The sequence below is a fragment of the Ahaetulla prasina genome, chromosome 3 (assembly GCF_028640845.1).
Source record: "Ahaetulla prasina isolate Xishuangbanna chromosome 3, ASM2864084v1, whole genome shotgun sequence".
Classification (NCBI taxonomy): Eukaryota; Metazoa; Chordata; class Lepidosauria; order Squamata; family Colubridae; genus Ahaetulla; species Ahaetulla prasina.
The window spans coordinates 189,634,724-189,750,189 of NC_080541.1; the positions used below are offsets into that span (position 1 = coordinate 189,634,724).

The 115,466-nt window shown below is 38.4% G+C and overlaps 5 protein-coding genes across 6 annotated transcripts; 3 read left to right on the top strand and 2 right to left on the bottom strand.

Moving 5' to 3' along the window:
- Positions 1-7,875: 7,875 nt before the first annotated feature.
- On the bottom strand, positions 7,876-26,771 carry SHISA4 (shisa family member 4). The gene is made up of 5 exons (XM_058177496.1): positions 26,544-26,771; positions 15,353-15,524; positions 12,737-12,870; positions 11,660-11,833; positions 7,876-10,773 (listed from the first exon to the last, which is right to left on the bottom strand). The coding sequence occupies exons 1-5, from the start codon at positions 26,599-26,601 to the stop codon at positions 10,727-10,729; spliced, it is 585 nt and encodes a 194-aa protein (XP_058033479.1). The 5' UTR covers positions 26,602-26,771; the 3' UTR covers positions 7,876-10,726.
- Positions 26,772-30,259: 3,488 nt separating this feature from the next.
- Positions 30,260-42,913, bottom strand: LOC131194612 (uncharacterized). The gene is made up of 8 exons (XM_058175805.1): positions 42,868-42,913; positions 41,758-41,851; positions 40,225-40,341; positions 39,524-39,635; positions 38,734-38,862; positions 36,131-36,252; positions 35,024-35,158; positions 30,260-32,456 (listed from the first exon to the last, which is right to left on the bottom strand). Exons 2-8 carry the CDS (start codon positions 41,819-41,821, stop codon positions 32,017-32,019), a joined length of 1,119 nt encoding a protein of 372 aa, XP_058031788.1. The 5' UTR covers positions 41,822-41,851; positions 42,868-42,913; the 3' UTR covers positions 30,260-32,016.
- A 20,396-nt stretch (positions 42,914-63,309) lies between these two features.
- Positions 63,310-85,299, top strand: KLHL12 (kelch like family member 12). 2 transcript variants are annotated; one of them, XM_058175802.1, is made up of 12 exons: positions 63,310-63,667; positions 64,303-64,534; positions 66,031-66,184; positions 66,897-67,114; positions 67,975-68,124; positions 72,717-72,831; positions 76,045-76,151; positions 77,146-77,341; positions 79,315-79,473; positions 80,961-81,059; positions 81,822-82,008; positions 83,185-85,299. In XM_058175802.1, the coding sequence occupies exons 2-12, from the start codon at positions 64,352-64,354 to the stop codon at positions 83,309-83,311; spliced, it is 1,695 nt and encodes a 564-aa protein (XP_058031785.1). In that variant the 5' UTR covers positions 63,310-63,667; positions 64,303-64,351; the 3' UTR covers positions 83,312-85,299. The 2 variants fall into 2 exon arrangements, with proteins under 2 accessions (XP_058031785.1, XP_058031784.1); XM_058175801.1 differs by having other exon boundaries at positions 63,310-63,654.
- Positions 85,300-86,347: 1,048 nt separating this feature from the next.
- On the top strand, positions 86,348-91,002 carry RABIF (RAB interacting factor). The gene is made up of 2 exons (XM_058175806.1): positions 86,348-86,583; positions 87,169-91,002. The coding sequence occupies exons 1-2, from the start codon at positions 86,434-86,436 to the stop codon at positions 87,412-87,414; spliced, it is 396 nt and encodes a 131-aa protein (XP_058031789.1). The 5' UTR covers positions 86,348-86,433; the 3' UTR covers positions 87,415-91,002.
- A 10,704-nt stretch (positions 91,003-101,706) lies between these two features.
- Positions 101,707-108,631, top strand: LOC131194611 (tubulin alpha-8 chain). Its single transcript, XM_058175804.1, has 5 exons — positions 101,707-101,852; positions 104,607-104,829; positions 105,860-106,008; positions 106,950-107,630; positions 108,133-108,631. The coding sequence occupies exons 1-5, from the start codon at positions 101,850-101,852 to the stop codon at positions 108,424-108,426; spliced, it is 1,350 nt and encodes a 449-aa protein (XP_058031787.1). The 5' UTR covers positions 101,707-101,849; the 3' UTR covers positions 108,427-108,631.
- Positions 108,632-115,466: the final 6,835 nt, after the last annotated feature.

A 115,466-nucleotide genomic window follows, 5' to 3' on the forward strand; every position in this document is an offset into this window, starting at 1 on the left:
TTTGACACAGCTCTCTCTTAGCCATTCACAGCCCCATCTTTTCTTTATTGGTTTCCATTCTTGTGGCTCCTCTGCCATTGTCACTGCATATGCATGTCTGCTTATTGTCAACCAATACACATTTGTTACTGAAGTATCTACGTACTTGTTGCTGTCACAGATGTCCCTGATTTTCTAAGTTTGCACCACATTTGGCAAATGTTCTACAGATAATTATCATGGATAATCAGGAGAGGCTGATGCTTTCATGATACACAAACGACAGATGGTATGAAAACAATACCATATCTTCTGAAGTTTCATTTCCCCACAACTTAGAAAGTATTTTTGGTTTATGGTTATAAAAGGCTGCAGTCTGGCTTACTGTTTCTTACTCAATTTCTGCACGGTGTCATGTTGCTTACCATGGGTATCGGGGTTGTCAATGGAGCAGGGCAAAGTCAACAACTATGCTGAAAGTGCCCAGGTTATTGAAGCCTCACCTCCTTTTTGTGTGTGTGAGACACACAGTATAAGCATCCCGTTATTTGTCCCAGCTTCTGCCAACCTAGCAGTTTGAAAGCACGTAAAAAAATGCAACTAGAAAAATAGGGACCACCTTTGGTGGGAAGGTAACAGCGTTCCATGCATCTTTGGTATTTAGTCATGCCGGTCACATGACCACGGAGACAGCGCTGGCTCTTTGGCTTTGAAACGCAGATGAGCATCGACCCCTAGAGTTGGGAACGACTAGCACATATTGTTGTGACCTAGGTCCAAGTAGTTATAACCAGACATAATCAGTCCTAAATAAACATATTTTATTAGAACAGCTGAAAATTACTTCATTCTCAGCTTAGTCCACATTAAGTTCAAAACAAAGTCCTTCAGAAAAAGTCCTTCGGCCTTATCACAAACCTTTGTCTTCTTTGGCACCCTGCCAAAGGCTTTTGTTGGCAAGAACCTCAGGAAGTTCAGAAATAGGAGACAAGAAACAATTGTAGCAACGTTGCTTTTCTACAAAGAACCCAAGAGCCATTGCTGCTCTTTTAAGCCTTATGGGAGGGGCCAATCATCTCCTGGCCTTACTCCTGAGTTATCCTTTTTGCTTTAGCTGCTCTTGCCTTCTGGCAGCTCTTCGCATGCGTGCACTAGGTACAGGCTCCTCCTGTTCCTCTGCCTCTCTGCTGTCCACCTCTGGAGGCTCTGGAGTCTGCACATCGCTCCCAGATGGCCCTGGCCCCATCTCTGCCTCTGACGCAGGGCCTTCTCCTCGTCTGGGCCTTCTCTTGACCCCAGGACTGACCCATTGTCTTCCCTAGCCTCCTCACTGTCCGACACTGCTGCAAGCTCTGCAGGCTGTTGGCGGACCACAACACATATGTGCGAGAGGAACCTTTACCTTTACCTTTATGATCATGTTCACCATTTTGACTCTGTGGACCTACTGATGAATGCATGCAGGTGCACGCTGTGTGCATATGCTTATAATTAGTCTGGCCAATCCGTTATGGGTGAGAGTCCAGACTGATGATCAGTCTGGTAAACCTGGAAAAAGAAGGAAGAGTGATCTTTGTGGTTCCTTCCTTGCCTCTGTATCTTGCAGGGAGAGGAGTTTCCCGCTTTCTTCACAGCAAGGCTTCCTCTAAAAACAGCAGGTAGAATTCCGACATAATTTACACCAGAAGAAAAGTCTTCTGCAATGTCTTGTTATTCCAATGCATTTTATCACATGACATGACATTTATAGTTCCTTACATTCAAGTATCTTGAGTAAAGCTGACATGTCTGGCACCAAAAGACACTTTGGGCTTTTTCAATATAATTAGAGAGAATGCTATAATTTAATATAGATGTACAGTGCCCATTAATCCTGAGTAGTTTAGACAGGGCTGAAACAACTACTATAGAAAAATTATATATATATATATATTAGCTTGAAATAATGATACTTGGCACTCTTGACTAAAAAACAGGCTTCTGGTTTTTATAGTCTCACATTGTACATCAGAGTAAGTAGATACTGTTTCATCAACCCCCATCCCCTTCCTCCCTGAAAGAACAACCCAAGAACCTACCGAGAAGTAATGGCAAGAAGCTGGGTTACTCAATGTAGTTTTTCCTGAAAGCATGAAACGGCAATGCCAAATTGGCACAAAGCCCACGCCAGGCCTTCATTCCAAACAGGTGTTCTAAGAAACAATTTGTTGTGGTCAAAACATTTCTGTAAAAACTGCTTTTTATTAGTTGAGACGAGAGCAGAAATTGGATGATAGGCAAAGTTTGGGGGCCCTTTGTTTATTTTCTAAGCATTAGAAACAGACTGGAAGAGTTAAAGCAATGGATCTTGCAATCATGATCAGAAAAAAAATCTACGTAGAAAGAGTAAAGCAACGGATTTTAAGTGGGCTACGTAGACAGAATACTGAAATTGCTTATGCCTTAAACTGGAAGAGCTCTCTGCTCTCTATTAGTTGGTTTTTCAACTTTGGTAATAATTCAGCACCGGAATGAATGAAAAAGAGTTTGGGACAGAATGCCCTCATGTGGCAAGAAATTTACCTCATACTATCAAGAGACAAACGTTGCTTTCAAATGGATAGTTCCTAGTGCTACTAACTGCAATACTTTTGCAAGTATTCCACACTTTGGAAGAAAAAGAGTATAAAGATATTGGGGAAAGTACTCTGACACTGGACATATGATCTCATATTTTGTAGCATTTGTTGTTGGAGAAGACTCATGAGAGTACCATGAACAGCCAAGAAAACAATGGATCATCAAATAAATCAACCCAAAGTACAAATGACCAGGCTCAAATTATCCTACTTCGGACATATACAAAGACTCTGGCTCCAATACTGACACTGTAGCAATGAGTGTAACATTGGGAGATCTGCAGGACTAAGTTGGGGACAGATTTCATGGAGAAACTCTATGCTATCACTAACAGATAGTTGAAAAGTATCTGATGGCACATAACCAATAAAAATACATTTTGTCGCAAGGAAAGATTCTGACCATCGGGCCTCATGAAATCTGTGAAGCAGAGAAATTCATCTGTGCAAGCAGACATTATCACAATAATTTAATTGCAGTAATATGTATCTTCAGAAAGAACACACAGACTCATGATTATGCAGAGATAATTAATTCATTTAATGGCTCTAAGGTATTTTAATAGTCCAGCCATTATTAAGATCTGTAATTTCTTTAGGATACTCTTAGCCCTCTCTTTGGAATTAACGTAGTTTCAAGATAGCAATGCTATACACACACCTGGAAATCAGACCCACTGAACTTTTTAGATCATTCAGGAATGGAGCTGAGGGTGGGGATGGTTGGTTCTTGTATGTGCCATTTTCTGGATCTGAATAATATTTTTTTTGTAACATTTTAAAAGCTGCTTTAAAGGTTCTTTTGTGGTGGCAGAGTAACTATAGGTCTGGATTTTCCAGAACATGGCTGCATTCCACTGCTGCCTGCGCCAACAGGTCAAGAATAACAACATTCCCGTACTCGCTCAGATTGAGTCACCAGAGTTGAAGGCAGTGGCACCCAATGGCAATAGAGTTGGTCTTGCTCAGTAGTCAGGAGGGCCCTTCCAACCTATTGGAAAATGGCAAAGTCAGCTCTGGTTGCATTCTGATGGGCAGAAAGGAAACAGATTGCAAGCAAGCAAATCAGAGGTGGGTTTCAGCAGGTTCTGACCAGTTCTGGAGAACCGGTAGCAGAAATTTTGAGTAGTTCGGAGAATTGGTAGTAAAAATTCTGACTGGCCCTGCCCCCATCTATTCTCTGCCTCCCAAGTCCCACCTGATCGGGAGGAAATGAGAATTTTGCAGTAGCTTTCCCCTGGATTGAGGAGGGAATGGAGATTTTGCAGTGTTCTTCCCCTGCCAGGCCAACAAGCTATACCCACCAAGCCATGCCATGCCATGCCCACCAAGCCACACCCACAGAACCGGTAGTAAAAAATTTTGAAACCCACCACTGAAGCAAATGTATTTATCTCATTTACAAACTGCTGCAGTCCCAGCATCCCACACTAAGAGAGGGCCCCATCCAAAATAGTGCTCAGTATCTAAAATTAGAAGAATCAGAACATGTCACTCAAGGGGATAACATTACTGCAAGTTTTAACCAGGTACTAAAACAGGGGTCTCCAACCTTGGCAACTTTAAGCTGGCTGAGGAACTCTGGGAATTGAAGTCCACAAGCTTTAAAGATGCCAAGGTTGGAGACCCCTGCACTAAGAGATATAACTCTTTGCCTCCCCCACGAAAATCTGAACTCTTCCCCAATAAGACAGGAGAGGAGACTCAGAATGAAAGTCTGAAAATTGTCCATCAAATTCAGCTAAAGCTCAGATGGGGGCAGCAGCTCAATTTTGTCCGATTCAGAAACTTAAACTAAGTTATGCCTTGTTGGTACTTGGGTAGGAAACCACCCAGAAATCCTAGATCCACTTATTTATTTATTTTATTTTATTTGTTTATTTTGTCATAACAGTATATATAAGCATAAGCATGAAAGTAACTATATAATATATAAGCATATATATATAAGCATAAGCATGTAATAACTATATTAATTGGATATAATGAAAGAAAACAATAGGAGAGGACCAGTAGGCACGTTTGTGCTCTTATGCACGCCCCTCTTAGGAATGGGGTGGGGTCAACAGTAGACAGTTTTTGGTTAAAGCTTTGGTTAAAGCTTGCAGACTGGAGCGGAAGGCTGCAAAACCTCTTAGAAGAATGCAACAGCAGGCCCTTTCTCTAACCTTACCGGGAAAACTACATTACACTCGCGAGCCACCCGCACCGATCCTCGCTACGCGTTGCTTATGGAGCTGTTACGGTACTCGCCTCTGCTTTCCCGAAGGCCACCTCCACCAGGGGGCGAAAGACCGGCGGCCGAAACAGCGGGGAGGCTTCAGAGCAGGGTCTCCAACCTTGGTCCCTTTAAGACTTGTGGACTTCAATTCCCAGAGTCCCTCAGCCAGCAAAGCTGCTGAGGAACTCTGGGGGTTGAAGTCCACAAGTCTTAAAGGGACCAAGGTTGGAGACCCCTGCTTTAGAGAAAGGGCCTGCCATCGGCATCTCTTCCCAGGACGATCCCAATGCTTTCGGCCCTCCGTGATGGCGTGCCATGCGCTTTGCTGGCTGGAGCTCCCACAGGACTGGGTGCGGAGGAAGAGAGCGAGGAGGCGGAGCAGAGCCAACCGGCTGGCGACAGAGACGCCCTGAGGGGACGGTGCGGAGTCGGGAGCGCGAATCGGACTTCATCCTGCAGGAGGTCCGGAGCGACATGCTCTACTCCAGGATGAACAGCTGCTCTTTGGCGCGGCGTCGCCAGCAGCAAGACCATGGAGGAGAACATCTGGTGGCGGATTTGGAGGCAACCAAAGAGACAGTGGCGAGGACAAGAACCGCTGGCCAGGCCGGAGGCCGCCCCTCACTCCCGACTGAGCCTTGGATTGATGGATTGATTGATTGATTTTGTCACACAGTATATATAAGCATAAGCATTTAATAATTATACAATATATAAGCATATATAAGTATGAGTATGTAATAACTATATTAATTGGGTATGACGAAAGGAAACAATAGGACAGAAACGGTAGGCACGCTTGTGCTCTTATGCACGCCCCTTATTGCTATGGGTTTTGCTATTGGGATTGCTATTGGGCAGTGAGGGCCTTGCCTTTTTCCTGGGTGCTCTTTTGTGAGGACCGCCCTCTGGTAGTCCTGACGTGCAGCAGTTCATTTAGTGACCGTTCAAAGTTACAAGGCCCCTGGCAAAAAGTGACTTAGGACAATTTTTCACAATTACGCTGTTGCAGCGTCCCCACGGTCATGGGATCAAAATTCAAACGACTTGGCAACTGACTCAAATTTATGACGGTTGCAGTGTCCTGAGGTCATGTGATCCCCTTTTGCGACCTTCTGACAAGTCAATGGAGAAGCCAGGAAGGTCATAAAATGGGGCAAAATCCACTTAACAACGGTCTCACTTAGCAACAGAAATTTGGGGCTCAACTGTGGTCATAAGTTAAGGACTACCTGTACTGGGAGCACAAAATAGTTCATGACTTCCAATCATTCGTCTTCCCCCACCCACAAATGGATCACCGCAGTTATTAAATTAGTTACATGGTTGTTAAGTGAATCTGCTTTCCCTATTGACTTTGCTTGTCAGAAGCTGATCACATGCCCTCAGGACACTGCAGTCGTCATAAATATGAGTCAGTTACCAAGCATCTGAAGAATAAGTCATGTGACCATTGGGATGCTACAACAGTTGTGTGAAAATTGGTCATAGATCACATTTTTCAAGGATGTTGTCACTTTGGTCACTAAATGAACTGTTGTAAGTTGAGGACTACCCGTATTGGTACTACCTTTATTTTGCCACAGTCATTTTACTTTTCTTTGCAAGTCTTTGTATTTTGTGATTTTCTCCAGGTTTTTTTTTTACTTCTATTGCTCTCTGCTCTCTCAGGTACTATAACTCCCACTATCCAGACTTAGTTGGGTTTTTTAAAATCAATAATTCTTAAATCTGGGTGCTATGTGGCAGGTATCTGTCAGCTTGAATTCGAAAGTCCTAGAGCAGTGATGGCGGAGTACTTCATGTGCACTCGTCAGGGCCGCGAACAGGAAGAGGAGCTGCCCAGGGGGCATGCCCGTGCCAGATACGGTACTTCCGGTTTTCCAGCAAGTCTTCCGGTTACTGCCGCACATGCACACACACCAATCAGCTGGCCAGCATGCATGCTCACGCTGGAAAACGGAAGACCAGTTCTTACGGTTTCCAGCACTGCTGGAAAGGCCAGCTGATCGTCATGTGTGCATGCGTGACAGAAACCCAGAAAAGGAACGGATGACATTGCTCGTGCCAGGCGACTTTGCTGGCTGAGGGACTCTGGGAGTTGAAGTCCACAAGTCTTAAAAGGACCAAGGTTGGAGACCCCTGTCCTAGAGGACTTTAGCTTCTTTATTTTCTGTTACTTTATCTATTTTGTGGTCCCACCAGTTCTTGCTTTCAGGCAAACAGTATTTCTTGCAGATGTTCAGTGCACCATTGTGTGTACTTTGTCATACTGTTGTTTGTAGTCAGTCTGCTAACTAGGTGATCTACTGTTTCACTGGTTTCTTTGCAGAGATGGCAATTGCTGTCTGTGGTTATTCTTAATTAATTATCCTGTCTTTTTATATACTGTATATCTCAAAGTGGCAAACATTTGTGCTTCCAATGCAATGGTCACTATAGGTTATATCAAGAAAAATGGCTTTGTTTCAGAAAGATAATTTCAAAACCCATCATCTCTGGCCAGTTGCAGTGTCAGCTACATATTGTGGGAGTTGAACTCTAATGCATTTGGAGAGAAGGAAGGTTGTTCCAAAATGAAAGAGAAAATCATATTTGCAAATTCTGCAAGTGAATAACTATTAAAAACCTTGGGCCAAAACCTGGGCCAAAACTTTTTCTGAACACCAACACTTTTGATCCAAACAGAAACCCATGTTTCTAAGGCAACCAGACAGTTGTTCAGTATTTAAAATATACTAGATGGGATGATCTGGCATATACCGGTAAATTAACTAAGGAGAAATTTTAAATTTAAAAATCAGCAAAACATACTCACCACTGATTTGAAACAGTATGGCTCTTTGTTTCCTTCCCTGTGGACACCCTCCTCAATGCATTGGAAGCAATGAAATAACTTGCTTTTTTTCTGTATCAAATATTAACATTTTCCTTTATCAAGTTCTTAATTGTTGGCAAAGGAAAGTTTATTTCTCCTGTTAAGAAATTATTCTAGAACTACCTATCCGCTAACCGTACAGCAGAAGTAGAAGAAAGACACGCAAACACACATAGCAGTAACTTAATCAGTATTTACAACTTTAATTCACATTGTAACGAACATTTTGCAAAGCAAACGTTTGCCATTCTGGTTAGAATAAGAGACAGCGGTGCAACTGTTGCTGCAATTCAGCAGGCCATTCCCACACAGTGGGAATGTGATTTGAGCAAAAGGGCTGATTCAATTAACTCCTTCCTCCAAAATTTTCTTGCAGGACTCAGAAATGGTCACATGCATGGAGAGGATGTTTACATTGTGTTGCTTCAGCATTGCTAAACACTTTGGTTTTGCAGAGCTCAGTGTAACATCAAAAGGCATATGCCCAATGCATGGCTTCTTCAACTGGGCTAACACGTTCTCCCAGTTCCTGGAAGTCATGAAGTTAGTGGGTATCATAGCACATGGTGGCCTTTTCATTTTCTTGCACAGGAGTTGTCTTTATATTCTGGTTGAAGCATCATGCATTTGTTTTGCTTCCCAGGCCTTCTCTGTGTGCTCCAAATAATTTAAATACAGCTTTTGCAATACTGGCAGGTACAAAGTTAATATCCCTTCAGCAGGTGGGGAGGAATAGGTGGGACTGTCCAACCTCATCACACTAAATCTTGCTGATGTTTGGAAAGAACAATGAGATGTAATGGCAGATTGATAAATTGGACCATGCAGCAAGAATGCAGCAGGAATGTGCAAAACGTTCTATTCTGCAACAGCTTCTAAACTACACCACAAATGACTTTCTGTTCTGGAAATCTATGAAACTGCCCTAGAATGGCCAGACTGACATAGTCAGGAAGAAAACAGAGAACTCCAGTGTTCTCTGCAACATTCCAGTGGCAGAATATTAGATTTTGCACACAATAAAATGCAGATCGAGCCACAATAAACACCAAGGACTTTCAGGAGAAATAGGCTACACTGCATAGATAATAGGCACCAATTTCTTAATAGGCCTTCCCATGCCTCAGGAGTACAATTAATTGATCAGAGGCAAATCTGAGAGTTTGGATTCAGGACAAGTAAAGGGACTAGCTAATCTTAACTAATCTTTCTTAGTAAAAAGAAAGGAATCTCAACTGAGTTAGAATATTATGAAAGAATGTGTATTTATGTACATGAAAGGAGTCTCACCATGGGATAAAACATAAGATTTGAAAGAAATTCTAATAGTTACTGTTGGGCAGTGACTATAAACAAAAGAAGCAAGTATCCTAAATGATATTGTCCTGTTTTCACATTTGCATAAAAACAAAAATGAAAGATGCTGGCTGATGAGTTCTGGGATTTGAAACAGAAACCATGAAGAATGGCCAGATTGGGGAAAGCTGTGCTGGCTAGGAATGCTGGAAACTCTAGATCAGGGGTCTCCAACCTTGGCAATTTTAAGACTTGTGGACTTCAACTCCCAGAATTCCTCAGCCAACTTTGCTGGCTGAGGAATTCTGGAAGTTGAAGTCCACAAGTCTTAAAGTTGCCAAGGTTGGAGACCCCTGATCTAGATCAACCCATTTGGATGTTGGTGGAAAGGATTTGTATAGAAATGGAACTAACCAGGAAAGAATGGACTAAGATTTCAATACTCCTCCAAATGGCTACCCAACTACCATATCTGTAGTTTAATTAAGACATCTCCCTAATGGCATTGCTGAACCATTTTCAAGCCTGTTTAAATTTTGCCCCCTGCTCATCTGAAATGCCAGTTCTTGGCAGGTTGTTGTTGTTCCTTGCTCTACCTTGGGAAATGGGCAATATGATTTCTTTATGGTGAGTTAACGGAGTTAACATGTGAACTCAACCTCTGCCATTAGTAAAGGATTCACAATCTGATTTAAATGCTTACTTTACCTTTTCAAATATCGAGATTTCATACTACTATGAGGGCAGTTTATACTGAAAGTTATAATATGATGGTGAAAGGTTAACCCTCATTAGATTGGTGTGGAATGCACAAGAGAAATTTCAATCCAGTAGAGAAATCATTAAAAAAAATTTCTTTGAAAATCAAAATTATGCTCAATTGAGAAGAATTACTTTTGTCACCCATTTTTTTTCTTGAAAAAACATAGAAAATCTGTACTTTCATTTGCATATGAAATGCCCACAGTTTGATCGCTATATCTTCAGATATTGGACTTCTTATCATTCTGTGCTGCGGAGCACCAAAGGTAATGTGCCTTCTTTTGTCTATTCCTCATCTCATCTTTAAAAGACTCTATATCTAGGCTCATCTACTTTTCCTATGTATTAATTGCACTTACAGCTTTATTTGGGAATCTTTATGGGCTTTCAAGCAGCTTCTCCTCCAGATTCTGATCAAGATCTACTTTGTGTAAGGATCTTTAGCAGCACCAAATATCTTCGGACTTTCAATATGCATATCCAACTTAGGCCTCAGGGCTTCCTTAAGACACAAAGCATCACCTGGAAGTTATGAAGAATGGAACTAAAATTGAGCTCCTGGCAGTTTAGAGAAAAAGAGTTTCACTTAATTCTTTGCAAAACCCTGGAAGCAATCTGCATACTCACTCCTTCTGAAAAGTTTGGTTTCAGAGAGGGGAAATCTGTCAAATTACATATGGTGCTTGCACCAGCTTTGTGCACTTGCATTTGTAATCATCAGCTACTTCCTGAACCACATAGGAAGTGAGGAGGACAAGGTGATTCTTCCAATATTTGGGTTGAGTGGAGAAAAGAATTAAAAGTCACAATGCTTCCTACCATGCAGAATAACTAATTAAAAAAAAAAAACACTGGCAAATACTAACACAGGCTGGAGTTTCGGACGGTAGGAGTCCCCTACAAGTTCTGTAAAAAGGGAGTTAGCAGGCCCACAAAGAAAGGCTTCTTTCAATTAGTCCTCCAAGATTCTTCTCAAGTGCTAGGCTGTGTTGGTTGCGGTGGGATGTATGGTGGGGGAGCTGCAGAAGAAAAGAAATTGACCGTTAGAATAAGCTTAGCAGCACCTTGCCAATCTTTGCTGGTTTTGAAAAAATAAAGCAAGGTTAGACTTTAGTACTTGGATAGGAAACTACCGTAGTAGGAAAGCTTATGTCAGTAAATTGTCATACAATAAATTGAACTTGAAGCAGATTTTTACATATATGCCATAGGTGAAGCTGGGTTTAATCCAATGTTAGCTATTCTCTACATATATGATGATTATAAAGTTACGATACTCTGGCCTGCAAAAATCCAGATAACTACAAGGTGATAGCAAAGGGAATTATTTGTTATCATCTAGTGATCATCACCTTTGCAGCCCTGATATAGAAGTAATATGGAAATGTCATATTTCTATATATTTATACATTTCAGGTTACTGTAGTATTTAGGGGGATAAGTCTCTTATTTTGTCCTGCTTTACTCATGACCATTTGGGTTTTATAGGACAAACCTACCTCCATGTTTTTCTTTGTTCTTGTTCCTCTAATCTTAATTTTCCTTTCCTGCTGTTCCATGTTATTTCAATACATCCTCAGTTTTAATCAATCTTTGCCCTTCCAATTAAGAGATGCTGAAGTGATTAAATCTCTCACATGAAACTCAATTAAAGTTTACCTTTGTCTAATCAGAAGCAAGCATTAATAGAATTTCTTCTATCTACATTTACCAAGATTTGACTCAATGAATATTGTGGATCATTTGCGTGTGACATTTTCTTAACAATGTCTCCGGAGAATTGCCGCTCTTATAATTCTTTGCCCATGCTTGAATGACATTTTGAGAGTTCATACTGAATATGTCTGCACCATACCTGGATAGGAAGTAAGTCCAGCTTATCATTACTTTATACTCTTTTCTTACCTGAAGGATTGTAGTATGGTGGGCCAGGTGGATATAGAGGATACTGTGCTGGAACTGTCGGCGGGTAGGGAAACACAGGGGCATATCCAGGATGAAATGCTGGCCCTGCTTTTGGATCCATGGGATAAGGGTCTGGTGGCTGATCAGGATAACCAGAAAGTGGAATCTCCTGACCTGGATTTGACAAACTTCTGTTAAGTGTATGTTCTGTTTTGATAATAAATCTGTGCACAATCTGGATTTGAAGGAGAAGAGGTGGCGTGGAACATGCATGGACACCGAGCATCACATCTGTTGGAAGCCACATCTTTTCCCAGCCTTACAACACAATTCCAGGAAAAGACATGTTTGATTTCAGAAGATGCCAGTAGGTATAATCTACTCTCTGGTGTGCATCACCTTTCATTCTTTGAATCCAGATCAGCACAAACATTATTGATAATTCTCCATGTTATAAGGCAGTCTCCTCCCAATTTGCTTGTTTGTAGTAGAGATGTGTTGGATTGCAGCTGCAATCATTTCTCTGGCAGCCTGACTCTGGAAAAGATTCTCCCATCAGAATGCTAAACAGCATAAGACTAATTGCAAATATGGTCTTATATCTATGAGAAAGATGATTTTGGTATAAAGCAGGGGTGAAATCCAGCAGGTTCTGGAGAACTGGTAGCAGAAATTTTGAGTAGTTCGGAGAATTGGCAAATACCACCACTGGCTGGCCCCAGAGTGGAGTGGGAATGGAGATTTTGCAATATCTTTCCCCTGCCACACCCACCAAGCCATACCACACCCACATAACCGGTAGTAAAAAAAATTGGATTTCACCACTGGTATAAAGCCCAATGTAGCTGGCAAAATCAAGAAAACAAAAATGCCATAGATTTCAATAAGATAATGCTACTGGAATTGTAATAGGAAATTCCCAGTTTCCTTTGTAGTGAGAATTAATTAAAACAGATGTCTCTCCACCTTCAGTTGAATTGCTATTTATGACATTATGAGTCAACTGACTCTCCCTTCAGCATTCCCAGTTTCCTCCCAATCTCTCCCAGTAGGCCACAACAGAAGGGCATTTTCTACCTTGATAAGGAGTCTGCATGTGATGCCGTCGCTGGTACAAATAGCAGCAGGAGCACAGGAAGCAGCAGACAATGGTGGCAACAATGGCCACAAAGAGAATCACAGCTGAAGCGATGCCAGCAATGGTCCTCGGGCTGCAGAGCACAGACAAAGATAAATTATGTTCATGTTACAGAATCTGTACTGAAACAGATACTATGACTCCTCTACATGACAGGGATGGATGAATTCTCAAAAATCCAGCCACTTCTACTGCCCACCTTCACAAGATACCTTTGGGTCCAGTTAAAAAACAATGGAGAAAAACTGTCAAATATGGCAAAGATATTTTAAAAACAGCAGAAGACCAAGGAATCTCCTCCTGATTTATGTAATATTTTAAAAGAAATATGTAGTAGCAATAGCACTCAGATATTATTTGAAGGCTTCTTCCTTTCTTAGACCTTGGATGGATTGGGATGTTATGCACACTGTCAAATGGACAGTCCAGGAAATGATGCATGTAAGAACCAGAGGCTGGGCTGATTCTCACATTGCTGTGATCAAGGTGGGCTTTTAAAGCAAAGATGGACTTTAGCAAAACTGCTTTAAAAAAATGCACCATTTCCCCAGTCCTTCTGTGTCCTGTTTGAGCCTATAAGGATGAAAGAAGATGAAAGATGAGGAGAATCTTATTGGTAATATTTATTTGACTATGAATTCCTCAAACAATATCCCCCCCCTCTTCAAAATTCACTTAGAGGAATTCCTAAACACATTTGTGCATTCCTATTGAAGATTAGATTTAATTAAGATACAAAATTATCTTAAAAATAATTTTAAAAAACTATTTAAAATAGTTTCAAATCCCACAGTTACAAATATAAGAATCTCCACTTTATGCTCCAGCAACCATTAAAGGAACAGATCAAATTATTTCAATATTTCAATGCTGTACTTACAATACTATACTTAAATTCAATACTTCAATATTTTCAATACCCTTGCTATCATCATTACAGTTGAAAATGAAAATAAAAATCACAACTTCATTCAAAAGGATATCAACAAGACAGTTGGCCAATCTAAGTAGAAAACTCTTGAGAGCAGAAGAAAAAATCTTGCTCCAGCTCTTTTGGAACAGGACACTTTAATTAAACTTTTAAAAAAATATTTTCAGGATTATGGAGCTTTGTAAGGCCTGGTCTCATTTGGGAATGATATCCAATATCCATCATTTATTCTTGAACAAGACTTTTCTAGCTGTACTTTGGATCTAGTTAGAGGAAATGTGTGAAGGTATATCACGTATGTGTTAGAAACTCTTCCTACTCAGCATTCCTAAAAAGGCTTGAAAAGTTTAGGCAAGTAGATGTACGTATCAAAAATTATCTATTAGAAGTTCTCTTAACAACACCCAATGACCTTTATATACATTTGCCTGTAGTTTAATTCATGTTGCTTTTAAAAAAGTTAAAACTCAGAAGCCACATGGTTACTAACTTGCCTTTGGAAGTTTTTACTGTTCTCTGACAATGAAAATTAGAGATTTCAACCTCTCCACCTTCAACTCTTATAAAGTGTGCAACTAGAACCTCAGTTCTCAACCTAACCCATATAGCATATGGGTTCTGGCTTAGCAGGTTATGTGAACCAAGCTTTATGGCATGTAAACCATGGGTTATGGCAAGAGTTCATAATCAAGGCTCAACTACCACGTGTGGCTCATGAAAACTTTGGGTGCTGACTCCATCATTCAGATTTAACTGCAAGGGAAACTGGATTTGATCAGGACAAGGAAGAAAGGAGAGCTCATCCCTTCCCCCATGGCCTTTCTTTCCAACCATAATTACCATTACTGCGGTGGCGCAGTGGTTAGAGTGCAGTACTGCAGGCTACATCTGCTGACTGCCAGCTACCTGCAATTTGGCAGTTCAAATCTGACCAGCTCAAGGTTGACTCATCCTTCCATCCTTCCAAGGTGGGTAAAATGATGACCCAAATTGTTGGGGGCAATAGGCTGACTCTGTAAACCGCTTAGAGAGAAATGCAAAGCGGTATATAAGTCTAAGTGCTATTGCTATTACTACAGCTACTTAGGAAGAATTTTGATTTCCGAAAACTGGACACTCTCCTGAGGAAGGATGAGCATCTCTTCCCCACTCCATTTTACTCTGATCAAACTGAACCCCTAGCTATATCTCAGTCATAAGAACAAGTATATCTATCAGTGGTGGGTTTCAAAATTTTTTACTACCAATTCTGTGGGTGTGGCTTGATGGTCGTGGCATGGCTTGGTAGGCATGGCAGGGGAAAAACTCCATTCCCACCCCACTCCAGGGGAAGGTTACTGCAAAATCCCCATTTCCTCCCGATCAGCTGGGAGTCGGGAAGCAGAGAATAGATGGGGGCAGGGCCAGTCAGAATTTTTACTACCAGTTCTCTAAACTACTCAAAATTTCTGCTACCGGTTCTCTAAAATTGGTCAGAACCTGCTGAAACTCTGCTATCTATCTATCTGAGGGGTTACTGATATCCCTCTGCTCTGTTTCTTTTGACACTTCAGAGGTAACTCTAAGTTTTCAGTCACAATCTTGATGCTTTCAACCACTTTCTGTGGCTATTACATATTTTTACCCAAAGGCCATGCAATGCTTCTGCTGCCGTTCAGTGAGAAGGTTCCTGATATCAAAGCAGCAGAAGCGATGGTAGCAGTCACCACAGCAGAAAGAAGGGAAGTTGCAGTCTATGCCACGGTGCCAGGAGCCATTTCTGTCTATGTACCACTTGCAGTCTTCATCAGCTGAGACTGGAAGAAAGAAGACACTCCTTTTATCAATTCCATATAAAACAGAAAGCAGTGAGAAATCTTCTAAGACACAGGTGTCAAATTCAACTCCATGGAAGACCATATCAGGGTTGTGTTTCACCTCGGGGGACCGGGGTGGGTCTGGCCAGGGTGGGAATGGCCAGCTTGACATCACTCCTGTTGGGGGCACCTGCAGTGGCCCAAGCACTCTGCCAGCAAAAATAGGCTCCTGAACTCTGTTTTTGGCTGCTGACGGCCCTCCTGACTCCGTTTTCACTGGCAAAGGGTTGTAGGAGGCCATGGCAGCCGAAAACGGAGCTTGGGAGCCTGTTTTCACTGGCAGAAGCACTGCGAGCCGGTCCTTTGCTGTTTCCAGAGCAGCCCTGCAGGCAGATCTAAGTACCCCGTGGAATAAATCCAGCCCCTGGGCCTTGAGTTTGACACCCTTGCTCTAAGAACATTGTACAGGGAACACCCTGAAATTTCCTACACATCAGCCTCTAGGAATAAGGGACCCATAGTCAAAGGCCTTTCAGAATTTTGTAAGCTATCATTACATGGTCTTTCACAATAGCAGGGGAATCCCAAAATTTAAAATTAAACTTGAAAAATTTTTGTGAGATCATTAGATCTTACAAAATCATGTAAGATGTTTTCTGTCATTAGGTAAGAATGCCAAAATCTCCTTAACTTCTTGTAAGATTTTGGTTTTCTTGAAATCTCACACAATTTGTATACTGAACTATAAGTTTTTCCAATTTCTTTTTTAAAAAATATTTTATTCAATTAATTTAATAATTAATTACACTATTTATGGCTTTCTCATAAGTTAGACCATTCACAATCCCACATTGCTGCCACTGGCTACAAACATCATTCTCTCTCTCTCTCTCTCTCTCTCTCTCTCTCTCTCTCTCTCTCTCTTTTTAAATAGAAAAGCAATAATCAGAAGTTGGCAACATAATGAAAATGGATATTTTCTTTGGCAGTTGTAAGACTCTCAGACTTAATATTTTTCAGATCTTTTTAAACAAAAAAAAAGTTTAGTAGGAAACCACCATGTAACAAAGTAAAGTGCCAGCTTTTAGAAATATTAGAATGCCTCAAAATAACAGAAATCATAACATGTATTTATACAATTTAAATATACTAGGAGGACATACAGGCAGTCCTCAACTTACAACCACAACTGAGCACAAAATTTCTGTTGTTAAATGAGACCTTTGTTAAGTGAATTTTGCCCCATTTTAGAACTTAACTTGCCACAGTTGTTAAGTGAATCATTGCAGTTGATGTTAGTAACCCAGTTGTTAAGTGAATCTGGCTTCCTCATAGACTTTGCTTGCAAGAAGATCGCAAAGGGTAAAACATGACCCTTTGGATACAGCAACAGTCATGAATATGAACCAGTTGTCAGGTATCTGAATTTTGATCAAATAATTATGGGGATGCTGCAAAGGTTGTAACTGTGAAAAACAGTCATAACTTGTATTTTTCAGTGCTGTTGTAACTTTGAACTGTCACTAAACAAACAGCTATAAATCAAGGGCTACCTATAGTTCATTATTTTCTGGGAATTTGCCTTCTACAAAACAAAAGGAAATGAAAAGCTGGTATAAGAGACAATATCTTCTGAGGGCTGATCCACATCATTTTGTCTTCAAGGAAAGGGGTTATTGGCCACGATCATCACAGCAACCATGCTTTATAAAAATTACAGTATAAACAGAAACACTGTTGAATTTGTAGATTATTGCCCCAATGCATTCTTTTAATAAAATTAAAACAGATTGTGAACTACATGCAACATATGGCATATTCAAATATAAGATACATGTTCTTGATCATTGTTGTAACAGGTAAATGAAGGGGGCTGCATAAGAGCACAGTAAGTTAAGGGGCGTGCATAAGAGCACAAGCGTGCCTACCGTTCCTGTCCTATTGTTTCCCTCTATTATATCCAATTAATATAGTTATTACATACTTATGCTTATATATACTGTTGTGACAAATAAAATAAATAAATAAATAAAAATAAATAAAATAAATGTAAATTGTCATCACTATCTAAAGTTGTATTATTTGTTACTTAAAAAAACTTTATAGAAAAAATGAATTACATAAAACCTAGTATCATTAAAATAAAGAGGGATACAGCTTGCTGTATTTCTTAGAAATAGAGTTGACTATGCATTTATAAATGCTGTCAATAAAAAACGTACATATGTTGATCATGTTATGTCAAATTTAGCCAAGCAGAGGAAGATAAAACTGAAACTCTTGTACTCTCTGGCATGCTTAGGTTTGGTCACGGCTCTGGTTTTTTATTACCACCCAGAATATCAAATGAGTTCATTCCTATGATTCAATCCCCTTCATTTAAACATGTGACCTCCATATATAGAACATGACCAGCTGTCTTCAGATGACTGGAAGTGCTTACCCTGCGCTCTAAACATTGCAACCATTTTATTAATTACAGTTACATTATGCCTCTTTTCCAAAAGTTCAAGGGATGTATACAATTCTGACCCTTCACCCATGTCTTTGACAAGAGAGTGAGACCCACTGCTTTATTATGCTTGTCCTATTTTATTTTTTATTGATAAAAGGATAGTATCTTTGATTGTTGTGAGCTGCCCAGAGTTATTGAGGTTTGAGGAGGATAGATTAATTCGTTATTATTACTGCTATGGTTTCCCACACAGTCAGCCAGCTGCTTAGACTGGATTTGGCATTTTCATCCTTTCCAAGAACCTGGGATAGGCAGGCATTATTATTTGATGATTTTAAAGTTACCGCAAGATGTATCATATTTTTTGCACTATAAGATGCTCCTAGCTTTTGGAGTGGAAAACAAGAAAAAAAAATCTGCCTCTGCCTCTGCAGCAAACAGCAAACAGCCTGGTCAGCTTCAGCATGTTATTGCAATCTGATTTAGCATGAGCAGCTGATTGGCAGTTGGATCAGCTTCCCAGAATACCACCAATCAGCTGTTCCAGGTTGCGGGGATCACCGCCACCTATTGCCATCTCCGCTCATCCTGTTTTCGGCCTCAGCATGCCCTGTTTTCGGCCTCCATGTGTCCCATTTTCAGCCTGTTCCAGGTGGCGGGGATTGCTGCCGCCTATCGCCACCTATTGCCACCAATTGCCAGCAGCACCGATCGCCAGTAGCGGTGGCAATTAGCAGTGATGGGTGGCAGCAGCAGCAATCCCTGCTGCCTGGAACGGGCCAAAAACGGGACACATGGAGGCCAAAAATGGGGCATGCAGAGGCCAAAAATGGGGCATGTGTAGGCTGAAAATAGCCAAAGGATGTGGGCTGGCAGGTGGGCAGGGCTTCGGCAACATTCACTCTGTAAGACGCACAGACATTTACACCCACCTTTTTGGGGGAAAGTACATTTTATGGACAGAAAAATACTGTAAGTTGTTTCAAGTAAAGTAAAGCTGCTTTTGCCACAGTTATTCTACTTTTATTTGCAGATCATTATATTTCGTGATTTCTCACATTCTTTCTCTTCTGTTTTGCTGTCCATTATAGAGACCCTTTTAGGCTTTTTTAAACAATAAGAATTGTTAGACTTGTGGACCTTACTGGCTGGAGAATTCTGGGAGTTGAAGTCCACAAGTCTTAAAGCTGCCAAATTTGAAGACCTCTACTCTAATCCATGTAAGGTTCTTGATTATTAACTGGATTAATGGGAATATACAGCACAGTTTATTTTATTTTATTTTATTTATTTATTTATTTATTTATTTAGTCACAACAATATATATACGTATCATATAAAAAGCTTATATAGTATATAAACATATATATGAGTAAATATTAGGAGGTATAAGCATATATATATATATATATATATATATATATATATATATATATATATATATTTGTTTTCTGAGGTTTTCGCGGGTGTTTGTATGTAGATCTTTGGTTATTCGGGTTTTCTCCCGCGTAAAATTGGAAGTGTCTTGGCGACGTTTCGACGAAGTCTCATTCGTCATCTTCAGGCTTCAGCTTCGTGCTTCTGGGAGCAATGTGTGACTGCAGCTGTTTCTTCCTTTTTAACTGCTAGTGGGGGGTTGGACTGATTGGGTGGGAGCTTGGCTGTGCTCTGATTGGATGGGGTTTTTGGTGCTCTGATTGGATGGGGTGTGTCCTCTTTGGGTGGGGCTTGGTGGTGCTCATATTAGTCTGAGCAGCAGGGGGTTTTGAGCTGGTGAGCTGCACAGCTGTTGTCCGGCTTCGTGTTCGCGGTCGTGCCACATCTTCACAGTGGGTGTCATTTTACGCGGGAGAAAACCCGAATAACCAAAGACATATATATATATATATATATATATATATATATATATATATATATATATATATATATATATATATATATATATATATATATATATATATATATCTTTGTTGTTCGGGTTTTCTCCCATGTAAAATTGGAAATGTCTTGGCAACGTTTCGACGAAGCACGAAGCTGAAGCCTGAAGATGACGAATGAGACTTCGTCGAAATGTTGCCAAGACATTTCCAATTTTACACGGGAGAAAACCCGAACAACCAAAGACCTACATACAAACACCCGTGAAAACCTCAGAAAACAAATATATATATATATATCTTCTTCATATATATATGAAGAAGAAAAAGAAAAACAATAGGACAGGAACAGTAGGCACGTTTGTGCGCTTATGCACGCCCCTTATGGTCCTCTTAGGAATGGGGTAAGGTCAATATTAGAAAGTTTTTGGTTAAAGCTTTTGGGATTATGGGAAGAGACCACAGAGTCAAGTAAAGTATTCCAAGTACTGATAATTCTGTTACAGAAGTCATATTTTCTGCAATCTAGATTAAAGTGGTTAACATTAAGTTTAAATCTATTGGTTGCTCTTGTATTATTGCAATTAAAGCTGAAGTAGTCTTTAACAGGAAGGACATTACAATAGATGATTCTATGAGTTAAACTTAGGTCTTGTCGAAGGCGACGGAGTTCCAAGTTCTGCAAACTGGATCTGTTGGAATGAATCATGTTTATGAAAGGACTGGTGTTCAGAAGTGAGACTCAGGAAACAAAATTGCTCCATTCAATCACAAGCAGGACTCATGTTTCGTTTTCTGTCTTATGTTACCTTTCCTTTCTTTGATTCTCTGTTTCTGTAAGAGAAACAGTTGCATTTCTCTCTCTCTGTAGAGAAAAACTGCAGCCTTCTTTTTCCCTGGCACTTGACGACTATAAAAAACAATTAACAAAGAAGTCCTTTAATGTGGTCTTATTAGTGTTTTTGTCATTTTAAAAGATGGAAGAAGGCAGCTGGAATTCCCCTCCACTGACACAATGAAGAGATGAAACGGCAAGGCAACATAAACCGAATCTCCTGACATGTCAGCTATCTGGGCACAGAAAGATGTTAATGCATATTCATCAGGATTATATTTGTATTTTCTGATTTTCTCCAGTTTTTTCCTCTCTCCCACTGTGCTGTCTGTCCAGACTTCTTCATCTTTTTTATCAACAATTGTTAAGCCCAGGGTGCTATATGGCAAGTGCTTGTCTTTCAGTCACTCTAATACATATATCCGTATCCATTTGAACCTTAGATGATGAGCTCATGAAACATAATTGTTTTTTCTTAAATTATTGATTGTTGAATTTAACTACTTTTTAATATTTTATTCAAGGATATTGCCAAGCATGGGAAAGGCTTTTCCATAACAGAGTTTGAAGAATTAAAATTTCTGGCCTTCAGTGCAGTAAAAGCAACAGCCCCTTATTATATGTAGAACTGGGAAAAACTTTTCTTCCTCATCAATTATTCTGGAGGAGAATGGGCATTTGTAAGAGGGCTGAATTCCTGCCTGAGTTATATCCTCCTCCTTTGTGATGGGAAAGGGTTATCTCTAGTCCAGTTTTCTTAACTTCCCTTTTTCATTTCAAATCTTCAGAGATGTATTCACCCTGAATAAACAGTTTGACAAATGTGCAATCTTTGGCAAGTAAAATTATTCCATGATTGATAGCCAGCATGCCCAACATTGTTAAGATGTTAGACTTGATTATATTGACCCAGATTCCTCAATTAATCATGGAGCTCAACAGGTGATCTTGAGCCAATGATTCTCTCTCAAGCAAACATAACTGACAGGATTGTTTCCAAAAACCTTAAACTCTCAAAGAAGGCAAGTTATAAACATAATGGTATATTAAGAAATGCAACAATAATAAATAAAATGTCCAGGACTTTTTCTAGCATGACCAAAGCCTATATCTGCTAGAAATCATGAGAAAATTAAAGTCATTTAGAATGCATGAAGCAAGGAAAGGTTGGGCTAAATAGTTCAATTATTGCTTTGACTACAGCAGTCAAAGTACTATTAAGTGCTATTTGTAGACTCACAATAAGGTTAGAACCCTTTAGCTTCACTTCTCTAAGTTTGTCCCCTCAACTCCTATGATCCCTAGCCAGAACATCCATTAGCTATTGTATTAGTTGGATATACTGCCTGGGAATTAAAATTGAATTATACAAGACACAGAGATGAAACATTGCATAGCCTGTTCATCTCAACAATTTTTCAGAATATAAAGCCACTATCAAGAGGCCAAGAAACTAGCTACCGATAAACTATCATTAACATAGTTTGCAAATATAGCAATCCCATCACAAGCAGGGCCTCATTGGAAAAACACCCTCAGGTTGTGTGAAAGAATGCAGGGAGTCTTAATCAGCTGCAGGTGTCAGCACCATGGACAGCACCACACAAATGAATGACCAGGTTCTAGATACAAGCAGGTTTCATTTGTCCCAGTAATGAGTCCAAAAATGAACAAGGGATCTTGAGAACTGCTGTACATCCAAACTGGACAATGGGATACTAAATACTTTCAAACTGAATAAATTGCTTCAGGCATTAAAAATAAAGCCAGCTAGATCCTTTCATCAAGTAATTACTGAGTCAGTGGGACTTCAGTCATCAGCCATAATTTCTATTTCATTCAAAATCCATTCCTTCCTATCTAACTTTAGCTTCTCAGTGGATATCTTAATTTTTTTCCTCCTTGCTATTGGAATGTCCTAATCTTCAAGTATTTTGGAACTTCCTTTCCTTCAAAGATCCACAGCAAATTCTCATTTATTCAAGATTCAAAGAATACAAAGTTCCACTACAGTATTCACCTTGGAACTGCATGAATGTGTCTGCTCAATTAACGGTAGCAATCTTGGGCCAACAGCACTATCCTTCCATCCCCCATGGTAAAAACAGAATTAATATTTTTTGAATTTCTGTGAAGCTGACAAGAAGCACTTTGGCTCTAGCAATGAAAATCTCATTTAATGATTAGAAGTCTGTCCTTTTGGATGCTGTTCTACAGCCAAAAGGGATATTAGAGTTTTTTTTAAATATGTCAAGATTTCATTCTAATTGTATCTATTTTTACTATGATTACAGATGGTGTAAAACAAACAAGACCCAAGCAAGTAGCACTTTACTGCACAAAAATCAGTGTAATTCCCAACTGTCAAAATATAAAAAAAGAAAAGGGTTCTAAACACATTTTATATACAAAAGTTCAAATTTAAAAAACCCTATCCGCAAAGGAAGCATAGGAGGGGAAAATTCCAAAGAAAAAGATAAAACTCTTCTGCATTGTTTAGGGTTATGAACACCAGCTAAAATCAAACCTTGAAATTTCTCTTCCCACCCAGTAAATTACTCCATATGTCACACAAGATACCTGTGTGTATCTTTGCTGCCAGAAGCGATAATCCCCTCCCCGAAGGCTGCTTTGGAGCAAAACGACAGTTATATAAATGGAATTAATAATTACTAATTAAAAATAAGTCATCCCACTTATAATATTAAATGGTTCCCCACATGAACTCACACATATAAACAACTTTCACTTAGCAAACAACTTTCACTTAGTATGCACACATGCATGCCCTTTCAGCAAGAGGAGAAACTGGATGAATATTAAGTGAGAGAAAGGTATCTACATGGAGATGCAAACTGGATATGTGTGAGGCACATGAACAAGATAGCTGGATGAAGAAGAAAAGCAAGGAGAAAGAAGAGTATTGCACAAAGATTCTTCCATCCAGTATCAATACTCAGTTTAGTAAGATGAGGAATGTGTGATACCATTTGGATTTCTTGCTTATGTATTGTTTTCAACAGCTCCTTCTACACATTAGGGAAGGTAGAATGATACCACAGCTCAGAGGTAGTTATTTGGGAGGAAAAAATATTCATCATCTAATAAAATGTTATTAATTTAATAGAAGTAAAATATCTGTTATAAACAAATGGGAAAAATCTATTACAGTGGTTTAACTGAAACTTGGATGAAAGTCAGCTGAGTTTTTTAAGATTTTTTTTGTCTGAAGTACTTTTTAAAAACCTTTCTATGGTTGAAAATGTTAGCCTGAATCTACATCATAACCAAAATTGCCTGAAACAAATTCCTCAGGAGCCAGAATTTCTAACCACAGTATGTTGCAATACCTAGATTTCCACATAATACTTTAAGTCATAAACCACCAGAATGATCAGAATTTGCAAATCAGGTAAAAACAAAGAAACTATGGGATCACTAGACACATTGCATAAAAGTCAATTATACTATCTGGTTGCAAGAATTTTTTTTAAAAAAATTCAAAATTATCCTTATATCTTGAATAATGACGTATTCTTCTCACAACACAATTTTTCTCTTATGATAAGAAAACAAAATAAGCCTTTGTCTGTTGTAACTATTTAAACCAACAAGAAATCTGTTTTCAGTAAGTTATTCAACTTCAGCCACAGTAGCGTAATTAGCAAAATTAGGGGATAACTGGTTTATATTAAATGTTCTCAAGTAGGTATGGGGCAATACTCTGAGAACAGGCCATTTTCAATACTAGAGATGTTCCACACTACCAATACTTGAGAACACATTTCTCATCATGAAATGTGTTTCATGAAGTTTTATGCACAATTTCTTTTTCTTTTCTTTCCATTTTTTTTTTTGCAGGATATATGATATACTAGGATTAGGACATGGTCCGTCTCTGTTCATTCTGGCTGAGAAGTTGCAGTCCTCCACTTGAATATTTTTATTTATTTTTAATTTTTATTTTATTTACACTTATATCCCGCCCTTCTTCGAAGACTCAGGGCGGCTTACACTATGTTAGCAATAGTCTTCATTCTAGTTGTATATTTATATACAAAGTCAACTTATTGCCCCCAACAATCTGGGTCCTCATTTTACCTACCTTATAAAGGATGGAAGGCTGAGTCAACCTTGGGTCTGGTGGGACTAGAACCTGCAGTAATTGCAGGCAGCTGCTGTTAATAACAGACTGCATTAACAGCCTGAGCCACAGAGGCCCTGAATATACTAGATCAGGGGTATCAAACTCGCATCATCATGGCAGCGTTACATGAGGTATCGGGACTTTTTTCCCCTTCATTAAACTGGGCGGGAGCGGGGCTAGCACTTGACACATCTAGCCCACAGGCTGTGAGTTTGACACCCCTGCACTAGATTGAGAAAAGTGCCTTAGAAACTAGTGAGTTGGTCTTCCTGAAAACAAACTATCCTGTTATGTTCATGAACATAAGGATGATCAACATACTCAGTTTATAAGTGATTAGAAGTACTAGCATTTCACTTCACGGCCTTTCACAGAACAACTTACCCTGATTTCTTTTAGATGTTTTATGCAGATCTACAAATCCATGTTTTTGAAAGCATTAACTTGGAGACTATTCTGTGGTCTCTCCCTGATTTGTTAACTTTTCATAAATGTTGGTAGATTATAATTTCAAAGGCACATGTCTTTTCTGAACACCTGGAATCCCATAGTGCAGAAATTGTACATTGCAAAAATAATACTATAACACTCATATCAGCAAAAAAGACCATTGGCACAATTGTTGTATCACAGCAACTTTGTATCTAGTTAGGTGACTCCACTTTTTCAAGGATCAGCAATGCAGTATTGGGAGCAGCAGACAGCAACATGTTCAGTCACTAAACATTAAGTCACTGCAAGCTCTTCAGCCCAGACACAATTTCACCTTTCTACAAATAGCTTCTTTATTTTTAAATCTCATATAATTCAGGTTATTTAACTCCCACAGGTTCCTATAATTATCGGGTTAGCATCCTTCTTTAACCACAGACAAAAATAATTCACATGGAATCATCATCCATAAACATTTCAACAAGGCAGGAAAAAGAAATAGACCCAACTATGATTAGATGCAGGCATTTCTGTTTGTAAGTCTTTCCAAGAGCCTGCATTGCTCAAAGGAGTGGGGCCAACCGTCACAAAGTTCTGGTGTGTAATTGTCAAGTGCTGTTTCTCCCCATCTCAAAGTCCATGATATGAACACTTTTGCACAGCTCCTGTGTTCAATGGAACACACTCAGAAGTTTCCCCTTATTTGTATGACCTTCTTTAAATTAATGATTATTTTTCTGGTCCTCCAGTTTCCATTGGGTGTGTGTGTGATATTCCTGTTGAGGGATTCACTCCAAAGGACACAAACAGCTACCCCTCCTGACCCTCTTATCCTCTACATAAAAAAATACAGACCAGCTCAAGAGAGATAAATGTGGCTTTAGATGAAAGCGGCAGTACTGTTCCCCCAGACATCAAGGCAGCAAAATAACCCAGCATGTCCCACGCTTCAATCACAGAGATAGAAGGATGAATCATGAAGGGTTTTTTTTCCTCTCTTCTAATTCCTCTAGCTACGACGGGGCATTTCACACATGCTCAGGAGCGCCCTTGTTCCTTTACTTTCAAGAGGGAATCCAAAAATACTTTCCAAAGCAGAAAGCAGATTCAACCAGAAAGAGCCCAGGGAAGCACCATCACTCACCCCCACCCTCCCCTGACCAGGCGCAGACCTGGATTTGCTTCACGCAGCGGGCTTGCGCTTCACTCCTATCACCCTCCTGCCGAGAGCCTAGCGTCTGACCCACGACGCGGGGCCTCACCCCGGCCTTACCCAGGGTTGCAGCGACCAGGCTGCAAAGCACCGTCCACGCTAGGGCCCAGCTCCCCATCGCCGTCCTTCTGAAAGGCTTCCAGATGCCCGGCCGACGCTGCGGGAAGGGGCGGGCGCGGAGAAACCGGATCCGGGAGTGGGGGGGGGGAGACGGGACGCCTCCTCTTTTGCCAAGAAGGGAAGCGCGAACCGCGGTGGGAGGCTAGACCGAGCTGTTTTTTTGCGGGCCGGGCTGGGCTGTCGGAGCTGAGGAGCCTGTTACGGGATTAGCGAAGACCGTAATTTTCCTCGCAAATCGGTTTAGTCGGCAGCCGGGAGACGTTGGGAGGGGCGGGGGGAGGATGAACTATGGGTATTTGTGTTCTCTGAGCGTCTCAAACTGATGCATGGCGTGGGGAGCGGGGGGATGAAGGAAAAAGCAAGGCAACAATTCCTCACTATGCAATTGAGGGAAGTGTCTTTAACTCTTCATTTCTCTGCCTTACAACTGAAAAGTTGTTCTCTGAACAACTTTTCACCACAATTAAAAACTAAAAGGATCATAACAAAAAAAATGGTATGCAAGAGAAAAATTTCAGGGACACTAAATGACATTAACTCATAACAAGAAGGTGGCAAGAAGTAACAGCTATTTGGAAAACCGATTTCAAATGGGAAAACATAAAAATATTTCAAACTTTCAACATCTGAAAAATGTGTCATAAGGACCCCTTCAAGGAAAACTCCAGGGACAGAATTTGACAGCTCAGCCATCACAATCTTGGGCGTGTGCAGTAAAGTTTCTTCACTTTTTTAGTTGTTTGCTCTATTCAGAGTTGCCTGAAAATCATTATTGGAGCCAAATGTTTCTTAAACAAGATCTCCACATTCCTTAAAAGCTGGTGCTTATAAATAAAGGACATTTGAACCCCTAAATAATCATTGAAAAGTATACTCTTATCACTAGAAAAACTCTTATTTTATCATAATTGCATCCAGACCAAAGTTTTCTTTTTATACAAGTCAGTGAACATAAGGTGGGATTTTCCCCCCCTGAAAGTCTGGAGCACAAGACTGCTTCAAAATCCTTTGATGCTTCAGGTGGGCCGTCAGAGATGCTCTGGCCCAGCCAGCCTGGTCAAAGTGCAAAATTAAGCCAAGCAGCCAAGTATCCAGAGCATATGCTCATTATCCACAATTGTTCAAGCATGCCTCCATATGCCTTGTTTTCTGACTTGTAATCCCACTTCATGGTTGTAGGTTTATAACTGCACTATAATTGCATACCATCTCTTGCCATTGTGGATGCCAGTGTGTTCCTAAGCCTCTAGTACCTGTCTTGCCCTACCATAACAGTGATCACCATTGCTCTTTCCACCCTTTAGCTTCCACCCTTCCACTTTTTAGCTTTTGATTCCCTACTCCACCCCCACTAGCTTTTCCTCTCCCTCTCTGGGCATCTTTTGTTTTGTGACTCTTTTGCACTTCCTCTGTTCCCCAAATCTCACTTTTGCTGTTTCCTTTCTTGAGCTTAAGAAGATATGATTTCTGAGGCACCAAAAAGGGTTTTGCTTTATGCTTCTTCCCTTCCCTTCCCTCCCCACCCCTCCATTTCTTGCATGTTGGCCCACATGTCTGAAACACTTTGTTTTATGGATTTTAGCCCTCTTTTCTTTTTATCTTTTAAAGTATTCTATTTCGTCTTTAAAATATAACAAAGCCATGTGATTATCAAGATGTTAAGAGAGGCACATGGCAGAGACCTGCTTTGATGACATGTAGGAGAGAATCTGTGTTGCTCTCAGACTGTGGAATATCTCCCTGGTTTGTGGATGGCCTGCACTTTCTCTCCATTTACAGAATCATTAAAGACGTCTCTTTCACCAGGCTTTTAACAGTTAAGATTGTTTTTAATGCTTCTTGTTATTACTGGACGAGATAGTGAATTGTGCGCTGGGTACTGTAGATGTTATAGTTTAAATTTCAAAACTTTGTTACTTGGACTTTTGAGATCACATTGTATCATATTCCTGTATTTTATATATGAGTACTATATGTTGAAGTATGGTCCAGAAAATAAATGCTACAATGTCTTTGTACTATACTTACAAAGTATAGTACCTTGGGATGGTAAAGCAAAATCTGGGGTAAAATATATATTTTCCATAGATGTCTCAGCTATGACTGAAGCACTGTGTCATCATACAGAAGCAAGGGCATCACTAAGAACACCAGAAGCCAAAGGTGGAGAGATACATGATGTGAGATTATTTATAATTCACGTCAGGTGGAAAAATATCAGTTCCTTCTTCCAGAATGAAAGCATTTGATTTTGGGAGATCTAAAAACAAACTGAGTCTTGATCTTGGAGCATCCCATCCGAAAGATGTTTGAAAAGAACAGGCTCCATACCTAATATCAGTAAAGTTCAGCTCATTAATGTTGCTTGTAAAAGACTGGCTTAATATCTGGTGCTTGCGTCAACGGAATGGGACAACTCAACACTGCTAGCCTGACACAGCCAGCTGGGAGCAGCCTTCTTACCACTGCCAAGTCCCCTCTGCCAATTCGCTGCCACCATCTCTTTGCAGGACATCTCAACACAGGAAATTTGCTGTGGGGATAATTCACTGTGGGTGCTGGATGGAAAGCCTGGCAGGCAGGCGAACAAGCAAGTGAATGGGTTGTCAGGGGGGGCAATGATGAGCGGAGAGTGCATGAGCGGAGAGTGGCGATGGAGGCAACTGCATGGAGGCAAAGGCAGAGGGTTGAGGTGTCATAATGGGAACCCCTCACCGGTCTGCTACTTATTTTTTTAAAGGCCATGTTTACTTAATGTTTGAGGGACTCTTGCTCTGAAAATAAGGGCCGCTTTGGGAAGCAATGAGGTGGAATGTCAGCTTTTTTACAAACTAAAAAAGTTTTGCTTTGAGTTGCATTCAAATCCTTGCCCGTCAAGCAGATTGCAAAGTTTGCAGGTGCATTTAGCTGCGGTCTGATGTACCACGGAAATGGGGCTGCATTTAGGAAAGTTTGGAGTCCAAACAGGAAAAAAAAGCTCTCTTTTCACATTATTGGTGTCTGCTTTGGGGAAACATTGCTGCAATTCTCTATCCAATCGCACTCTGCACATGACCAGAAACACCAGGAAAGCACTCTGCACATGACAGTGAAATCACCCACCCTGCTTTGGGAAAAAGCTCTCTCCACATGACCCGAAACACCAGGAGAGAAAATGGAGCTGCGCGTGCCAGTTGCTCACCAGTCACATAGAACCCTTTTCCTATCTGCAAAGCCGGAAAGATTGGGGGCCACTGCTGTAAATGAAGAAATGGTGTACAATGATGTGAAAATCTTAATTAGGGATGACAGGAAGAAGATGGTTCTCCATTTCTGTCTAGAAATGTTAGATCTAATAAGGTCGTAGGGGATATGATATAATACTTGCCCTCAGAAATTGTGGGTGCTCCAGCACTGGAGGTTTTTAAGAAGTGATTGGACAACCATTTGTCTGAAATGGGATAGGGTTTCCTGCAGAGGTTGGACTAGAAGACCTCCAAGGTCCCTTCCAACGCTATTATTCTGTTAATAGGGCTTTTTATTTGGGTGATAGTTAAAAGTTTGGTAAACACACACACAAACTTTGGAAACTTTGTTGCAATTGCCACTTTTATTTTAAAAATTACAATTATAAGGATAAATTTTACAATTAATTATAAAGTTGGAAGTTGGAGAAGTGCATACTCTCATGTCAAAGAAAGCTGTTTTATAAACAAGGGGAAGATGCAGGAATTTTCAGGAGCAAGAAATCAGCAGCCACATGATTATTGAGTTGAAAAGATGGGAAGAGAGAGTCAGAATTCAAGGTCTTGTTAGAGAATTTCTTGTGTGTATGGCTTCCTAATTTTCTGCAGTAAATTTACCTATATAACTTTCATGAGATTGCTTTGGAATATGAAGAGTCTAATCATCATATCTGGTATAAAGCTAAACAGTGATTGCTTTCCCTTACTTCCAAACTAAGAACAGTATCATGGTACAGTACCAATATTAAAAAATAGCTGTCACTGCTATATTTAAAGAATATGAAGTTATCAACAGACATGAGAGTTAATTATGTTTTTGCACTTACTTTGAAGATTCATCAGTACTAGCAACAAGTATAGAAAGCCTTGCAAAGTTATTGAAGTATTTCAAAATCTTGCAACTTTATACATGCTCCATTACTGGAGGCTTTTAAGAAGAGACTGGACAGCCATTTATCAGAAATAGTATAGGTCTCCTGTGAGAGCAGGAAGTTGGACTAGATAACCTCCAAGGTCCCATCCAACTTTTGTTACTGTTACATGTGTGTTCCTCCAATGCAGACTTGGGCATTTTATGTAGATTTGGGCATAAAGTCTGCATAAAATTAACTTTCCCTTGGGAAAGTTAATTGCCCACTTCTGCTCCAATGCATTTGTAGCATTTATGTGGATAAATAGTTTAATACAGTGGTAGTCAACCTGGTCCCTACCGCCCACTAGTGAGCGTTCCAGCTTTCATGGTGGGCGGTAGGGTTTTGTCCGATACTGAAGCACTTTCTTTTTTTTTAAATTTAATTGACTTTTTAAAAAAATTTCATAGCATTATTTAAAAACATTTTCATTAGGTTTTCATAAAATTCTGAAAATATACTATTTGTATCGTCTGCACATAAGTTTAGTTCACATTACGTAAGTGAAACTTAATAGTGCTATAGTGCAACCGCAAACAAAAGAGCCTCGTCCCAGAATAGCTCGTGCATCTCCCCACACACCACCCAGCTGTAACAAACAAGCAGAGCTGGTAGCCGGCGCCCCCCTTCCAACCCAATCCACAATGTGCGAGAGGCATGCACAGATGACGATACATGGCGCATTACTGTGGAACCGATGGGCAGTTAGAAAATTTTACTACTAACAGAGATACAGAAGTGGGTGGTAGGTATAAAAAGGTTGACTACCCCTGGTTTAATATATTGGTCTGCCTAAAATCTTTTATCCCTTTCAAATATTTTTGGTGGTTTTACAAAATGTGGACCCTACTTTGGATTCTCCTTTGGAAAATCCATAATGTTCATCAGTTGTTTCAGTATATTTCTAATGAATGTTCATAAAGCTGCTTGGAAAACTTACATGCTGTAGTAGTAATAGTAGTGATATTGGTACAAAATCTACAAATGAGTCTGCTTTTCTGTATTTTAATAATGATTTAGTGCAATTTTATCACTTCAGCTACTAATGCAAGATGTATGCCTTTTCTAACACATCTGTAGCATTTATATAGCATATATCTAAATAAGCATAATTGCTTGCTACTTTATATTCCAGATATTAAAAGGAATAGCTCTTGGCTGTATGCAGTTGTCAGTGATCACATTATAAAGAATTTTTGAACAAATCATGAATCCATTAAGCAAATACAATTTTTAGGTTAATTGTAACTAGGAACGATTGCCACCATATATTTCTTTTTAGAAAAATCTGCGTGGCCAACTACATTGGCGTTCAAAATTAATAAAAAGCTGGCTTGGTGGACAGTCCTTGAGCTCAGTGTTCTCATCGCAGCAAGCATAGTACCTGTGTGGATCTGGTGGGTAACTGTAATTGCCATTAAGTCTGTTTTTACAAAACTCATCCACAATTAAATCACTTGGCCAATCCTTGATGACATTGCAGACCAAGCCTCCTGGACAGTTCATGACTACTGTCTGTCCATTAGAGCATTTATAATATTTGTGTGGATTTGCTGGATAAGCATAGTTACCATCAGGTTTGTCATTACAAAATGTACTTGGATCAGAGATGTGGAGTCTAGGATTCAGAGTGGATGCAGGAATAAGTGTGATTAAAGGGCTTCCTGTTGGTTCCGTAGTTTCCGTGATTAAAGGGCTTCCTGTTGGTTCCGTAGATACTGAAAGAAATATTTGAAGTCAGATCGTTAGATTCTTGTAACAATTCAATAGCATTATTACAATCAGGAGTATCTATCAAGCACTGATCAAAAGCCAGGACTGTCCCTGCAGCCATGCAATCACTTCCACCCCCACCCCTCTTTTAATGTGCACTATATGCAGATAAGAGTGGTTTTTGCACAGACACATCCACCTTCTGGACTTCTTGCTTCCCTTTTCTATTGATGCTTTTGATTCCAACCCAGAAAATCCATTATGAACTGGCATTATTAAAAGAAAATACTAATGGAAAGCATTTATGATATATGCTAGATGAGTTCTGCATGACTAGGGATAAAATCTAATAACCTTATATTAATGTTTTTTTAGAACTGTAACTATTATATAAAGCAGGGGTCCCCAACCTTGGCAACTTTAAGCCTCGTGGACTTCAACTCCCAGAATACCCCAGCCAGCAAAGCAAAGCTGGCTGGGGAATTCTGGGAGTTGAAGTCCACCAGGCTTAAAGTTGCCAAGGTTGGGGACCCCTGATATAAAGTGTCTGTACTGCTTGATTTAAATCAGAGTAATGCTGAGGCTTCCAGGATAAAGCTTTGGCATTCAATTAGAAACAGATAAAAAGTTTGTTTAATGAGGAGAGATATATGCCATGCCTTTTGATCTGGACATCTTGATATGTTTTGATAAAATATTTTATAGAAAAAATTAACAAGAATTCAAAACTCATACAAAGAAGATGAGCCCCATACTGGATTAGACTTCAAGTACTATCAGATTAGAACTCCGCCGACTCCGACAAGACCTGTGTTTAACACACAGAATCATCTATTGCAATGTCCTTCCTGTTAAAGACTTCTTTAGCTTCAATAGCAATAATACAAGAGCAAACAACAGATTCAAACTTAATGTAAACCGCTTCAATCTTGATTGCAGAAAATATGACTTCAGTAACAGAGTTGTTAATGCTTGGAATATACTACCTAACTCAGTGGTCTCCTCTCCAACTCCTAAAAGCTTTAACCAAAAACTGTCTACCATTGACCTCACCCCATTCCTAAGAGGACTATAAGGGGCGTGCATAAGTGCACAAAAGTGCCTACCGTTCCTGTCCTATTGTTTCCTTTCAATATATGTTCCTGTATATAATGTTGTGACAAAAAAAAAAAAAAAAGATTAGCCCCTGCTCTTAAATGTAATTCTACTTTCAGAGTTTAAATTATCTGACAGAGAAGAAAGGAACTCCTGGCTCACTCCCAAGTCACAGAGTGCATGCCTTGGGAAGGGCATTTAATTCTCCATAAGTCTACTTCCAGAAATGAACTCACAACCTTTCCACAGTGTTTTGAATGGTGCAGATTCGAACTTTTGCTGGTTTAATAGCATTTGACTGTACATTCTATTTAAGGTTGTCTATAAGGCGACTCTTTCTTGTGTCTACCTCCAGATTTCATCAGAGATCTTTCTTCCCAAATATTTAATCAAATTATTTTGATTCAAAATGTGTTTTAATTTTGCTATTGTATAAATTTTGTTTTAAATTTTTCTTAATATTTCAAATGTTGAATAACGTAATAAATATTCATATCATTAATATGTAGTGTCCTCTTTTGAAAATAAAGAGCACTAATACCCAGATTAAAATCCAAATATTATTTTATGCCAATAATCTCCACCATTATAACTCAGGATTCTCAAACTTGTCTGCCCTCAAAGTATGGGCAAACTCCCAGAATTCCCAGACAGCATGGCCATTTCTGAAAATTTTGGGAGTTAAAATCCCTATTTCTTGAAAATACCTAGAACAAAATGATAGTTCTATCTTGTACTTCTTTTATTATTAAACACTGCATTTGATGGTAGGAATTACAGATTCAGTGTCCCTTCCATTCCATAATTTTGCTTTGTGTAGATTTTAGGTGGCAGATCCAAATCTTTCCTATTTCCTAGCAGTATAAATTATCAAATTATCTTTGGATAGTAGTAGAGTAGTATAAAAATATTTTCTAATGGCATTAACTAATGCTATTATTCCACTATTTAGTATCTTATATACAAATTAAATATTCACAGAATTTAGTAAGACTCCATTATAATACCGTACAATTTCTAGAACTTTTTGTCTTGTAATACTATCATAATTCTGTTAATTATATTAATTCCTATCCATTTTTCCCATTGATAAAAATCAATAGCCTAATCTGCTGCCCGTTTAAGAGTAATGTCAGTTATGAATATCTGGCTTGGTCCTGGACATCATATCACTTGGTTGCTGTTTTTTATCGTTAAAGAAGAATATTTTTAACAGGGTTGAAATGAAGGGTCCTTGGTGCTCTTTGAGCTTGGTTGTTTTCTTGCAGATGTTTCAATACCCAAACTAGGTAACCTCATCAATGCTGTTGTTTCTCTCTTCTTAATGTTAGCTAGCAAAAAGTGCTCTGAGCAGAAATAAAATATGTTTAGGCTAAATTCTTCTGGGTACCATATTTTATTTAGGATTATGCCTGAAAGAATCAACACACAATTCAAATGTTGTTGCAGAACACAATGCTGTTCTTTGCAAACTTACCATTGTGATTCTTTTTCATCAACAGGATAGATGCATAATTTTCATTCATCACTTTATTCTGATTCAAAGCGTAGACAGTTTTAGCATGAATATTGCGCTTGTTCCCAAATACAAAAGTCCACACAGGTATGCTATCTAAACACACAGTAATTAGTTAATTACATCTTTTTAGGACTGTAGCACAAGAATTATATTTATAATTTATCTAAAAAGGACTTAATATGCTTCACTAAAAGCAGAGGATAACAATTCTTTTTAAAATCTGCATATTTCTCTTGTAATAATGTGAAGTATTGCTTAGAATTTTGGAACAAAGAATTTTTTGTTCCAAAATTTATTTAGCTAATAAAAACAGGCACAGTAATTACCACCAAGCTCTCAAATTTGAGCATAGACTGACATCTGAACATTCTAGATTGATTTTCTAAACTTAAGTGAAAGTTGGGTGTTTCTCCATAAAAACATTTTGTCACTTTTTTAAATTTCTGTTTTCATTATTGAAAATATTTTACAAAAGTAAATTCTGTTTTTTTGTCATAATTTACTAGCTCTTTTATAGCTCTTTTATAGCTCTTCAATAGCTATATGTAGTACAAGTTCCAAATTAGCCAAATATATTCACTTTGTGTACTATCAATGTCTTCCCAGCATCCATATGTGTGTGTGTATGTATGTATGTATGTATATATGTGTGTGTGTGTGTATTTGTTTGTTTTTATGGGTAGTTATAAACATATCTGTTTATGTATAAATTAGAATAGTTTATAGTTTATTTATTTATTAAATTTATATGCCGCTCATTATTGAAGTTCCTAAATGCTTATATACATAATGAGAGAGAAGAGATTATAGTTAAACTAACTAAAAGAAAAGGGTAGATAGTTCTCTTTACACACAACATAAAGCAGAAGAAATATTTTAAATACTACAGAATATTACACCTTCCCAGTTCAATGATTTTTTCAGGGTATAAAACAGTTACCTAACATCAATCAAACAGAATTTAAGCAGCTGATGTATATAACATCTTTGTCTATTAAAATAAAGAATCCACTTCTCCATAATATTCCGATTCTTAATTTAAGCAGAAGTACTGAATAGATTTACCTGGTGCTACATAAGGATCTCTTGCAACTTCCCAAACTCCAATATTTGTACGATTTACGTGATAAATATTTTCCCAGATTATACGAAGTTTTCCTCTTACCAATATAGTTTCATTGATGCATCTAGAAATTGATCAGTTTAAAATGGACTTTTTAAGTTAATTTATTCATAATTGTAATATATCTTACCTGTTGTGCTTCTTAAATAAGAATTCAGAGTTCATTCTAACTTGTAGTTTCTATTGGTTTAAGCTAAATTATTGTTCTAGTTTATTAAGAAACAGATAATGGTTCTGAATTATGGATGATGGCCGCAAACACTAAAATATAAAGGCATAAGTTAGAATCATAACATTTAGCCTACAGATGAGTGGAAATATGTGGGTTCTGGGTATACAGACACTATACCAGAGAAGAATGTTTCAGAATATGTGAAGCAACTTTGTGCCTAATTTCAGGCTTTTAGGATTGGATTATATTTTTGTATCTTTGCTGTACCAAAAAGCATTTGGGTATATAAGGTAAGCTTAGCACTATCTGACAGACAAGGCTGTACTGCAGATATGAAAGTGGAGAAGCCTGCTATCTCAAACTTATTTCTGCAAATATTTCCATCCAAGTTGACCCTAGGATTCCAACCTAAATTCAGGAAGGTGCAGAGCGGTGGTGGAATCCAAATTCTTTTACTACCGGTTCTGTGGGCATGGCTTGGTGGGCATGGCAGGGGAAGGATACTGCAAAATCTCCATTCCCACTCCACTTAGGGGCCAGCCAGAGGTGGTATTTTCTGGTTCTCTGAACTACTCAAAATGTCCGCTACCAGTTCTCCGAACTGCTCAAAATTTCCACTACTGGTTCTCCAAAACCTGCTGGATTTCACCCCGGTGCAGAGTGCTACTGTTTTTCATTTCACAAATCTCTTATTATGGGACCAGTTTCTGGATCTGATTGATTGATGTAGAATAGCTACATTTTCACTAGGAACTTTTATACTGCCAAGAAAGCTAAAATCTTGAACAAAGCTGAGATACACATGTTTTGAAACAGAATGCATATCAAATGACTTATGATAACACTAACTTAGGAGCCTGCCCACTCCTTCCTAAAGATGATACCTGGTAGTGACTGCTGCAGCAAGGATATTCTTTGACTTCATTAGATATATGTTAGTAAATAAGATTTGCCTACAGAATGTTGAGTTAACCTCTCCCTGCAAGTGTCCCTGGCCTTAGGAGCAAAATGTGCTGTATGAATCAAACTATTATAGTTCGTGTTATGAACTATAGTAGCTTGACTTAGCATACTGTATTACGCATACCCAGCCAGTTGTGGTTTACTTTAGAAACTATGGCAAAATAAATCATAGGTTAGCAACATGTGAATTTCACTTTCTTGAGTTATCTCTCAACATAATCTATTTTACAAGACTAGGCAAAATATGTATGGGTAAAATAGGGAATTGTGCAGCCACTTTGAATTCCTTGGAGGAAAAATTAGATGTAAGAATAATAAAAACAATAAGAATAAATTTCCAACTTCTTTTTCAAAATGTTAGCCATTTATTTTTTACTTTTACCCCAGTATTTTATATTATTATTTTTTATATCTATACATTCTTTTTCTAATCTAGTTGGAGACTAGAGTCAACTCACACATTTTCCATAGTGTTTGCTATCATTATGGTTTGGCCTTGAGTTTTAATTTCTGAAGTAACTTTATTATATTCTCCAATCTTTTACTGAAGTCTTGTTATATTATTTTAATGGTATCATTAAAACCAAATATAGGTTAGTCCATTTTATTGGATTCCCCTTAGCTATCTATGATTGTGAAAGTTGGGCCTTAAAAAAGTAAGTCAAGAAGAAGATGTGGAGAGACATAGCCCATAGAATGGGTGAAATGCTCTCAGTTCGGACCGGATTGCCCGATCCAGTAGCAATGGCGGTGGGTGGTTCGGAGAACCGGTAGCAAAAGTCCCCCCCACCCCAGCTGAGCCGTGCGATCATCAGAGGTTTTTTTTTTTTACTTTTAAAAACATTTTTTCTTCCACTGAAAAAAATGCTTTTAAAAGTAAAAAAAAAAGCCTCTGATGATCACGTGGCTCAGCTGGCATCGTCAAAACTCTTTAAAAGCTTTTTTTCCTCTAGCGATCCCAGCTGAATTGCCTGATCATCAGAACCCTTTAAAAGCATGTTTTCTACAAGCTCTTCAGCCAAAGAGGTTGTAGAAAAATGTTTTTAAAGGTTCTGGCAATCAGGCAACTCAGCTGGGATCGTCAGAACCCTTTAAAAGCTTTTTTTCCTCTGGCAATCCCAGCTGAGTTGCCTGATCATCACAGGCTTTTAAAAGCATTTTTTTACAACTTCTTCGGCCAAAGGGGTTGTAGAAAAAATACTTTTAAAACTTTTTTTTAAAAAGTTGGCCACGCCCACCCCCACCAAGCTACATCCACAGAACCGGTAGTAACAAATTTTACATTTCACCCCTGCCATAGAATCACCAAGAGTCAGACACAACCAAATCGATAACATCCACATCATCATTAAAATATTTTAATTTTAAAAAAAAACCATTAAAAAAAGGAAATTTGACAACCAGGCTTACCTGTAGCTAGGCAGATCAGGAGACCGGCTAGAGCCTTTAACAACCACATTTCCTAAGGCTTTGAACCCATGTTCACAATCCATCTCAAAAACTGTAAAATTGTTATTGCCTGAATTTCTCCAGATTTCTCTGAAAAATTTGATATACAAAATCCATTATTACAATGAAAAGTCAAGATTGCATCCTTCTATCATTTTTTAATAGAATTGTTTACTGTAATGAATAGGATGCAAATCCAATATTTACATACAAGAAGTAAAAAGTGCAGTGTAACAGTGGTACAAGTCGTATTTATTTGTATTGTTTCTGGGCCATGCTGTTGCTTTAGAAATAGAGTTATCTGCATTGACAAAAGAAATAATGTAATTATTTAATATAAAGAATAGAATAGAAGAATAGAGTAGGTTAGAGAGAATAGAATAGAATAGAATAGAATAGAATAGAATAGAATAGAATAGAATAGAATAGAATAGAATAGAATAGAATAATATTTCTAATTAGTCCTGTGAGTTTTTCAGTTTGGGCAGTAGGAGGTCTCCAAATGAAAACTTATGGAGAAACTATCCACATTTAGCCTGGAAAAAGAAGACTGGGGAGACTTCATTGGGCAACATATCCAACAGTATTCTTCATGTCTCTGAATCCTCAGAGAAGGTTTTCAGGCAACATCTATAGCCTCTTTGCCAAAGCTTTTTGGCCTATCCTTTTCAGGCAGGCAAGTTATTGTATTTTTAGGATTAGTAAACAACATACTAATGTTCAATACATTACATATTCGACATTTAAATACCTCAAACCTTTAGGATGTCCAAGAAGACCATTATTCTCATCCTTCACTATTACAGCCCTATTATGAGGTTTACGTTTACCTTGTACAACTATGTCTCCAAGGGAAAAATAATCTGGAGAAAAAAAATAAAGATTGTCATCACAATCCCACTATCCGCTATCCTCTGTATTGCAGGTTTGTTAATTTCATCTGAGTTTAATTAACTCTTGGAATTGACACATAATTCAAGGCTTTTAAAATATTTGAGCCAGGAAGGTTTTGTGCTCCCTAGAAAATCGTTTCAAAGAACTTCCAACATATTAATATTCTCGATATAATTAAAAGAACATATGGCTAATGAATGTGTTTTATCTGTCTTGGCAGTTGACATTTCTTTCTTTACAATAGACCAGGGGTCTCCAACCTTGGCAACTTTAAGACTTGTGGACTTCAACTCCGAGAATGGAGTTGAGGAATTCTGGGAGTTGAAGTCCACAAGTCTTAAAGTTGTCAAGGTTGGAGAGCCCTGCAATAGACTGTTAACACCTAAACAACGACTTGAGGAAACATATGCATTATAGTTTTCCTCACTACAGATGTGTTGATTTTTATTTAAATTATGGAATTAATTTAATTCACATTTCCTTTTTTAAGTGATGGTAAACAGTTATCTATATCTTTTCCAGAGGACCTACAGGAATAATCCTATAGAAACTATTAACCTTGATCATGACAGTCCACACGCCAGAATGTCATAGGCTTCAGCATTCCTGTAAATTGCCCAATCTCCGCATAAAATTTGCAAAATTTATACTTCAATTTTTCTTCAGTTGAATATTCTGCAGAAAAGATAAAATACATATGAAATTATTTTATACTAAGTTAGAACAATAACCCATCTATACTCTGTATTGACTCCACATATGACTGATCACTTAGTGACCATTCAAAGTTACAATGGAACTACCTTAGGGCTACTTCTATCATTGGGCAGAAGACATCGAAGCATAGCCAGTCGAACAAATAGGTTTAAAAATAGTTTCTATCCTTGGGCTGTCAGACTCTTAAACACAACCACAATCACAACACGTACATGCGGAAACGTATGACTAGTTTTTCTTTTTTTCCCCCCTAATTACTTGCATAAGGATTATTCTTTATACTATTTATGTTGTTTGTATTTTTTGTCATGGATTGCACCATTGAGGCTAAAACCAATTTTGTTGTACACATGATGTACAATGACAATAAAGGCTATACTAATTACTTATGACCCGGAATTGAAATCTCAATAGTCTCCCTATCACATGGTCATATGACTGGGTTTCAGATGCGTGGCAACATGGTCATATTTACAGCCATTTGCAGAGCCCATGATGGGCGCAGTGGCTTAGTGGGTAAGATGCTGAGCTTGTCAATCGAAAGGTCGGCTGTTCAGCAGTTCAAATCCTTAGTGCTGCGTAACGGAATGAGCTCCCGTTACTTGTCCCAGCTTCGGCCAACCTAGCAGTTCGAAAGCAAGTAAAAAATGCAAGTAGAAAAATAGGTACCACCTTTGGTGGGAAAGTAACAGCATTCCGTGCGCCTTTGGCGTTTAGTCATGCCGACCACATGACCACGGAGACGTCTTTGGACAGCACTGGCTCTTCGGCTTTGAAACAGAGATGAGAACCACCCCCTAGAGTCGGGAATGATTAGCATGTATGTGCGAGGGGAACCTTTACCTTTACCTTTTATACTTCCAGTGTTTGGCAAAATTGCATCCACAGTAAACCATTGGTTTAACAACCACATGTTCACTTAACGACTATGGCAGACACTTTACAATGGCTATATTAACATAACGAATGCTGTAGAAAAAAGGTTGTAAAATCAGAGTCTGGGAAGACTAACCTATTTTATGACCATCATGACTTATGATCTTGATGGGCATTTAAATTGTAAAGAGGACTACCTATACATCATTGTTTCTCAACCTTGATAACTTTAAGATGTGTGGAATCCCCCAGCCAGCACTGGTTATTGCAGGATTTGTGAATTTAGCCAATTGTGGCTTACTTAACAAACCAAGGTTAAGCAAAGCAAATATTATCCTTTAAGAAGCCAAGTAAACCCTGAATTCCAGTAAGTTTTAATTAGCGGAACAACAAGAGTGAGGGCAACTATTTTATAAATATAAGAATTAATTTGTAATGTATCACATTAATAAATACTTTTAATAACATTACAATAAGATAATAATTTATGTTTGTTACTCGTAGCAGATACTGCAATCAGTAAACAGAGCACAACAAAAGGCCCATTTGAGAAGCTCCCCATCACTGCTGAAATTGCAGTCTTGGTTAGATTCTGCAAAGAAAATATAACAAAATAATTAGAACTTTGTCAAATCAGACGTATTAACATTAGTTTTGCTAGAGAGTAACCCTTAAATTATATGGTCTCACATTATTACTGACAGGCTGAACTGAGAAATGTCTTCATCCACTAAAAGTTTTATGTCAGTTAAGTTAAATATAGGAGTTAAATAAATGGAGGATGGAAATTATGTTGCATCTTAATATGGCATGAATGGAATCACTGTTTGACAGCTTTACTAAAAGGAGAAAAGAAGTATTGATTTTCAGCTATAAAGAGCTGGCTTGCTGTTACTGGGAGAAAATTTAACCATTGTTATGAATGATAAATCCTGTAGGCATCATTAGACAATTTGTGCTGATGGAAGAAAAAGGTGTTAGTTTAGCCCAACACAGGTCCAGCAGCCACAAGGATGATCTTGAATTCATTCTTATTTTGGGTGTTGAGATGTTATCCTTTATAATCTCCAGAGGAAGCATTTCACTGGGCTTTTTTGCCTGCTGACATTAGTCAAAAGTATATCTACACTGGCTTCAAATTACAGTTGAATGTCATCTGAAAGAATTTTCTTGGCAGCAGTCAAGAGTTCTATTTAGCACAATGCCAAATGCTTTATTCTGGCACTCTAACCCTCTATTCTGGAAAGTTAATATTCTAAACAATGAAAGGCTTCCATTTCATCTCTGACATGCTACTCTTTGTTGTGATGGAAGTTGCTTTGCGATGTGGTTTGCATGTAACAGCTGAATAACCACATATATAGTTACTGTTACCCAAGCATTACTCCTGAACTGGTCCAATCCAAGAAACTTTTCACTGCTTGGCAGTGCCTATGTATTCTAAAATAAAATTCAGATAACTCTTGAAGAGTCTATCATGTGAATGATTATCTTTTCTGTTTTCTTGTCTATTTTCATTATAATTTCTATTTCTCCCCTAGTATATTTTTGGGAAATGGTGCTATTCTGTTTTTGTTTTAACAGCATCTCCCATATCTATATACTCACCACTGTTTCTTCCTGGGCAGCTCATCTACAGGTAACTAGAATGAAGAAAGGCCAGTGCAAAAGAACTCCCTAAATACATGTTGTCGGGAAAACAACATTGACTGTGATTGGATTATCTCAGGCTGAAAAAAAGAGGGGAGGGGGAAAATATGGGAACTGTCTCAAGATTGTTGAGTTCTTTTCAGAGTAATGTTTAATGAATCAAGTGACTGTCTGTTCACTTTTGTAATCTAAAATAAACTGTAAAAGAGCAAACTGTGTATTTATATTGGCTGAACATAGAGTTTAAAATATCTATATTTATATTTTGCACAATTCTAGAATGGCTCAGTGACCTCTTTTTTCTGTTCTCCTACTAAATGTCATAAATTTGAAGATAATTCAGAAGGGAGTATAGTCTCTTTACCATGGATGATCAGCTTTCACAAATATATTTTAGTAGAGTAGGTATGAACTACAATTCCATATTCACATTGGTATTTCACCAGGTATATTGTTGTGGCTGAAGTGCTGAATTTGGACAAGGAAAGCTAGATACAGGTCTCTACTGAATCAAAAAGTTTTCAGAATGGCTATGAACTAGTCATTCTCTCTCAGACTGAGCTTCAGAGTTGTTGCTCTGATATCTCTGAAGTATGCCACCTTGACTTCCATGAAAAGGCAAGATCATCATCATCATCTTAATTTTATCTGTTGTCTATCCACTGTAGGATGAAGGTCCTTTCCACATGTTTACAACCAATATGGTCCTGAGATTTCGTTTGCCAATTGGGCCATCAATACTTCCTGATGTCGTTGATCCATCTTGTTTTAGGTCTCTTTCGCAGATGCTTTTTATCAAGTGGGATCCATTCTATGATTGCCTTGGTCCACCTTCCATCAATTATTTTTGCTATATGACCAGCCCATTTCCATTTCAATTCTTTTACTCTCTTGATGATATTATATACTTTTACTTGTTCTCTAATTCATGTGCAGGTAAAATGGCAGGCAAAAATGGAAAGGTATAAATGCAAAAATTAAAAAAAGGTATTTCCAGTAGGAACTGGCAGGGCTGCATTGATACATTTTTTGAAGGGGTAGAACTCTGACACCTGCCAAAATCATATTTCAAGAAGAGTTCTAGCCTCAGCCATAAAAAATGTCTACAAATTCTCTGTAATGTTATATAAATTGACTGACAGATAGATTTTTTTGGCTGAAATCTTGGGTCACCTTGGCTTTCAAAACTCCAAAACATGCAACAGTGGAAGATTACTGTATTTTTCGCACTATAAGACACACTTTTCCGCCTCTAAAAAAGTGGGTGGAAATGTCTGTGAGTCTTATAGAGCAAATGTTGCTGAAGCCCCACCCACCTTTGGCCTCTGCCTCCCAGCAATTTGCCTCCTTGCAGCAAACAGCAAACAGTCTGGTCAGCTTCAGCACAGCCTGATTTAGCATGAGCAACTGATTGGCAGTTTGATCGGCCTCCTGGAATACCGCTGATCAGTTGTTCCAGGATGCGGGGATTGCTGCCATCCATCGCCGTCACCACCCATTGCTGCTGCCGCCTATCGCCACCTCATTTTTGGCCTCCACATGCCCAATTTTCAGCCTCTGTACGTCCCATTTTCAGCTTCCACATGCCCCATTTTCGGCCTCCACATGTCCTGTTTTTGGCCTGTTCCAGGTGTTGGGGATTGCTGCCACCACCTATAGCCACTGAATGGTGGCAGTGATCGGCAACAGTGGTGATTGGCAGCGTTAGGCAGTGATTGGCAGTGTTAGGTGGCAATAGGCGGCAATAGGCAGTGTTAGGCAGCAATAGGCAGCAATCCCCGCTGCCTGGAATGGCCCAAAGCGGGACGCACGGTGGCTGAAAACAGGGCACATGGAGGCCAAAAATGGGGTGTGCAGAGGCAGCGATAGGTGGGGGTGACAATGGGCAGTGCCGGTGATGATGGGCGGCAGCGATCCCCGCAGCCTTCAACAGCTGATTGGCGGTATTCCATGATGCCAATCCAACTGCCAATCAGCTGCTCGTGCTAAATCAGGCTCTGCTGAAGCTGACCAGGCTGTTTGCTTTTTGCTGCAAGGAGGCAAATTGCTGGGAGGCAGAGGCAGATTTTTTTTTCTTGTTTTCCTCCCCAAAAGCTAGGTGCATCTTATGGTCTGTAGTGTTTTTTGTGCCAAAAATATGGTATATAATAGTACATTGAAAAATGGACAAAAGCTGCACTCTTCCATGATCCTACTGCATTAAAAATTGAAAGAGATTATTAAAATTAAAAACTTAGATGTTTTGTACTATTTTTATCATGGATACCACTCTTAGGAAGGAATAGAGAAATGGGACCTAAATATATATGAACATGTGAAGACATTCTTCCTTCTTATTTTCTTATGATCTTTGAATTAGGGGTGCAGAAATTATATCATTTTAAGATTACTTAGCTTTGGGTGGTGGCCCCTTGTCAAAAATAAGTAGGGATATGGGCTGTTTTGGGAAGGTGTTCAAGAATTCTAAGGGAGAAAATGGTGCCTTGAGCCTCGCAGAACCTTAAGCTTTTTGGGAGTCCTAACCTCCAAAAAATATAAGAAAAGTTGGGAAATTGGGCTCCATTCATTGGGGGAGCTGTCTGTAACCCCACCCCTTTTGAATAAAGGAGAGGAGGAAAGATTCAGATAGGGATGCTTGGACAAGGCAAGAATTTCCATCGTTGAGAAACAATGCAGCTCAGTAGTGGGTTTCAATTTAATTTCCTACAGGTTTGCTGGTGTGCGCACATGTTCTCGCACGCACAACCGTTCTGCGCATGCGCAGAAGCATCCAGGCAGGTGGGTGGAGCCTCCCACTGCCGCCGCTACTAGTTTGCCCAATCTGGGGCGAACCAATAGCAACCCACCACTGATGCAGCTCTAGAGAAAATGCTGTGAAAGGGCATTTATAGCATTTCTTCTGGAGTGGGAGTGGAGTTGAGTCAGGTTTCTGCATTACTTTCAAAGCTTACGATGTTACGAGGGTACAAGGAGACAATGCCTGTATGAAATGAGCATATTCTCCGATATGTGAAAAAGGCCAATGTATTGTAATGTAATGAACTATTTCTTTTTAATAATTCTAAATTTCTTTAGCATTTAACTTAAGTTAGAGAGTCTTGCCTGATATCCTGGATTCACACATCATGGTAAAGAAATAATGGAAAGGATTTTGTTCCACTACATCTGGGAAATTCATATTAAATCAGAATTCTTCCCACTTCTGACTTACTGAGATATATGGATGTAAGATATATGGACGTGGCTATTGTGTAATAAATAACAAGCATTTTTATTGATTAATCAGATGAATATCTTGTACAGTGTTATTATCTCTTTTGAGGTCAGAATAACCTGTTCACTTGAAAGATAAGCATTCGCTAAACAAAACAAACAGAATACATGATTTAGTTAGATTTGAAGCCTATGTTGTATATAGTTCCTCTTGAGGAAATATATTTACTGTGTATTATTTTTCTATCTCAGGAAAACAGTTCCAAAAGGGCAAAGAAGCAGGAAAAAAATTCATTTTTATTCCAATATAATACAGTTTGGTATGGTATGGTATGGTATGGTATGGTATGGCATGGCATGGCATGGCATGGCATGGCAAGGCAAGGCAAGGCAAGGCAAGGCAAGGCAAGGCAAGGCAAGGCAATACGATACAATACAATACAATACAATACAATATAAATCTCAGAATCATTGAAATCTATCATATGTTTGAAGAAATAGCATGCAGAAACAGGACAGCTATTTAAAGAATCCTCCATTGTTTCAGTAACAGAATTCAATTACCGTATATACTCGAGTATAAGCCGATCCGAATATAAGCCGAGGCACCTAATTTTACCACAAAAACTGGGAAAAACTATTGACTCGAGTATAAGCCGAGGGTGGGAAATGAGGCAGCTACTGGTCAATGTAAAAAATAAAGATAGAGCCAAGTAAAATAACATGAATATTTATTTGAACGAAAAACAATAAAAGTGCAAAAGGGGGAAGGAGGATTCCCAGCTTTAGAAAATTTAGAACTACGCCGCCTTTGATATGACCTGAGCATAGCTCATAAAATTATCTGCTACAATGTACTTCCTATCAATGACTACTTCAGCTTCAACCACAACAATACACGAGAACACAATAGATTCAAACTTAAAAGTGAACCTCTCCAATCTAGATTGCAGAAAATGTGACTTCAGTAACAGAGTTGTTAATGCCTGGAATGTGCTACCTGACTCTGGTCTCTTCCCAAAATCCCCAAAGCCTTAACCAAAGACTATCTAGTATTGACCTCACCCCATTCCTAAGAGGTCTGTAAGGCGTGCATAAGAGCACCAGCGTGCCTACCGTCCCTGTCCTAATGTTCCCTTTAGTTGTATTCCTTTTATGTATTCAATTCATGCTTATATTTATATAATTATTTAATATGTATTTGACAAAATAAAATGAATGAATGAATGAATAGAATAGAATAGAATAGAATTTTTATTGGCTAAGTGTGATTGGACACACAAGGAATGAATGAATGAATGAATGAGTGAGTGAGTTACTTCAACAACATTGTCTCACAGAAATTGACAATACAACTGCAAGCATGAAAATGAGTCCTCCTTTAGCTTCCAAGGGACCAGGGTGCCTCTGAAGGTCAGTGCTCTAAGCACTAAGAACCCAGCACAAATCTAAGCCTGTATGCACACCAATAGTGAAAATACCCTGCACAGTGTCTCTTGGCAGAGAAGGTTAATTTTCATAGACGTTGGGGTGGCTCTTTTTTTTTTTTTTTTGGCAGGGCAATAAGGATCTCTAATATCATTAAACCCAAGTGTGAGGAAAAAGACAGCAGCTAAAATGTTAAGGCCAGTTGTGTGACCTTCTCCAATACAGTTGGCCTGGCTGTTTGCCAAAACTTAAAACACCCTCCCATCCCCCCCTCCCTGCTAAAGCTTCTTTCTTAAAACAATTGTGGTCTTTGCCTTTCATGTCGCTCAACCTTTCACCTGCCAGGTTCCTAGCCCTTCACCCTTGACCCACTGCTGTGTTTGCTTAGCATTGTGCCAATCGACTTTAGAAGTCTGTGTGTGTGTGTGTGTGTGTGTGTGAGAGAGAGAGAGAGAGAGAGGGAGGGAGGGAGTGCAAAAGGGGGAAGGAGGATTCCCAGCTCTAAACAAAGGGAAATCCCGGAATGCCAGCGCGAAAGGCGGTGCTCGCGTTCCTCCTCCCTTGCTCAAAAGCCCCAATAACCTTCACCAGCAAGGCAGACCCCCACGGGAAGGAAGGGGACGGGCTGACTCACCGAGCATCTGGCTGAAGAGCAGCTGCTCCAGGTCGCCCAGCACGGTGAAGCACGGAGGGAGAAGAAAGAATGAAAGAAGGGGAGGAACGGCCCCTCCTTTCTCTCTCTCTCTCTCTTCCAGCGCCGCGGAAGAGAAAGGGACTAGAGCACACAGGCGCGCACACACACGCCCAGCTTCTGAAGCACGGAGGGAGAAGAAAGAATGAAAGAAGGGGAGGAACGGCCCCTCCTTTCTCTCTCTCTCTCTCTTCCAGCGCCGCCGAACAGAAGGGGACTAGGGCGCGCACACACACGCCCAGCTTCTGAAGCACGGAGGGAGAAGAAAGAATGAAAGAAGGGGAGGAACGGCCCCTCCTTTCTCTCTCTCTCTTCCAACGGGAAAACGCTCTTTCGCTTGCGGGGGAGAGGAGGGAGGGAGGGAGGGAGGTTGGCTTGCTTATTCAACCCTTCCCGGCTAGCCATCCAGCCCTTCCCAGGAGAAGGCGAGGAGTTTTGGGCGAGCGACCTTTTTGCTAGAAAGCGGAGCGGCTGCCCCAACACCACCAGTTGGGGCGGGAGCCGGGTGAGCTGCAGTAACTCCCGCCAGGCTATGCATTGGCGCGGGGAAGCCCTGGCGGTGCAGTCCTTCTCGGCTGAGGGAGGGAGGGTTTCCCCGACCGCGCGAACTCGCCGCCGCGAGAGCCACCCCAAAGGCCAGAAGAAAAGGTCATTCCATCGGAGTAATGGAGCGAAGGCTCCTTCCTCTCCCGCCTTACCCATGCTGTGCGAGCCCGGCTGGGCTGCAACCCCGCCGCCGCCGCTCCTTCCTCAGCCTCCCGGGGCTCGCGCTCTAGCAGCCGCCAAGCTCAGGCCGGACTCGGCAGGTCCCCATCAGCACTGCACGGCGCGATCGGGCAGGAGGAGTCGGTCTCGCTCCGTGGCGGCGGCGGCGGCGGCGGAGGCGGCGGCGAGGCGCCACCGCCACAGAGCGAGCCCGACTCTCCTGCCCGAATCGCGCTGCGGCGAAAAGTGCTGATGGGGAGCTGCCTTACCCATGCTGTGCGAGCCCGGCTGGGCTGCAACCCCGCCGCCGCCGCTCCTTCCTCAGCCTCCCGGGGCTCGCGCTCTAGCAGCCGCCAAGCTCAGGCCGGACTCGGCAGCTCCCCATCAGCACTGCACGCGCGCGATTGGGGCAGGAGGAGTCGGTCTCGCTCCGTGGCCGTGGCGGCGGCGGCGGCGGAGGCGGCGGCGGAGGCGCCACCGCCACAGAGCGAGCCCGACTCCTCCTGCCCGAATCGCGCCGTGCGAGTGCTGATGGGGAGCTGCCTTACCCATGCTGTGCGAGCCCGGCTGGGCTGCAACCCCGCCGCCGCTCCTTCCTCAGCCTCCGGGCTCGCGCTCTAGCAGCCGCCAAGCTCAGGCCGGACTGGCAGCTCCCCATCAGCACTGCACGGCGCGATTCGGCAGGAGGAGTCGGTCTCGCTCCGTGGCGGCGGCGGCGGCGGCGGAGGCGGCGGCGGCGGAGGTGCCACCGCCACAGAGCGAGCCCGACCTCCTGCCCGAATCGCGCTGCGGCGAAAAGTGCTGATGGGGAGCTGCCTTACCCATGCTGTGCGAGCCCGCTGGGCTGCAACCCTGCCGCCGCCGCCTTCCTCAGCCTCCGGGCTCGCGCCTAGCAGCCGCCAAGCTCAGGCCGGACTCGCAGCTCCCCATCAGCACTGCACGCGCGCGATTCGGCAGGAGGAGTCGGTCTCGCTCCGTGGCCGTGGCGGCGGCGGCGCGGCGGCGGCGGCGGCGGCGGAGGCGGCGGCGGAGGCGCCACCGCCACAGAGCGAGCCCGACCTCCTGCCCGAATCGCGCCGTGCGAGTGCTGATGGGGAGCTGCCGAGTCCGCCTGAGCTTGGCGGCTGCTAGAGCGCGAGCCCCGGGAGGCTGAGGAAGGAGCGGCGGCGGCGGGGTTGCAGCCCAGCCGGGCTCGCACAGCATGGGTAAGGCGGAGAGGAAGGAGCCTTCGCCCATTACTCGATGGAATGACCTTTTCTTCTGGCCTTTGGGGTGGCTCTCGGGCGGCGAAGCTCGCGGTCGGGAAACCTCCTCCTCCTCAGCCGAGAAGGCTGGCGGCCCCTGCCCAGCCCTCTCACTGCACCACCAGGGCTTCCCCGCCAATGCACAGTCCGCCAAGTTTGCGCCGTCCGCCCACCAGACACGGGAATGGGGCCGGCCTGGGGCGACAAATCCCGCGAGACCTCGGCGGGCCCGCTCCCGTCCCTCCCATGGAGTCCGTCGGTACCCCTCCTGTGCGGGGTTCCCGAAGACGTAGACTCGAGTATAAGCCGAGGGGACGTTTTTCAGCACAAAAAACGTGCTGAAAAACTCGGCTTATACTCGAGTATATACGGTAATTAATTATAGAAAAAAGGTTGAATAATATTAACAACTTATATATACTTGAGCTGGGAGAAATGTAATGACCAAACCCAAACATATGTAGCAATTTTTATTGTCCATCCAGATGGTTACTATGACAAGAACACTAAATCTCTAATTTCCCCATGCTAACAATTCTAAAATGCATTTTAAGAAAGCTATTTTCTTAAATACAAATTAAGTACAAATTTCCAGCATGATCCTACTACCTCTCCAAAGTAGAGAAGCAGATCTCTATATGGGCCAATATCCACATATTGTACATATATTATGTTTTATATTGTCATTGCTATTGCAGCATTTCCTCCAATAGATCTGGTGCACAAACTGGGGGTCTTCCTGGATTTGTGACTTGTCCTTGAAGAGCGGGTAGCAATCTTAGGTATAAGAGCCTTTTGCACAGCTTTGAATTATGCAACAGTTGAGCCCGTTCCTGGATCAGGAAGTCCTTCTCATGGTCGTGTCCTCCCATCTGGACTAATACAATATGGTATACATGGGGCGGCCCTTTATGAGCATTTGGAAGCTTCAACTGGTGTGGCGGGTAACTAATAGCACTGGCTATTCAGTGCATGTAATACTACTACTTTGTTAGCTGCACTGGTATCAGAGTGCTTCCAGATACAATTTAAAGTGCTTCATGTCTTGGGACTGAGTTACCTAAGGCAGAGACCCCCAACCTTTTGAGCACAGGGACCAGTTCTATGGAGAAAGATTATTCCTCTGACTGGAGGGGGCATGGTTTTGCATGCTGCCTGCATCGCGCAGATGGGGCTTTGCTTGTTTGCAAAGCCCGGTTGTGCCATGCCATGGCCCCATGCCAGTCAAAGGACCGGGAGTCGGGGACTCCTGACTTAAGGCCCATCTAGCTCTAGTTTTACCTATCTGATCTGGTCCAGCGGGATGTGCATGTTCTGGATCCTGTCAGCTAAGGAATGCAGGCTGGCAATGCCCAGAAGATTATTCTTTTCTGCCATAGCACCCACCAGTTCTACTTACCTTTACTACCGGTTCGCAATGGGGGTGCTCACCTTGTGCACATGCGCTCTTCTGCGCAAACGCAGAAGCTTCTGCGCATGCACAGAAACTTCCTAATGATGTCCGGGTCAGTGGGTGGAACCTCCCGCCGGTTTTACTACCGGTTCTTGCGAACCGGTCCAAACCAGGGACAACCCACCACTGGCACCCACCCTCTGGAATGTTTGCCCTCTATGAATGGCTACCAACCCTTCTTGCCTTTCATAAGAGCCTAAGGACCTGTCTGTGTGCTTTGACCTGAGATCCCAAGTGTGTGAAGGGACCCATTTCCTGGCTATGGCAATTACTGTTGGTTTTCTTGGCTGGCATGTATTTTAGTTTTTGCATATGTATTTGTTTTATTCTTATTATGGTTCAGCACCAAGAGTGGTTGTTGAAATAGGCATCTGTATATAGATTGTTTAAATAAATAAAATGTATATCATCAGAGATGTTGTGCACATAGACAGTATGTAAAAACTTAAATAAATATATTTACCATGAATGGAAACTGATTAGCTGCTGAGCTACAATTCTCTTATTGTGGGAGGTGGAGGGTGGGGAGAGAGGATTGAAACTATAGGGAAACTACTAACTAAGCAACAAAAAGCCTTTTCTAGATATTGCTATGAGGTAAAACAATTTATCGCCTCTGAGGGCAAAGATACATTCCAGAATGTATCTCACAAATTGCATAGCACAAATGTACCCATTCTTTCATTCTCCAGATGAAATAGGAGAAGTGAGCTTTCATCTCACTAATTAGTTGGAAGCCTAAAGAAAAAGTTGACATAAAAACAGAGCGGAGGTAATGGATGTAAAAGGAACTCAGGAAAGAAGTACTAATGAAAAGGGTGGTGAACATAGGGAGAGAAATGATTATGGGCCAAGCTAACTAGTGACAAGAAGAGAAGTGGCATACCCGTGTCCTCCCCAAACTCCCAAACACACCTTGATCACACCAATTATTAACCACCTCACTGTGCCTTCAAGGCCGATGATGGTGAAACATAATACGTTTACATACTGTGAGGCTGTGCTTGAATAGTGCCAGAATAATAAAGGCAATATTACCTTTATATCAGCATACTTGGTGATATCTTAAAGCCACGCGGACGTGGCAGATGAAGGTGAGTATTGTTATATAGTAAACATTGCTATTTCTACTGACAGTGTCCAAATCTCTTGTTTATTTAATTTAATTAGATTTACCAGTATTACCAGTATTAATTAGATTTACCAGTATTACTCCTCAAACATTCAATAATTGGCCCCTTCTGTCATACTAAAACTACACTTTAATGGCAACTTTAAAGAGGAGATCTAGAGAATGCACAAAAAACTTGGGAAAAGGGTCAGCTGCAGATTGTGCACCTCTAATATAAGATTAGACTACAGTTCTTGGTTAACAACTCTAATTAAGACTGGAATTTCCATCACTAAGTGGGGTGGCTATCAGGTGAAACATGACATGTCCACACCACTTAGCAACAGCAGTTCTAGTAGTCCCGGGAGCAATTGTTAGCTGAAGATCAAACTGTTAGGTGAGGACCTCATGCTTCTCTTGCTCTGCCCTATTTGCCTCTGATTTAATTACCCTCCACCTGCTTGTCTCCCACCCCCAGAGCTGCCTACACTCTGTCCCGACGTAATCCTGCTGCCCCCACCAGCCCATTATGTAGGCTGCACATAGGCTTTGCAAGTCTTGTGGAGGTCTCCCACAATCTCACTAAGGGTCAGCAGATGCCTTGACTAAGAGTAGTAACTGTGAGAGGGATCTTGGAGTCCTAGTGGACAACCATTTAGATATGAGCCAACAATGTGCAACAGCTGCCAAAAAAGCCATCACAGTTGTGGGCTGCATAAACAGTATTAATACTACTTTATAATGCCTTGGTAAGCTCACATTTGGAATATTGCATTCAGTTTTGGTTGCCACGATGTAAAAAAGATGTTGAGACTCTAGAAAGAGTGCAGAGAAGAGCAACAAAGATGATTAGGGGACTGGAGGCTAAAACATATGAAGAACGGTTGCAGGAACTGGGTATGTCTATTTTAATGAAAAGAAGGACTAGGGGAGACATGGTAGCAGTATTCCAATATCTCAGGGGTTACCACAAAGAAGGGGGAGTAAAACTATTCTCCAAAGAACCTGAGGATAGAACAAGAAGCAATGGGTGGAAACTAATCAAGGAGAGAAGCAATTTAGAACTAAGGAGAAATTTCCTGACAGAACAATTAATAAGTGGAACAACTTGCCTGTAGAAGTTGTGAATGATCCAACACTGGAAATTTTTAAGAAGATGTTGATAACCATTTGTCTGAAGTGGTGTAGGGTTTCCTGCCTAGGCAGAGGTTGGACTAGAAGATCTCCAAGATCCCTTCCAACTCTGTTATTATCATTATTATCATTATTGTTGTTGTTGTTGTGGTGGTGGTGGTGGTTGTTGTTGTAAGAGACCTTGTCAGAAGTGGGAAAAAGAAAATGCTGAAGTTCAGCTGGGACAGTTGAACCATAACTTTGCAGCAGTGGAACCATAACTTTGGTTCCATAACTTTGAACAGTCTCTGAATAAGTGGCCGTTAAGGAAGAACTACCTGTACTTTTTATTATGATTCTCTGTTCAAGCTAAATATTTTTTAACCAACTTGGCTTTTTCAGATATCAACTTTTTTTTTTTCAAAATTTCTGAATTCAAACAGGTCATGGGGTTCCAGGAACTGGGATTCTGCCATCCCTTGATTGGTTGTTTGCGTCATTATCTTGCGGTCAGGGTCAGAGTGTTCTGTGCTCTATATTTTGCAAGGTAACTCAAACCACATGGAGGAAAAAAGGTCATTAGGCAACCCCCCCCAAAAAAAGTAAAATAAAATCAATATGATTTGATTTCATTGGTAAAATTTAATTGCCCGTAACATTAATATTATTGTTATATTAAAAAAAGAAAATTAATGTAATATTCAGTTGCTTATTGTGCATGTAGTATATGTATACATATTTGTATGTATCTTATAAGTTTGTATCATGGAGAGAGAGAGAGAGAGAGAGAGAGAAAGAGGGAGAGAGAGATGGTGGATTTTGATTTTCTATGCTTTCTATGTTCTCCTGATCTGAAAAGATTGGCGGCATACTTTTACTTTTGTGGCTAAACAAATAAAAGAAACAGCCACCATGTATTTCTATACTGTATGATGTTCAATTAACAAGTAACAGAATAACAAAATAACTGAGTTGGAAGGGACCTTGGAGATCTTGTGGTCCCTCTGCTCATGAGGGGGTCCCAGTGGTGTGATTGAGCCAGTTCACACCACTTCGGGAGAACCGATTGTTAACTTTCTAAGCAGTTTGGCGAACTGGTTGTTGGAAGAACTCATTAGGGCAGAGAACCAGTTGTTAAAGTATTTGAATCCTACCACAGGGGTGGGGGGGGTGTTCCTATATCATTTCAGACAAGTGGTTGTCCAATCTCTTCTTTAAAACTTCCACCTACAACTTCTAAAGGCAAGCTGTTCCACTGATTATGTCAACCGTCCCATTGGCGTGCACAGCAAAAGAAACTCCTGGGACATTTTTATTACTAAGAGTAAAACTTTACTGATAGATCCATATAGGCACAGAAGAAGCAAAGCCAGTTCTAAGGTTTTGGCAGTATAATGAAACCTCCTCTCCCTTTCCCCAGGCTGCCCAGTGTTCATTGTCCATCAATCCAGGTTAAGCATTTTATCTTGGGAAAATAGTTTGCATCTTTCAAAAGTCTTCAGCTCATGACCTTAGGGTTGCAAGATTTCCTCAAGTTGCAAATGGCTCACATAAATTCTTTCTCTCCCTCCCAGCTTCCCACACATTCAAATCAGTGGTGGGTTTCAAATTTTTTTACTACTGGTTCTGTGGGTGTGGCTTGGTGGGCCTGGCAGGGGAAGGCTACTGTAAAATCCCCATTCCTTCCCCACTCCTGGGGGAAGGATATAGCAAAATCTCCATTCCCACCCCACTTTAGGGAAAGGATACTGCAAAATCCCCATTTCCTCCCAATCAGCTGAGACTCGGGAGGCAGAGAATAGATGGGGATGGAGCCAATCAGAGTGGTATTTATCAGTTCTCCAAACTACTCAAAATTTCTGCTACTGGTTCTCCAGAACTGGTCAGAACCTGCTGAAAGCCACTTCTGATTCAAATCATACCACACCTTTGCTTCATTGTCAAGCTACAAGCAGAAAGGTGTTTTGCAAGTCAACCTTGCAAAAAGGGCCTCTGGTGGCTCAACGGACTAAGTCTGTCTGTTATTAACACAGCTCCTTGCAATTACTGCAAGTTCAAGTCCCACCAGGCCCAAGGTTGACTCAGTCTTCCATCCTTTATAAGGTAGGTAAAATGAGGACCCAGATTGTTAGGGGCAATTAAGTTGACTTTGTATATAATATACAAATGGATGAAGACTATTGCTTAACACATTGTAAGCCGCCCTGAGTCTTCGGAGAAGGGCGGGATATAAATTCAAATTAAAAAACAACAACAACAACAAAAAAACCTTGAAAGATTAATTGTTCTAACTGCAAGGAAATTTTTCCTTATTTCTAGGTTGCTTCTCTCCTTGATAAGTTTCCATCCATTGCATCTTGTCCTACCTTCAGGTGCTTTGCAGAATTGTATTATAGTTGCAATGACAACCAGGATTTTTAGAGTCTTAGAGTTTTTATTTCTTATAAAATAAAGAAGGCTGTATAAATGAAACCTTTGGACCATCATTTGAAAATATTGCTATATGCAATGTTTTTAAATAGAAATTTTAATGTGGCTTTTAAGGAGGAAAGTATGTAGGCTAAAACAAAGATGAACAAGAACAGTCCAAGAATAAATATATGTGGGGAAAAAAAGAAATTAGGCTAATTTTAAGTTGAAGGATGCTTTCTAGGTTCTACCAGCTTCTTTAACACTGTTCTTTTTGATCATATTATTTTACTTGGTAAGTTTTTCTTCTCATTTTGGATATATATATATATATATATATATATATATATATATATATATATATATATATATATATATATATATATATATATATATATATATATATATATATATATATATAGGTCTTTAGTTATTGGGTTTTCTCCCGTAAAATTGGAAGTGTCTTGGCGGCGTTTCGGCGAAGTCTCATTCGTCATCTTCAGGCTTCAGCGTGCTTCTGAAGCCTGAAGATGACGAATGAGACTTCGTCAAACGCCGCCAAGACACTTAAAACAAATATATATATATATATATATATATATATATATATATATATATATATATATATATATATATATATACATATTTTAACTGAACGTCTTTCATTGTGAATCTGAATTACTGTCAGTTGTTTTAAATAAATTTTACTTCACAATTGTCTCTTTGCAAATCTCCTCTTTGGATCTCAAATACTGCATTACTGTACTATTCTGAGCAGCTTAGAAAACATATACCGTATATACTCGAATATAAGCCGATCCGAGTATAAGCCGAGGTCCCCAATTTTACCCCAAAAACTGGGGTAAACTGGGGACTCGAGTATAAGCCGAGGGTGGGAAATGAGGCACCTACCGGTTGGGGAAACCCTCCCTCCCCCAGCTGAGAAGGCTGGCGGCTCCCCCGCCCCGCCCTCTCACTGCACCGGCAGGGCTTCCCCGCGCCGTCCGGTAAAATGTGAAAAAAAGAAAAAAAAAACAAAACTCGAGTATAAGCCGTATATACTCGAGTATAAGCCGAGGGGCTTAAAAAAAAAAACAACTCGAGTATAAGCCGTATAGACCCGAGTATAAGCCGAGGGGACGTTTTTCAGCACAAAAAACGTGCTGAAAAACTCGGCTTATACTCGAGTATATACGGTAATTAAATTTAAATTATATTTAATAGTATTATGGTCAAATTAAATGGTCTCACCAAATTAATTTTCATAACAAAAAGGATTGCATCAATACAACAACAAACATAATACAAAGTATGCAAAAAAGAAGGGAAAAAAGCACCAATATTGTCTATGACTAAAAAGTAATGCATCCATTTTGTTCATAAAAAACCAGTTCAAAGGTTGACAGTGCACACATTTCACCAAGCCAACCTTTGGTTTATGTTGCACAATTACCTTCCCAAGAATATGTAATGTTTTTTCCTCTCCAAGCATGATAGGTCTAAATGTTTTCATAATTAATACTTTACAAATTTTGGAGATATATTTTAACCTTAATGTCTTTAAATCTAATTTCTCTGATGAAGACCTCATACGGTATTAGGGTATGGAAAAACCAGGGGATATGACTAAATCTCATGTATTAACATACCTTTAAATGTTTGTATTTCCAGCATAGATCAATAGATAACCAATTCTTTTTAACATTCTTTGAAAAATTCAGTAGACACCAAAAAGAAATATGTTATCAGTGCATACCATGTTAAGTCTAAAGAAACATATTCAATTCAATTAAAAAAAAATGAGGCTAATAACTTGCTAGAACTGGGTTTTCAAATACTTTCTTCCAAATTAGACCAATACTCAGCATTATTTAACTCTAAGGTGACCTCAACTTTGTCTCGTCTGTGTGTATGTTCACACTCATGTATGCGTTGGCATGCCTTCAAGTCAGTATTGATTCATGGCAACTACCTGGAAAGTCCCTGCAATCTTCTTGGCAAGATTTGCTATTGAGAAGTGGTTTGCTATTTCCAACTACCTAGAACTGAGAGAGTGATTGGCTCAAGGTTATCCAGCTGTTTTTATGCCTAAGGTGGGCCTAGAACCAGGGGTGAAATCCAGTAGGTTCTGACAGGTTCTGGAGAACTGGTAGTGGAAATTTTGAGTTTGGAGAACCGGCAAATTCCATCTCTGGCTGGCCCCAGAGTAGTGGGGGGATGGATATTTTGCAATATCCTTCCCCCAGGAGTGGGGAGGGAATGGGGATTTTGCGGTATCCTTCCCCTGCCACACCCACCAAGCCACCGGTAGTAAAAAAAAATTGGATTTCACCACTGCCTAGAACTCAGGATCTCCTGGTTTCTAGCCTGGTCCCTTAACCACTACAACAAACTGGCTCTCAAACTTTAGCTAGTCTATGACTCCCAGTTTTCCAAGGATACATTTTTTTCAACTATCATGATTTGAACATGTATGCAATCAGTCTAAATGTTAAGTTATTACTACATTTTCGTATTTGGATTAATTTAATTTAATTCTCCATCTCTGTATCACTCTCTAAGTACCTTGCTACCATGTTTCCCCGAAAATGAAATAAGTGCTTGGCCTTACTGCTATGCGCTCAAAAGCCCAATTGGGCTTATTATCATGGGATGTCTTATTTTGGGGGAAACAGGGTAGTTATGGCATTTAATTCTTATTTAAATAGTCACTGGAAGCTTTTGACTGGATGCTTTTTTAAAATTCAAAATTCATAGTTCTCTTTATTTCACAATGCAATTTATCAATAATAATAAAAAGTATATTAGAGAAAATCTATATGCATTTAGACATAAAGCTAACATTAAATAATTCAGTCTATTAAAGGAGATTGTTTACAAAAACCGTGCTTTTTTGAAATAAATTTGTGGGACGAAATATGGGAAGAAGAATTTTTTAAAAATTGAAGTACTACAGAAGGCATTAAGTTATACTTGTCAAATTGTTTCTACTTATCTGGAGGGAGGGGAACTCACCTTTTATATATTTACTTTTTCTTTTTTCTACCCCCTTCCATTTTTCTATTTTTTTTTTCTTTACTTTTTATATTTTCCTTAGTTTGTTTTAGTTTTTCATCTTTGTATTCAAAAACATTGGTGGATGATCTCTGGAGGGCCAGGGATAGGGTTACTCCTCTGCCCTGGTCCTATTAGACCTCTCAGCGGCTTTCGATACCATCGACCATGGTATCCTGCTGCGCCGGTTGGAGGGGTTGGGAGTGGGAGGCACCGTTTATCGGTGGTTCTCCTCCTACCTTTCTGACCGGACACAGACGGTGTTGACAGGGGGGCAGAGATCGACTCCGAGGTGCCTCATGTGTGGGGTGCCGCAGGGATCGATTCTCTCACCCCTCCTGTTCAAAATCTATATGAAGCCGCTGGGTGAGATCATCAGTGGTTTTGGGGTGAGATACCAACTGTACGCTGATGACACACAGCTGTACTTTTCCACCCCAGGCCACCCCAGCGAAGCTATCGAAGTACTGTCCCGGTGTTTGGAAGCCGTACGGGTCTGGATGGGAAGGAACAGGCTCAAGCTTACTCCCTCCAAGACGGAGTGGCTGTGGATGCCGGCACCCCGGTACAGTCAGCTGCAGATTCGGCTGTCTGTTGGGGGCGAGTCGTTGGCCCCGATGGAGAGGGTGCGCAATTTGGGCATGCTCCTGGATGGGTGGTTGTCCTTTGAAGAGCATTTGACGACCGTCTCCAGAAGAGCTTTCTATCAGGTTCGCCTGATCCGCCAGTTGCGTCCCTTCCTGGACCGGGATGCCCTATGCACGGTCACTCATGCTCTCGTTACCTCTCGCTTGGACTACTGCAATGCTCTCTACATGGGGCTCCCCTTGAAGAGCACTCGGAGACTCCAGCTAGTCCAGAATGCGGCTGTGCGGGTTATTGAGGGAGCGGTTCGGAGCTCCCATGTACCTATCCTGCGCAGACTGCACTGGCTACCTGTTGTCTTCCGGGTGCGCTCCATGGCTTAGGACCGGGATACTTACGGGACCGTCTACTGCCGTCTTCTATCTCCCAGCGACCGGTGCGTTCCCACAGAGAGGGACTCCTTAGGGTGCCGTCAGCCAAACAATGTCAACTGGCGGCCCCCAGGGGGAGGGCCTTCTCTGTGGGGGCTCCTACCCTGTGGAACGAGCTTCCCCCTGGACTCCGACAATTGCCTGACGTTAGGACCTTTCGCCGCGAACTTAAAACCTATTTATTTCGTATTGCTGGACTGGCTTGATTTTTAAAATTTTAATTTGTTTTAATGGGTTTTAAATTTCTGTAATTTTATAGGGTGTAATTGGTATTTTAAATTTTTCGCCAATTGAATAAGTTTTTTAAGGGTTGTTCTTAATATTGTATGTGTTTGTTTTTGTATTTTATTTGGTTGTTCACCGCCCTGAGTCCTTCGGGAGAAGGGCGGTATACAAATTAAAAAATAATTATTATTATTATTATTATTATTATTATTATTATTATTATTATTATTATTATTATTATATTATTATTATTATTATTATTAACATTAAAAAACTATTGCAAAAGAAATTTGTGAATAAATCTTTCAACAAACTCAATTTGACAGCTATGCAAAAAAGGGGAAATGAGAGAAGGTTATGCCTTACCTGTAAATTTAGTGGTGGGAAGGAGATAATGTAATCCAAAACTTTTTGGATACTTTTTTTAAAGAGAAAAACAATTTTTAAATTTAGTTTAGATGGATAAGATTCTTCATTGGACTCATCTGTTTATATTTAAAGAGCTTGCAACCATTTAGTCCTTTAATATTAATACTATTTGCTTATGTAGAAGTTAACAGATGAAAATATTCCAGAGAAATGTTCTGAAAGAGAGAGTAATTGAATATATTATATTTTTCTTTGTGTTTTCTTGTTAGACAGAAAGTGTATCTTAGATTGTGTTGTTACTTTTCTATGAATTCTGTGTCTCTCCCAAACAAAACATAAAAATATTAGTCAGGAGACCATTCTGCCATCTGCTGGAGAAAATATTCAGAACAGTATACCAGTTTTTATTAGGCCTTATCAAAAAAAGAAAACCCTCAGCTTAAAAATGTATTGTTTATCCAGAGCAAATAGCATAAATAGATTCGATAGAAGAACTAAGCTAGCAATGCAATTAGCATATGCAATTTTATATTTGACATTTTTGACTCAGAACTAAATATTAATCAGTAACTAATATATGATTCTGGTTACATAATTCCATTCTCATAGATTTATGAATATATATTGAGGGAAATTTTATTGGAACAAAATGTTGTTTTAAAATTGTAAAGAAAAAATTGAATAACCTGCAGTATGTTCATGATACTACTGTAATGATCCAGAAGCTCAGGCAATGAAAGTGAAGGAGCACAGTGAAAAAATAGGGTTGAGATTAATGTATACAAGAAATATGTTAGAGAGAGAAATAAAGTCTAGCACCTAGCTAACTTCAATCTTTTACTCTTTTACTAGTAGAAAGCACTTAACTAGATTCTAGGATTCGGCTATCCCTTATAATGTATTTTTTGTACATGAATATTCTGCTATAGAATTTGTGCTTCCCCACAAGCACAGAACTCATACAGAAAAGAAAAAAAACATTTTCATCTCCTACCAGGACAACTAAAGCAAACATAGAATTGAGTACACATTTTTCTTAAAAGAAGCAACCCAAGGAATTCCTATACTCCTGATTATAAGGCTGTGGGAGTATTTAACCTCTTCTTCCACAAATAATATTTTCTTGTTAAAAATGTAGCCCAGCTGCTACTGTTAAACCAACTGAGGGATCTCAAGCACAGATGGATCAGGGATAGGCAGACAATATTTCTCATCAGTCCTTCTCCAGGCTCGTCTGTCTCTTTGAGCACTAAAGCCTTGTCTGACCTTAGCCCAAGGGACAGATCGCAGGCACAGAAGATAGACAATGATTAAGCTCCACACCTGGGTTCCACCATGCCCTGCACCTGCCTATATTCTCTCAGCCTCCCTGCACCTGAGCAGTTAGTGATGCTTTTCCAGGCAGCACCTGATGCTTCAGTTAATCCTCGGTGAAAGGAAAGCAAAGCAAAAAGCTCCCCCCAATGGCTTTAATTTGTTAAAGCAGTAAGGAAGCGTCATGTGCCAGCTTTCACAGAAAAGGCCTCAGCAAGGGTGCCAGTGCAAAGTGCTTACAGCCTGCACAAAATTTGACCAGAGACGTTTAGTTGCATGATCCTGAGATGTCCTTTTCTGTTATCATCCACTTTTGATGTATTTGGTTTGTTATTTGCAATTGTTTTTCCCAATGTTTATCTCCAAAGGGAATAACATGATGGGTTTAATAGAATAGAATAGAATAGAATAGAATAGAATAGAATAGAATAGAATAGAATAGAATAGAATAGAATAGGAATTTTTTATTGGCCAAGTGTGATTGGGCACACAAGGAATTTGTCTTGGTGCATATGCTCTCAGTGTACATAAAAGAAAAGATATGTTCATCAAGAATTCTAAGTTACAACACTTAATGATAGTCATAAGGTACAAATAAGTTTATGCCAAATGTTATATACCCTATACGACTAGAAAAGTTTTTACTAGTCCAGGCAGTCATCGAGAATCAACTGAATCGAACACACTCCCCACCCCAAATCTTTATTTCAATCATTTGTTTAGCGCGCCTTTGCTGTGTCCCTCGGAGCTATTTAAGCAAGTATGATAAAGCAAAGCAAAACATTAAAAGCCGAGGAGGGGGAAAAAAGAGCAGCCACTTTGCCCCCGGCAAGGCCCTGAACTGAGCTCAACGGAGGCGACGGGGGACGACAATCGAAGCTGTTTTGTTGCTTAGTAACCAAGGCGAAACAGATTCTCTCTGTCCCTCCCTTCCTCGGGCCGCAGTTCTTCGCACATGGGCTCAAATAGAAATCAGCCTTTTTGTGGGTGTCTCTATGCCTCAGCGCGAATGGTGACGCAATCGGCACGCGCCTAATGTGAAAGAGGAAGGAGACGTGTGGGGCTGAGGAAGTGGGAGTTTCTCCCCTCGTGAAATTGTTATGGTGGTGGATTTGGGTAGGAGGAGAGAGATGTTTCGCCGGCGGTTCTTTTCCCTGCTTGGCTCAGTAGAAGAGGGACCCTGTTTTGCCCGCATGGCTTAAAGAGCTCGCCGGTATCCGGCAGGGCTCTGCAGATAAATGAAAGCATAAGAAACGGAGCAGGTGAATCCTCTGCCCTGGTTTGCGGTCTCTCTCTACAAACATTGGTGCTAATTAGGGTTTGCGGAAGTCGTTCTTCCCTCTCCGCAGTTATATATGAATATACAATTATATCGTAGCGTTCCAGGTTGGAGAATAAAGGTATTGTCTTCCGGTGCGTAGTGAGATCAGTATTGGCAAAATTATTTGCACGGGTGGCTAAATCTGTTCGTTGACATAGAGGTGGTTGGGCTGGGACAGAAGCATCCTTTCGTTAATCTGGGTCTTTGTATCTAACATAACATAACAACAGAGTTGGAAGGGACCTTGGAGGCCTTCTAGTCCAACCCCCTGCCCAGGCAGGAAACCCTACACCATCTCAGTCAGATGGTTATCCAACATTTTCTTAAAAATTTCCAGTGTTGGAGCATTTACATTCATTCACATTCTAATCGGGCATGTCCCTGGTGTTCTCCAGTAGGAGCTCATTGGGAAGCTTCAATTGTGAATGAATTTCTTGTTGAATTAGCCAGAAAAAAATTTATTTTTAATGTCGATATGGCCTTGTTTTTCATTTACAAAACGCCCAGTAAAGCTTATGCTATAAGAAGGCATGTTTGCTGAATATACTTTCAAGTTCATGTTGAAGGTTGTAATCTTCAAAATGAAAAGTAGGCTATTAAATTTGAATTGTGCAAAATCCCCAACCTTTTTTCTTTCAGAGTAAACAGAGCAAACTCAGCACATATCCATAGCACATTGTTAACTGATTTGTGGCCATCCACCCTAAAGAAAATCTTCTCTTCACAGGTTATACTCTGAACCTGCCTTCTCAACACTTGTTGGCTGGGCTAAGACTATGGCTCCTAAAGATATAATGACTAATTCACATGCCAAGTCCATTCTTAATGCAATGAACTCTTTGCGAAAGAGTAATACACTATGTGATGTGACCCTGCGTGTGGAACAAAAAGACTTTCCAGCTCATCGTATTGTATTAGCTGCTTGCAGTGACTACTTCTGTGCTATGTTCACAAGTGAGGTAAGATAGACATCAAACATATTTTGGGGTTGTTGTTTTTTCTTGAGAGTAACATGTGCCAGAGATTTAACAGTTAAAAATATCACTGCAATCTAAGAATAAACCTTCCTGGAAATAAGACTCATTGCTTTGAGATTTACCCAATGCATGTGGATAGAATTGTACTGTACAGCTGCAGTTCTATGTGTAATCTTGAAATAAGGCAATGGGATTTGCTTTTCAACAAATGTATATGTGTTTGGCCTCTGGGTAGTAGGTATTCTTATACAGAGGTTAAAATCGGTAGCAAAAATACATACATTCAAACATTATTTTAGTCATGTTTTTCTAAAGTTCCATATTGCCCAGTAACTTTAATTGTTACAATGTAATAATCATAACAATTGACAACATAATGTAATGAATAAGTAACAATGTTTCTTTTCCCTACAATTTAATTATATATATTTGGGCATATTTCAATTTGTATAAAGGTTAATATGAAGTTCAATATTAAACCTTGGTTCATTTTGCAATTTGGGCCCTTTCATTTGTGCAAAGATTGGAAGGCCAACATCATGGGTTTTACACAATGATGTATCTTCTTTAGTGGCTTTTCTCCTATAGGGTTATAGAGAATAGGTATTTTGGGGGTATTTGGGAATTTCATTAGCTTGTATCTTGTTTTTGCATATTTTCTCTCTTTCACATTTTATATATTTTTTTGTATATATAGTATAACATACATAAATAATATGTGAGTATGTATTTGATGGCAATACATTTGAATTAGAGGATCCTTAACTTACACTCTTATGTCATGCTTTGGTAACCACAATTCTAACATGTATTTGAAATATATAAGCAAATAATTTTAAAAAGCATTTATGTTATACTATGGTTATGAATTTTAAACTTATAAGACAAAGGTGTGTTGAAGTACTATTAAAAAGATTGAAATGAATGAAAGTTAAATTATTTTCTAAAAAGCAAAATGTTTGTGTGATATTCTATATTATTTTTCCAGGAATGTTATACTTCTTGAAATTTTATTTGTTGTAAATTCATGCTTGTAAATTTACAGTGAATTACTTTTGCCAAATGTGTCTGTAGGTGACCTGAAACAAAACAATGAATGCTATTTATCTAGGCCAGAAATAGTACAGATATCAACAATAAATATATTTTATTTCAATAAATTATACTTTGTACACTAGTAACTTTTTTTTAACAGGAGGAGGATTTTGTTGTATTTATATATAAAAGAGAAGTTCCTCTTAATTGGTATGGTGAATGCAATATCTTAAGCTCCTCGGAAAAAGCACTAAGATATTTGTGTCTTTGTGTAGACTTTCAAGGGTGCATTTTTAATAATTATTTTTATATTACATGAAAAGTTTGAATAAGTGCTTATTTCCTCTTACCCATACTTAAGTTTTCCAAATTAGTTTCATAACCCAGTAAAGATCATTAATATAAATCCTTGTAATTAAACATAATTTACTTGTAATTTGTAGCTTTCAGAGAAAGATAAACCCTATGTGGATATCCAAGGGCTAACAGCCTCAACTATGGAAATACTGTTGGATTTTGTATATACAGAGACAGTCCATGTGACGGTAGAAAATGTTCAGGAGTTACTCCCTGCAGCCTGTCTACTTCAACTGAAAGGTAATGCAAAAAACAAATTGTATAGAGCAGGAATCAAAGATCAGATGCATTGTCCAGACACCTTCAGTGTACAAAAATGAACATAATTTCAAACATACTGAAGTTAGTAAATTAAAGATGTATTAAAATAACATATAGATAGACTTTGCTTACCAACCATTTATTCATCAACGGCTCAAAGTTGCGATAGCACTGAATGAATGGTACTTACGACTGATTCTCAAAGTTTCAGTTTTTCTCCATTTGCTTAGTTCTGAATGCTGGATATTTTGAATGGCCATGTAATAGTTTTCAAATAATAGATAATCTGTCCTAGTACAATCAATATGTGATTTTTCATTTTAGAGGTGTGTAAAATATCAAAAAATATGGCAGCAGAGTCTAAATTCAGTCTATAAATATTGATCATAACTGGACTTATATCAGTAGTTTTGTAAACTGGAATTAAGAAGTGGCATTTATGTCAAATAAAGCTTATTGAACTTATAAAAAGAAGTGTTTATGACTCATCAAGGCAACATCAACTTATAAAGATATTTATTTTCTTGACCACACTTGAAACCCAATATAACATTACCCTTGTCTGTATTGCTGTTTAATAGAAATAAATATTGTACCTTTATATTTTTAATTTAAATTTGATTTCCAGGTAATTTTTCAGAATTATGATTTGACCACTCAAAGTGCCAACCATTACTTTATATTCTTGTAGGAGTAAAGCAGGCTTGCTGTGAATTCCTGGAAAGCCAGTTGGATCCTTCTAACTGTTTAGGTATTCGTGATTTTGCTGAAACGCATAATTGTGTTGATTTAATGCTGGCAGCAGAGGTTTTTAGTCAGAAGCATTTTCCAGATGTAGTACAACATGAAGAGTTTATCCTCCTCAGTCAAGAAGAAGTGGAAAAACTCATCAAGTGCGATGAAATTCAGGTAAGAACTCATCAGTTACTGCAGTTTAAGGCAAATAATATTTAATTCTGACGTGATGAATGCAAACCAATCTTGTATTTGTCAAGCTATATAAACATAATTTTTGTATTCTTTTGAGAATCATGTAATATATACATTTAAAGCAGCTTTTTCAATGAACTGTGATAAGATTGTTTACACGCTAGTCATTCTTTCCTTTCATGTTAATGTATTTATCTAATGGGAAACATGGAAGGATCTTGGTTTTTATTATTTATTTTTATCTTGCCTTCATTATTTTTATATATAGCTCAAAGTGATGAATATACTTAATATTCCTTCCTTCTCCTATTTTCCCCAACCTGAACTCACCCAACTTTCATGCTAAGGAGGGACTAGAATTTACAATCTCCTGGTTTCTAGCTTGATGCCTTAATCTTCAGAGCAAACTGCTAAAACTACTATTTGAATGCTTCAAAATTTTTAAAAATGGAACATTTGTGAAATTTTTTTTTAATTTCTTCTGGGGCTGCCAATGAGAACTGCCCCTCCACTTTAGAGAGGATTAAAAAAAAACAGAAAAAGCCCTAAATTCAATGATCATATCAGGAACTGAGTCCTTTGCTTTCAATCATATGATATATTGGAATTACACGTCACATGTTCACACTTTATATTTGTGACAGTCATAAGACGAAACTACAGATTTTCATTGGTAGATACTTGTAATATATGACTGGGTTTTTTCTAGCAATCATAATTTGCTAAGCAATTTGCCCACAGTACAGGTACAACCTGTGTTTGGGCTGCCAGGAAGCTATCTTGAATCATAGCCAACTCTTTTTGCAAAAGTCTGATGAGTTTTGCTTCTTTTCTTACAGGTAGCTTCTGAAGAGCCTGTCTTTGAAGCAGTTATTAATTGGGTGAAGCACTCAAAAAAGGAACGGGAAGCCTCTTTACCAGAGCTTTTGCAATACGTGCGCATGCCACTTCTAACTCCACGCTATATCACTGATGTCATAGATACTGAGGTTGGTCCAGGTTCTGTATTACTCATCTTTTAGAAATGATTAATACAGTGAGGGTAGACAAGTTGTGCTTTTCCAAATATTATTACAGTTCAACATATGTCTGTCTATCAAACTTGTCAGGAGAGTTTCAGTTTAATATTATGATCATAGTTAGGGAAGACCTTGTCCATTATAGTAATACTATGTCTGAAAGTATCCATTATTAGTAGTATCACTGTTGCCCTACAGCATTTATTCACTTTGGGATATTTTCTGCTTTTCATGAAATGCTTGCAATTCATAGTACTGTGTTCATTGAGAAATGTCAATGTCAATTTAGCAGATATAAGGGCATTTGTTTCAGCACTGAAAGGAATATTCATGATTTTAAATTCACCTGCAGACTGCAGTGAATAGATTGATACATTTGCAAAGGCCCCTTCAGACTAATAAAAATTCTGAAGCCAGTTAACCACATATAAGTTGAACCATGTAGGATCAGGCTAGTAGTTCATCTAATATTATGAATACCAGTCAATTTGCTATATTTAGAATAGAATAGAATAGAATTTTTATTGGCCAAGTGTGATTGGACACACAAGGAATTTGTCTTGGTGCATATGCTCTCAGTGTACATAAAAGAAAAGATACGTTCATCAAGGTACAACATTTACACCACAATTGATGGTCAATATATCAATATAAATCATAAGGATTGCCAGCAACAAGTTATAGTTATACAGTCATAAATGGAAAGAGATTGGTGATGGGAACTATGAGAAGATTAATAGTAGTGCAGATTCAGTAAATAGTTTGACAGTGTTGATGGAATTATTTGTTTAGCAGAGTGATGGCCTTCGGGAAAAAACTGTTCTTGTGTCTAGTTGTTCTGATGTGCAGTGCTCTATAGCGTTGTTTTGAGGGTAGTAGTTGAAACAGTTTATGTCCAGGATGCGAGGGGTCTGTAAATATTTTCACGGCCCTCTTCTTGATTCGTGCAGTATACAGGTCCTCAATGGAAGGCAGGTTGGTAGCAATTATTTTTTCTGCAGTTCTAATTATCCTCTGAAGTCTGTGTTTTTCTTGTTGGGTTGCAGAACCGAACCAGACAGTTATAGAGGTGCAAATGACAGACTCAATAATTCCTGTATAGAACTGAATCAGCAGCTCCTTGGGCAGTTTGAGCTTATTGAGTTGGCGCAGAAAGAACATTCTTTGTTGTCCTTTTTTAATGATGTTTTTGATGTTAGCTGTCCATTTGAGATCTTGCGATATGATAGAACCTAGAAATCTGAAGGTTTCTACTGTTGATACTGTGTTGTCTAGTATTGTGAGAGGTGGAAGTATGGGAGGGTTTCTCCTAAAGTCTACCACCATTTCTACGGTTTTGAGTGTGTTCAGTTCCAGATTGTTTTGGTTGCACCACAAGGCTAGTCGTTCGACCTCTCGTCTATATGCGGATTCGTCATTGTCTCGAATGAGACCAATCACTGTTGTGTCATCTGCGAACTTCAGTAGCTTAACAAATGGATCATTGGAGATGCAGTCATTGGTATACAGAGAGAAGAGAAGTGGGGAGAGAACACAGCCTTGGGGAGCCCCTGTGCTAATTGTACAGGTATTTGATGTGATCTTGCTTAGCTTCACCTGCTGCTTCCTGTTTGTTAGGAAGCTTGTGATCCATTTACAAGTCTGTTCCGGTACCTGTAGCTGGTTTAGCTTAGTTAGAAGAATGTCTGGAATGATGGTATTGAATGCTGAACTAAAGTCTACAAAAAGGACCCTTGCATAGGTCTTTGGAGACTCAAGATGCTGTAGGATGTAGTGCAGAGCCATATTAACAGCATCATCTGTTGATCTGTTTGCTCGGTATGCAAATTGCAAGGGGTCTAACAGCGGATCCGTGATGGTTTTCAAGTAGAAAGCACTAGCCTTTCAAAGGTCTACAGATGTTAGAGCAACTGGTCTGTAGTCATTCAGTTCCTTGATGGTGGGCTTCTTCGGCATTGGGATGATGGTAGAGCGCTTGAAGCAAGAAGGAACATAGCACATCTCTAGTGATTTATTGAAAATATGGGTGAAGATGGGGGCCAATTGGTCAGCACAGATTTTTAAGCAAGAAAGAGTTATCTTGTCTGGGTCTGGAGCTTTTCCTGGCTTTTGTCTGTGAAATAGGTCCTGCACTTCTTTTTCTGTGATCACTAGGGGTTGTGAACCCAATGAAATGGGGTCAGTTGTAGGAGGCTTGGCTGTTGTTGGTGTGTCTGAGATAGGGGTTGTGGAGATAGGTGGCTGTAGTTTCCTTTCAAACCTGCAGTAAAACTCATTCAGGTCATCTGCCAGTTGTTGATTACCTTCAGCCTGGGAAGGAGGTTTGCCATAGCCGGGTGCTCACACAGTCATGGAGAGAGGGTAATACTCTTCTTTCACTGTTACTTCATAGCAGCTTGTATTTAAAGTATGTTGTCTATGATTCTTAAAATAAAAAGAGCTAATTGGAGTAGTAGAATCTAAGGCTGTGCAGTGCTTCAGATTTCATTCCAAAAAGATGCTTCAGAGCACATGTATGCTCTGACCTGCAACTTACTAAAGCTGCTACATGCTTTTCCAGATCAGATGGCTGCCTGGAAAAACACTCTTCTGTTTTAATGAATCACAGGCAGCTTCTGCATTTGTGCTTCCATGCTTCTCTGCAATACATTTATGGAATTGGATCCAACAAAAGTGGATCACTTTTCCAGTCTCTCTTAAAATTGTTTATCTCAATAATTATCAGCATATCTCCAGAAAATTCTGCAATTAATAAGCATTCGTTCACATGCCAAAATAGAGAAATGTTTGTCAAACTGCAAACTACCTTTTTGTATCTGGGGAGTCCTTGGTGATTACTTGTTTGCAGAAATTTCATTACCCAATTTAAGTGACATCATCAATGCTAGAAAGCAGTGTAAACCCCTGCTTATTGGCTGGTGGAAATGATGTGTTCTGGTATTTTGTTTCCTTCTTAGCTTTTTTGTTGTCTTTTTCTGAATGGTATTTAAATGTTTATCTCTGTGTCTGTTGATGGCTCATTTGTCTGAATACCAAGCTTCCAGGAATTCCCTAGCATTTTATGGATTTTGTATTTATATTACAGCATAGCATGTAAATACAAAAGGAATTAAATTCACATCAGAATGCATATTTTGTTAGGCATCCCCTCCCCTATGGATTCCTGAATTTAGCACATTTTTATCGGTTCAGGTTTCAATGAAGGCTACTATGTTCTAACACTGGGGTGGGGGGAGGAAAGCTTTCTCTCCATGTTTTTTATACCATGTGCAATTTATCTTAGTCAGGCATTACTTTCCTTTGTTCCATATTGAAGAAACCTCAGATACCATTTCTTTGGGAAAACTATTGCAGTTTCTCAGATATTTTGATAGCTTTTTTCCCAATTTTGCAATATCATTTTTCAAGTGAACTGAAAGCTGACCAAATAAAACAAATCAGGACTTCTCTTAAATACACCAAGAGTAAAAGTGACTTTTCCTTCTGCCTGTTCACCGCCCTGAGTCCTTCGGGAGAAGGGCGGTATACAAATTAAAATATTATTATTATTATTATTATTATTATTATTATTATTATTATTATTATTATTATTATTATTATTATTATTATTATGTTTTTGGTACTGCAACTGTCCTTCAAAGATGTCTTTCATCCAAGTGGTTTGATCAGGAGTAATACTTGTGGTACAGATGAGTCATTAGTGTAAAAGAAATAGTCTAAAACTCAGCAATTTTATAGTAGCGTAATTGTTTAGCTTTATTTTTTTAATTGTTTTACTCATAAATATTTTTGAATACAGTGTATTGTCAGGGTATACCATTTACAAAAAAAAGAGAAAAAGGGTCAAATAGAAAATAGTAATAAATATTAATATATGAACTACTACTAATAATAATAATAAAACACATGCACTAAAAAAAGTAATAATGTAACGGGAAAATTTTAACTAAATTTCTTTCTATTTTGGCTTATTTACATTTTTATTAATTATGATGATTGTAGTTATAAATCTCTATTGTTAATACAAATATTTGTAGTTTTTCTTCCTCTAATTTCTACCTCTTGTTTCTAATCATTCATAAAATCTATTCCATATTGAATAGTATTCTGTGCCTTCTTTATCTTTTATTTTTAAAGTTAGCCTGTCCATTATAGCACAGTCCAAAATTTTTTGATTTAGCAAATATAATCCTTGCTGCTGTAATATATGTAAAACTAAATATGTGGTCCCTTTGTCAAAACCGTCTGGTGTTAAGCCCACCAGATATATTTCTGGTTTCGAGTCTATATTCTGTTTAGTTATCTTTGTCAGCCAGCTACGTATTTTCTCCCAATAGTTTCTTGCTTTGGTACACGTCTACCACATTGTTTAGCTTTAGAATGGGTTCCTTCTGCTACCGCAACACAAATTTGTATATGTCTAATTATTCCTTTTAAAAATAGTGTTTTAATATAAATACAAATGTTCTTCTTTTCGTTATTTTCATAAGGAAGTGTACCTCTGTGGTACTGCAAACTTGTATATATTGTAAAAATTATATAGTCTTGTTATATTTCCCCAGCCTTTTATCCGATGCAGTTTACAGTGCAGAGATCTTGTAGATGAAGCTAAAAAGTTTCATTTAAGACCTGAACTCCGGAGCCAAATGCAAGGCCCCAGAACCCGAGCACGTCTAGGTAAGTGGCAAAAGATTCAAATTAACATTTAAGAAAGAAATGTCATGTTCCATTCTTATGTTTATTGTTTTTTGTCAGTTGTCAGGTTTAGGGCTTAATAGATTCATAGTATTATGTTAATACTGCTGCAAAAGATATTTATATGTATATGTATATATACATGTATATATATGTATATATATCTTCCCAAAGGCCGTATATTATTCAGAGCTGTGTGTCTTATATGAATGAAAAAATGATAAGCAAAATTAGATATTCTGTGTTTGAATAAAAAAACTCTGCTACCCTGAAAGTCTAGAATTGTATTCTTCTGATTCAAGTGAATGAAATATTTATTGAAAATAAGAGACCATGAGCGAAGTCCCACCTTAGCTATAAAAACCATCTGGGTGACTTTGGACCAGTCTCAGCTCAACCCACTTCACAATGTTGTGAGGAAAATTGGAGGAAGAAAGTATGTTGGATATGTTTGCTATGTTATTTGTAAAAATAATAAAGGCAGGATACAAATTAAATAACTATCAAATATATATAATCAGAAATATTTTATATTTTTCCATGTGTACAGCAATCCTTTAAAATGCTGAACTAGTTAAAGTTTTGAAGAGATCACTTGTTGAAATAATTTGAGTTTCAAGCAGAAGAATTCCAGTTTGCTATATAAAAATGAATGCAAAACATAATCTAAATGATTTGTTAATAATTAAAATACAGGGGAAGTAATGTTTTAAGCATAATTTATGTAATTTATAAACCTTCATAGGGTGAAAACACCATGTACCTTCAAGTCCAAAACACAGATGTTTGAAGAAAAATGATACAAATGAGGCTTTTGTGATTAGTCATCAGTATGCTGTGTCTGTCTAGTTCAGATGGATGGATAGATGTTTGGCCTTACCTAATTTTAAGTGCTGTAGATCAGCGGTCCTAAACCCTTCTGGCACAACGGATTGGTGGAGGAGGCAGTGGCAACGGTGGGGGAGAATGGGTGATTTCCTGCGCGCGCACACACACACACACACACACACAGAGCTTTTATAAATGCAGCTGTGTGCTCATTCGCACGCACCCATCACTTCTTCAGCCCAACTGTTAATGAAATATGTATTTGGTAAACTACTTGGAAGAAATTACAGTGGTTATTACTGAAATATAATGTGGCCTCAAAATTATTTTCCTAATTGAAATAATTAACTGAATACAATAGAATGAGCTCACCCAAAGCAAGTATAGAACATAGGAAGCAAATGCACAGCTGCAGAATAAAAAGTCAAATTGTCGGAAAATGACCCACAATGTGGCTCAGGTTAGCAAGAATATTTAGGATAGTTTTTGAAAAGAAAGAGAAGGACAATTTGTTTCATGAACAAGGATGGCAGTTGAATTGCCTTTCAACTGTGTATTCAATGATACCTTGATTTTTGTTGATATTGATATTAAAGAAAGGAAAATCAACTATTAACATTTAAAATACAGTATTGTTAATATATTACTTACTGAACATATAAATGAAATGCATTGCTATATTCTAGTGTTTGATTATATTTGTTATAACAGGGATTAATATGCTTAACAATTCCATACAGTATAGCTTTCAAACAGAAAGTAAGGGGAGGAGTGGAAAATCTGAACAAAATTGTTCAGTGAAGTAGTAAAGCTTTCTTGGTGAAGATTTTTAAGAAGACAGGAGGAGATTTCAATGTTAATATAAAGGTAGTTCATTACTCAACTACATAGTTCTTAAATGTTTAGGAGCATGTGTTAATTATTTTTTGCTTGCTAATGTTTATATGCTTGCTTCTCTTCTGATTCCAGACAGTTTACAGCATATAAGATAAAATCATAAAATCAATATGTAGTAAATAACTACTAAAATGATAACGCTGCCATCAAACATGTCTATGCGGTCTCTTGGAAAACTTATCTTTGGGTTAAGACTGCAACCAAGACTGCAAGGATTGCTATTGCTAAGCAGCGTAGTCATCTGACTACCATATTGCTTAGCAACGGAAATTCTGGTCCCACTTGCCATCATAACCTGAGGACTGCCTGTCTCAGATGACAAATCTGTAAAGCAGCCATTCCCACTTAACAGAGGTCTTTGAAGTTTTACTTTGCTCTTGGGTTTACTGTTCTTTTTTATAGTAGACAGATAGATCAAATTGGTTAGGTAAACAGAATTGGAGAAGTGGACCTATTTCACAAGGCGGGGGGAGGGAAACTACTATTGCTGAAATATATTTATCAGTATTCAACTAGGGGAGACAATTTACGTGTATGTTTTTTATGTACCCTCTTGTCTTGTTTAGTTTTGCTTTGTTTTTTGGGGGGGTTGTTTTGTTTTTGCTTTCTTGGGGTTTGTATTTTAACTTTGGTAATAAAAAAAACTATACAAAATAAAAGCATCTGACCTGTTCCTTTTCCCAGAACTGCATAGCAGCTGCAAAAAGCAATCATGTATATATATGTGTGTGTGTGTGTGTATGTGTGTGTGTGTGTGTATACCCTAGAAGAAGATGCTGTTCCTTTAAGCAGTTGCAGATAGTTATTATATGATTATGTACTCAGCTAAAGTGCTGCACAGCCCTAGTATAAAATACTCTGAGAACTTTATGCTAATTTTTTTATTTTAGATGTTTTGTCCCACCTTTATTATTTTTATAAATATATATAATACTACTTCCTCCTCCTGTTTTCTCCATAATAAGAACCACAAATAGGGGACTAGTCTAAGGTCACCCAGCTAGTTTTCATCCCTAAAGTGGGACTAGAACTCTCACTTTCCTGCTTTCTATGCCAGCATCTTATTTCTTTCAGGAAAAAGTAGTTAAATATGGTAGAGAATTTATACTTCTTTATTTAGTATGTTATTTTCTTTGCATTTATCCTGCTTGGTTGCAGTCTTCACTTGTTTCATACTGCTGTAACATAGCTTGCATACAAAGCTTTCACTGCATAATGCAACAGTGAGGGTGGTTTTCAGCTTGCTTTTCCCTGGCCTTCATTACAGATAAATGACTAGTCCAAGTTTATCCAACTGGTTTCATGCCTAAGGGAAATGCTAAATCCTAAATCTTTCCACTTCTAGTCCAGTTTCTGTGGTAATATACCACACTGGCTTTCAGTTTATTTAAAAGTTATTTAAATTTTTTATCCCATTTTTATTTGTAAAACTTACTGATGTGTAACATTATGGTGGTCTCTTTCATTTAGGTGCCAATGAAGTTCTCTTAGTAATTGGGGGTTTTGGAAGTCAACAGTCTCCCATTGATGTGGTGGAGAAATACGACCCCAAAACACAAGAATGGAGCTTCCTACCAGTATGTAATTATCTGCTTCATCATATGTTTAAAACAACATGCTATTTACATATATAAAATATTAGGTGTCCATTGTGGGGCAATTTGCATCTAATTCAGTAATGAATCTAAGATTTCTAGAGCACTTTTCCTTTAAAAAAAAAAAAGCAAAATTTCTTTGGCATGATGAAGTTTAGTGCAAAGAAGCATCAGGTAAAGAAAATTTTCCATGCCAATGCTTCTAATTTCACAGCGTTTTTTTCTCTAGTTGATTTCTACCAGTAGTGTTTGAATAGGTAAAAAAATCTGTCAGAGGGAGAACTTTATCAGCATGTTTTTTTAGAAATCTCCATGTAGGAATGGGTAAACCTGTTTGTGAACAGTAGAAGATAACTGTCTCTTCCTGTCTATACTCTTCAGGAAGTAACACAGTAGTAGTCTATTACATGAATGGATTGTAATACAGATGGATGCAGACAGGAACAGATTCAAGGTCAAACCGTTGTTAGCTGTCATCTCAGTATTTGTTAATGGAATGGCAGTGTTAAGCAAACCACCTTCTCACATTTCTAAAATTTGCTTCCAGAACGATTTAAGGGCTACCGAGAAAACCATATTGTATGTAAGATTGCTAAATCAAGATTTAAGAATATTCCAAACAAAATATCACTTTCTTGTATTTTCAAAGTATATAGAAGACATTTTCCTGTTTTTTGTAAGACATTTCTTCTCTCTGAATTAAAATTTTCCAGAATTCATTACAGTCTATAGGGATCAGGTTTATCTTATGCTGAGAAAAACACAACTGTGCTGCATTTTGAAGAGGCAAGCATGGGAAATTGAGTATTATTGTTGGATGAACTGGACACCCTTAAATAAACCCTGTCACATTAGTTGATGCTGATACAGTTAACATTCTTTCTCCTTGATCCTGCATTCTAGCACTAGAAAATTGCTAGCGCCAATTTCTTTTTAGAAACAAAAAATTGATTTTTCTTTCTTTTAACTTACCTAGAGCATCAGCCGCAAAAGACGCTATGTTGCTACAGTTTCCTTGCATGACCGGATATATGTAATAGGTGGCTATGATGGTCGTTCACGTTTGAGCTCTGTGGAATGCTTAGATTATACTTCTGATGAAGATAGCATTTGGTACTCTGTGGCTCCAATGAATGTTCGACGGGGTCTAGCAGGAGCCACAACTCTAGGAGGTATGTATTGAAAAACAACCAACTAATGATTATTCTTGGGAAAAAACCTACTTTTTTTTTTTCTGTGGGAAATAAGTATTAATGAAGGGATCTCTGGTGCTCTCTAAGCTTGGTTGTTTTCTTGCAGACTCTTCATTATCCAAACTAGGTAACATCATCAGTGCTAGTAAGACATTGGGGTTTGCTCTCAATTTATATTTTGGTGGCTTGCCCTGTCAGTGTTGATGGGAATGGTTTTGGTAGTTCTTTGATTGGGCTATTCACTGTTAGCTTGTTTGAAAGTTCCTTGATTGGAGTGTTGTTTACCTCTTGATTGTTGGTCTGATGTTAATCCTGGTGTTAATCTATGTTCATCCGGTTGCTTACAGGTGTGGAGTTGTCTTGATCTTTTTCTTCCTTTTTTGGCTTGTCGATTGTTTCTTTTGCACAGTAGAAGTTTATGTCTATGTATCTACTGATGGCCAATTTGTCTGAAAGCTAGGTTTGCAGAAATTCTCTAGTATTTTTTAACGTACCTTCATCTAGGATTGTTATAGTTTCCCAGTTGAAACTATGGTTGAGTCTGCCCATATGTTGTGAAATCAAAGAGTTTTCATCATGTCTTCTGACTGCTAGTTGAGGTTTATTGGTGTGTTCTGCTAGTCTTCTGCCTGTTTGTCCCACATACTGGCTATTGCAGTCTGTACACTGTATGTTGTAGAATACTCCTGTTTTTTCTTCTGAGGCTGCTTGGACTTTTGCTTTACTTAGGATGTTTTGGAGGGTTTTAGTTGGCTTGGGTGCTATGTTGATTCCGTGTGGTTGTAATAGTCTGTTGGTGCTTTCTGAGATGTTTTTAATGTATGGCAGCATTATCCTTTTTACGGCTTGAGTTAGTTGTGCTATATTGGATTGAGTGATCAGGCGCTTTGGAATGAAGGTGCATGAATATTCATTTTGTGGATGATGTTGTATAGATGATCTGTTTCCTTTTTCTGCTGTTCAGAGTTGCTGCAGTATGTTTGTGCTTCTCTAGAGTTCTTATACAGCTTCTCTTGTAGGAGTTGAAAATTAATATTACCAACAATAATAATTAACCAAAGTAATAACTCAACCTCCCAAAAGATAATGAATACATGGCAGAGATGGGGGATGGAAAATGTCTGTATAAATTCCTCTGATTGCTATACGTTGGGAGGAGCATATACTATATTTGATTTGTGCATAATTTTTTAAATGATTCGGTTACACATACAAAGAGCAAGTCTAATTTCATTTTGAATGAGAAATTGAAACAAATGATAGTTTGACTTCAAAATCTTCATGTTCAGTATTTTTTATCACGCATGAGCCTTTTTTACCATTTTCTTTCAAATCATTTTCAAAATGCATACACCTGTTTATCTAAGTGTCCTAAATACACCTTTTGCCTTTTGCTGCAATTTTCAGTTTGTGTACCCTGAAGATATTAGGACAAATTTTTGAAGCTATAGAACCAATCATTTGTGTGTACAATATTTGGTCTTCCTGATTTAGTGGGTTAATTTCAGGAGGTTTAATACAGTGGTTTGAACTGTGTAACTCATTACTAATTTCTCCCTCCAGAGACATGGAATCAGAAATGTTAGCATTTGGAGAAGGGAGTGTCTATTCTAACTTTTATAAACTCTAAAAAGTATCCAAGCCCCATCTACTTTTGCATGTGATCCTCAACATGGCACGGAAATTTCTAAATTTCTTAGCTACATTTCTAAGCCGGTGGAAAATGCAGATTCCTGACATAATATTTACTCCCTTTGGTAGTTCACTCTTGCTTTTATCATTTGTACTTGTACTTATTTATAAATTTCTATATTTCATATGATACACTGTGAGGGGCTTTAGAAATAAAGTAAAACAGTAATACACATAATTTAATAAGACATTTTTAGAAAAACTGTGATAAAGAAAAACATTTCTCTTGAAATAACTGACTCCAGTTTGTTATGTTATAGATATGATCTATGTTTCTGGAGGCTTTGATGGAAGCAGACGCCACACCAGTATGGAAAGATATGATCCAAATATTGATCAGTGGAGTATGTTGGGAGATATGCAGACAGCTCGTGAAGGTGCAGGACTGGTTGTGGCCAATAATATTATCTACTGCCTTGGTATGTAAACCCTCTTCCTATTTGGAAGTCCTAGTATTAAAAGTGTTAATCAAACATATTCCAGCATCCACAGATTTTCTGTTGTATGTAATGTAACAAGTATGAAAATATTTTTACCTAGAAAGCCCTTAATACAAGATTCCTGTATCTCAAAATTGTAACTGTAAATGGAGTACTGCAAGATAGAGCTTAGGAATGGTCAGATTGCATCAGTTCTTTAATATTTGTGCATTTAAGAGATACAGTGGTACCTTGATACTCATTGCTAATTGGTTCCAGACAAAAGTACTGAGACAAAAATTTTCACATCAAAATGTGGTGACTACCAAATTTGATGAGTTTCAAAGCAGTTAAGTACTAAGGAACTGTATAAGAAAAAACTTTTGGATAGTTAAAAATTTATCAGCATTGTAACAATTTCAGCTAGAAAAGAGATGTTCTAAGATTTTTTTTGTAACAAAAAATTATTTGAATTGGGTTTTATGAAATTAAAATGAATCTCTATCATCTTTCTTGGAACACTAAATCTAATATATTCTGATACCTTATGTATGAAGAAAACCATTACAGCCTTCTAGAGTAACCTTTCTTCCACAAGTATGCCTAGATACTGTAAGTTGGCACTATAGCTGCCAGAACATCCAGGCAATTAGAATAGTTATGTAACAAAGTATAACACTATTCACTATACAGTATTTGTCCAAGCCTGGCATTTGTAAATCAAATCAAATCTTTATTATAGTCATACACCATTATAAAGAAGGGGTATGTGATTGTTAGCTATAAGATATAAAAAATATGTTATTAAAAACTTAAAAGTATATATAAAGAGCAAGACTCTAAAATAAGGAATAGGAACATTAAATGGGTACAGGAGAACATGAAAGGTTAATAGGTGAAAAACTATATCTAATTACAAAATTAATATTGTAGACCAGGTTTACCTGCACTATAAATCTAGTTTATAGTGCAGGTAATCATCCAAGGAATTTTGAATGCTGCAGCACAGAACCAAAAACATATGTTGTAACAAGGGTTGGTATCTAAAAACAACAGGATGGTATAAAATTGTCTTGTGTGCCTTGGATATTTATTTAATAGTAGTAAAATGAGGCTATTGCAAATGTCTTTGTAGTACAAACACTGGGGAGACATGTGCTCTGTAGTTCTGTGCCTCCAGCATCAAGGGGCATTGTCTCTCCAGGCAAGGAATCTTCCTATATCAGTCTTCAAGGACAGCATGATATCGTACCAGAGTGAAAGCCCTTTTGTGTTTAGGGCTATTTGCAGAATTTCTTTTTTCAGCATTCAAATACTATAGGTAGGTGAATTAGGACCACCAATCAATATGGCTACAAATCTGTTTCCTTTTTTTATCCCCACTGTGGATTTTTTTTTTTTTTTTTGCTTTTTATGGATTTTCTTCATTCTGAGTCTGACTATAAAACAGAAACATTTATTTTGCTTTTTCTTGTGTATGCATTTAGGTGGGTATGATGGTCTAAACATCTTAAATTCTGTGGAGCGATGTGATCCCCATACCGGCCATTGGACAAATGTGACTCCAATGGCTACTAAACGCTCAGGTGAGGTTTCTGATTGGGTTAGGGAATTATGGAATAAAATCTAAATGCTTTCTAGATAGAATAAATCTAAATAAGAGAAAGAGATAAAAGTCTATATCTTTCTGTAAAATGTGTACAGTACTTGACTGAATGCTGTCAGACACATTTAGTAGACAGTATCTGTTGAGCAAAAATATTTTCCTCAAGCAGCCTTCCTGAAAATGTTTAAAAAAATACATTTAACTATGGAGGTAGAATTCCCCAAGCTTACCAATGATCATCTCTTTCCAAAATCTTCTCTAAATCATCATATTAGAGCAATCTTTACATCATAAACCACTTATTGTTTCTCACTGTATTTTGTTTAATAGACATTTTAAAAGTGAACTTCCTTGATAGCTTGAAACAATATAATACCTTCATAACAAATTAATTTACTGTTAATTTAAACTTTCAGTAGTAATTATGAATATTTCAGTGGTAATTATGAATATTAAAGAAACAGTTGTTAAAAATGAAGGCATATGCGGTTGTTGTTATTAGATTTTTATTTTGCTTTTTATTATATAGCTCAGGGCAGCAAACAAAACTTCATACTCCTGCCTCCTATTTTTCCCACAACAACAGTCCTATGACATGGGTTGAGCTAATGACTTTTATGCACAAGGATAGAAGTTAGCATGTCTTATGGAAAGCAGACTATGCAGTCTCCCATAAGCCCCTAATGTCTAACAGAAGGAATTCATCTACTTTGCTATCATATTTCATTACTTCTCTTTACAGGAGCTGGAGTAGCCTTGCTGAATGACCACATCTATGTGGTTGGAGGGTTTGATGGAACATCACATCTCTCCTCTGTGGAAGCTTATAACATTCGTACAGACTCTTGGACAACAGTAACAAGCATGACAACACCCCGCTGTTACGTGGGGGCAACAGTGCTCCGTGGAAGGCTTTATGCCATAGCTGGGTAAGCAGATGGTGCCTATGGAACTAACATTTGTGCTCCTTAAATGTTCTAGGTACCCCGACAGTTGCTTTGTTTTATGGAATTATAGGCTACATATTCTATACCTCGCCAGATACCATTTATTTTGGGAATAATTAGATACTGTGCGCATACATGATATGTAATCTTATTCAAATCCTTTAAAGTAATTTCTGCTTTGATGGTTGATGTGCCTTTGTTGTATGGTGCATATCACAGGCCAATCACATTGCTGCAGTTTGTATGTTTGCTTGTTATGTCTTGCTCCAAGTTAGATCACAGAGGTTCACCTGAAATGAAACCCCTGGAGGGGACCATTTTGGGGGGATTCTGATGTAGGTTTGAAACCAAAGATATTAAAAAATAAGACTCTTTTATGTCTATGTCATGTCGACAGAAGTAACAGCTTACTGAAGTATATAAAATGACAGTGCATTCTGGTTCCATTGCCAGATTACATATGCACTTGTCCTTATCCTAAATTTCTTTGTGTGTGTGTGTGTGTGTGTGTGTGTGTGTGTGTGTGTGTGTGTGTGTAAGCAAGTTTTATTCAGTTTTATCCTAAATTTCTTATAAAAATGAAAATTGGTCTATTGTATAGTAATAATATGAATAAAAGTAGGTAAGAGTCCTTGACTTACGATCACGATTTTAAATTTTAGCCCAAAATTTATGTTGCTAAGTGAGGCATTTGTTAAGTGAGTTTTGCCTCATTTTACAACCTTTCTTGCCACAGTTGTTGTGAATGACTGCAGTTGTTAAGTTAGTAACACAGTTGTTAAGTGAATCTAACTTCCTCATTGACTTTGCTTGTCAGAAGGTCACAAAAAGGGATCACATGGCCTTGCAACTGTCATAAATATGAGCCAGTTGCCAAGCATCCAAATTTTGATACGTGACCATGGGGATGCTGCAACAGTTGTAAATGTGAAAAATGGTCATAAGTCAGTTTTTTCAGTGATGTAACTTTGAATGGTCACTAAGTGAACTGTTGTAAGTCGAGGACTACCTGTATAGCAAGCTTTGCCTTATGCTAATTTTTGAATAGCTTTTTCTTAGAAGAGCTTTATTTTCCTCTGACAAAGGTATTCTGATAGTTCTCACTCCAAGAATCTGGACTTCAGCAATGTTTCATCTGTAAATCTCTATTGTATACAGATATGATGGAAACTCACTCCTGAGCAGTATTGAATGCTATGATCCTATCATTGACAACTGGGAAGTGGTGACATCACTAGGAACCCAACGTTGTGATGCTGGTGTTTGTGTGCTACGGGAGAAGTGACTTTAGGAAAGGCTTGGGAGAGAGCACTTCCATGGAACAATTACCAGAAAAAGCATTGCCTGACTTGGAATTATTGATCCTGTAGCTGTGAATTAAGTCACTTTTAATATCTGGACTATGCTGCAAATTATCAACAAATCTACTGATTCTGGTTTGAAGAAAAACCCAAACACAAGGCACTTTGACTTGACAATGGATGAACTGCATGGTTGTGTAGAGTAACTCTGTAAAAAATGAATCATCAGAGCTGCAAGAATGTTTGCCTGCTGAATATCTAAAATATCTCAGTTGTCTCTAATCATCAGCACATACTTATTGAGCTTTGACCACATCCAAAGTTCAGTTTGTTCCTGAATATTTTCATATACCAAATATGCTGATGAACATCATATGAGCAGACCAAACTTTTTTTGGATATTTTTTCAGATTCTGCACCAGATTGCCCATGTCCTTTTGGAAAGCAGCCAGGAACCAATTGATCTATGAAAATGAAAGATTATGTATACAAACTTGACATATGCAATACATAAGGTGGGGCAAGGGGCAGACATAGATGAAAATTATCTGCTGGGATATGCAGTCATGTCTGTTGGAAAGAACAACAGGCAAGCAAGCAGGCAGCACTAGATCTTTAAATATTTTTTAAAAATACCAGAGACTAGAATCAATATGCACTAGAGAAAAAAATTATGTGCTAGTGCTTAATCAACAACCAGGTTTATGTTTACATTTGCCTTCTAAGCTACAACTCTGGCCAGTAGCAGAACAATGAAAGATGTCCTTGGCATCTTGAGTGCAGCATTTATTTATAAATACGCTTTTGAAGAAAACCTCTATCCAAGGTACTTTTTAGGGACTGGATGTGCCCACGCATTACGAGTTATTAGTTCAAATCATAAGAGACTCCCAAAGTTACAGTGGTCACCTTCAAGTTGCACTGCAAATAAGGTTGAAATGTGATGCCTATAAAGGGATTGCAGTATATATGTCCAGAATGAATGTCAGTACACATTTTTTGCATTTCAGTTTTGTTGTTTTGTATTTCTTATGCTTTCAGCCAGAAAGGCTAACCTCCTTCATATCCATTAAGGATTTTTGAATGATCATCTCCAAAGTGAGCCGGAACTGTTGACTTCCTCAAGCCATTCCTCTGAGATGGCATCTAAGATTCCCAGCTCCCTATCTCCTTAATATGCCTCTGATATATAATGCAGCCTGTATTAGATATGTGAAGACAAGTCACTTTGCTGGTGGAAACATAACCCTGTGGATAATGCTCCTCCATCCCTCAATTATGTGCTGTGGCTTTCAGTGTGACCTTGGCATTTTCTCCCATGAAACTACTGAGGCTTTGTGTGTGTGTTATCCAATCAGAAATCAAGGGATGAATGTATTTATTTTCTTGGGTATGGGTGACTTCTTCTTTGGGGATGGGGGTACAATAGACTAATTATGCACTTTCAAATAACATTGATTTAAAAACCCTGACCTATCACACTAGTGTTTGATTCCTTTCATATGTATTTTTTAATAAAAGGATGGCTGGTTCAAATATTTGATATATCCATATAGGTTAGTTATACTTGCACTATTTATTAAGTACTGTGTTAGTCTCTAGATGTCACTGATTAAAAAACAACAACAAATGTAATGTTGCCCAAGAGCGTATCATCTATAACTCTTTGAAAGCTTACCTAGATTTCCAAATGCAGCTATGATTATATAATAGGGTTTTTAAATTTTCCTGGCCTCTGGGTTTTGAATTTGTATTTATTTCGTTACGAGACAATACCATTCTTTTATCATATTGCCATTTTTTTAAAAAGATAACTGAAACCTTCATCAGCCTCATTAATATAGAAGGGATTTTATTGTGAAAATAACTAAACTAATATTGCTATGGCTATTACTTAAAAGTCAACAATGTTAATATTGAAGTACACTTTTTACAACTAGAAAATAAGTAATTTCATATAGTTTTTGGACTAAGCATCATAAAAAGATTAAGATGGCTACTAAGCTATAGAATTTCTGGATTTTATTAATTATCTGCATAATTTCATGTTTATATTATAGGAGCTCTCAAACTGGGTGCATAGTTTGTTAATTTGCTTTTGGTAATTACAGTAAAATCTTGGAGACTTTTATGAGACATATGACAATACTCTTCGTGAGAGCAGTGAAAAGAGCAAAAGAGAAGGTTACAGCATAATAGTCATGAAGTCAATCCATTCGCACATTGATAAAAATAATAAGAATTAAAACCACTTGTTTTGAAGATGTTTAGCAGTCCTTCGGTATGTAAAACCCGTATTGAATTGGCATAATGAACCGTTTTCACCCGGACTTCAGGATCAGTATTTGCAGCTTGCTCCTTCTGAAGCGAGGGTGGCGTTTTCATAGGAAATTATGGGAAATTGGCGTCTATGCTACGGTGAACTTCTAATAAATAGCCAATGCAGAAATGTTAGGCCACGCTAACTATGTTTACTATGTCTATGAGCTGCCCAAGTCACCTAATGCAGGGGTCTCCAACCTTGGTCCCTTTAAGACTTGTGGACTTCAACTCCCAGAGTCCCTCAGCCAGCAAAGCTGGCTGAGGAACTCTGGGAGTTGAAGTCCACAAGTCTTAAAGGGACCAAGGTTGGAGACCCCTGACCTAATGAGTACGTATAGCTGTAGCCACATGTAAAGTAGGGACCTCAAGTCGAAGCCCTGCAATTATCGGAATTGAAGCAAAGTAGCCGGTATCACTAGTACCTAGTTTTACTTTTTAATTTCTTCCTGGGTCCGATGTGATCCTTGATGGTTTACTTGAAATCTGAGGTAGGACTCCAGCGGCAAGTACAGCAGAGGCACCTGTAAAGCTCGCGCCCTTCCCCCCGTTTCAGTAGCCGCTCCCACTTACACAAATGCGGTGGATGGGGCGGGGTGTGTGTGACCCGGTCTCGCCTATCCGGTAGAGCAGGATTTCCTGAGTTCAGCTTCGTTAAGCTTGTGCACTTCAACTCCCAGAATTCCCTAGTTGGGCGGAGAGTCGAAGTCCCCAGTTTAAAGTTGCTGAAGTCGAGAAACGCCGCCGTGAAGACGCTCCCCCCTTGCTCTGTTGCGCCTGCGTAAGTATGGCGGCGCCCAGTTCGGCGATGGAAACGGCTGCGCTGGGGCCGGAGGACCTTGTGTGCGCGAGTGGGCGGAACCGCAAAGCCGTGCTTTGCCAGCGCTGTGGCTCCCGCGTCCTTTTGCCCGGAGCTGCAACCTTCACACGCAGAGAGGTAGGGCGTATTCGGCCCGCCGCTGTGCTGTAGTCCGTGGCGGTACCCAGCCAAGGGGCTCTCCTCCCCCGTGTAACTTTCAGCGCCGGATGAAATCGGAAGTGCCAATTCCTTGATCGGCAAGTGGAAAGCTAACCTTTCTGAGGATGGAAAATTGTTTTGATTAGGTCCCTAATGAAAAGACCCCTTTCCTCCTAGGCCTTCCAATCTATGGCTGAGTGGGATGCATGAAGTACTTTGTCATGCAAATGAAATATATCTGAAATTAAATCAAGGATCTAGAATCTAGCAGCAACTTGAATACCTTTTGCTTGCCAGCTTTGTATCTGATGCCGTCCTGGAATTCCCCTCTCCATTATGCTAGTTATATGGCTGCTTTCATAATTGTATCCCAAATTAACTGGCTTTGGGGTCTCCTCATCTCTCACTCTCAGTAATGCAGTAGTGTGGGTTGGTTTGGCCTAAAGACACACTGTAAATGTGATTAAGTAGAAACTTGAACCAAGGCTCCCCATCCAGCTCCAATATTCTCAACAATTCCCTACATTGCCTCAGTAATAACCAACGTCTTTTGTTATTTGACAGCTGTTTCTTCCTGCTATGAAGAAGAAGACTGCTTTGGTGACAAATGGTGACCTAGAAGGGGATGTCTTGCAGTACCACTGGCTAGTCGAGGACATGTTTTCTTTTGAAAACGTTGGTTTCACCAAGGATGTTGGAAATGTAAAGTTCCTGATCTGTGCAGACTGTGAAATTGGCCCTATTGGCTGGCACTGCTTGGATGATAAAAAGAGTTTTTATGTGGCCTTGGACCGTGTTTCTCATGAATGAAATGCTCATAGGTGACCAAAAATGGTTCCTAGGCACCTGATTAAACCACATTCTAAATAACTTTCCAAGTTCCTCAATATGTAGGCTTAAAACTGGCACAAATGAAATGCCCTTTTCAGATGCATCAATGGAAGTGCTTATATTGCTTGTTGAGTTGCAACCCATTTGAACCTGACCAAATCTGTACTGATATTTAATAATGTGAAATTATGTGCATATACTTTGAAACACACAGTTCCATGCAAATTGGCAATTCAATTTCCTTAGTGAAAAAGGAAAGATAATCCTGAATTTTGTCCTTGTAAAATAAGAGTGTAATACAACAGGAAAATAAGACTTCTGATTTCTTGGGAGAGAAGGGAGCTACCATATTGTGATATATGGCTTTCTGCTCTGTTCTGGATAAAAGAGTAAACATTTGTGATTTTGATGTTTACCGATATCTAATGTTTACAAATATCTGAATTTTCACTTCATGATCATTGTTAATTAAAAGCCAGTCATTAGTTACAGGTCATCTTAATTATAAAAATAGTCAAACTGCAGGAAGTAATAATGGAAAATGGAAACTGATTTTTTTTAATTGAATTGAAATCATGCATTTTAATTTATATATTGTATTGGAATTACCAATAGCTAATGAAAAAGGGCTCACTCTAATAGGTGTAATCTTACATTTTTTTGTATAGAACCTCTATTATTAATCTTTTTTTCTAAAGCTACTGTAACACAACTCATTACTGATGTCCCTTGCGATAATATGGTCAATGAATCACACAGAATCATTTAGTCTAGTTAAGAATGCTATCTGAATGTGGGCCGTTTATTTTTCATCTGTCTAGGAGAAAATAGAAAACTAAGCCATGTTTTGTTCTCTGGTTTCTATAGTGTACCAAGCCCATCATTTAGATGTCAAGTTTAGAATGTTCTCCCAGGCTTGGGAATAGTGTGGGATTGAACCAATCATTTGCCTTTTGTTATATTGTACTTTTTGGCAATATGCCTGCTTCTTTTTTGTTCAGTTTTATGATTCCTTTTAATTTTAATTGTAAAACATCCAGGGTTGTTTGGAGTTGGTCTGCCTCTGATTTCAATAAATAAAAATAGGTTGTGTGAAAGATGGTCAGCTTATTAGCTACATGCCCTTCATAGGATAGACAACTCCCAGGAAAAGGGCATGTTTGTAGCTTAACCTTAACCAAGCTAAGTATGACATGAATGCTGTTAAAATGCTATCGTGATTCTGTTCTCCCTGTATCAATTTAAAAGAAAGTATTGTTAGGCGAGGTTTGTTTTTTCTTTGATTTAAATTCAGTCTTCTCCCAAGTATTCTTAAACTTCCAGGGGAAATCACTTGAATTTTGTTGTTATATGATGTTATGTATTGCACTGAATTCTAGAGTTTTTAGAATTTTTAAGTGCATGTCTTAGTACACTTTTAAAAAAGCATATGTAAGAGCAATCTGAAATGTAATGCAGGCAAGGTTGCATTATTGTGGAATAGACAGGTTAGTCATTCTATTACAAGTATTTATTTATGGAAAGTTAATATATTACTGCTTCCTTAGTAGTGATGGAGAAAAACAGACTACTGGCTGGTGCCACATGTGTCAGTTATTTCCATCACTATTTTTAAAAATACATGAAACCTCTGAGTTCATTTGGAAGTGTTCAGTAAGATTTAATCAGTATGGTGCTCAGTTATCCATTGTTACTCCAGGTGCCATGAACTTTTATCTCAGTGCCTGAAGGTTGTTAGTGTCTGGAGGTATAAGCAAACATATTTATTTTTCCTGTTAAATATCCTACTGTCCATAATGTTCCCACTTCAACCATACATCAATTCATGTTTGTGAATTGTACATGTATAGGTTTTTCATCTCTGGATATCTGTATAAAAGTTTGGACATTCAGAAATAAAGATCAGTGGTACACAACACTGACAAAACTTCAGTGAGTTCACTTTCACTACAGAAGTAGCTTTGTTGCATAACCCATTCTTCAGACTACATTCATAGTTTCTAAATGCTCTAGGTAGCAAATATGTACAGAGTAGGAGTGCACAGCTTCCATACGTGAATAACTATAAGAGACTAGTATTGTGTCTAATTTTACACTTGCATGTCATTTTATCAGCTAGCTGGAGAGCAAGCCTAATTCAGAGAAGAAACTTTGGGGCTAGAGATCTCAAAAGATGACTTTTTGTGTTCTGTGGATAATTCAGCTGTCATTGCTCTCTTCCAAAAAAATGTCTCCTCCTATTAACCAAGTCTGTTCCCTTGAGTACATTGTGATGTATCTCAATACAGCTGGGAAACAATTTGACAGAATGAAATGTTTCTTCTTGCTGCATAGAGCCAGGTGACAGTTCCATGTTAAATACCTACCACATGGTGGCACCAGTATTCTACGAATGGGAAGATACTTGCTGTGAGATCTTATACTAGCTCTGCAAAATGAAAAAGGGCTTTGTTAAATTCCTAATGCTACAAGTAGCAATATTTTTGTCATGTCTGTTATCTGAAATATTGCTACAGATAAATTAATACATAGAGCATTCTCAAGGAATATTTTTCATGTTTTGTCGTCTCAGTACTAGGTTCACCAAACATGCTAGACTAGAAGTAGAATAAATACGTTTAACACATTACGTAAATCCACTATTTATAAAATGATACTTGGCCCGAATTTTGAAACAAATCAACTCTACATCACATTTTTCCATTTGACAAAAACAGGTTTCAGATGTTTGCAATAGATCTTAATACTTTAAAAGAAGAGGAATTAATTTGATACACCATCTCAGTCCACAAGACAAATCAAACTTACAGAATAAACTAAATTGCAGCACACATGAAGCAGTAAGAGGAATTTTGTCATATATGTCAGATGCAAATGAGAGGTAGTATGCAACAAGAGAATTCATGCTTTTGTTTTTTAAAAAACTTCAATCATGTAAACACTTCAAACATATTTAACCTCTTATGTAATGTATGGGGGTGATATTGTAAGCTGGCTATCAGAGAAAATAGCTGTATTTCAACACTTTTTGCAGTTTTTTTAATAAAAAAATTCTGGGAAAAGAAAATAACACTCTTATAAAGAAAACAATTCACAAAAATGATAGTGCAGTGCTTTTGAAAAGGGATAATGATTTTTATGTTCATTTTTGTTATTTTCACATTTTTAAATGGCTGCATACTGGCCTTCCTATTGTGATAATAGCTTTTTTAGAAATAAATGTCTGACAATTTTAAAAATGTCGCTTCAAAAGTGCTCAAAATGCTGCCATCTAATGACCATAATATTTGCAGTATATTCTATAGCAATTCATTTACAAATGAGAGCATTAAATGACATCAGTCCTATTTTTTTATTGTGGAAAATATTGTGAACTTTAACCTAAGAATGTAGTTCTTTTCTACAATACTTTGGAGTAAAAATATTTGAATCTTGCACAATCAGATTAAATCAAATATTGTATAATGAATAACAAATGAACTTTCCTCCTGCAAAAAAACAGTCATCTTGCAAAATCCTAAATCTTAGAAATTAATTTGAACAAATTAAAACATTTTTTTTAAAGTATTTTACAGTTAGAATAATTTTATTTGCTTGGATGAAAGGTGTTAAAAAGATGCCTGTATCTAAGTCAATAATATGATGGTGGAATTATGTCTATGGAGATTCTCAATCATCTAGGTTATGGTTGTCCTAAAGTTGCTTTTTCCAAAAGGCAATTGGAGTTTTTTGGGTCAGGTTATTTAGAAACTTTTTGCTTCTCATTCAAGAAGCTTCTTCAATTCAGAATTCAATAACTTATTGGATGAGAAGTGAAATGTTTTCAAAAAAAAAAAAGCAGCAAAGTCCAGTTGCCTTTTTGAAAAAGCACCTTTGGGATAGTGGAATTAGATTCATTCTTTTCTATTGGCATAATGTATAACAAAAATATACTATAAATTTACAGTAAAGATATAACCTCAGGAGAGAAATGAAAATCACTTAGATTCAAGGGAAATACTGCAGTTTTATACTTTAAAATAGAGTTGTTATTAGATCTTCATTCTAAATTTGCTCTAGAAAGAAAAGTATGTGTGAATACTAGTTACGCCTTGAGAATATCTGAAAATAAATCCTTAGACTCAGATGCCTTTAAGTCTCTCTCTCAAGAACAGCCCAGTGGGTTTAAAAGTTCTTTTACTAAATGCTGTATTCATGAAGTTGAATCGCCCACAGTCAAAGCTTGCAGTTTTTGAATTAGACAGATTAAAGAAAGACAAATGGATATGACACCAGATTGGGCATGATAAGCATCTTAAAGCACTAATTACCTTCCTAGAAATATGATGTGCCATCAAAGGGTGGTACTGTATTAAATCCATCTCTCAGCTCAGCCTAGAATCATAGCATTATTGGAAGGGGCCATTCAAACGATGCAGTCTACTGCTGATATATCCAAATGAAAATGATTTCTTGATGGGTGACTGTCCAGTTTCTGTTCAAATATGCTCAGTGAAGGGGAACCCTCTATCATCTTTAGTGATTGGCTAACTGTCAAATTGCTGTTAGTTTTATTCTTACATTAAATTGAAATTTATCTTCCTACAATTTAAGATTATTATTCTGTGACTTGTACTCCAGTACAACAAAAGAAACGGATTTTGAACCTCTGCGTGATAACGCCTTTACCTAACAACATATCTATTTTAACCTTAATCAAATCAACAGATCATGCCAGACTAATCTTATCGCATTCTTTGACAAAATGACAAAATTAGTAGACCAGAGGAATGCTGTTGATATAATTTACTTGGACTTCAGTAAAGCATTTGATAAAGTAGACCATAACCTACTACTAGATAAAGTAGAAAAATGTGGGTTAGACAGCACCACCACCAGATGGATTCGTAACTGGCTGACCAACCGCACTCAACGTGTAGTCCTCAACGGAACTACATCCACATGGAGGGAAGTATGCAGCGGAGTACCCCAAGGCTCTGTTTTAGGCCCAGTACTCTTCAACATCTTCATCAATGACTTGGACGAGGGGATAGATGGGGAACTCATCAAATTTGCAGATGACACCAAGCTGGCAGGAATAGCCAACACTCCAGAAGATAGGCTCAAGTTACAGAAAGATCTTGACAGACTTGAACATTAGGCGCTATCTAACAAAATGAAATTCAACAGTGAAAAAGTAAGGTTCTACATTTAGGCCAAAAACAAAATGCACCAGTACCGTATATGTGGTACCTTGCTCAATAGTAGTACCTGTGAGAGGGATCTTGGAGTCCTAGTGGATAACCATTTAGATATGAGCCAGCAGTGTGCAGCAGCTGTTAAAAAGCCAACACAGTTCTGGGCTGCATAAACAGAGGATAGAATCAAGATCACGTGAAGTGCTAGTACCACTTTATAATGCCTTGGTAAGGCCACACTTGGAATATTGCATCCAGTTTTGGTCGCCACGATGTAAAAAAGATGTTGAGACTCTAGAAAGAGTGCAGAGAAGAGCAACAAAGATGATTAGGGGACTGGAGGATAAAACATATGAAGAACGGTTGCAGGAACTGGGTATGTCTAGTTTAACAAAAAGAAGGGCTAGGGGAGACATGATAGCAGTGTTCCAATATCTCAGGGGCTGCCACAGAGAAGTGGGAGTTGGGCTGTTCTCCAGAGCACCTGAGGGTAGAACAAGAAGCAATGGGTGGAAACTGATCAAGGAAAGAAGCAACTTAGAACTAAGGAGAAATTTCCTGACAGTTAGAACAATTAATCAGTGGAACGACTTGCCTGCAGAAGTTGTGAATGCTCCAACACTGGAAATTTTTAAGAAAATGTTGGATAACCATCTGACTGAGATGGTGTAGGGTTTCCTGCCTGGGCAGGGGGTTGGACTAGAAGGCCTCCAAGGTCCCTTCCAACTCTGATGTTATGTTATGTTAAATACAGCAAAACACATTTATATTCCTTCCTTTCTTTTACTTTTAACAATTTTGATCTTTAGCCTCTTCAAATCATGTCCTAAATCTTGATTTCATTTTTCCTCAAAATTTTTCAAAGGTTAACTGTGTTAACATTTCTTTATAAGTCCAAACAGGAAAATTATCCAGGTCATTCTTTTGGTTTGTTATGTGTATATATTTTTTAATTCAGAAGATATTGCCAGTTTCTTCTGTGTGTGAAATATGCCATCATTTTCCATATCATTCTTGTTGCCTGTCATTTAAAAATCCATTTTCAGATCAGTCTCAGTCTTGTCCAGTAAAACTTGTTCCTCTTTCATAACATATTTTAAACACAATATCTATACAGGCAGATACTTTAAAATTAACTTCTGGGTCCATTTGTATCCTTTAATATGTCCACTGTTAAAATATTTTGCTCCTTTCTGTATTCAGTAGAAATCAAATTTAAGTGTTCTTCTCTTTTAGTTAAAATCGTAACTTCCTTCTAGTTCCGTCTAGTGTCTAACTATCAAAGAGCCATTGTATCATTTTTGAGAATTCAAAACAAAAGCAGTTTCCCACAGGAAAGATTCTTATAATTAATTGCAAATTCTTATTTCAAATCCATCTGGACCCTTAGTTCGTTTGCAGCTTTTCAAACTTAAAGCTCTAATTAATCTTCTGTTGTTTACGCCATAAAAATTTAAATCTTTAAACTTGTATTTGGAACTTCTTTCACTAAGGATTGAAGGAAGCCCACCTGGTGTTTTCAGATTTGTTGATGCAAAGGTTCTTAATAACTGAAAGGCAGATAGCAAACCATTTTCAAAACTGATTTTAAAAGGAAGTGCACAAATCCAGGGTTCTTTTGAAGTCACCTACTGTGGTTTGAACAAGATGAATATTCCCTTGTCACCCAGAGTTCCAAACCCGCCAGAGGCTGCTCCAGTACAACTTGAGGTCTCTTCACCAGGAACAACTGTATGGAACACTCCTATCATTTCCTTGTCTGGAGAAGAATTATGAAGAGCTACTTACTGGCTCTTAATTCTGTTGTGGCCATTGGCTCTACTTTTAGTGAACCATCTTCAATTTGCATTTTCTTCCTCATATGTTGCTACTATGAATTTTCAACGGGGAAATTTTTTCAGGTAACTACTGGGTTAGGGAAAGGAACTTCTCTTTAAATCCTCTTTTTTCAGAGGATTTTTTAAAAACTTCATAAAACAACTTGATAATGCATTATAGAACTATTATTCCTAATATAAATATTTGCACTTTTTCAGTAGCTTAGATTGGGCCTCCTATTTTGTTGGCACGAAGTCTTACAATGTTTATAATTTTGTTTAACACAAACAGAGCAGTCCAATTATTGGAAATGAATATTGCAACTCTCTACTGATGAAACAGTTCCTCAGGGAAGACAGCTGTTCTGAGTATAAAAGCCCCAACCGTATGTGTTACTAATTGTAGCTCTAATACTCTTCTCATAAATGACTCCTTTTCACATGTTGGAACACCTCTTTAATGGCAATGTAGCATACAAGGTCTCTACATGAATTGCAACCTTGCATTCATTCCAAAACCCAAATACTTCTTTGAAAGTGTCAGGTTCTCATTATGACCTGAACTGAAAAACATTTTTGCAAATAATTGAGTCAAGTGTTCAATTTTTATCCTTTAATGATTTTTCAGGTAATTTCACAGATCATAGAGAATTATTCTGGCACCAACTCCCTCCCTTCCAAATCTACCACTATATAAATATTATGGCAAAATATACATCCCATAAATCTGAAAATACAAACTGTATGTGAACATACCCATTCTTTCCCTGTAAGACTATAGAAAACACCCCAAAATGATTTCTTGATATTATCCCCAGATTCTTCTATTTGAGAAATGAAACCCAGAAGGCTACATGTAAAATTTTAACATAATTTAGTGAGCATCATTAGCTTTTACAATCACATTACAAAACATATCTCGTTAGAAATTATCAAAACATCCACAATCCTACCAACTATTCTGACACATATGCCTATTTGATTTTTATACTACTTATTCTGAGATTTAATGAAAAAACCCTAATGAATCATTTAGTACTGATTTTGATAGAAGCCAAATTCAGATTGCCCCAGGCTCATTGTGTCTGAGCTGGATACAAGCCAATGAAAGTATAAAATTCACATTGCAGCATGTTAGAAGTTATCCTAGCATCACTTAGATCTTCCTGATTGCTAGAGCAAAAGTCAGACCATATATTAATATATGCCTATTTAGTGTGGCAAATACAATTTGCACTAATGTATAGTAATAAACTAGATAGCCAAAAACAAGACCTGTAATTATCTACCCATATGAGAAATCTACACATATAATCAAATATCACACCCAAAATCAAGCAGAACCCAACAGCTTCCCACAAAAAGTGAGCATATAAAGTTACCTACCATTTGAAATTCATTTTTGTCTTTCACTCAATGACTCCCGAAGCCATTCATGAGACAGATATTGTCACAAAGCCTATCACTGAAATTTAGTTATTTATGCCCATGCTTTCTGCTCAAAGAAGCATAAAGATGTTTTAGGGTTTTTTTAAAAAAAACACAAGAAAAATGTAAAGATTAAATTACACTCATACTAAAATCAGAGCTATTATGTCTGGGTTACAAAACTCCATATAATCATATGTACTGTCCACCTGGATTTTGGCAGCTCAAATCCAATTGTTCATTCAGTGTTTTGACTGTGAGCTGGTGAATGTACGGTACTAAAAACAATATAACAACTGATTGTTTGATTAAAGAGCTACAACTTTACAGTTAAAACTTGAGAGATCTGGAGCCAAGCCCAACTTCCAAGGAAGCATATTCCATAGTTTGTGAGCAACACAGGTAAAGCCACTTTCCTTGCACAAGATGACAAACTTTGGACAGTGGGGTATCTTCAAAATACTCTCCCACCAGAACTTAATGCCTGTATTTATGAAAGAGGCTGTTCCTTGGACAGTCCGATCTCAAATCTTTTAGAGATTTGATGACCAACACCAATATTAAACTGTGTACAATAATTTTCCCAGAATGTTACTGGCTAGATACAATATGTGGGTGCTTAAAGTTCCTCATCCTTACCTAACTTATTCAAGAATGTGAAATGATCTGTATTCTCTCGATTAGCCTGTCTTACCAGTTATTAAACAAATCACGTACTGTAATTACAGCAGGTAGGGAGTAAACTTCCTTCCAATCTTTCTCATCTGTCATGTTCATACCCAACCCAGTTCAGTTCTTTTGCAAACTATTGACAGAAGATGAACAGAATTCTTCATGAGAATAAGTTCATACAGACTGATGCCCCAGTATAAATCTAATGGACTACAGTACTTCAAATGAAAATGTGGCTCAGAGAGATTTGGAAATATCCCAAACTTAATGCAGCTTTTCCTAACCTGGCAGCCTCCATGCGTGTTGGAACTACAATACATCTCCCAAAATTCCTTGACAATGTTCACTGGGATTTTCATAATGCCAACACATCTGACAAGTTCCAAATTGTGGAAAGTGATCTAAAGTATCTCACTGATTACAGCATTTTGTTTTTTTACATAAACTGAAAGTGGGGGGAGTCTTATAGGTACATACTCAAGACAGAGGCTGTAGAGCTGGCATGAGATCCTTAGAGGATGCTAATGCTATTCATTTATCACAGCCTGCATTTTTTCCAGCTTCTGCCTGAGCTGAAAAATGCTGCTGCTATTGTCACCTCATTAATGTTAATGCATTTCTTCAAGCTTTCAAGCACACATGGCCCTTCTTTTATATCTACTAAAAATTTAAAAAAATATAAATATAATCTATATATGAATAGAATAGAATTTTATAGGCCAAGTGTGGTTCGACTCACAAGGAATTTGTCTTGGTGCATATGCTCTCAGTGAACATAGAAGAATATACTTGCAGCAACTCAAAAGATATTACCATACTTGAGAAAGACAAGATGAAATTACGAGTGACAACTTCCTTAGATGAAGACGCAGACAGAATTGGCCTCAGGATAAGTGCTGAGAAATCAAAGATCATGTATGTGAGCTCCACTGCACAGATACGAGGAATCATATTTGGATCACAGCAACTTGAGGATGTAGAAAGGTTTGCCTATTTGGGTAGTGTAATCACACGAAATGGATATGCAGATGGACATCAAGTGCCACACTGGAAAAGCAACAGGTGTTTTCCAGAGGATGAACAAAATTTAGTCCTCATCAACTATATAACTAAAATTTAAATTCCGTTTGCTCACTTCTATAGTGATCCCAACAGCCATTTGGGACCTGGAAGGCATCAGCAAGTATTAACAAGATACTCAATGTCTTCCAACAAAAATGCTTTGCTGAATCCTAAAGATTTGCTATTTTGACCATGTTATTAACAAAGAAGTGCTTTGAAACAAAGAAGTAACAAAGAATTTCTCCTGCAAATTACGTAACTTTGTTGCAGGCAGAAGACTCCAACTTGCTGTAGGACAGGGATGTCAAACTGGCAGCCCACGGGCCGGATGTGTCACACAGGCCACGCCCACCCCAGCTCCATGAAAGGAAAAAAAAATCACAAAACATTATGTAGCGGCAATGTGATGCAGCGAGTTTGACACCTGTGCTGTAGATGACCAAGCTGAGACTGAGGAAAGGGTCAAATGCATCATAAGTCACAAGTCCATGCACGTCTGCAAGAGATCAAAGTCCAAGCCACCTTGAATGCCTTCCTTATTTCCTGTTCATTTCCCTTGACCATTAGGTGGTCAAATTCTTGTAGTGACCTTAAACTTGCAATCTTTTGAACTTCCTGAATTTATTTCCCCAATGCTTGACACTTGCATATCATATACTCTGTATGGATAACAATCAAATTCCCAAATGGCAATGAGTTGAACCCCCCCCATCCTCATCCCCTTATGCCAAATGACCAAGAGGACACCCCCAAAATACATGGCCAAGAATGTCAATTGATGACTTAAAGACTTTAAATATCACATGGGAAGATACCGAAGTATTCATCCAAAACTGAAAATACTGAAGGTCCCTTGCTATATGCTACATAGCATGGGAGCATCTAATGCTAATGCTAAACACAAAAGAACATGTAAAAATACAATCAATGCTATAGAGCTAATATAGATGTTGTTACAATGTGATTGGACTAATTAATACATTAACAATTCCTTACTAGTAGAGCTATGTTTGTTGGCAATTAGAATTCTAAAAATGAGGAGGGAATCAGGCAGGAAAGGCTATTTTACAATTTAAATGTTATTGACTAGAGAAATAGTCTCAGGAAGTTAAATATTACCAAAAGCTATTCCATCTGAACTCAGATAGAATCAAATGTTTAATCTTATGAGGAACAGAGAACTGGTGACTAAAATTAGAGACTAATTATACAAAGTTATCCACCCTAAAAAGACTACAGTCACTTTCAAGTTGGGCTTTATTTTTGGAGACTTAATGTATACATTCATGTAGTACATACATTCCCAGTTTTCTTGGGAACCTACAGAAATGGTTTGCCATTGTCTTCTTCCAGAATGTTTCATTTCCCAATCTAGACCTGGGATTTCTTTATAGACCAACTGATCCCTAACCGGCCTTGATCCTGCTTAACATTTTGAAATCAGCCAAGGTAATAGAATTGTGGCACACTAGACAGAGCAGCTTTTTATAGCTAATTATCAAGCCAGCATAGAGGTATCTTCAGAAGTCTCTGTGTTAATCTACGATGGCAAAAAAAGTCAGGAATCTAATAGTACCTTTTCCAACTGAAAATCTTTTCCAAAGATTTTAGTCTTTACAACATTTATGCCACTGCTCATAAGTGCATGCTTTTAATAATATGTTAATTGGAAAAGATGTCACTAGATTCCTCATTTTTAGAAATTTCCTTAAATTTAATAAAGTTGCTGATTAAACACAAGCTACATTATTTAAATTTAGCATCAAGCGAGGACACAGAAATGTGACATATACTATTATAAGGAAATAGATATACTGAAATATAGAATTAGTAGAAACTTGCTAATTGTTTCTTGCAACATATATATGTATGATATATGATGTCTTTGTATACCTGCATGCTCTTAATATTTGTTTCCTGTGACACTGACATATATATTATTCCCTTTGTAGTTATAACACAAACATGCCACATTGACTAACTTCCTGGACTGTTATTGGGGTGTGTTGTGAAGTATCTGGCATTTGTCAAACTGTATGTCCCACCTTTTAATCAGACCCTTATCTCTCCCCATCCTGTCTAAGAACGTATTTCATCTTTGATCTTTTGAGTTCCCGCCACTCCAAGGAACCAAATAGCCAAATGTAAACACAAAGGTGATCAGGAAGAGATAACGCTGATGATGCTCATTAAGAGGCTCTACCCTTTTTCAGGGGATATACAAACCAAATTCCAGGGATATACAAATCAGGTGCCAGAATTGGAGGTTTTATGACATTCCTAAAGAATATAAAAGGGATTCGGATTCCCTCTCTTGTTTGTAGTTCTTCCCTACATGTATCTTGTATGTGTTTGGAACAGCTAACCATTTAAGCTTGATCAAGATTAAATGCTATTTTACTCAAGCCTCTGTTTAAGTTTCTTGTTTTGCATTTATGAACTTAAATATATTAATATTGGACCTTACACTATTTTAAAGCAGTCCATTACAAGTTAAATGTTCATCAGATCCCAAGGAGTGTTCCAAAACAGCCATTGAGACCGTCTGCCTGAAAACTCTGCAGTTTTCCTCCGATCTGGGTTTAAACTTTCCGACGTTGCCACGTTGACACCCAGAACTGGACTTCTGGATCTTTCTAGTCCCTAATCCCACCAGGAGGCCACTATCTCCTTCCATGCTCACCTCCTCCCGCCCCCAAATAATGGAGAATTGGGTTTCATTGAGGCTTCGATTTTATTTTGTTCTTCACTTCGGCTTTCTGCATTTTTCATCCAACTCAACAGATTCATGAAAAGGACCCGAAAGGCCGCCTTCTCTCTGCGAGACATTAAACAGGCAGCCATCTACCCTTCAAGAAGACCTCGACTTTGTTTCCGATTGGTCTAAAACTTGGCAACTCCAAATCTCAACCAGCAAATGCTCAGTCTTACATATTGGAAAAAAGAACCCTATCAACAAGTACAAACTTGATGGTCATTACCTTACTGATGACCCACACCCTGTCAAAGATCTTGGAGTTTTCATATCAAATTACCTAAATGCCAAAGCCCACTGCAAAAAAGGCTCTAAGAGTTGTAAACTTAATTTTACACAGCTTCTTTTCCAAAAACTCTACACTACTAACTAGAGCCTACAAAACATTTGCCAGACCTATTCTTGAATACAGCTCATCCGTCTGGAACCCATACCACATCTCTGACATTAATACAATCGAACGCGTCCAGAAATATTTTACTAGAAGAGTTCTTCGCTCCTCCGAAAACAACAAAATACCTTATACCACCAGACTAGAAATCCTGGGATTAGAAAATTTAGAACTCCGCTGACTTCGGCATGACTTGTGTTTAACACACAAAATCATCTACTGCAATATCCTTCCTGTAAAAGACTACTTCAGCTTCAATCGCAATAATACAAGAGCAAACAATAGATTCAAACTTAATGTCAACGGCTTCAAACTTGATTGCAGAAAATATGACTTCTGTAACAGAGTTGTTAACGCTTGAAACTCATTACCTGACTCCATAGTCTCTACTCAAAATCCCAAAATCTTCAACCAAAAACTGTCTACTATTGACCTCACCCCATTCCTAAAAGGACTATAAGGGGCGTGCATAAGAGCACAAAAGTGCCTACCGTTCCTGTCCTATTGTTCCCTTCATTATATCAAATTAACTTTTTATTTACTTTTACTTATATATACATATTTTTCTTTCATGATATGTTGTTTTTATTTATGACGATGTTTGCGTATACTGTTATGACAAAAAAAAACAAAAAACGCGGACCCCGGCAACAGGGCGCATCCGCGTCTGGCTATTCCAGACAAGTGTAGGCAGATCCGAACTTGGCCCGCAGGAATGCGAGCTGATCAGACGCGGGAAGAAAGCAAGACGACCTCGGCCGCTTGCATTTGGCGGGAGCTTTTTTTCCTTTCCTTTTCCTTTTTTTAACTTTGCCCCATTACGAATTGCCCTATGGCCGCCCGCGAATGGATAAATTCATAGTTCTTACCCAATGACGAGGAGAAGGCTGCTTCCCTACTTTCGCTCCCCACTCAATAGCGCGCCGGGGGAGGCGTGAGGAGACGGCGGAGCTACCCAATGCCCTGCAAGGAGAAAAGCGCTCGCTTGGGGTCTCTATATAAAGGCTGCCCAGCGAGCGAAGCAGCTGTTTTCGCGGTGCTGCTCAGACCCGTAGCGCGTCTGCTGTCGCCAGAGCACCGATAACTTCGGAGAGCCGTAACCTGCCGGAGAAATGGTAAGAGCCGCTTGGCTTTTTTTTTTTTTTTTTTGCTCTGGAACCGTTGTGTGCCTTTTCCAGGGACTTGCTTAGTAAAGCCTCCGTACGGTAGAGGTGGGGCGTTATGTAATTGGTAAAGGGCCCCTTTATCAAAAGTTTTCTTTTTTTTAAAAAAACCACCCGGATTATTCCACTTCGCGCGTCCAGTTCCCTAGCGAGAGCAGCACGACCTAAACTTGGGTCCCTCTTGATAGCCTGGGCAGCCTTTGCTTCGAAACAAGGGGCTGGGGCTGGGTAACGAAGAGCTCCGAATGAAGGCAAAGGCTTTCCGGAAGCAGAGGTCGGCTGCCTGTCTTTCCCCAAAGATGGGGCCTTTTCCTACCAAGAAGCGTGCTCGTCTTCCGCTAATGCTCTTTTCCCGATATCAATGGTCCAGGTTTTCCGAGAGAAGGCAGCGAAAGGCAGTAGAACTGCCGCCGCCGCCGCTTCGGAGTGCAGTGTTTGCGGTGGGGTCGAGTTCCGCGTTTCTCAAGAGTTTCCTCTTGCATTAAGCTTTTGAGATGTTACGTGTTCAAGGGCTGCGTGTATCTCCGAGAAGAACTCAAGAGTTGGGGAAGGCGAGACCCGGGCGGATTTCATCCCACCTGATCTCCTAAGAAAAAAAACTTCTCTTTGTTTGAAAAAAAGGGGGCGGAAGGGATGCGAAAGAAACTTTGATCCGCCACCCTCATGCCCGGCTCTTTTAAGATCGGCGAGTTTTAATGACTGTTCATCAGCCAGGTTTTTTTTTTTTCTGTAGGAGTTTGGCCTCTTTCTCTCTCAAGTTGTAACTGATTGGAACATTTCTGGCCGTTTGACTTTCGTCCTTCAACTTTGTACAATGCAACTTTGTGCATTGACATAAAATGGTGGAAAAGTTCTAAATAAGATGGCTGCCTCTGTTTTTTCTCTCCTGATATTTCAACACTCTTATGAAAAAATCTTGTAAAACTGTTTTTCATAATGCAATCTGGCTCAAAGTTCATGTTGCTTAAGTAATTTATCCTTTTATTCTAATTCTTTTGTTTATTCCTAAATTGTAGTTCGGATTCTTAATTCTTACAATTATTCCAAGATATTTTTGTTAGCTTGTAACCATTATTTTTGTTACATTGATTTTGCCAAGCATAACTTCATACTGCAAGTCTGGTGAAAAAATTAAGACAAATCTTAACTTGAAATCCTAAGCCTATACCCTTACAACAATCAACTAAAATAAAAATTATTCTCTATCAGACATTTTTGAAATTAATTAAAATGGATTTAGATCTACCGTATTTAAGCTCTGGCCTTTAATGACAATTATGCAAAGAATGAACTGATGACTAAAGGGTCCTGTGCACAGCCACAAATTATTCCAGATTTATAATCCTTTAGACTTGATGTAGTCCAGAAGTAATGACCACGAGATGCTTAACTATAATGCTGATGCACTGCTAGATATATGGATGCAACTTTCATTGCTTTATTCCACTTTTTGGATGATGGGCACCATTGGAATTTTGAAGACCCTCAGCCACACAACTGTCAATATTAGAGGAAAGCTATTTTTTCACCAAATGTTTGCCCCCAACAATTTCATCCATTTACCAGAAAATCAAATGAGTAAGATTTAGTTACAGGATTTAAACTATCTGCTTTCTTTTTCTTGCACAAATACTGTATGACTATAAGAAGAGGGATGGGTGGACATAGTAGGCATAAAGAGGTATCTTTGGACTCACCTGGCACTCCAGAGTATCTGTTCATGACCTCTACACATAGTAGAAGTAGTTTTTCTCCATGGCTTGAGGGAGTAGTAAATGGCTTTACATTTTTATCTTTATAAAGTATATCTTTTCTTTGACCAGAGTCACTGGGTGTAGGAAATGATAAAAAGAACATAGGTTGTCCTGTTTGACATATATAAAGGGGGTGAAACTTGCAGCATATTGCTGCATAGGATCCTACAGATACTTCTGACCTGGCCAGATTATTTCTGATGTCCAGGTCATAAAGCTTACCTACGCTTACAGGTAGACCTTGTTTAATTTGAAGTTCTGATGGACTTCATCAGAGCTACTTATAACCCACTTTTAAAATTCTGATAGCTTCCCCCCACCACCACAAAACCCCTGCATGGTCACATGATCACATTTTGGGGTCTTTGCAACTGGCTCACATTCATGACCATCTGCCACATCCCATGGTCACAGGACCATGATTTTTATAGGTGGTTGTTTGTTTGTTTTTGCTAGTTTCTGGTGAAAACCAGAAAACTTTCACTTAATGACCCTGGTGTTCACTTAATCACTGAAAACAAGGTTGTAAAATCACTCACTGGTTTTGTGACTGCCACAACTATAATTCCAGCCTCAATTAGGATCATGAGTCAGGGATACCTGTATTATAGCTTTTCTCACCCTTAAGCTTTTGCAATGTTGGCCAGGAATTCTGGGACATGAATTCCTATATTTATAACCAACTGTTTCAAAACAATTAAAGGCTATTTTATAGAATGAAAGTTAAATATGTTTTCATATAATATGAATTAAATAGTGGAGTCTTATTCTAGCATTGATGTAAAGTTTCAAGGAATTGATAACTCCTTGAAAGATGACTATCCCTTAAATTCAAAAGAAGCTGACAGTCTCCTATTTTCCCTTTGCTGAATTAGCTGGCACTTTGCCTTTTAGTTTATGGTAAAGAAGAAAGAGGAAACCTTACTAATTTCCTGTCTGTCTCTCTCCATAGCGTGAATGCATCTCAATCCATGTTGGCCAAGCCGGTGTGCAAATTGGCAATGCATGTTGGGAGTTGTACTGTTTGGAACATGGCATTCAGCCTAATGGCACAATGCCAAGCGACAAAACAATTGGTGGTGGAGATGACTCATTCAACACCTTCTTCAGCGAGACAGGAGCAGGAAAGCATGTTCCTCGTGCTGTATTTGTGGATTTGGAACCAGCAGTCATAGGTAAATATGGCTTACATGTCTGCAGTAAAAGGGAGAAATGTGGAAATGGTTGAACAGAAAGGTTAAGATGTAAAAATCTCCTGTTTTATATGTTGCCTTTTGGACTTTATGAAAGAAATTTATAGAAGTGTGTAACCCCTACTATATATTTGGATCAAAGCACAGTATTTATTTCCAAATTATAATCTGCTTTATTTTATGTAGATTTTGATACTTTGTAATTCTTGAAAAATCAGATAGTGTTTCTCTTTGCCCTCTGCTACTGCATATTCTCATGATTAGTTTGTAGCTTTTGGAGTACTTAGCACAATGAGTCATGTTCCTATCAAGTGTCCAGTTCAGATACAGATTAAAATCTGCAACTAGGAAATAAGAATATTTATATGGGCTTTCAATAAGTTTATCTCCCATCTATTTCCCAGAGAGGAAATTCCAAGTAGCAAACAAATTCAATCATATTCAAGAGAGTATTAAAATTAAATAAGAATTAAATGAAAAATTCCTTGTGTGTCCAATCGCACTTGGCCAATAAAAAGTTCTATTCTATTCTACGAGAATTTTTTAAGTTTAATCTTTCACAATAAAAATTTGAAAACTAGATTCATTTTTTAAAAATGAGTACACTAAATATTTGTAATTTAAAATGTATACTTTTGAAACCAGAAACCAATATTTCTATGAAGGGAAAAATAAAAATATAAATGGTTGAAATATATAATCTGTATTTCCTTATCAAACCTAAAACCTGTACTGACTACAAAATAAATTATTTACAAAAGAATGGAAATTGCTTGGAAAGGTAAATAAAACCATTTTTAAAATATTTTTTCAGTCTTCAAACCTCTGGAGGATATCATTTCTAATACCTTATTAGTTCTTATATTTATAATTTTATAATCTATGTATTATAATCTTAGGTATTGACAGGTTATGGTTTAAACAGTGATACTCTGAACCAATGAGGAAGTAGAATGTGAACAAATTATTTTCTACATTTTCACTGTAGAATAATATATGTATTTTATTGCAGATGAAGTGCGGAGTGGGATATATAAGCAACTCTTCCATCCTGAACAGTTGATTTCTGGCAAGGAAGATGCTGCTAACAATTATGCAAGAGGTCACTACACTGTGGGAAAAGAAATAATTGACCTTGTATTGGAGCGGGTTAGGAAGCTGGTATGTCATAATGTTTTAAACCTGTCAAACATACACTCAGATTTATCTTGAACATAAATCGGATCTAAAACACAAAGTGTCCCATAGGTAGATTAGCTTATTGGCCTGGGGGCTGCAATATAAAGTTTTTTCCAACATTAAGAAAAATGTCATTGGCTGAAGATAACGTGATATGGAAAGACCCTTATCACAGGCATTCCTGGAGGCTTCTCTGCCCATTGCAGTAATAGTTACACCTATATGGCTAGGCAAGCAGTGATTTGGTTAGCAAAGCTGCTGTTCCTTCCCCAACTCCTCTCTTCTGGGAGAGAGGGAGGCTGGGCTCCAGGATGCAGTTGTTGTCATTACCTGATCTTGCAACAACGTGGCCATGACAAGGGGAACTTACCAGGTCAAGACGGCAATGACCTCTGAGCCTGTTTGTGAGCTGTGTTTTGGGGGCACCATTATTCAGCCAACGGACAGAGTACAGCACACAGGTGGAGGAATGAGAGCTCCGAGAGCAAGGACCCCTTCTGTGATTTGGGGTAACCCCCCCCTTTTTTTTTTTTGATTTGGATAACACTTTCTACTGCTATCATATTCTTTCAATACAAATCAGTTAGAGCAATCCTAGAGCCAAAAGTTGTTGGAACTACTCATTTTTCTGTTCATTTTTTTTCTTTTTGACTTTCCCTTCATTCTCTTCTGGTATTATCTTCTCATTTCCCCTTCCTGTGGACAAGGGTCAAACCAGTGTTGCCAGTGATCTAAACAGACAAGTTGCAATAACTTTTTAATATTAAGCCAAGCCTCTTTTCTTACAGATCACAATAACAATTTCTTGTCAAAGAAATTCTTGCTACTTTAGAGGATATAAAAAAAGAAAAGAAAGGCAAACTTATAGGACATAAACCTTGTTTGTACAGTTGAAATGTGTAATATGCATATTCTTCTTTCAGGCAGACCAGTGCACCGGTTTGCAAGGGTTCCTGATCTTCCACAGTTTTGGAGGAGGCACTGGTTCAGGTTTTACTTCTCTGCTGATGGAACGCCTTTCAGTTGACTATGGAAAGAAATCAAAACTTGAATTTGCCATATACCCAGCTCCTCAAGTTTCAACTGCTGTTGTTGAGCCATACAATTCCATATTAACTACGCACACTACTCTTGAACATTCTGATTGTGCCTTCATGGTTGACAATGAAGCCATCTATGATATTTGTCGAAGGAATCTAGACATTGAGCGCCCAACATACACCAATCTCAACCGCCTCATTGGTCAGATTGTTTCATCCATCACTGCCTCTCTCAGATTTGATGGTGCCTTAAATGTGGATCTGACAGAATTCCAGACAAACCTGGTGCCTTATCCCCGAATTCATTTTCCCCTAGTCACATATTCCCCTATTATTTCAGCAGAGAAAGCCTATCACGAGCAACTCTCTGTTTCTGAAATCACCAATGCTTGTTTTGAGCCATCCAATCAGATGGTGAAGTGTGATCCTCGCCATGGCAAGTACATGGCCTGTTGTATGTTGTATCGTGGAGATGTTGTCCCCAAGGATGTCAATGCTGCTATTGCTGCTATCAAGACAAAGCGTACCATTCAATTTGTTGATTGGTGTCCTACTGGTTTTAAGGTAAGTATTGCTGATGTGTCCTGCAAATGGCATCTTGTCCAAATTTCTAGATTTCTGAATAAATGTAGTACAAACATGCAACTTCAAAATAGTATAAACAACATCATGATTTACAAGGCAATTAAAATTATATTTAAAAGCAAATAGCAGCTGAAGGGTTTTGCTCATAGTTCTGATAGTTAAGATACTCCCATAGATTTATAGAAACTACATGCAGGAGTATGCAAATTGAACTCCATTTCTTTAACAGCGGAATTGCTTTTGGGGATAATGTTAGGATATTTTCTGACAAATGCAAATAATTAGACTTTTGCTTTATTTCAATTTTTCTATTAAAAAGGCAGATTATACATATCCAGTTGTGGTGCTTAAGCCCAGAACAATCTTTATAGGAATCCTGTTCTCTATGTAAATGCAGCACATTCTGATATGCAGTGTAGAAATGTTACATACTACTTGGATGTAGGAAAGCCTGACAATGTCTATTTCTGTAACTTTATAGGTGGGTATTAATTATCAGCCCCCAACAGTAGTTCCTGGTGGTGACTTGGCCAAAGTACAACGTGCAGTCTGCATGCTCAGCAATACCACAGCCATTGCAGAAGCTTGGGCCCGTCTGGATCACAAGTTTGATTTGATGTATGCCAAGCGTGCTTTTGTCCACTGGTATGTAGGAGAAGGAATGGAGGAAGGAGAATTTTCCGAGGCCCGGGAAGATTTGGCTGCCCTTGAAAAGGATTATGAAGAAGTGGGCACTGACTCCTTGGATGGTGAAGATGAAGGTGAAGAGTATTAAAAGTCTTTAAATATTGTGAGGCTGTTGCCATTTGCTACTTTGCCTGTATTACCAAGAAAGTGCATTTTTACATCTCAAATGTAAACATTTAGCATTCCATGATAAAGTGCTTGGAATAAATTCTTATAACCAAAGAAATTTTCAGTTGTTGATACAAGCATTAAATGTTTAGCTGGGATACAAATAAAATGATCTTGTATATCAATATGGAGTGGTCTCATTATAGCATATTCTTAAACACAGACATTTCCACTCAGTAGTTGCATATAGTATTTTTTTCTATTTTTTTTTAACTGGAAAAGAAATTCATATTTTTTTACTATTTCAATAAAATATTGCTTGCATGAAAACAGATGTTCTTAAAAGAATGTCACAATCTTTATACATCTTTATACATTAAATATCTATGTATCACATGCATTTAACATCTGTTCCAATTTAATCATTCTCATTTTTTTTCACCAGTGCTGTTAACTTAAAGCCAACAACTACTCACATCAAAAGTTATATAATTCAAACATATATTTCCAGACTTTCCCTAATCCAAAAATGCACAATATTTTTTTTACATATATCAATAGTCTGCAGCAGCAAAAACCTTGCCTGCACCCCTATAAGCTCTACTTCGCATATCTTATGTCCCATCCAGTTTCGTGCCATTCTCTAAGAAGATAATTTGAGTGTAGTTGCAGCCTTTGAATCATAGATGGTACATTTTTTAAAATTAAGATTTTATCTTAATGCACTGGAATGATAGCAAAATTAATCATAGTGATAATACCAATCATCTCCCGGGATGAGCCCACTAGCATTTGAAGATATAAGTAAGAGGTATTAAGCAAGGCCTGGGAATATCGATCAATCCTTTGAATTGCAGGAGTTAAAGGAAAAGAAATAATGATTTAGTAAATCACGTTTTATTTGTATGTTTTCCATTTGTTGTAAGAGCAAAACTACTTTTCAGTCTTTTAGACTGAATGGTAAGCACAGAAATGATAGTTCATAGCATTCTATCCATGCTTGTTACGTGTCTATTAAATACATACTCCACATCTAGGTTAAGGTATTAATATTCAGATGACACCCAGTTATATACTTCCACCTTCACAGCCAGGCAGAGATGCAGTGAAGTGTCCTAAATCACTACGTACAGCCTATTAGGAACCGGGGGGGGGGAACAGTCAGTTTGTGGAAAGGCTGCTCCTGGGAATAAACACTGGAGTGCCCCAACAGTAACAAAAATTAATTCAATTTTTATATAAATTATGCAAAGCATATAACTTACATGTATGTTTTCTTTGAATAACTTTAGTTAACAAGGGGACAGAATCTGACTATGGAAAGGTTTGTTGAATGTCCATATTGTCAGTTGGATATTGCTAGTTTAGGCAGGTAGGAAATATTTTCAGCTAATGGCTACACAAGAAATTTGGAGAGCTTTCAACTGGATACTCTCAGCAAATGGTTGCTGGGAAGAGAAGTATCTTCACAACATGCCTCCCATAAAGCACAAAGTCAGTTACATAAGGCAAATGGATGACAGGTACTAACCTCTAAGCCCCAGAAAAGATTCTATCAACCTAATTATATTAACAATTCATATTTCTATACTCCGACATTATCAATAAGTCAAAAAGGGATCCAACCAAAGGGTAATTTAATGGATTGAGGATTCTGTAACACAGATCACTTTTAATGTTTTTAAATGTAGCAGGTATCCACATCATGGGAATCTGAATAATTTAGAATGAATCTAATTATCCCCAAACTCATTTAACACCCTCTTTATTAACCTGGTCACTGTTACTAGTTGGTTTTGACTGTTCTCAAAAAAACTGAGCAGAGTTAGTACTTGGATGGGAATGCACCAAGAAATCTTTTAACTATAAAACAGAATAGAATTCTTTATTGGCCAAGTGTGATTGGACACACAAGGAATTTGTCTTTGGTACATATACTCTCAATGTACATAAAAAGACAAGATACACTCATCAAGAATCAAGGCACAACACCCAGTGACACATAAAACTATAAAATATAGAAGCTTTTTAAAAACTGGAGACAGTACGGGTAATCCTTTTCACACAACCAGTGCAGCCTCCCCATGGTCATGTGATCAAAATTCATATTTATGACAGTTGCCGTGTCCAAGAGTCAATCACCTTTTGCAACTTTCTGACTAGAATAGAATAGAATTTTTTTATTGACCAAGTGTGATTGGACACCCAAGGAATTTGTCTTGGTGCATATGCTCTAGCAAAGTCAATGGGATTCACTTAACAACCCTGTTACTAACTTAACAACTTCAGTGATTCACTTAACAACTGTGGCAAGCAGGTTCATAACATGGAACAAAACTCACTTGTCTTGCTTAGCAACAGAAATTTTGGGCACAGTTGTCATAGGTTAAGGACTACTTGTAGCAAAAACCTCTGTATTCTTATAAAGAAATACTGTAGTTGGATAATTTAGTCACCAGGAGTTATTATCAACCTTCGGAAGATTTCAAGAATAAAAGTTTTGCTTACTTATGAAATAGAACTTTTGTGAAAGAGACAAATTTACAATGGGTGAAAATATTTTTTATTTTGCATTTACTGGCATTTATATTACCCTCATCTTAATGGATTTACAGTAATGTGCTTATTGTACCATGTTAACCATACTTAACTATGAAATCTTGTCTTTAGACATTATATTATATTATATATATTATATATTATAGCAAATTCTCACTCCTCCACCCACATTTAAATAGTGTCCTGCAGAAACCTGTTAAACCTGATTATTATTCTTTTTGTATGTGATATTTTCATGCTGTTCTCCGTCTAATTTCCTGCTGAGGTCTGATGAATGTCAACTGTAAATGAATATATTTTGAAACGGGGTGCTTAAAAGGGATTAGCCCTTTGGGTTTAAGTTGTGCACTGTTTTTAATGGATGGCTCTTCCTTTGAAGTGCAGTTGGGGAAAGGGAAGTCTGCCTGTAAAAGAGAATTTGGTTAGACAAACTGCACGTTCCTGTCACTGGTAGCTATTTCATGTGATGTGTCTAGTGAATCTGGCCATTATTGTTTTGTTGAGCTAGTCTTGTCATTTAAAAAAAATAGCATAGATTAAAGTAATAAACAGGAGTAGAGGTAACCCAAATTTAATTTCACTTTTGCATTCAGGAAAATATGATGATTGGTGCAATTTGTCCTACATTTCACCTAGCAATGATTGATAGTGAGGAAAAAAAATGCCATCTGCATTAACAATTTTCTTTGTCATTGCCCAGAGCAGAGAGATCTTTTTTAAATATGTCACTTTCCAGTCACAAGTTGTTCTTGGCAAAAACAAACCAACTAAAACACTTATAATACTTCTGAAAATAGGTCAACTACTTATTTACAAAGGTTTCAGGGGAAGCACTGAACAGAATGGATTCAATGAACAGTTGTCTCCAATCTGGTTCTTCATTATGTGTTGGAGTTCTGTTTCCCCATATTCCAGTCAACACTGCCTTTGGTTAATTTGACTTGGAGTGATGATCTGAATCAGGGGTGTCAAATTCGTGGTGTCACGTTTTTGTCATGTGACATCTCGTGACTTTTTTCCCCCTTCACTAAAACGGGGGGTGGGCATGCCAGCGCATGATGCATCTGGGCCCCAGGCCGTGAGTTTGTCACCCCTGATCTAAATCAATGTTTTTCAACGTCAGCAACATTAAGATGTGGCTGGGGAATTCTGGGAGTTGAAGACCATGCATCTTAAAGTTGTTGGGTTGGTTTGTTAAGTTAAATTTGTATGTCACCCATCTCGCTATCAACAACTTAAACTAAATCATCTGGAAGTACTAGGTTGAAGTATGCTATAACATATATTTCACCTTCTCAGGGGGGAATAACACTGAGTACAGTTCAGTGTTAATATTACTTATTCAATGCTGGTTTGATAAATGCCATACTGTGTAAGTATTAGATTTATATCATGCATTATTACAAACTAGAATGACTGGATTGGTACATCATGATAAAATCAAAACAAAAACACAGAGTTGTTTGCTGATACATGTTAATTCAGCTATGTAAAAAAAATACTAGCAATTAATATTGTTTCCCCTATGGATTTTATTAGATAAATTCCAGACTTGACTAAGACTTGATTCAATCAATGAATTTTGCACCAATTTTGCTACTTTTCCAGAATAAATGAACTATTCTTTCACGGTAATTTTATTTTAAATAAGTAAAGTAGCAATGGAGAATATCTACTGATAAAATTATGATCCTGTCCAGGGGTGAAATGTAAAATTTGTTACTACTGGTTCTGTAGGCATAGCTTGGGGGGGTAATGTGACTGGGTGGGTGTGCCCCCCCTTTTTTACTTTTAAAAGCATTAAAAGTTGTAGAAAAATGCTTTTAAAGGGTTCTGACGATCCCAGCTGACTTGCCTGATTGCCAGAACCCTTTAAAATCATTTTTTTTGCAACTTCTTCAGCCGAAGAGCTTGTAGAAAAAGTGCTTTTAAAAGGCTCTGACAATCCCAGCTGAGCTACGGGATCATCAGAGGCTTTTTTTTTTCTTTTAAAAGCATTTTTTCAGCCGAAGAAAAAATGCTTTTAAAAGTAAAAAAAACAAACTGATGATCATGCAGCTCAGCTGGGCATGGCTGGGGGCAGGAATTTTTGCTACCGGTTCTCCGAACCACCCGCCACCGTCACTACCGGATCAAGTGATCCAGTCTGAACTGGGAGCATTTCATCCCTGATCCTGTCCTTGACATTTGTGGCAAGTCCATGTTTATATCTTTGATTAAATATCTGCCATTAACATCAACATTCTCTTAGAGCACACTGTTCTTAAAAGATATATTTTTACTTTTATATACGGTACATACTATTAATTTTTAAAATATAATTTAATTACAATCCATGACGCCACCCATTTTAAGTATATGCTGCTCTGTTAAGATCAGAAGATATAAAAAACATTTCAAATGCTTTTAAGATCTTGCATAAGTGTTTCATATATGCGGCTCTGGATAATTCTCCTTTAATCTTGAACAGAATATGCTGCTTCTTTACATTTCTGAGCCACTAAATACTTCTGGAAGGTATTTGCTGCATGAACAGATTTCTATCCAGCTGGCTTATACATTAAGGTGGTACAGTACTGCGCAGTTATTACCACAGTCAGATCTTTCTAAAGACAAATTTGGAGTTTGTGGGAGAGTTTGGGGCACAAAAACAGTTCTGCTCACCACAGCATATTTCAAGCTTTTTGGTTACAGTACTAGTAATATTTGCTTTCATGAAATAGGATACTGATCAAGCATTAAAGTGCACATTCCTTTGTATAGCCCTTAGGCCCGAAAGAGAGTTGAAATTAACTTTCCATATAAATCCAAGTACTGTAGTCTCTTTGAGAAAATATTGCCAGAAATGTTAAAATTCCATCCTTTATTGAATACAGGCCTGAAATGTGACTAGGTGACTTTGGCTCTCTCTCTCAGCCCAACCTACTTCACAGGATTGCTATTATAGGAAAAATCAGAGGATAAAAGAATATTAGGTATGTTCACCACCCTGACTTATTTGTAAAAAATATTTGCTGCTTAAAGGATAAAATTGCATTTCTCCCATTCCATATATGGAAGCAAATTCCAGAAATAGGTGATCTTTACTTTCCCAATAGTGGAGAAATGGTTTCCTCCACTGCAAGATAAAGGGTTAGAAAATGAATGGAAGACTGCAAAGCTTATTCAACACCTTACTGTTCCCTATGCCACAAGATCTTCCTGTCCAACGGCAGGACAGATCTTTATTATTTTTTCTTAAACCTGAGAACTCAGCAGACATGAAGTCAATGCTATTATTTAAAACTCCATAATACAATTATGCCAGTTCAAGTGCAATCGTTTTATTCAGCTCACTCTTATTTGCAAATTCATGCATTTAAATATTTAAATATTTCATTAAAGCGATAAACTGCTGCAAAGAGGAAGACAATAATAAACACATATAAACAACTAAATAAGTATGATTCACTACTGACCTGATGAAAGTAGATTCATCTTGGGAAAGAACATGTTTTCTTGGCTTCTAAATACAATGCAGGCTATAGAAATATAGCCAGCTACAAGCTATATAGAAAAGAGGATATACAGGTAGTGGTATATAGTGGAATATAGAGGATATAGATCTCCTTGCTAGAGCTGGCAGATGTAACAACAACTAAAAGTAAGGCCAAAATATTCAGAGCACCGTGATATGCTCATAACAAACCACTGAAGAAGTACAGTAAATGAGATACATTTGGCTTGACTTTATTGTGTTCTGGATTTTGTTTGAATTTATTTACTAGACATTAGTTGTTTAGAGACTTGTTTTATGTTAGTCTTCATGGGCTTAAAAGACATATTTAGAAAAGCAGAAGAGAAAGCCTTAACAGAATAATTTTGCATCCCTGTAGTCTTTCTTTTGTTAAGAGTTTAATCTTTCCCTTCCTTTAGAGTTATGTTTTGTCATGGCTTATGTGTTAATCATACTAATGCTTCAAAAGTTATACATTTTATAAATAAGCTGGTCTGTGTTCATTACTTCAGCCTTTTCATTTGATACAGGTATTGCCACATATTACAATAGCACAGCAAAATTGACTAAGTTCCTGGACATACTATTTCCACAGTATGTTTACCAATAGTTTACTTAGTTAATTTTTACTGCATTTGTATGATATACTTAACATGAACCACTGACCTGGACTGAATTCACATAATCTACCAGGCTCAATTATGGTTAGATAGTTTGTAGTTTGGTGTGTATTGTGAAATCAGTCGATGTCTAGGGTCTGTCACTCTCCTCTGATTCCCTGCCCCTTTATACATCTAATATAGATGAGCATCAATTCTCCGAAGACTATATACCTCAATGCTGATTTCATCCACCAAATGTGGTTTATATTCAACAAAAGTGAATAGAAAACATTACAATATAGTTTCAGGCTATTAAATATTTTTTCTCTATTTAAATGGTTTAGGAAGTAAATTAATTCCTCA

Coding starts and splice junctions, on each gene's coding strand:
- LOC131194612 (XM_058175805.1), bottom strand. CDS start 41,821: ATGGGGAGCTTCTCAAATGGGCCTTTTGTTGTGCTCTGTTTACTGATT. Junction 40,342..41,757: donor GATTGCAGTATCTGCTACGA/GTAACAAACATA, acceptor TCTTTTCTGCAG/AATATTCAACTGAAGAAAAA. Junction 32,457..35,023: donor GATGAAAAAGAATCACAATG/GTAAGTTTGCAA, acceptor TATTTCTTTCAG/TATCTACGGAACCAACAGGA.
- KLHL12 (XM_058175802.1), top strand. CDS start 64,352: ATGGCTCCTAAAGATATAATGACTAATTCACATGCCAAGTCCATTCTT. Junction 77,342..79,314: donor AGGAGCCACAACTCTAGGAG/GTATGTATTGAA, acceptor GTTATGTTATAG/ATATGATCTATGTTTCTGGA. Junction 79,474..80,960: donor TAATATTATCTACTGCCTTG/GTATGTAAACCC, acceptor GTATGCATTTAG/GTGGGTATGATGGTCTAAAC.
- SHISA4 (XM_058177496.1), bottom strand. CDS start 26,601: ATGGGGAGCTGGGCCCTAGCGTGGACGGTGCTTTGCAGCCTGGTCGCT. Junction 12,871..15,352: donor AAGCATTGCATGGCCTTTGG/GTAAAAATATGT, acceptor TGTGCTCTGCAG/CCCGAGGACCATTGCTGGCA. Junction 10,774..11,659: donor ACCATACTACAATCCTTCAG/GTAAGAAAAGAG, acceptor TTTCTTCTGCAG/CTCCCCCACCATACATCCCA.
- LOC131194611 (XM_058175804.1), top strand. Junction 104,830..105,859: donor TTTGGAACCAGCAGTCATAG/GTAAATATGGCT, acceptor ATTTTATTGCAG/ATGAAGTGCGGAGTGGGATA. Junction 107,631..108,132: donor GGTGTCCTACTGGTTTTAAG/GTAAGTATTGCT, acceptor GTAACTTTATAG/GTGGGTATTAATTATCAGCC.
- RABIF (XM_058175806.1), top strand. CDS start 86,434: ATGGCGGCGCCCAGTTCGGCGATGGAAACGGCTGCGCTGGGGCCGGAG. Junction 86,584..87,168: donor CAACCTTCACACGCAGAGAG/GTAGGGCGTATT, acceptor GTTATTTGACAG/CTGTTTCTTCCTGCTATGAA.